At 42.9% G+C, this 141,306-nt stretch overlaps 10 protein-coding genes across 30 annotated transcripts in view; 3 read left to right on the forward strand and 7 right to left on the reverse strand.

The window, feature by feature from the left end:
• The first annotated feature begins 2,586 nt into the window (after positions 1-2,586).
• On the forward strand, positions 2,587-8,917 carry slc45a1 (solute carrier family 45 member 1). 2 transcript variants are annotated; one of them, XM_051930426.1, is made up of 9 exons: positions 2,587-2,853; positions 3,802-4,226; positions 4,312-4,404; positions 4,655-4,879; positions 5,657-6,429; positions 6,506-6,659; positions 6,874-7,011; positions 7,915-8,120; positions 8,207-8,917. In XM_051930426.1, the coding sequence occupies exons 2-9, from the start codon at positions 3,827-3,829 to the stop codon at positions 8,474-8,476; spliced, it is 2,259 nt and encodes a 752-aa protein (XP_051786386.1). In that variant the 5' UTR covers positions 2,587-2,853; positions 3,802-3,826; the 3' UTR covers positions 8,477-8,917. The 2 variants fall into 2 exon arrangements, with proteins under 2 accessions (XP_051786386.1, XP_028663200.1); XM_028807367.2 differs by having other exon boundaries at positions 2,589-2,853; positions 6,835-7,011.
• Positions 8,918-9,769: 852 nt separating this feature from the next.
• On the reverse strand, positions 9,770-12,541 carry si:ch211-222l21.1 (prothymosin alpha). The gene is made up of 5 exons (XM_028807374.2): positions 12,345-12,541; positions 11,522-11,605; positions 11,029-11,098; positions 10,743-10,843; positions 9,770-10,546 (listed from the first exon to the last, which is right to left on the reverse strand). Exons 1-5 carry the CDS (start codon positions 12,396-12,398, stop codon positions 10,478-10,480), a joined length of 378 nt encoding a protein of 125 aa, XP_028663207.1. The 5' UTR covers positions 12,399-12,541; the 3' UTR covers positions 9,770-10,477.
• On the forward strand, positions 11,883-25,845 carry zgc:154075 (uncharacterized protein LOC556929 homolog). 6 transcript variants are annotated; one of them, XM_028807371.2, is made up of 14 exons: positions 11,883-11,999; positions 16,200-16,338; positions 17,919-18,003; positions 18,088-18,161; positions 18,239-18,298; positions 20,925-21,032; positions 21,851-21,907; positions 21,991-22,121; positions 22,255-22,309; positions 22,383-22,475; positions 23,440-23,574; positions 23,652-23,753; positions 25,024-25,188; positions 25,527-25,845. In XM_028807371.2, the coding sequence occupies exons 2-14, from the start codon at positions 16,246-16,248 to the stop codon at positions 25,698-25,700; spliced, it is 1,332 nt and encodes a 443-aa protein (XP_028663204.1). In that variant the 5' UTR covers positions 11,883-11,999; positions 16,200-16,245; the 3' UTR covers positions 25,701-25,845. The 6 variants fall into 6 exon arrangements, 5 of the variants coding, with proteins under 5 accessions (XP_028663204.1, XP_028663205.1, XP_051786389.1 ...); XM_028807372.2 differs by having other exon boundaries at positions 11,893-11,999; positions 16,231-16,338; XM_028807370.2 differs by lacking the exon at positions 11,883-11,999 and adding an exon at positions 15,203-15,912.
• odad1 (outer dynein arm docking complex subunit 1) lies at positions 25,830-42,534 on the reverse strand. Its single transcript, XM_028807373.2, has 15 exons — positions 42,391-42,534; positions 42,012-42,090; positions 39,490-39,586; positions 38,617-38,806; positions 38,089-38,211; positions 36,627-36,740; positions 36,462-36,529; positions 36,063-36,247; positions 35,128-35,262; positions 34,958-35,040; positions 34,716-34,884; positions 33,472-33,635; positions 33,264-33,367; positions 33,009-33,099; positions 25,830-27,169 (listed from the first exon to the last, which is right to left on the reverse strand). Exons 2-15 carry the CDS (start codon positions 42,076-42,078, stop codon positions 27,062-27,064), a joined length of 1,698 nt encoding a protein of 565 aa, XP_028663206.1. The 5' UTR covers positions 42,079-42,090; positions 42,391-42,534; the 3' UTR covers positions 25,830-27,061.
• Positions 42,535-46,981: 4,447 nt separating this feature from the next.
• On the forward strand, positions 46,982-75,672 carry LOC114656012 (taste receptor type 1 member 1-like). 2 transcript variants are annotated; one of them, XM_051930425.1, is made up of 6 exons: positions 46,983-47,387; positions 72,532-72,835; positions 72,940-73,650; positions 73,728-73,937; positions 74,019-74,136; positions 74,441-75,672. In XM_051930425.1, exons 1-6 carry the CDS (start codon positions 47,371-47,373, stop codon positions 75,352-75,354), a joined length of 2,274 nt encoding a protein of 757 aa, XP_051786385.1. In that variant the 5' UTR covers positions 46,983-47,370; the 3' UTR covers positions 75,355-75,672. The 2 variants fall into 2 exon arrangements, with proteins under 2 accessions (XP_051786384.1, XP_051786385.1); XM_051930424.1 differs by having other exon boundaries at positions 46,982-47,387; positions 73,728-74,136.
• On the reverse strand, positions 57,843-71,718 carry LOC114656010 (taste receptor type 1 member 3). The gene is made up of 7 exons (XM_028807376.2): positions 70,577-71,718; positions 70,098-70,398; positions 64,314-64,670; positions 63,792-64,214; positions 63,511-63,711; positions 58,934-59,054; positions 57,843-58,829 (listed from the first exon to the last, which is right to left on the reverse strand). The coding sequence occupies exons 1-7, from the start codon at positions 70,798-70,800 to the stop codon at positions 57,886-57,888; spliced, it is 2,571 nt and encodes an 856-aa protein (XP_028663209.1). The 5' UTR covers positions 70,801-71,718; the 3' UTR covers positions 57,843-57,885.
• Positions 75,673-75,844: 172 nt separating the features above from the next.
• On the reverse strand, positions 75,845-93,812 carry LOC114656011 (pleckstrin homology domain-containing family G member 5-like). The gene is made up of 20 exons (XM_028807380.2): positions 93,703-93,812; positions 92,148-92,224; positions 89,469-89,610; positions 89,220-89,313; positions 87,532-87,592; positions 87,328-87,419; positions 87,112-87,248; positions 86,092-86,255; positions 80,328-80,519; positions 79,512-79,652; positions 79,291-79,386; positions 78,989-79,189; positions 78,757-78,867; positions 78,496-78,645; positions 78,283-78,420; positions 78,084-78,203; positions 77,870-78,002; positions 77,669-77,784; positions 77,381-77,469; positions 75,845-77,293 (listed from the first exon to the last, which is right to left on the reverse strand). The coding sequence occupies exons 1-20, from the start codon at positions 93,764-93,766 to the stop codon at positions 76,462-76,464; spliced, it is 3,150 nt and encodes a 1,049-aa protein (XP_028663213.2). The 5' UTR covers positions 93,767-93,812; the 3' UTR covers positions 75,845-76,461.
• Positions 93,813-95,736: 1,924 nt separating this feature from the next.
• Positions 95,737-107,429, reverse strand: per3 (period circadian clock 3). Of its 2 annotated transcripts, none has more exons than XM_051930422.1 (22): positions 107,315-107,429; positions 106,241-106,691; positions 102,580-102,716; positions 102,331-102,449; positions 102,024-102,225; positions 101,886-101,937; positions 101,652-101,794; positions 101,445-101,523; positions 101,257-101,363; positions 100,841-100,997; positions 100,654-100,762; positions 100,163-100,285; positions 99,804-99,888; positions 99,579-99,723; positions 99,011-99,138; positions 98,617-98,820; positions 98,280-98,537; positions 97,382-98,133; positions 97,121-97,292; positions 96,767-96,944; positions 96,530-96,680; positions 95,737-96,404 (listed from the first exon to the last, which is right to left on the reverse strand). In XM_051930422.1, the coding sequence occupies exons 2-22, from the start codon at positions 106,432-106,434 to the stop codon at positions 96,279-96,281; spliced, it is 3,621 nt and encodes a 1,206-aa protein (XP_051786382.1). In that variant the 5' UTR covers positions 106,435-106,691; positions 107,315-107,429; the 3' UTR covers positions 95,737-96,278. The 2 variants fall into 2 exon arrangements, with proteins under 2 accessions (XP_051786382.1, XP_051786381.1); XM_051930421.1 differs by having other exon boundaries at positions 98,280-98,540.
• A 6,563-nt stretch (positions 107,430-113,992) lies between these two features.
• On the reverse strand, positions 113,993-129,336 carry vamp3 (vesicle-associated membrane protein 3 (cellubrevin)). The gene is made up of 5 exons (XM_028807382.2): positions 129,209-129,336; positions 116,210-116,297; positions 115,854-116,012; positions 115,534-115,585; positions 113,993-115,417 (listed from the first exon to the last, which is right to left on the reverse strand). Coding segments are annotated over exons 1-5 (318 nt in total). The 5' UTR covers positions 129,211-129,336; the 3' UTR covers positions 113,993-115,400.
• A 706-nt stretch (positions 129,337-130,042) lies between these two features.
• The window catches only part of LOC114656015 (calmodulin-binding transcription activator 1-like), a 559,017-nt gene continuing 547,753 nt past the window's right edge, over positions 130,043-141,306 (reverse strand). For 5 of the 13 annotated variants that reach the window (XM_051930420.1, XM_051930409.1, XM_051930415.1 and 2 more), the window contains 3 exons: positions 141,147-141,306; positions 140,735-140,806; positions 140,058-140,204 (listed from right to left, as the gene is read on the reverse strand). The exon at positions 141,147-141,306 is cut by the window's right edge and continues 19 nt beyond it. In XM_051930420.1, coding sequence (XP_051786380.1) covers positions 140,123-140,204; positions 140,735-140,806; positions 141,147-141,306 — 314 coding nt within the window. In that variant the 3' untranslated portion in view covers positions 140,058-140,122. Of the gene's footprint in view, positions 134,144-140,056; positions 140,205-140,734; positions 140,807-141,146 lie in introns of those variants that run through there. The other 8 variants (XM_051930418.1, XM_051930411.1, XM_051930419.1 and 5 more) reach the window with 6 other exon arrangements.

Below are 141,306 nucleotides of genomic sequence, written 5' to 3' on the forward strand. Positions count from 1 at the left end.
CACAGTCAGTGATGGTTTGGGGTGCCATGTCATCTGCTGGTGTTGGTCCATTGTGTTTTCTGAGGTCCAAGGTCAATGCAGCCGTCTACCAGGAAGTTTTAGAGCACTTCATGCTTCTTGCTGCTGACGAACTTTATGGAGATGCAGATTTCATTTTCCAATAGGACCTGGCACCTACACACAGTGCCAAAGCTACCAGTACCTGGTTTAAGGACCATGGTATCCCTGTTCTTGATTGGCCAGCAAACTCGCCTGACCTTAACCCCATAGAAAATCTATGGGGTATTGTGAAGAGGAAGATGCAATACGCCAGACCCAACAATTCAGAAGAGCTGAAGGCCACTATCAGAGCAACATGGGCTCTCATAACACCTGAGCAGTGCCACAGACTGATCGACTCCATGCCACGCCGCATTGCTGCAGTAATCCAGGCCAAAGGAGCCCCAACTAAATATTGAGTGCTGTACATGCTCATACTTTTCATGTTCATACCTTTCAGTTGGCCAACATTTCTAAAAATCCTTTTTTTGCATTGGTCTTAATTAATATTCTAATTTTCCGAGATACTGAATTTGGGACTTTCATTAGTTGTCAGTTATAATCATCAACATTAAAAGAAATAAACATTTGAAATACATTAGTCTGTGTGTAAAGAAAGAATCTAATATACAAGTTTCACTTTTTGAATGGAATTACTGAAATAAATCAACTTTGTCATGATATTCTAATTTTATGACCAGCACCTGTATTTCCCAGTTGTTTATGTGTGTTTCTTCCCGAAACAGCACTCTGCCCACGAACATAGAAGTATGTTGTCTGTGGTAAAATGACATCTTCTGAACCTGCTGTTTTGCATTGGCTAAAGTGCGTTCCCAAATTATTGGATTGATTGATCCTGGGTTGAATCAGGATTTGTATGTTGAAATTATTAAGTCAGTTATAACTTAAACAAATTGCTCAGATTTGGTCATTCCTTTCTTGAGAAAATGTGCGTTTTCCTTCACAGTAATGTAATGTTTTGCAGATCTTTAGCTCTGTTTGTTCTAAAGTTTTCTTGTAGTTCGTCATATGATCAACCCAGCATAGTTCTTAGTTCTTTGTGCATAGTTCTTAACCTTATGATAGTCTTGTTAATTATTCTGCATTTTTTAACATTTCGTCTTTCAAAATGAATGCCCTGTTAAAGATCTTAGACTCAAGAGTTGTGCATTCAAATGCTGACTTCCTCCACAGGTAGGTAGCTATCTGTGTAGACTTTGCATGTTCTTCCTCTGTGGGGTTTTCTGGGTGCTCCAGTTTTCCTTTCAGAACAAAAAACAATGCCTGCTAATTGATGACTGTAACCCATTGTAAAAGTGTGTGTATGTTCATCCAGAGTCTGTAATTACTTTCACACATTGCTTTGGCTCCTATGGCCAGGAACTGAATTAAGCAGCTTTAAAAATAGATCCCCTGGAAATGAATCCTTCAATTTCTCCCCAGTATAGAGACAGTGCCCTAGTATGCTTACTTTTCCTTAAGGGTACCAGCTTTCAGGCAGCATGAAAATATGTCTAAAATAATTGTTTTTTGAGCTCTTTAAATGTGCAAATCACATTCCATTACACACACTTTCACAAGACAATCACTAATCCATCTGATGTACCCACTATATATATATATATATATATATATATATATATATATAGGGAAGCAAAGGTCAGTGATACGGTTTGCTTATTTGTAGCTAGAGATCCGCAAAGGGAGAAAATGAGCCATGTGTCTTAAACACCTACTAGGTGTCACCATCAGTGGAAAATGATTAGATATACAGGAATCAAAGGGAATATATAGCAAGTAAGGGGTGGGGGGATATTAAGTTGGGGTTCAGGAGGTGTTGGTCATAAAGTCTTTTTTTTATTATTTGAGTATTCTTCTTTTTTAGGCCTGGGTTCAAGTCCAAGGGTCTGTTAATGGCGTTTTCATTACAGAACCAAGATTTAGCTAGCTCTCTGGCACTCTTGGTATTAGCCCTGAATTTTATCTTTCATAGTGTTCCAGATAAACTTGTGTCTAATGGAACTTGTATGTGTGTAATTCAAAGACTGTGGATCTTTCCTTCTGAGTGCATTGCCATGTGCCTGTAGAGGTATTGCGAGTGTTTTAGATGTTTGTCTCGCTACTGCTGAACATGCATTGCATGGAATGCTGTAAACTGCACTTCTTGTCACTGTGGTCGGATTTTTGCTTTTGGCATTGAAAAGTACAGTAAAGTGTTTGCCGGTTTGATCGCAATCTTGATCCCAGATCTGGACAGGACGCGTGCTGTACTCTCTGACACATCAGAATGATTAGGGAAGGTGTGCTAAGTGCGGTGAGAAACTAAGTTGGATACCTATGTGTGTGTGAGTGTGTATGTATATATGTGTATACTAATGTGTGTGTATATACATATACAGGTATACACACACACACACATATATACACATTCATATATACAGCGGTGAAGTCCAAACCGGAAAAATATTGGTAATGAATAATATGGCATAAATTGATAATATGCCATAGAGAACAGTTAATTTAAAATTGTGCTGTCACAGGCGCTATATAGAAGATTTCAGATCTTTTTGTTGACCGCATTTCATTTCTGCTCGTCGGACAAAAAAAAGCGCCGCAATGCTGTTCACCGCGAGAGGGAGACTGCAGACCCCCAGGAGCTGATGCGGGGAGCAGACGGTGAAGCTGCAGAGCAGTCTTACCGAATTGTTTTTAAAATGTGCAGGAGACCTGCGGCTGCGGGACCCGTGGTGACAGCTGAACGTGAACGAGCGACAGAAGGCGGCGCCGTGGTCTCCCTCTTCAGCACTGGAGCAGGTAGGTGGTTCCCCGCTTATTGTGGCTTTCCCGGCGGAGCCTCCCATGCGCTCCGACGCTTCTTTTGTTGCGAGGCTGAGACTACAAGCTCACTCATAAGCTGTGGAAAGCTTGCTTGTGGCAGAGCACCCCGGGACGCCTATAAAGCCGCAGCATTCAATGCCTGAGCTGTTCCACCCTGTAACGGCGCAGGTGAAAGTCTGACTGGGGTGACGATACAGTGGCTTCAGTGTGCACCGTTAACAGCTTACCTTTTACCTTCACGTCCTTTTGCGTTAATGACTTCGTTTGGGATTAGAAAGTGCAGTTTTATCATCCTTGTTTGGCATCCCAACCCGTGTCCCGAAGATGGGGGTCATTTTGTATGGTCTGAACAGCTCTGAAGGGCACTGCAGTTTTGTCAAGCCCCTGCTGCAGTGATGTACATTTGGTGTATTTTATTTATTTATTTTTATATTTATTTATTGATCAGGGAAGGCCCAAAGCTTTGATGAGATATTACACTGTGTGGCTAATGTTGTTAGTGCCATCTCATTGGAGCTGCATCAGTGTCAAATTTTACTGTAGGGGGCACTGCAGTGGTATCATTATGTGCTGTGGTATGTTTGTATAGCTTGAGGAGTGGGAATTGCATTGATTCATTGTTGTCCTAAAAATAAATTACCAGTTGTCAGTGCTGCCATACTAGTAATATCACTGGGGAGACACTGTCCTATACTCTTACAGGACTGCTTTACAACCACATTTTATGGAAATGGGCACTGCAGTGATGCCTTCCTATCACTGCAGTGGTATCCTGTAATTTGTGTGCATATGTCACTGGAGCATTGTCATAGTTAGAACAAGGCCGTTCAGATACTACCTTATGCACTACTGCCTTGTGTATATCACATCATATATTGGGTCAAGGTCCAACAGAGTATTTATACATTTTTTTTCTTTTATTAGGTTTGACCTTTGGTCATTAACAGCAATGACATCACCTACTGCCAGTACACCTAGTGAAGGTGTGCTACCTCATCCAGCAGGAGTAGCCGGTCTGCCCCAAGAAGTCTGGCGAGGTTCCTTCCCATCATCCACTACACGCCACCTCAGTCACAGAGCTAATAACTTCAAGAGGCACCCAAAACACAGGAAACTGATCCGACCTTCACCACCTCCACCCCCGAACACGCCATGTCCTATCAAGTGCCTGGATCTAACCGAGATACCACCTCGCCGCTCCTTCCGTGAACTGCTATTTAATGGCTGCATCTTGTTGGGCATTGAATTCAGCTATGCGATGGAAACCGCCTATGTAACACCCATTCTTCTCCAGATGGGCCTGCCAGAGCAACTCTACAGCATGGTGTGGTTTATCAGCCCCATACTAGGTAGGCAATAGACCTGCTCCTTTCTAGCTGTGTGTTCTTAAGGTGGCCAGTCCTAACGCATTCTTCTTTGTCTTCCTCCTTTCAGGATTTCTGCTGCAGCCAGTGCTTGGTGCATGGAGTGATCGCTGCACATCACGGTTTGGGAGACGAAGGCCTTTCATTTTTGTTCTTTCTATCGGTGAGCTGCAAATTCCTTTATTTGCCACTGTAAATCTTTGTGATTTGTTTGCAAAGTTAGAGCAAAGACCGAGATGCCCCAGTGAAGTGTCCAATATCTGGAGAGCCTGTTTTTGTTTGAGCTTTCCTTGTGCTCTTATTGTTAGTGATATTAGGCCTACGCTTACCAGTAATTTCAGCAGAAAAGCAAAGAGGCATTCAGCCCCTTCCAAGATGTCATTTTAAGGCTTTCATATACTGTTCTCCCACAGGTGCTCTCCTTGGTCTTTCCCTTCTGCTGAATGGACGGGACATTGGAGTAGCATTGGAAGATACTCCAACTAATCATAAATGGGGTATCATCTTGACAGTATGTGGAGTTGTATTGATGGACTTCAGTGCTGACTCTGCCGATAACCCAAGCCACGCCTATATGATGGATGTCTGCAGCCCTGAGGACCAGGATCGGGGTCTCAATATCCATGCACTACTAGCAGGTAGGGCTACAAAGCATTCTGATGTTTGCCAGGCCTTGTTGGTGCCAAAGGGTATAAGCACCAATGCTTTAGTCATGGCAATATTGGTGGATAGGGAGATGCACGTTTTCCATGTTCCTTATGAAGGGAGCCTTTTACCCTTTTTGGGAGAGAAGCAGATACACCTGTACCACCTGCTATGTATGAACAGTGGTGATTTTATGTCTCTTAATACTGACATAATACATTTACTGCATTGTTTTCTTATTTTAGGCCCTTTACATACCTTGTATATGGTCAGTTCATTTAAGGAATAATTTGCCACCTTGGAAGTGTTGAACCTATTCTACTAAAAACCATTGATGACAATCTGTGTGGCTCTTGACACAGAACTGCTTTTTTCACAGTTTTCAGCGCAGCTTCAGTGAAGGCTAGGTCCTTGTACAGACTTGACATAGAATCTGCACAGGCAAGACAGCATCTGTCAAAAGCAAGGGCCTCTTTACGTATGTTTAATTGTGTTCCTTAAGTGTCAACATAGAACAAACCCCATTAGACATATCTGATCTAAAGGCATGCATCTCTTTTTGTCAGTGCATATTAAACATAAAAAAGAACTATTCATCATCTTCTTGGTAAATCTGGGCTTTAGTTTTGTTGTTTCTTGGAATGATCAATACAGTAACTCTAAAAGTAACACTTCTTGATATGGGTCCATTAGTCACCATGGTCTTCTGCCCTCCCTATTTTTCAATAAAAAATTCTCCCATTTAATACCAACGTATTTGTCATCCCCAGGTCTTGGCGGTGGTTTTGGATATGTGGTGGGGGGTATAAACTGGGATGGGACACAGTTTGGGAGGTCCCTTGGGGGTCAGCTGAGGGTGGTCTACCTCTTTACTGCTATCACCCTGTCTGTAACAACAGCATTGACCCTCACCAGCATCCCAGAGCGCCCCCTTGTCCAGTCTCAAGGCATGAATCATAAAAACATTCTGAAGAGCCCCAACTTGGCCCTACCACCTTCACCTCCAGCTAGGCCTGGGGACGAGGACCCCTTGAACAGCAGCCCACAGCCCAGTACCTTGCATCCACCACAGGACCTCCACACCATTAAGCTGTATGCCAGTCTAACGAGCCCCATCTCACCCTTCAGCCCTCTCACTCCAAAATATGGAAGCTTCATCAGCCGAGACAGTTCCCTTACTGGCATCAATGAATTTGCGTCTTCATTTGGAACTTCCTACATTGATAGCGTACTAATAGACTGTTGCACTGGACCACAGGACGACAATTATTTATCCATAACTGAAGCCACGCCTGTCCTACATAGTGATGCCAGTCAGAGTGGCAGCCTGCTCAGGGATGAAATGGATTGCACAGGGAATAGCATGCAGCCCAGCCCACCTCTACTTGGCGACAATGGAGACAGAGAAGGATTCCTCAGTGGGAAGGTCAGTTCTGGTATTCTAAAGAGACCCCAGACTCTAACCCTGCCAGAAGAAACAGTGTTACCAGTGAACTTTCGAACAGAAAATGGTTGCAGGCGAACAGTCACTTTCAGACAGCAGGTGAGATTCATAGGAATATGTGTTTGACCCACTCCTTGGTACCCATTATGATCATTATTTTTTTTTCTTTCCTCAGGTGGCCAACATCTTGCTAAATGGAGTCCGTTATGATAGCTCACTGACTAGCAGCTCTGAAGTGTCTGACCACCCTCTGTCCATGAAGCTTCTTTGCTCTTATATCTGGCACATGCCACCAGCACTTCGCCGCTTGTGTACCAATCACTTTTTGGGTAAGTGCAGGTGCTGTGTGCAAAGTTTACCATTGTTTTTGTTAAAAAGGCATAGGGCTTATTTGAACCAAGCACACCAATACCATTTTAATCACAAGTGAGGAGATGCAATTGAAAGATCCATAAGCCTTATAAGAACACAAAGCTCTTCGGTTCTGCTTTCTTGTCTCTGCAGGTTGGTTGTCCTTTGAAGGAATGTTGCTGTTTTACACAGATTTTATGGGAGAGGTGGTGTATTCAGGGGATCCACAAGCACCTCACGATTCTGATGAGTATGAGCGTTACAATGCCGGTGTCAGCATGGGATGCTGGGGGATGTGCATCTATGCCTTCAGTGCTGCCTTTTACTCTGGTAAGAAGACAAGATGAGTCCACAACAAAAAAGAGAAATCTACAGCCTTCCATAAATGCAAGTGAGGCTAAGAAGAGGGGTTCCGTGTTGCAGCCTGCACTTATAACAGGCTGTTTTGGGAAACAATGACTTTATAACTGACTGGTAAACATTTACACAAAGATGCAGTCACTGAGAGCATACACAAACATTTCAAACAACTTGTAGTTTCATAGAACAAAATTACTTGCTCAGTACTTAACAAAAAAGGCAAGTAAATCATAAAATATATGCAGTGCCCAGCACAAGAAAATACCATGGCACCAGGTACATCACAAAAAATGGAATACACTGAGTAAAATATGCCTTTCAGGACTCCTCTAGTGTTGTCTGAATGTTTAGCTCAGAATGTCAAACCTGTAACCCAGGTAACAGAAAACGGCAAAACTAATGTATTCTTTTGATGCCAACTGTCACTAGCCTCACTGATATTTAGTAAAAGTTTACCCAAATTTTGAGCCTGGTGTTAAGCTGGTTCATTCAAATGCTATGCTACAACACCTTTCTTACTCCCCGAGAGAAGGCAGCAGTGCCTTCATTTATGTTTGAAGCTTAAGCGAAACTAACTCAATTTGTTTGTCAACATATTCCTGTGTACTCAGTTTAGTAGATGTGATCAGTTTTTATGATTTCTACCATCGCTTACCATCCTGTAATCAGTACAGATGAATACATATGTTGATACAGGCAAATGAGATCAGGTTATTGTTGGGGTACAGATGGGGTCTTCCACTAGTAAAGAACATTTAGGAGGTGCAGTGCATTGGCACCTTCCTAAGCTATAGCCACCATCAGCCCTAATCTGTGTGAATGTCCACCCTCCTACAAAGGTAAAACTAACTGTTATTTCATGTCCCTGCACAGCCATCCTGGAGAAGCTAGAAGAACGGTTTTCCATTCGCACTCTCTACTTTTTTGCTTATCTGGTGTTTGGCCTGGGTACAGGACTGGCTACAATATTTACAAACCTCTACATTCTACTGTCACTTTGCGTCACCTATGGCATCCTCTTCTCTTCTCTATGCACTTTACCATACTCCCTGCTCTGCGAGTACTACCAGAGCCAGCAGGTGAGGCTCAGTTTGTGACAAACACAGGTGTCATATAAACTATCACATTATCCTTGGCACGGAGCTCACCTTCTCTCTTCTTGCAGTTTGCAGGCACTGCAGAGGATGGGACACGTCGTGGGATGGGTATTGACATCTCCTTGCTCAGTTGCCAGTACTTTTTGGCCCAGATTCTCGTCTCAATAATGATGGCACCTCTCACCTCCCTGGTAGGTGGGGCCAATGGGGTGATGTACTTTGCCAGCCTGGTATCCTTTCTTGGTTGCCTCTACTCATCACTGTGTGTGATATATGAGCTGCCAGAAGACGACGAGACAGATAATGGCGAAGATCAACCACTGCTTCTCCAGGTGTAGCTTTATGTATTGTGTGGGAAGCTTCATCCATTCTGCAGGGTCAAAGGTGCTATATTAACAAGTAAAATCTCATTTTGCAAAGGAGGTGTGGTCCACTCAGGCCATCCAAGATTATCCAGACTGTTCTGTACCGACAGCATTTACAGGATGGATAATGGGACATGCAAACATGAGGACACTTTCTGTGGCTAACAGACAAACTTGCCATTTTAATGCACTTAACTTGTATGCACTTTAAGGCCTGCATCATTTATAAGGTAGTCACTGCAGTGTTGTTATTCATCATCCTCCCCTGGTTTTACTCCTCTCATTGTCACCAAGGTAATGTACCATGCATTTTCGTCTGTATCTTGTGTTGCATCTTTGGACTACTCGCATACCTTCAGCATCACAAGTTAGTCAACCAAAACACCTTCATTATCAATAAATGCTTCTCATGACTGCTTGTGTGAAAACTGACTAGGCTTTTGAAAAAGAACATGATCAGTCACGCCTTTTTTGCAAGTGCATCTGTTATCTAATTTATTTTAATTGAAGCAATGAATTCTTAATCAGGGAACACATATTGATGACTCTTGTGTAGTTCTTTTCAAATCTGGGTATAGATGGACCTTGTAAAAACGTGACAAGTCATTAAATCTCCAGTTATTGCCCCCATTGTCCACTAGAGGGTAGATGTGCCACAGTGACACTCCAGAATACCAGCCCATTAACTGAAACTCTGCATCGTTTAGTCTTTTCCCATCACCTTGTTTTTCTGTTTGCAGCATTTTGAACTCAGAAATTATTAATGACAAAACTCATTAGCTGTTACTACAGACAACACCCACCCACCAAAATGTTTTGTACTTAAGGCTCCAGCACATTTTCTTACTTATTATCCTTTGTGGTACGAGAAACCAGCTAGAGATGTCACAGTGAATATTCATGTGGAGCTTGACAGCAGTGAAAATCTACACATGCCCAAAAACTATTTCTGGTCACCTTAAATCATTGTTCTTGGATTCTGCTCTTTAGTTAAACCATTGCGTATGCTCACCCACTGCTCTGGAAACAGTACTTCAGCATTCAAAACCCAAGCCAACACAACTGAATCACCTCAGTGTAAAAATGTTGTACCAAACCCCCTTAACCAGATGGTGCGCCAAGAGTACAGAACATTCTGAAATGAAGAGGATGCTCTGTTTGTTCCATTCATTTGCACTCATGGCAGACAGGCTCACATTACAGACAACCACACTGCTCACAAGACAGAAAACACAAGACACCAAATAATAAAAATACTCATTTAAATAAAAAAGAAAAAAAATTTATTTATAAATGAGAACCAGAATATACAAAGCAGTGACCAGCTGAAAAGGGTATCATTGCTCAGAAGTGCGGACAGGGTGCTGGAGAAACGCTTAGTGTGTTCCCTGTGACCGAAGGTAACCGGGCTGTGTTTCCACAGGGAAAAAAAAATACAAAATTTGATACATAACATGACCAAAACCTTTCCACCCATAAGACTGGGAAGTATGTAGCAACAGCAACATCTAACATCCCGAAGAGCATTGCAGTCCCGATGGTACAGACGGCACAAAACTGACCTGAACGGCCGTTTTCTCAGAACTATTCTTCCACCCCCCTCCCAATCATGAGACCCAGCTTCTTTGGTCTTGACTGGATGCTAAAAAGACTAGGTATTATTTTTCGCACCCACCCCCCCAGGGCATAGCTGCATGAGGAGTTTGCACCGACCGGTCAGCCAGCACAGTAGGGCTTGTGCTTTGTATCTGGCCTGCAAACACATAAGTGCATGCTGTAGAGCCGGGAAACCCACCACACAGAATAAATAACATTTCACAAAAACACATCCTCCAGATGTCTGGCTGTGTGATGTTACAGGATTTGGGTGTAATCGCTTCGCAAGATATATAAATTGTAATAGAAAGCACAGCCTCTACCCTGTCAGGCTGACCTTGCGGGCGGAGCTGGGAAAGGGGAGAGAGGGATGAGTTTTTAGGCTTTTGCTTCAGCTTCTGTCGATTCGCTGCTCTCTGTCTTCTGCTTTTTTGATTCAACTTTCTCCTGGGGGCGGGAAGAGAAGAACGAAACTGCGTTTATTAAAGATGTAAGCCGAGCCCGCCCGTCGTGGGGTCAGAAAGTCAGCATGTGCATCCCACGTGGGAAACCGCAACAAGTGTGTGAGGTCACACACACGCATCTGGGAGCCAGCGCACCCCTCCCCCTCCCAACTGGCTGCAACGCACAACCATCAACCCACCTCCTCCTCGGCAGGACGTTTCGCAGGAGGCCCATCGGTCTCCTCTTCTTCGGCACCTTCTTCTCCCTCACCTTCCTCCTCCTCCTCCCCCTCACCTTCAGCTGAAACCAAACAGAGAGTCATATCCCACTGAACATAAAAGCAAAACATGCGGAAACGAAAAAAGGGGGCCAGTCGGAACAACAGTGGCATACTATCAGGGATATATCCAATCACCTGTTTACTCCCTGATCCATAGCATGCCCAACGCGTGTGGTCTGACATTTTAGAAAAGTCAGAGACCTACCTTCTTCATCTTCCTCCTCCTCATCTACGTCTTCAGGGTTTTCCTCACTATGGTCTGCGCCATTCTCTTCCTAAAAAAACACGTATAGCAATGAGATGATGCCTAGGATGCTGGGGTCTCATTGGATTACCTGGCTTACCTTCTCAGCAATATAGTAGAATAAGATACAATGCTCACCATTATGCAGAACACTAGAGACACGTAAAGTAGAAAGACATCAATTTCAGTTATTGAAATTAATATATAGTCATCTATCCCCCAATATATACAATATGTATATGAACATTGTCCTCAGGTACTTTTTTCCTAGTTACTCTCTCATCACAAAGCCTTCTGATACCTCCCTTGTGCAACGCTTGCATGGCCAATTAAACCTTACTAGCTTATCCGTAAAATCAGTCATGCGTTACTCACAATATATGACATTTTACACTTCTCCGTTATGGAGGAGTTTCATTAGATCTAACCAGCACATGGAAAGCCCCACACTTACTGTTCCGTTGGCTGGCGTCTCATCACTGCCGTTCTCCTTCTTTTCGACCTCCTCTGCAACGTCCTTCTTCTCCTTGATGTCTTTCTGTAAATAATCGAAAACCCAACATTAAATCGACTCGCGTCCACAAACTGTCCGATAAAGTGATATGAAAGGAGGAAAATGCGAGTGAATCGAGGCGATTTCCAGGTAAAATCGGTAAATCCGTGAAAAATTGTATAAAGGACTACATTAATGAATTAAATAAAGTGTCCAAAACGCATAGGACCGCGTAGCCATCCAGCGTGAAGAATGGCGCGTCACCATCAATCAGTACGACTTAAATGTTTCACGCGCGCACGCGCTCTTCCGATGAGGGCGCGCGGCGCACAAAGCAGACAAAAGAATCTTCGGAGAAACGTGGCCGTCGCGCTCGCTCGCGCAGCCGAGAAAAAAAAATCCCCCAAGCGTGCTTCCCGGCACTTCGACTTTCGAACAGGTAACTGTAAACTCGAAGAGCATGACCGCATCGATCTAATCGGCTGTATGGGGGAAATTAGCATTTTCCGCCAAAGTTGCGAAATCCGCGTTGAGAAAATGATAAACACTCGCGGTCAACCGTTTCCGCGCTGGTAACGCTCAAGCTTAGGAACGTTGGCCAAACTGTACGGAGTCTTCACCATGCTCTACTATGAAAGGGTTTTGTGGCATCTTTGCGTCACAGCACCTCAGGAACTCAGCACAGGCAATAGTACCAAATGGCTACGACACAAAGACAATTGAGATTATTCAACCCCCTCCCCCTCCGCAGAGTCTTTGTTCGTGGTATAGAAGCAGTACTTACTTTAGGAGAAACCTCGGTGGTGGTGGTGGTAGTGTCGACTGCGGTGTCTGCCATTCTAAGCTGTTTTCAATGCAGACCTAGAAGAAACTCTACAAAAAAGGTTTTTTACGTTGTTGCGAAGACGAGCACAGCGACCCCTATCTGCCACAAGACGCGTGTGACTCGCAGGCGAGGAGAGGAGTGAAGCAGCTTGCTTCAAACCTCAGAATTAAATAGCGCTCCCCCCGAGGAGCGAGCCGACGAGACACGCCATTGGTCTAGCGCAGTGGTCTCCATAGTCGCGGCATCCTCATAGGTCTCTCTGCCTGTAGATCGCGAACTCACGCTCCCGCCTTTCATACCCCGCCCATTTGTCGACTTTTCTTTCTTTCTGATTCGCTAGCATGCCTGCGCTGATTCCCGCCCGTTATTTAGCACAACAAGGGACTTTCTCGAAGTGCCAGCCTCTAGATGTTTAATTGACGCCCATTTGTCAGTGTGTCTTTGTTGCTGATTCGCTGGAAGTCGGACGTGATTCCCGCCTTCCTTGGCAGCACGAAGGACTTTCTTGACATGAGATTTAATTGGCCGATTTTAAAGTCAGTCATTACAAAATGGTGCTCAACTTGTATTGTGTGGATTGGATGTTGAGTGTGTCTGTTAATAAGGTCCCGCCAAATTGTTCTTCATTTCCATCTATTTATAACCTTGGAGACGAAAATATTTGGAGCTAAATGTGCAGCCCCTCTCATCGAATCCCCATCCATTAACTTCCAGAACCTGTTTAATCTAATTTAGGATCTGAACTTTGTTTTACAAAATACTGTGTCATGCTTGGCTGAGGTGGATATTTGGTCTCTATCTTGGTATAATTTTGGGAGATTCACGTAGCCAATGTGGACATATCACCATGCAACTGCAGGAATGCTCGAAAATCCCAATATAAGAGCTTTGACTTGTTGGAACAGTTTTGTGTGGTGTACCTATTGAAAGTCCCTAAGAACTTTTGTGTTATTCTTTTCACAAAGAAACTCACCTAGGTTAAGAGGAGGATTGGATATTTTGGGAATTTTCTGTTACTTGAGAGGTGCCTTTCTCCAGTTCTTACTTTGTTCCCTGAGGCCAAATTTGAAAACCACAGCTTGTCTAGAATGGTCCAGCTACTCTGATTCCCAGAATGTTACAGAGATAGCCAAGTTGAATTTAACTGCTTAGAAGGCAGTGTAAGGCCAGGCAGCTATAATAGAGGAGGATAGACAGCCATGTTTAGAGCTTGACTCCATTTCTGTAGTGACTAGGCTTCACGTTAGGTTGTTTGACAGGTTTCATATAAGTCCTGGCACAAGCCTGAGCTCAGGCTATGGGGTAAAAAGCCCAAGGCAAAATGAGTCAAGCATGTTCTGCATTTTTATATATGGTTGTTTGCTCAGGGTAGTCCAGTGGCACAGTGGTTAAAACTGCTGTCTCAATAAATCCCATCCTGGGCACACTATCTGTATGAAGTATGAACATTCTGTACATGTCTGTGTGACCTTTCCTCCTGGTGCTCTGGGTTTCAACCCAAATCTCTTGAGACATCAGTGTAAGGTTAACTGGCAACTCTAATTTGGCTCTTTGTTAGACTGTGTTTGTGTGACCCCTATGATTAATTGACTCCCAATCCAGGGTTGGTGGTGCATGCCTTGTACCTAATGCTGCCACAATCTTGAATTAAACATTTAAATTAGTGGGTACAGAAAATGGATAGATGGATATATGGGTGGAAAGTTGTTGTTGTTGTTGTTTTTTTTACAATGCCAGAATAAGTGGGTGTTTATGGAACTGCATTGTTTACCCTAATGCTGTTTGTCCTGCTGCCTGGCTCATGAAGGGCTTCATAGGATCTAGTGTTGTTAAAATACTGTCTGTACTTGCACTGTTTATTCTTGCACATTGTCTTGGCTGGGTTAGACTGTGACTTCTTGAGGACACTTGGGGGTGGACCTGTGGCCAGTGTGAAGAACTCTGGCAGGTGTGAGGCATGCTTAAAGTTCACAGTCTTTGTCCAGCGGCCAAAAAGCGATTAGGAGCTTTAAATGACGACTCTGGATGAAAGATGGAGCCTCACTGGTTAGCGCAGAGGTCTTTGTGGAAAAAAAAAACAAGCTCACTTTTTTAAGCACTGGGAGGCCTGTGAAGTATTTGAACAGGATAGTGTATAATAAACTAATTTTAATTCTTTTTATGGAACTTCACAGTTAAAGAGGAAACAAGATTATGGGCCACAGGAAGTGAGAGTGCAGCATCTTGTTGCACCTATGTGTGGCTGATGGGTTTGTGCAGCGCTTGTGTCAGAGGTGAGTGTGTGTGAGAGAGGAGGTCGTCAAATGCTGAGTGTGTGTCTTCATTAGGTCAGACTACTGTGTGCTCAATGTGTGCAAGAAAAGGTCATGAGTGTATGCAGGGCATATTGTCATGAAAGCGGGTTAATGTGCTGGTTAGGTGGCTGTGTTTCTGCAGGCTAGGTGTCTTTGTGCGCATGTGTGGTGCATGTGGTCAGAGAGGGTTTGTGTTTAACGGCATATGCATGCTTGTTTGGGGTGTGTGTAGCAAATGTGTCCACTGGATTTTTGTGCATGTGTATGTCACGTGGCGGCACGGTGGTGCAGTGGTAGCATAAGGAGACCTGGGTTCGCTTCCCGGTTCCTCCCTGCGTGGAGTTTGTATGTTCTCCCCGTGTCTGCGTGAGTTTCCTCCAGGTGCTCCGGTTTCCTCCCACAGTCCAAAGACATGCAGGTTAGGTGCATTGGCGATCCTAAATTGTCCCTAGTGTGTGCTTGCTGTGTGGATGTGTGTTTGTGTTCTGCAGTGGGCTGGCACCCTGCCCGGGGATTTGTTCCTGCCTTGCACCCTGTGTTGGCTGGGATTGGCTCCAGCAGACCCCCATGACCCTGTGTTAGGATATAGCAGGTTGGAAAATGACTGACTGACTGTATGTCATGCAGTCATCAGGAGCGATGGCGGAATAAGTGGAGAAATGGGCAGCAGGTTGTCTGGTATATAAATGTGTGCAAGACATGTAGCTGTAGCAGTACTGTTATATGTACAGAGTACAGTGAAATTCGTACTTCAAACACATTGCCATTCTTTGGTGCCATGAGAAACAAGGATGCATTAATAGCAACCATGCAGGTGGTTTTGTGTGTGTTGGCCAGGCTGTTAATATAGGATGAAGAATGTGTGTAGGACATTTGACTGTAGGGAAGTGTTGGTTTAGTATGTATGTTGGCTATGTGGCAGTGTCAAATGTTTGTGCAGGATTTTTGGGTAAGTACATGTTTGGGTCTTCCTTCTCAGTTGCATGTGTGGTGTCTCATTATTGCTTTTTCTCGGGGGAAATTTACTCCATGTTTATGAGGCGACATGTACTGTTGCTGTGGGAAACTCTTGTTATTTGCTCACAACTGGATGACTCTTTAAACTGCCTGAAAGTGACCTTTGATACAAGTTGTGTTCTGCTGTTCTCTACTGTAACATATGACTGCCACTGCTACAGTATTACAGTCAGTGAAGGCTTTAAGAAAGCTGTGGGTCTGTTTTATCAAACAAGGTAAGCAGAGGCTTGTACAGTATATTTTATCACAACATTTTTTAGCCTGATATTAACAAAAGTGTCATGTGCATGTGTAATCTGTTGATGCTTCTCTGCTAGCAAGGGCTTACTTTGTCCTTGATGAAGTTTCTTCAGTTTTCATTTTTAGAAGCACAGTGCAAATGAGGAAGGTGCATAATGCAGTGCACTCTGATCCTCTTGGCTTTGGCTTTTCAAACAGAGGCTGCTCTTCACTATATCCTATGAGAATGAAATGTTAACTTTGGCTGCATATTGCTTGGTAGGCCTACTTCTGACACCTTCTCTACTTGCAAGGGAGCTCTGTTTGCAATGGCTACTCGTGTTGATGTGATTATCATTGGAGCAGGGAACCGTGGAAGTACCTATGCACGCTTTGCTGAAGAGTGTCCAGATCAGATGAGGGTAAGAAATGAGCTTTTTACTGTCATTCCTTTAAGTTAGCTTAATTTGACTGACACGAACAGAGGCAATCTATGGAAACGGGTGGTATAGGATTCTGTGTTCAGTCTTGTCACAACTGACAACAGCTTCAACAGGCTGAGTGTCAGACTGACCACTGCAGATCAGGGAATACACATCTCATAGACTCTTTGCTACCCTGAGGACATTTTGTTTCTTACCAGCTTTATGGCTATGAGGCCTAGTAGTGTTTTTAGAAAAAAGACAAAGTTTGATGCCAGCACAGAGTTACTCACTAGATACTGTAATTTCACAAATCACAGGGTTATACTATCATAACTCAAGAAGGGTAGATCAGCTCTAGGAACATACAATGAATTGTTCGGGGCTATATAGTTAGGCAGCAGCAGGATATTGCTACTTTTGACAGTTCACAGCCATCTCTTTAGCCAGTAGGATACAGTGCCATATCATACATACATGCCAAATCATACATACATACACACACATAGTGTGTGTACATTTGTACAGAATGGCATACACTGACATACCCAGGTAAACATAGACTCAACAAGGTACAAACTAAGGTAAACTCTAATACATTCACATAGACATTAGGATAGAGAGGGGACCCTACTGTGAATTTGGAAAAACTGGTATAATGTTGAAGGGTAAGAGAATGAGTGCCATGACCTGTTAGACTAGGTTATGACATTCGACTCAGACCGAAAGAAAGGGGCCGACATATGCAGAAAATAATCATATTTAAATAGTTACATTTAAATGAGGGATGTGCAAAGGGAGGGAACACAAGTGACTAATAAAGGAAGGTAAAGGAAATAACCTGCAGCCTGTTTCGGGTTATCTGCATGGTATTATATTACAGTCTAGCAAGATGGGGGGCTTCTCACGTTACCCACCAATGTTGCATCACTTGTCTTAAATTCACCTTTATAACTCTCCTTCTCTCTCTCTCTCTCTCTCTCTCTCTCTCTCTCTCTCTCTCTCTCTCTCTCTCTCTCTCTCTCTCTCATCCACTAGATATGTTGTTCCCCACAATTCACTTGCTTGACTCTATAGCCAATGAGGTGAACTTAAATACCATCCTGGGTAATTTTTTGCCATGATCCAAAATTACATCCAGGGTAAGTGTGCCCTGCATTTTCTCCAGAGACATCAGGCTAGATGCACACCTGAGCCTCTCACTGCCCTTATAGAGCCAGGTCTCCAAGGTAGCTCCTTTGCTGCTTATCTTATTCAAAGAAAAACATGGTGTCAAATGTTTCCTCTGGGGTCTCTACATCCTTAGTCGACTAAGAGGTGTTGCCACATTTTGCATTTCTACTCTGGGATACTCTCTCTCTTAAAAGAGGGTCGGAAAATCCTAGCAATTAATGGGTTGTATGGCCCCTGCATGGAATACTACCCCCTTCTAATAATTCTTTCTCTCTCTACTAGGGCACTGCTTAACCCAAAGTACTCAGCCATCAGATCAGTACCAAAGACTGGAATGACAGCATGACATGACCAGTTTAACTTGCCAAAGATTAAATTGATTAATATTAACTCTTGTTCTCTTAAAGGTGGTTGGAGTGGCAGATCCAAATCTTTTTGCCCGGGATGCTTTCAAGCAGAAATACAGAATTGAGGAGCAGAATGTGTTTGTGGGTATGTGAGGTATAGTGTGTTTAAGTTAGGCCTAATTTTGTATCAGACAGGCATTGGAAACTTAGGTAACCGTTTTGTTTTCAGACTGGCATGAAGCAGCTAAGAGGGAAAAATTTGCTCACGCTGCCATTATCTGTACACCAGACCACCTCCACAAGGTAGGATTCTGACACAAGAAGCACATTTCCATTCTCTCTGTTCCTCATTTTCTTTTTTGTACCACTTTGGCCTGCAGGAACCAGCATTGGTGTTTGCAAAGCGAGGCTACCACATATTACTGGAGAAGCCCATGTCGGTGAGTTAAGGGTAGTATTGAAATGCCAAAATAAAGTAAGCCAATGTTTTTTGGGGTTTAAAAGTCATCTGGGTAGCCTCCTTCTTCTTTGAACTGTTGTTTACTCTACCTCTAGCACTCTGTCTATTCTTTTTTCTAACTGTCCAGTCATTCATTTAAAGTAAGTTCAGGGTTCGCACGACCATTTAGGCAAACAAGCCATTCGCCTAGGGTGGCAGAATTTGTGGGGATGGTATTTTTTTAAACAACAGATACTGACTTACAAACATTTGGTGTCAATACACCATTCTGACTCCCAATAACCTTATTACATTGTAACAAGCAAGAGAACAGAAGAGACAGGCATAGATACCACACAGAATATGCAGGTTTGCACCCTCAGACAGCTGTGCATATTTATTTTTCAAAACCAGAACATAGAACAGGCAGATCACTAAACCTCCTTGCTGTTATAGAGAACTATGGGAAATGCCACCTAAAACAACAAATACACTGCTTAACATACAAACGAGTTGCACCTCGCATCACGTTGTCCTTTCAACAAGCACACTTCAGCAAACCTTTCTTCATGTAAGCAGACCTATTGACTTGTGGCCACTTCTTTGCAATGCCTTTTTCCGTGAAGCAGCAGAGCTCCTAACTTCTGCCTCCTTGTTCACTCTAGTAAATGCAAAACTTTGGCTCTTCCATCTGGCTGCTGTCTCCATCAGGGGATCCTCCTCATGTAGGCTGCTCCTCACTGTCCCCTTCTAGAACTGACAGACCTCCTGACTGTGTAAATCAGGTGGCTGGTCCAACATCGTCTTGGCCCAACACAACTGACGAGTGCTTCAGTCTTCTGGCTTGTAAAATATTGTTTTATATTTTACATACTATTACTGTTTGGTCTCAATGACCTACAATAGCTCTTTATCGATGGTCTTGTAAAATCTGAAGATGCTGCACTGTACTCCGCTTCACAAAGGTTGTCTTTATGCTGACTGTCCTTGTTTCTTTATTTTCTTCAGATGCAGGGTCATAGTTTTACATTTGTTTTAGCTTTGTTTTACTTTCAGCAAGGTCGTTCTTGTTTTATTTTCCATCATTATTTTGACATGGAGTTAATGGAAACTTTGGGTGCATACATATATTTTTCTTTCCTCTGCTTCCTTTATTCTGCAATCACAGTGCATTGGCATTACACACAGTTTTAGAAGGATCATTTATGTGCCTATAATGACTCCTCATAATATGAGAAACATTAGTACTCCAAGGCTGGCACTGCTTAATTACTGAAATGGTCAGCATATGCTTACAGTCTGGGTGTTTCTTGAATTGCATACTTAATACTGTGTATATCATTGCTGTTTTGTATTGCTATAATAATAATTATTATTATATTATATTAGTATTCACATGAATAAAATTAGTGAAATGAGTGAATATTTTAAAAAGAAAACATATAATGTAGCAGTCATTTGAGTGGTTTATGTACAGCATTTATGTGGTTTGTATATAATATACAGTGTATGTCCTTAGGATTAATATTATTTTCTGTAACTGTATCAATCATGAGTGAGCTAGTTGAAACAACTGTTTTTAAAGAAATTGTTTTTAACTTCACAAAGATAAAGTCAAGAAAAGACCAGTTTAAATTTCATTGATTTGTATTTTTATAGTTGTAAATCACTTTATGAAACATATTATTATTGTTGTTTATTCTTTTGTTTGTAAAAACCCAGCCACAGGGGATACACAAACCAGTGTGTTTCTTTGTGCCGATCCCAAGCCAGGATAAATGGGGAGAGTTACGTCAGGAAGGGCATCCAGTGTAAAATTTTGCTAAATCAATATGCGGACAACAATTTTGGATGATCCGCTGTGGCAACCCCTAACGGGAACAACCAAAAGAAGAAGAAGAAGAAGATTCTTTTGTTTGTAAAATGAAACTACCATCAAATAATTATCATATTTATTATTGTGTTATAATTTTATTTATACATTTCTATATACGTGTTTCATATTTTTTAAATAAAATATTCTCAGTTCTAAAATTCCAAGTCAAATGTATATTCATTTACTTAATATCTGTGGCAAACTGTTGGTTTTCTTTAGCATCATCAACTAAGAATTTTGAACTTCATTAAAAAAATACAGTATATCAAATGCATACATGAAATGTGCATATATACATTAATTCATAATCTAGTTGTGGTACCAGACTACAACAAATGTCATATAGGTAAAACTACATCAAAGGTTGTAAAACTTCAATAATCCTACATTTTTTAAACGAATGTGTCATAAAAAGGGTCATGCATTTTGCTTGGGGTGAGGGGCGCCATTTACAGCTTCACCTAAGACAGCAAAAATGCTAGGGCCGGCCTTGAGTAAGTTGTTACTCATTAAGATTACAGGGACACAGATGTAAACTGGATAATACTAATTTCCTTCAAATATTAAGAAGTATTTCTTCATGCAGAGAAGTAAAATAAGAACCCAAGTGGTTTAGTTCAAAGTGGAACCTTCCTGATCATCAGATATTAACAATGTTTGTAATTCTTTGTTGTAGGAGAATGAGCAAGTTATGCTGAGCTCAGTGGCTTTTCTCAAAAGAAAAACCTTTCTTATATTTTTATGTTCTTAGGTGACTCCTGATGACTGCTTGGAGATTGTGTCTGCCTGCTTGGACAGTGCTGTTCTGCTTGCTGTTTGCCACGTGCTCAGATATTCACCTGCTGTTCGCAAGATAAAGGTATGAGATAGCACACTGTCTACTGGACAGTGGAATTCAGTTACAATGGGCTGTCTTAGTTCAATTCAAGCTTCTGTGTGCTACATTTGTGACTAAAATGCTGCATGCAGTCTGTTATAAGTGCAACCTAATAAAAGATGACCTGACATTAAACAATCCAAGAGAGAATCAAAACGCAGAGGAGCTTCTGCTTCAACACCTATCTGCCTTTGTAGTTCTGGCCTCCTCCAGCTCAGTTCAGGGCCCATCTTGCATTAGTTGGGAGACATTGTGAAGGGAGGCGTCAGTCTTTGTACTCCATTTCCTGTTTCAATGAGCGGGGGAGGAACAAGCAGAGAGAGAGAGAGAGAGAGAGAGAGAGAGAGAGAGAGAGAGAGAGAGAGAGAGAGGCCAGAGCCAACTATGGTGGGGGGAGGGGTGCTCTTAAGAAAGCCGAACATGTAAGTTTGGAAATTTCCAGTCATTCCTAACCACTGCCTGCTTCTCATTGGCCAACGCTTCCAAACTAGGTAATCATTGGTCTCGATTATCCACATTCCTGTCCACAGAGACATCTCATTGGCCCTAACCGCAGTTGGTCTAGGCACACATTATCAGTTCAGAATTTTTTTTTCTTTTAACATGAAGCCATTGGCAGGCTGTTCATCTCCATTCCACCTCAGAGGTGGATATGAAGTAACTTTTTTCTGCCTTAATTTTGACCTAGAATTATGTTGCCATCTGTCCCCTGCCTCCCAAATGACCTTACCCGCCCCAACTAACTGTGTTACCTGAGAATATTTTCATTGGAATGAATCCAAATAATTGTTCTTTGGCAGGAGCTAATTGATTCAGGGGCCATTGGAGATGTCATCCATATCCAGCACCTGGAGCCGGTAAGTGATAAGAGGACAGGGCACAGGTGAACTCCCAATGGCCATCAGCTAGCATGGATTGATCCGTCTGTCTGTCCCTGCAGGTGGGCTTTTATCATTTTGCTCATTCTTTTGTGCGAGGGAACTGGCGTAAGGAATCCCAAAGCTCGTTCTCTTTACTGACTAAGTCATCCCATGACATTGACCTGATCTTGTACTGGTTGGGCAACCGTAGGTATGATCATAATTGAGGTCCCCTCTGCCTCCTAAAAAAATATAATACCAGCCATGGTCTAGTACGAGAAGTTCTAGAGAAGCGGCTCAAAATTGCTCTGTAGCTAAGTCATTGTGGCTTTCTTCTATTTCAGATGTTTAAAGGTCTCATCGTTTGGAAGCCTAAGTCATTTTTCCAGTGACAACAAGGTGAGTATTTGGGTTGGGCACTTTTGCAGAGTTTCAGCTAGTCACTAAATCTGCACTTAATTGTCGCCTGTAGCCATCTGGTGCCACAGCCCGTTGTCTAGATTGTCCTGTGGAACAGCAATGCCCTTACTCTGCCAAGAGGATCTACCTGGATATGGTCAGACAGGTAAGACTCCCAGCAGCCCCCCTAAACTTTTCTAATTTTACTATCCTCTTCAAACCCCCATCTTAAGGGGGACTAAGCAGATGGCTCTATTGTCAAATGCAATCCTACTGACAATGACTCTTTTTAAAAGCCCTGGCCTGGCATTGTGTGCTGGCCCTTGCACAGCAGATGTGGGGCTTACCTCCCTCCTTCTTTTTTCTACTCTCATTCCTACCTCTCTCCCTTCCCCCACTTCCTGCTTCTCCATCCCCCACTGTTCTCTCCTGCCTTTCTTTCACTTTGCTCCTGACTTTTTTTTCCCTTGTATGTGTCTCGTGTGATTTCTCAAGGTAAGTTTGACTTGGGCATTGTGCCACTTCTTGTTTGCACTACCGGAGACCATTCAGTTGACCCAGTGACTATGTTTGAATTGTGAGTCAAGTGGCTGCGGCGCCATCTCTGCTGAAGCTGGTGTTGGGTTTCGGTGTCTATTGCTTCAAAATTGCATGGAAAGTAAGGGACTGTTGCAAGCTTGGCCAACTCTGCAGTAGCCATCTGTGCCTTTCATGTACTATGTACTTCATGCGCTGTGGTGTATCTTTGTGCTCCCCCTTCTTCCAATTAATCATTTTTATCCAATCTGTTCAGTGCTTCTTGAGCATGTACTGTCAGGTTTTTGACTGTTTTACCTTGTCCTCTTCTAACTTAGTCATTCTTTCTCTGCCCCGTTTGAGCTGTCCTTACACTATGTTGCTCCAGAACAATGGTGGTAAGCAAGGTGATTCATTTAATCTATCCCCTATCCAGTGGAGTCTGGCACTTTGACATTCAACAAAGACCTTCCACAGAAACAGTGGAACAGTGCTACTTGTACCCAAAATTTCCAACAGCATTTTGATTTCACTCACCTTCACTTTCTCTACTAAAGTGAGAATGTAAATTGGGCTGCCATTTTCAGTTAATGAAGCCTACTTTATTTTTCTAGGGATGTGTTGGTTGGCCAGTTTCAGTGCTCTGTCCTACCTCTAATGTGGACATTGAATCAGTCACTCGGGCTCTCCAGACTGGTCCATATGGACGCTGTGTTTACTCCTGTGATAATGATGTTTGCACTAATCAGGTGAGGAAAGATCTGGGATCCTGTAATCCTCTTTGTTCCTGCACCCTCTAAATCTATTCCTATTGGTGATTTTTTAGGTTGTGAATATGGAGTTTGAAGGAGGCCTCACTGTTGCCTTTTCCATGGTGGCATTCACAGAGAGACTGTGCCAGCGCATTACTACTATTTCAGGGTCAAAGGTAATAGAGGCCTAGATGATTGCTGTCCATATCTAGAAGCATTACACTAACATGTTCAGCTAGAAAGATGGCATTTGTGCATCTGTTATTGTGATGTTTGTTAGGATGACAAGAACAAGGTTTAGATTGTGTTGGATAGACTTCACTGCCCCCCTGTGGTTGTTGTGCTGCAGAAGCAGGCTTGTTGGAGTTTCTGAAGACAGCAAAGAGAAGGAGGGGTTGTTGTCTGAGCTGGCTAGAAAGGAGGAGTTCTTTGCCCACAGAGGCCCTCTGCCTGCTCCAATGCACCAGAGCTTCCGCTGTAGCTTTGGCAGAGCCACTCCAGACGGATCTCAAAGGGGACCGCGCCCACAGCTGCCTAGTGACGACTTCAAAGAAAAACAATGGCCCTTACTGGCAAAGAGAGAAATCCATTCAGCCACGGGAATTTGTTGCCTAGCAACTAGCCTAAGATGGGAGTAGGAGAGAGAGAGAGAAGGGGAAAGCAGGCAGCAGGGAGAGGTGAAGCAGTGCAGCTGGCACCTGGCATGTGTGTTTCCTCATTTATAACTGAGTACAGCTGGTGAGGAGAAAGAAGATGAGAGATAAGGGTAGAAGCAAAGGTCTCCTACTCCCACTGGAGAGAGACGATTGAAAGTTGCCAGCTCCCTACAGTGGCTAGAGGATACAAAGCATGTAGTGAACCTTAATGTCTTCAGTATATGAGAGACCCTGGTGTGACTCTTCTGTGCTATGTGTATGTCTCTAATGGACAGCTGCCACCAATCTCCAGGGTTGCTGTCATGTTGGAGTCACAGACTAAGGGCTGAAATAGGCTGCCAAGTGGGCGTTTTTATTAAAAAAAAAAAAATGACACAGACAGTTACATAGAATGGGATGAGCATTTAGAAATGAGGCGGGGCTTAAGCCATTCCAAAGAATGCCTCTGCTGGCAACAGAGCTGTTGTCATGGAAAAAATGTTGCCTTAGTGACCATGGAAAAGGGAGGGAAGATGAAGAGAGAAGATTGCAAAGCACAGGAGGACATATTTTGAACAATTAATAGCACTGCTGTGGCTACTCGCTCAGCTGTTTCACAGTGAATCCATCACCTGCACCTATCTTCTTCTCCTAATCCTTTCAGAAGAGCAATTAAATATCTTCAATATTCTCTAAAGTGACTTAGGCAGCCTCTAACCCTTTGACTTGACCCGACTGTCTTACCCCAAGAGGCTATGTGACCCATCCACCCTCTGGCTTGTTGTGATAAAAGTTTTTCTTTCTTTGGCAGGGAGAGCTATCTTGCAACAATGACTCTGTGGTGCGGGTTTTCGATTTCCTGACCCAGAAGGAGACCGTTCATCATGTGGATAATGCAGGATTACTGGTCAGCTCTCTCCGAGCACATGGGGGCTCTGATTATTTCCTCATCAAGGATTTTGTGGCTGCGATAGCAGTAAGTATAAATAAGCATTGTAATTTCTGCACCCAAAACGTATGTTTTAGTTAATTGTTATTCCATACAACCAGGAACCAGCCCCAAAGTGCTACTATTTTGCTTTAGCCAGTAAATATGAAACAGGCAATTCTGATTCACTCACTACTAGAACCATGACATTTTTGTCATTTAAAATTGTAAAGTCGCCATTATCATGAGAATTCTGCAGAAGATGCCATTTTGATGACCATTAACTAAACACCTAGGTGTTTTGACTTCACATTGTCACTCCCCACTTGTGACCGTGAAACTGTACCTATGTAAATAATAATAAGACATTGTTTGTCTCCCTACAGTCTGGTGATGCAGCACTGATCCAGTCAGGCCCAAAGGAGACCCTAGCCAGCCATCTTCTGGTATTTGCTGCTGAGCAGGCACGCAAGGAGAACCGAATTGTGTTCTTTGAAGAAGAGTGGGCAGAAAAACTGGCCCAAGGAACAATGGGGCCAAACACAGCTACCCCCATTTAGCTCTAGTAGTTGATGTGATCAGAAACAAAATTTAGAGCTGAAAGGCTTACATGATTATTGATTATGCAATCATGTTATAGTTGCACTTAAAATGCTTTACTGCAGAAAACATTACTAACAATTATAAAGAATTTATAAAATTGTTTACATTTTATGTTTTACTTTTATTTTGTATTATATCAGTAAGTAAGAAATAATCTGGTTTACATATTGTATATGTTCCTGAGGTGCGTCCAGGAGCCAAACCAAAGCCCTTCTTGAGCAGCAGCACCTTAACATTCACTGAGACCACTGCTATGAGTAGAACAGACATTGAACAGCCAGTTTCCCATTGCAGGGAATGGCAGCCTATGTGTAACAGCAAATACCTACCATTAAAAGCAAGAACAAGCAATGTCTATGTGCAACAGTATAAAGAAATCTCCAATATCTGGAAGGTAAAAAGCAAGAGGTCAGCAAAATCCTCTAGGTAGCAGGAACATTAAGAAGTCAGGTACATCCCATCGGTAACAGCAACATCCTGGAGATCACATGCCTCCCATAAGTAACAAGAATATCTAGATGTACCCCACTGTCTGTCGTAGGTGGCAAGAATTGCTGAGAGACTATCAAATTCTAGCAAGTAGTAGAAATATCAATTGGTCACATATCTCCAGTGGGTAACAGGAAAGTCTGAGAAGTCAGGCTCCTCCAATAAGTAACAGGAATTTTAGACATCAGGTGTTCTTCAAGGTAACAAGACTATTTTAGAAGTTAGAAATATGAAGTCATAGAAACAACTGAGAAATTGGGTACCCCCATAAGTAATTGGGATATTTAGACATTGTGTACCCCCTACTGTAGCTTGTAAGAACATTAAGAAATCTGGTAACCCTCATCTGTAACAGGGAACATTCAGGAGGTCAGATGACTCCCACAGGTAACAGAAATATCTGGAAGCCATATATTATTGTCTTCCATATGTAACAAATATATATTAATGTTCATGAATCAGGAACAGGTAAGAGGTTAGAGTTCAAAATGAATAACATAGATCTCACAAATATTGCTATGAACAATCTCTAGAGGTAACCAAGAAACAAGAACAGTGAAGTCACGTGGGCTCAGTATATAGCAAAATCAATCCAGTAATTGACTATGAAGTCATTGCTCCCTCAAATCCCCAACCATTGTGGGGAAAAAGCATCCAAAAGATTCTCTAACAGACAAAAGGACTAACAGAGACTGGACAGTGGTGTCAATGTGTGCTTCTATAATATGTTGGCAGGGAGAAGGCAAGTTAGGGTTGCTAAGCAGGAAACCTTTGGAACATTCATGAGCTGAAGATCTTTTTCTTTGGTGGTGTGGATACACACTGGCGACTAAGCCTCCTGGGAACGTCTCTTGAATGAGGTAGTTATGTCAGTCTTGGACATTCTGACTTCCCTTGTACCATGAAGGGCCATTGCTCTCTCCTCTTTCTTCAGGACCTAAAGCACAAAAAATAAACCCAAGTCAAGTTGGGGAGCATGCACTGGTACAGTGCGTTGCCGCACCCACTACACGAAGAAACAACTCAAGATCCCAGTGTGCAACCCCCTAGGCAGACACGCAGTCCAGTTCCATCATTAATGGTGCTTTTCAGTTAGCTGCAAAGAACCAAGCAGAGTTAACTTGGAAACTTGGTTCTGTAATGAAGCACAGTGTATAGTCAAATATCAAAGAATCTGGACAGAAACTGGCATTCTGTACAACGTACAACAACTCAGAGAAGTACAAAAACCTTCAAGAGCATAAAAAATAAAAAGAAGAAAAAGTCATATGTAGAAGAATAACTACAGCAATGATATCTTCAAAGTATCTATCTCTACATATGATACAATTAATGTATAATAACATCCATTTTGGAGCTTTTGCTTGTAACAAAAAAACAACTGAAACCAGACTGTTGGCATCTTTCTGATTAGTGGTGTTTCCTGATACTGACATGCAGAATAAGACACACCAATAAAACTGAAAAATTAGTGCCCATTCATTGTTTAAAATTAATCAAACATGATGGGTCCAAGACAGTTAATCTGTAATAAATCAATTATTATTTTATTGTAACACTTACCTTTCACCCTCAGCTTTTAACATAAGATAATATATTCAAACTTGTTTAATTCATTTTATGGTTGCAGGGGGCTAGAACCCATCCTATTGATAGAGTTCCCAAGGCCGAAAACTCATCACATGGCCTAATGACATACAGTGCTCACAAAATGGCTAGTTTAGAATTACCAATTACCCTAACATGCACATGGGAGAACAAGCAAACCATACTCAGACAACATCCAGGGGCAAAATTTGAGCCCATTACATTCTAATACAATTCTATGAGATAGCAGCAATATTCACGGAGGTACCATGCTTTCCTCAAAACTTCAATCATGTTAAAATGTATTATTTATTAGTATGAACTTTGCCAATTTTGTTTCTTGATAGAATTGGCACTAAAATATCCAAAAATAATTATGTGCAAATCTTTGTCTTTCATATACACAGCAGATGTTTATTACTGAATATTGTTATTAATACAGTACTGTAATGAACTTCCACACAGATAGTGGGTGACAGGGCTCAGATTCAAACCTAGTTTTTTATAACATCTCCATTTTTTTTCCACATCTCAAAGATATGCAGCTTAGGTCATTGGCGACTCTGATCCCACTCAGTCGAATAAGTGTTGGTGTGTGTATGAGCATGGCTTACAAAAGTTTTTCTGCACAGGAAGGTGGTCTGCTTCTGCCTTGAGTCATGAGCTATTGGGATAGTTTTAGGCTACTTCTGACTATTTCAGCTATTGCTTTACAAAATTGATGACTGAATATTTTAGTAATGTTAAATAAATTAAAATAATATCCCGCTGATGGATTGTTACCTCAGTCTAACTTGCTCCTTTCACATTCAAGATAAGACAGTTTTTTTGTAATCCAGGCCAGGTAAAAGCATGTAAAAATATATATAATGTATATGAATATCTTGCATACTAGTTAAAGTAATCTAATAAAAGCAATCGGTAGGCACAAGGCAAGAACAACACCTGAACAGGTCACCAGTCCATCAGAGGACGAGCACACACAAACTCACTAGGGCAAGTTCACCAACCTGCATGCAAACTCCATGTAGGGCACAAATCCCAGTCTCCTCAATGCCAGGCAGTAGCTCTACCACTGTGCCAGTGTGCCACTTACCTAATAGAGTAACAATGCAAATCTACTTTTTTATTTTTAATTGAGAACAACTTTTTTAATAAGAATTGTGTGGCTTCACAGTGGTCAATGCTGCTGTAAAAGCCTAAATTTGAAATCGTGGCTGGGTCACTAACTGTACATCTATTCTCCAAATGTCTACATAAGTCCTGTCCGGGGTCTTCAGTTTTTTCCACATCCCAAAAATGTGCATGTTTGGTTAACTGGAGATTCTAAATTTTTTCTGGAGTAAGCAAGTGTGGGCTAGCATGTGAGTGTGCCCAGTGATAGATAGATAGATAGATAGATAGATAGATAGATAGATAGATAGATAGATAGATAGATAGATAGATAGATAGATAGATAGATAGATAGATAGATAGATAGATAGATACTTTATTAATCCCAATGGGAAATGTGATGGCATGGGGCCTCATATTTGATTCCTCCATTGCATTCAATGCTAATGATTTAAGCTTGAGCCTCAGCCCTCTGTCACTGAGCTACAGTATATCACAAAACAATTAAAAAGAAGGCTACCTCAATTCTGTCAGACAGTAGCCATCCTGTTTAATCCCAAATCTTAACTATTGCCATCAGACTGCAGATTTAGCTTCCCAAGAGTAAAGAGCAACAGATTTAAGAACTCTTATTCCTAGAGCTATAAACATTTTGAATTCTGTTACTTGTAGGGATGCGGCTAAATTAATTTCACCCATTTCCAAGTTTATCTTAATCTTAGTCTTAGGCCTTCTCAGACCTAATCTGGTCATTTGCAGTGAAATTGATTACTATTTAGTTACTACATTTGCACCCTTTTCACCTAATTAATGTAGCAAAATGGAAAAAATGTAAAAACATAAATGGCTTAAATGCAGAGCCTGAATTAAAATTACAGTAAGGTTTATTTTTTTTAATTTTGGATGAAACTGTGGCACTGCTGGAACTTTACCTCAAATCATACAGCATATATGAAACTTATGAATATACAAGAACACAAACAAATTGTTGGATTTTTGACAGACTGTAGTAGCGACAATTCACCAGAAATGCAATTTGATATTGCTTCAAAGTTTAAACACTGCAGGATCACTGAAAAAAACAGTAACCATCCCTGATGATCAAAGGAAAATATTCCTTTTATTGTTATTAGTATCCATCCATTCTCTACCTCATTAATCCAGTTCAAGGTTGCAGACGTCAAGTGACTATTCGTTAGTCACTGGGTGTGAAGCAAGAATGAAGCTACTACAGAGCTCAAACTTGCTAATTCGTTGTCGCCAATTAATACACCTTTTTGGGATATAGTAGAAATTTCTGAATACCTGAAGAAAATGTCACACGGACATAGGGAGAACATGCAAACTTCACACAAATAGTGACAAGAGGTCTTGAAATGTGCATATGCAGCTTTCCACATAAAAGTCAGGATTTATAAAAGAACACTTGATAGGAGAACTTCCATATATTTTTATTGCAACTATGACCCACTTTTAAGCAACATTTTGGAGAGACTGGGAAATGACGACACCCTTGATCAAGTAGGGAAATGCTGCCAAACCAGCTAAAGAACAACTCACACATATAATAATTAGTATCACTGTGCCATTATTATAATGTACATTTGATGTGACAAACTTGTTAAATCTAAAAAGGGATGAATATGATGTATAGACTCTATCTTAATTTTCTTTTAAGTGGGCCAATGCTGCATATTTTCACTGAAGAACTTTTTTGGTTTTTTTTTGTCTGCTTGATTTAGATACCTATTGTCACTTTCCAGGATTAAAAACCAAAGCACAGTCAAAATACAGATGTGATTCACTCCCTGCGTCCAGAAATGTTTAAATCTTATGCCCTACAGCATATTTATAGCTTAATGGTTTAACACAGAATGCCTTGTTTGGCATTACTTGAAGACTATGCAAATGGTCATATATAAAGAAAACAAACTGTTTGGGATCGGTCAGATTTTTTTGCCCATGATGATGACTAGTTTATAAACCGATATAGACTTTATAAGATGCCTGTGATTATAAAGGGTGAATTGTGTAGAAATGTGCTTAAGCCAGGTTTTATAAATCAGATTTTGTTTAGCAAATGTATATTTTCACATTCGAATTCATGCAAAGTTTTACAAATGAAACCCCCGGCTGGGATTCAAACCAAGGAATCTGGGGATGTAAGGAAACCGTGCTAGCCATATTAGCTGGATTCAGTTTTGAAATCTAGTATTTAAAAATAATGACAGTCTTCCATTATGAAAGCAAAAGGATTTAGGCCTAAAGTAATAGAAGCAAACTGGTGCAAGCAATGGTTTTGTCATTCATAATGGCTGTTCTTTTATAATACTAAAGCAAAATGGACTGTCCTTTTTTTTTTGTTTAATTTTTGGCCAGTATGTTTACATGCCTCAAAAGTTCCACATAACCAGTCAATACAATACTGATTTGCTTTAGTGTTTGTAGCAGCAAATATAGGAAATTCAGGAAGGTGAGATGTCAGCCATGCCCTCTGTGCTTCACGGCAATGTCCCTGGTCACAGTCCACAGGTTGCAAAACTGTGGATTTGAAGAGATGCCACACCCTTCCTGTTCTCCAGACATGACCCTATGTGACTGCCACCTGTTTCCACCTCTGTAAGACTACCTGCTATACCAATAATGAGAACATCATGTCAGCTACTTAAGTGTGGTTGTACAAGCAAGACAAAATGTTTTATTGAGTGGAGAGCTTTGTCAGCCTTGTAACAAGTGTAACTGTGTTCATGGGAATTATGCTGCAAAATAAATTTCTTTTTGTTTTTATTGATGTTTCATCTAGGGCGGCACGGTGGCGCAGTGGGTAGCGCTGCTGCCTCGCAGTTAGGAGACCCGGGTTCGCTTCCCGGGTCCTCCCTGCGTGGAGTTTGCATGTTCTCCCCGTGTCTGTGTGGGTTTCCTCCCACAGTCCAAAGACATGCAGGTTAGGTGGATTGGTGATTCTAAATTGGCCCTAGTATGTGCTTGGTGTTTGCGTGTGTCCTGCGGTGGGTTGGCACCCTGCCCAGGATTGGTTCCCTGCCTTGTGCCCTGTGTTGGCTGGGATTGGCTCCAGCAGACCCCCGTGACCCTGTGTTCGGATTCAGCGGGTTGGAAAATGGATGGATGGATGATGTTTCATCTAACAGTTCAGGCTCAAAACCTTTTGAATTCCTTTCGTATTATTTCTGTGCTTTCAATGTTTTGCTTTGTGTTTGACAATCTGGGAGGAACTCACAGCCAACCTACTATAAAATGAACTTTACAAAAATACATTGGATTAACATATGGTACGGCTGCCTGTCTGGTATTGCACCCAAATATGCCAGATGCATTTGACCTTATGGGCACTCTTTCTGGCCTTTCTTATCACCATTTATTTCTTTGTGTGGAACACATTTGTATGACTTTGCATTGTGTGGTAACAAACTGGCACAAGAGCGAGAGGACTCCATTATTCCAGTCCCCCTTAACAATTTACCTCCAAGACAGTTTTATTTTTCAAATTTCATTTTTTGCCTCTAAATATGCTCTTCTGAAAAAAAAATGATGTTCATTTTAGAGCTGAATGGAAATAGCATGTACCATTGGCTTGAACTGGTCAGATATATAAAAATAAGCATCCACTAGAATTCTTGCATAATTAATTCCATCCATCCATTAATTTACTGACCCACTTAATCTAAATGATGACTGCAGGGACCCAGAACTTGCCATGGCAACGTCAGGTGCAAGGTAGAAACCAATCCTGCAGACATCTGTCTATCACTGCACATTTCTAATGATAGTTAACCATTATTAGGATTCATTAATCTCTAAAATCTGCTTTATGTGTTTACAGTATGCAAGCAAAATCAGTGCTATTACAAAAATTTCCCTATCACCTTTTGTTTTCTTTAGACAGATGGAAAGCAGCAATGTGTCAAAATATGGTTGTGATAAACTAGATGAGGTAAGAAAGAAGTCACTTTGGATGAATATTATAAAATGTTTTCCTTTTTTGTTGCCATGTCCTAAGGCATGAAATAAAACACCCTGCAATGTACATAGTTGTCAAATTTATTCAGAATACCCACCCCCTTGAGAATACGGTCCCGCAGTTCAGCTTGCGTCAGTGGTCTCTCTTCTTCATCAGTGGGAGGTGAGTCTTCTGTGTCATAATCCTCACTGTATGAGAATGAAAGATGTTAAAAGAACCAGACAAGCAATCAATACCCCTAAATGTCCCTTCTACCCAAACACACACACACACACACACACACACACACACACACACACACACACACCATCAGATTACAGATAGCCACACTTATCAGATGTAAATCACATACCCAGTGGAGGGGGGTTGGATAAAAAGGCTGTCAACAAGATGCTCAGGGCTCTGACCCAACAGGAGCTGGGCTGCTTCACGTGGGCTGTATTTTGTGTCATAGTCCTGCAGAAAGCCAGAGAAGCACAAATGGTGGCTCATGATCTACATGTATTCAAAGACAGCATGGAATACAAAGGCCACCCAAAAAGGCATTCATTAGGAGGTACCTTAGAATATAGGTAAGAATGTGCAGAGAGAAGTTCGTTGGCTCTTTGCTCCAGTAAGCCAAGGTAGGTCATCATATTGCTATTTCTGATTCCAGAGGAGTTACCTAGCATGTCTTCGATCACAGCGCGATCACACCCTGTCTTATCGAACAAAGATCCAATCCCTGAAACAGGAAATATCTATAGTCAAGAACAGAGCCCCTACAATTCTTCTGGATTTTTCCAATTAGTCTAATTTTAATTTCTAGTCCGCTACTTCAATCTGTTCCTCTTTTGTAAATCTATTTCTCCCACCCATCCCATTGCTTTTCTATAGTCCTGTGCACTGGTATACAGTATATTTATATGTTACTGCACCTGTCTACTGCTCTGATGTTTAGCCTACATCACCGTCCACATCATGAGTCTACCATCTGTTTCTCCAGTTCAATCTGTTGGTGTATAACTCATTCGTATATCCTGCCCCATTGATGAAAAACTAATTCATCCTTTATATCACACTGAAGTATAGCTCCCTGTTACTGTTTACCCAACAAATCAGTCCAGCAGCCCACAGCAATGGTGAGGAGTCTCCTCCTAAGTGTCACCCTACTGATGAACAGTCCACTCCTAAATTCTACCCCACTAAAATCCACTCTATTACACATGTCCATTATAGGGATGTATGGTATGCTTCTCTTGTTACTTCATTGGTTTATAGTTTACTCTGTAGTCTCCTGCCAGTATAAAGTCCACTATTCCATTTCAGCTCACTGGTAAGCAGACCATTTTTCCATGATTATCTCACTGGTGCACAGTTTCCCACGATAGTCCATCCCACTGGTATTTATTTTACTTTTAATCTATACAGTTTTATATAGTTCAACATCCTGGTTTACAATCCTGTATCACACGATGTGTTTATTCAGTCTACAACACTGGTGTTTATTATATTCTATACTTCAGACTATTGCACTGGGATATAACCTATTTTTCCATTCACACCACTGATGTACCATATGATTCATGATCTTATTCTGCTGGTGTATGTCCCAATCCCTTATCCACCCCACTGATGTATATTTCACTCATCAAGTCTGCCCTGCTGATTTTCTACAGTTCACTTCACAAACGTGTAAGTCCTCCCTTAAAGCTCACCCAGCTTGTGCATAGTCTGTTCTTTTAGTCCCCTTCACTGTTACATTTTTCCATTCTTCTTTATTGTTGTACACTCCATTGCTCCACATTGCTCCTTCATCTCATACCTTTTCTCAGTTGTTCCTGAATCTTCTCTATCTCCTTTTCCCGCTGCTCATATCTCTCTGCCTGTTGTGCAGCCTGTGCAATCTTCAGCTCAATTTCCCTCAGTGAGACTTGGTGGTGTTCTTCTTGCCGACTGCCCTGATTTCGGAATAAGGCCATCTCCTTCTGAATCTGATCACAAACCAAATCATCAGTAAAAGCACTGAGCCTAGTTCACAGCATGAAGAATAATAGGGAATAGTACCTCCTCTGTCTGCTCCTGAAGCCTCTCTATCTCACTGTTCTGTTCATTAACATAGTTGAAGAGTGCAAAATTTCTGTCTTCCACTGATACATAGACAACAAGCAGAAAGTCACCAGAGGAGAAGTAAGACTGAGGTGCTCTGTTTTAAATGATATTATCGCTGCCCTTACCTTCTATGAACTTCCGGACAAGAACGTCTAGATCTTTCTCTCCAGTGATAGTATGAATTCTCTGAAAGGCATCTTCATAGGTTTCCACTGTGTCCTCCCGTTGGTCCTGCCTCCGTCTATCAGCCATCTCCATTCCTAAAATATGATTAATCAACTGAAAGTATCAAGAAATAATAAAATAACAGGTACAGTTTGAGTTTTTAGCTAGAGTGTCCTAAAACTTGAGAATGACCTACCTGGTTATATAAGTGAAGCCTCATCAGTCTCAGCAGTTACATCCAGGCTAAACACTCATTGCTTTAGCCTACCATATACTAATTTGCTGCTTATATTACAATTCTGTTTGCTATTCATTTCCACAAAAACAGTGTGACAATAATTAAAAACTGTTACTGACCTTCCTCTATTCTGTTTTTCTCCTAAGCGTTGTATTGTGGCAATTGGTTCCACTGCTATGTTAACAAGCTGCTACCTCTACTTATGAGAAGTAATAGAGATGTTTTGGAAGCCTTGTAATCCAAGGATAAAAGGATTTCATGTTCTTATTAGTCCACCCAACATATAGTTATCTTATTGTAGAATATCCAGAAGTGGATGGGCATTCATTTGGCCATGATCACCAGAAGTATGATTTTACCCAACTGTAATTTTGTCTTTTATAGCCGACCATAGACTACCCCAGAGAGTTTGTTATCCTACATTGCCAGCAGATATATTTTTATTATCATAATTTTATGTTAATAAAATTGAAAATTGCTTTGTTTTACTGTGTGTTTAACTTAATTTATATATTCATTTTTAGAAATGATACATAGTTTAAATATTTCTGCTGTTGCATTATAGCTGCAAATATGTGTATGAGCTTGCACTCAGTGAAGAATTAATCGACTGGGACTGACCTCTGGTCAAGCTGATATTTGTGGTCCAATGCTTACCACCTAGCCATTGAGTCCCAAACACATCTTCATCTGCACGCTCTTGAAGTTTGACACGCATAAAATCCTTCAGTCTCCGGTCATGGTCGATGATGCGCTCAAGTTCCTTGATCTCAGCATTGTGCTGGGATTGATCCTTCAAGGCTTTCTCTCTTAGAAGAACAATTTTGGACTGGGCTTCCACTCTGCCAATAGCATAATAACAATGAGTTAATACAAACATTTACTGCAATATTACTTCATATCAGTCAACTGACCCAAAAGCAACCAGCACCCACAAATGCATACCACATCTGTGTTTGTCACTAGGTCAGGGATAAAAAGTATTGATGAAAATACAAGTGACCAATGCAGACTTTAAATTGACTTTGAACATGTACATTCTTCCTCACTGTTTACCTTTCATCATAGGCAGAAGTGGACGTGTCAATCACACAACCAATCTCCTTGTGAATATCCTGCTTTTCCTTTAAAAATAATATAACATATAACAATTTCTCAATATGCCAAAGACATAATTCACCCGTAAATTCCCACCCTGCTTTAAGTGTTCTACATGCTCACCTTCTCCAGCTTTCTGAAGAGCTGCTCAAAGCGGCTTCGCTCTGTACGAAGAGTATCTAACTCCTTCCTTAGAGCACAATTCTTGGTGAGATGCTTGTTCATCCTAACTAGAGCCTGAAAGGAGAAAAAGACAAAGTGGTGGACAGAGTGATCACACAACAAGTACAGATTACTATCCATCCATCCATCCATTTTCCAACCCGCTGAATCCGAACACAGGGTCACGGGGGTCTGCTGGAGCCAATCCCAACCAACACAGGGCACAAGGCAGGAAACAATCCTGGGCAGGGTGCCAACCCACCGCAGGACACACACAAACACACTCACACACCAAGCACACACTAGGGCCAATTTAGAATTGCCAATCCACCTAATCTGCATGTCTTTGGAATGTGGGAGGAAACCAGAGCGCCCGGAGGAAACCCACGCAGACACGGGGAGAACATGCAAACTCCACGCAGGGAGGACCCGGGAATCGAACCCAGGTCCCCAGATCTCCCAACTGCGAGGCAGCAGCGCTACCCACTGTGCCACCATGCCGCCCCAGATTACTATTGTCAATATAATAATAATAATTAATAATTCTTTGCATTTATATAGCGCTTTTCTCACTACTCAAAGCGCTCAGCAATTGCAGGTTAAGGGCCTTGCTCAAGGGGCCAACAGAGCAAAGTCCCTATTGGCATTTACGGGATTCGAACTGGCAACCTTTTTTCCTGATTGCCAGTACAGATCCCTAGCCTCAGAACCACCACTCTGCGTAAGTATTAGTATAACCTAATTGTGTCTTTCCTCCTGTAATTTCTCTTCTCTTCTTGCATACCCTGGCAAGTTTCCCCTTCCAATAATGCTCCCCACCCAAAGTATGTTTTCATCTCCTTGGCTTTGCATAAGTTTTTTCCTCTACTGAAAATTCTTATATGACCTTGTAATCTCTCTCATCTCCTGTCACTTGTTATCTGGTGTTGTAAACTCTATCATCCATAATATTTCACATCATGCCTTGCAATTTCTCCTTGGCATCTATCTATCTATCTATCTATCTATCTATCTATCTATCTATCTATCTATCTATCTATCTATCTATCTATCTATCTATCTGTCTGTCTGTCTGTCTGTCTGTCTGTCTGTCTGTCTGTCTGTCACATTCCATGAAACTTTGTTTCTGTCTCCCCAACCCACCGTGAATATTGTTCATCAGATCTTGTAAATTTTGGTCTCATCATGATGTTTCTCATGTGGCATGTGCACACTCCCTTCCCATTAAGCTCCACATCTGCCACTGTACTATATCTCCTCCCACAACACTCATCATCAGACTCTACAAGTCCTCCTCTGCCAAGATGCTCCTTATCAGCCCTCGTAAATTCTCTCTTGACATGACTGTGCATCTGTACTTTATGATCTCCCTTTCTACAGTTCTTGTGATCAGTCCCTGTCAGTTTTACCAGCAACGCCTCACCTTGTCAAGACGGTTTTCCAGTGTCTGCCTGGTCTTCTGTAGCTGACCATTGGCATAAGTTGTTCCATGACTGCCACCCATCTCTTTCTTCTGCTCTCGCACCTTTTTCTCCCAGATGCGGATCTGTTACAAAATAAGCCCACCTTTATTGTCCTAAGGTCAGCCCTTGCAAGATGAATAATACTTCAGCACAAGGTCCAGGGAAGACATTAACCCCAGAAGCCAGCTGTGTTGACCCCACTCTTCAGTACTTTTTTTTTTTTTGTTCTTTATTTCGCCTTATACAATTTCTTGTATTAGGAATTTGTTAGTTTTCGCATACCCCTTGGGGTCAGAGCACAGGGTCAGCCATTGTACAGCGCCCCTGGAGCAATTACAGGTTAAGGGCCTTGCTCAAGGGCCCAGCAGAGTAGGATCTCTTTTGGCAGTGACAGGGATTCGAACCGGCAACCTTTGGGATACCAGCGCAGATCCTTAGCCTCAGAGCCACCACTCAAGCAATACTTCAAGCAATACTTCAAGCAATACCTCCTGGTCCAGGTCAGTGGACGTTGCCTTCTCTTCTTGCAGCTGCCTGTCCAAGTCATCTATGCATTCAAGCATGCTGCGTAGTGTCTGCTTGTTTTCCTGGTCGCGCTGGCGGTTTATATTGCTTGCTGAAAGGCGCAGGTCCTTCTGCAATTCTTCATGTTCCTGTGTCAATTTCTCAATCTCACTTCTATATTCAATCACATAAAGGGGCAAATAAAAAACTAGTTATATAAAACAGTCAAGCAGATACAGTAGATCATAATCCTTCTTCACTCCAAATCACATGAATACCAACTCTGAAAAAGCATACAGGCTCCCTTGTACCCCTGCCTCACTATACACACATTTGAGGAATATTTACTATTCACTTTGCCCTTATTTATAAAAAAAGCAAATTATGAAATTAACTTTGATACTACTGACTTCTTTGGCCACATTAAGGTATTAAAAATGTGTTATCAGTTTTAGGAGGTTTTACATAAAGGACACATCATTAAATTTGGAGTATTCCAAGGACTACATTTGTAGGAAGAATTTCTCAGAATTTCTCTGTGCACTGACAGGAAGACTCATTTACTAGCACTCAAGTTCACACAAACAGAAAAATTCCTTCACATCATCGCTGCCAAATATGCTGTCATTATTATAGCGCAGCGTGATTTGTAAATCTGCTTAAAACCTGAATATGAAAAAATGAGAAAAGCACAAAGAATTCCTTTTTTTTACCAAACAGCTATGTAGGTTTTTTAAACATGGCCAACTCTACTAAAAAAGAATGAACAGTGCAACAATGGTTTTTGTGTGTTTGCACACATGCACAAACACACATAAACTTTTCTAAGCAATACAGAATATATAGACAACGCTCACAATTGCCTCCTGACAGCTTCCTGGGTCTCGATTCCATAGGCCTGCCGATCGCCTTCCATGATCCGGAGCTGCCGCTGAAGCTTTGACAATTCAGCCTCTGACAATAAAAAGTATGTTATCAGGGAAAAGTGATTGGGAAAGACAAACGAAAACACTCAGTGAACCCAGAACCGTTGTCTTTCATTTTTAAGTGCAAAGTGGAGGAAAGTGACATTGTCAGTTTGATACAAATTGCACATAAAGTGATCAAGGATCATCCATTTATTTTTAGAAACCACTTTTTCAATTATAGGGGTTACCCACACTGGGTAGTATCAGGTACAAAGCAGGAACTAGAAAGAGTATAAGAGAAAATTAATACAATATGTGATCAACGCCTAAGGACACAGTGCTCATAAGACCAAAGATGAGAATGGCTTCCACATGGGTTTCAAATAGCAGTTCGAATAAATATATAAATATATATGATATATATATATATATATATATATATATATATATATATATTTAAATTATATATATATATATATATATATATATATATATATATATATATATATATATATATATATATATATATATATATATATATATATATATATATATATATATATATATATATATATATATATATATATATATACACACACACACACACAATATAATAATAAATAAATAACAACAGTTATTTATGTAACCAAAAACAACAAGCACTGATGTTTCTTGCAACAAGTATGGATTTATCATTATGTGTCTTTGTCTCACATCCCACATGTGTGCCTCAGTTAAGATAAAACAACCCATTTTTTTTACCTGTTAAACATGCAAGATGCATTTTAGTTAGTTTTCTGTGTGAAAGCTACCATACAATGTGAACACTGGCTGTTAAAGATTTTCCAGAAAAGGAAACTTTTAGAATTAAAACATCTAAACAGGCACTGCAGAATCTTCGCTGGAAGTCTGAGACTATGAAACCACTAAATTTGTCAATAATTTCTTTAATAGGTATAAAAAGAATGACAAATCCCCCACATTCATCCTAGAAAATACTCCCCCAGACAGACTCATCTCTCTATAGATTTATGAAAAATAGAACTAGAGAGTGTACCTTAATGGATGGAGAGATGAGATGAAGCAACAAAAATAGTAAATTTCATCTAAATCATGGTTCCTTGCATGATCATGACCAAGTCACTTACAAATAAATAACCTTTACTATAATGAAAATGTCTACAAGATACTTCACAGAGCCATAATTGAGGTGTTTTAACATTTTACAAGTAACTTATGTGAATTGTCAAGGGTTAATGAGTCAAAACTACTAAACCACACTGTATAAAAAAGTATATCAGTAAGGTGTGAAGTGCTGTTCAAATAAAGTGCTTTAGGACTGAAATAGTTGTATAGAGTAATCATAATGGGATTGAGCTACTGTGCATACACATTTATTCTATTGGGAACAATTCCCAGTATGGTCATGTTAATCAAATACAATTAACACCCAAGTCACAGACCAATAAACGAAGAACATATCGTAAACAAATTTATAGCTCTTCTGAATCCCAATATTTATCAGTCAGACTAGTTTGTTAGAAGATTGTCACTTTGCTCTAAATTCAATACTAATGGGGTCTGTAAACCCCATGAACCCCAAGAATCACTAGTGCTACTTGGCCACCATTTTATTAGCACCTTAGGATGCCCAAAAGGAGAGTCTGAGCAACTTTTAAAGAGCCAATGTTTCAAGGCAGCTTCCAGGCTGGCTGCTTCCTGTGTAGGACTGAAGCTTCCCACCTTTTGCAAGAGGGGTCTGTCCCCTGCCAAATGTTTTACCTGAAGGAGTTTTACTAAGATTTGCCATGGCTCTACTTATAAAGTATTAACCATGAGAGCATTAACATGTGGTGCATACAACTTCTGTCCAAAGTAGTGTGCTGAGATGTGTTGTAACACATGTGTAGAAGTGTGGATCTCTTTTTCTTTCCTGTGTCTTTGAATGAGCCATTCCCTAGCTTGTGCCACTCTGATTGCAACTTTGCCCCTGGAAGTATATTGCCACAATAAAGCATGATAAGTACACAGATCCTGATTAATTCTCAATGGTGAGACTAATCATGAGAGACAGAAGTAGTTTACATTAATTCAGTAAAGTAGGAAAAGTTACTGCACACACCAAGCAAAGGCTGAAAGAGTTTAAAACACTTTAAATCCTTAATAATAGAAGTGGAGAGTGATGAAATACACATCTAACTGGAAATGTTTTGTAGCAAATTGTTGGGAATTGTTGCTGTTTTAAAATATGCTCTCCTAGAGGCAAAACTGAATTACAAATATATGAAACTCACTAAAAATACCACTAGGTAGCTGCCCAGACAGGCTCTCATCACAGGCACGCCTCTTCTTGAAAACAGCTTAGTCTGCAAAATACCTCACCTTCTAGGATGAATTAATGCATAATAAGAAACTAGGATCACCAGAGGTGAAGCAATATTAAGAAAAAGACACCTGCGACGAAACCATACCTATGCCATCCGCGTCCATTTCGCTGCTGTCTGAGTTCACACTCACTGCAGACCGTCCCCGAGGCATTGTCCTGCTGGTCTGTGGGTGACAAACGGGTTCTGCGTTACTGTCAAAGGTGATGGTGGACTTTGTCTGACTAGATACACGTTTTAAGTGCTCTTCTTTCCAGTTCTTTCTCTGATTCGCACTGTACTTTTTTTCTGGTATAGCCTCTTACAAGTTACCTTACTTTAACCCTCTACAGTCCTGTCACTTGTTCTAATGTGTTTTACACCGAGCCCTAGCCGTGTTGTCTAGTCTTTTGGACACCACGCTTCGCTTCTTGATAATTCTCTTCATATAATTATTATTATTTATTATTGTTATTTCTAGCGTTACCAATTCTGTTGAATTCTTTCTCTCCTGTTGTTTCGCAGTGAAGCTTAGTCGCAGATCTTTAGCGCTGGTTGCCTTGCGCTTAGAGCGTAGTTGTTAGTAACCGTCTCTAGGGGGAGGGAGCAGTTTAGCCAGCCAGTTTCGGCAAACAGTCCAGGAGGCGGGATTTTTTCCTTTTACCCAATCAGAGTTCCTCACTTTCGTAACTGGTTGCAGAACGGTTTGTTGCTGTCTTACATTTGGCGCCGCATGGCACTGCGCTGCGGAAGCATTACATACTGTAGATACCGTAAATCATTATGCCGTGTATTAAATACATACTTTTTATTTACAAGCAAGAACTGAGGTGTAAAACAGGCTTTGGAGTCGTGCAGTAGTTACACTATAGGAAAATTACTTATTATTAAGAGTTTTTTTTTTTTTTTTAAAGAGGCATCTTTAGTTTTGATCCAGGCATTTACTTTAAACAGACTGCATTTATACCCTTCCTTGATATTAGAGTTATTACATATCTCGAATTTAAAATCAGTGTGATAAGGAATGTTTATTTTGCCACAAATAGTAAGACATTTAATAAGGGCCACGTATTTAACCCACTTTCTCTGTACAGTAAATGACACTAATTAGACACTAGTACCTCAAACATTGCATTACACTTACCACGCTTTTATTCTCAGTTTATAAGATTGGTTATATTAGAGCAGCGATTCTCAAGTCCAGTCCTGAGTGTTCATTATGGCTGTAGGTATTTATTCCAATTCACAATCAATGAGTCGTGTTACATTTACTGTATCTCTCCTTTTGTCCTACTCATACTTTGGATTCAGAAATTCGTATTACTGTGTATAAGAATTATTTTACTTTTGCAATTTCTTTCAATGGTTTAAACTTGTCAATTCCTGTTTATATTGCTTTTTCTGTGCAATTTGCCCTCTTACTTATATTCAGTAAATGACAATTAATAGTGAACACAATAGATGCCAGTTCAAACAACATGGAATGGCAGAGGACAACTATTTCACTGTTACCAATTTAGGTGCTTATAGCTTTAATAATCAGAACGTTAAAAGAAACAAAATATTTAAAAGCAAAAAGATTTCTTGACCATCCAACACACAAATGCTTGCTTTGTCCTGTAAATGTGTGGCATGTAAAGTTTATCATATTTGGATTTAAACACAAAATACACACACACACACATATACATACAGCATACATATATATATATATATATATATATATATATATATATATATATATATACACAAATCGGTGGGTTGGCACCCTGCCCAGGATTGTTTCCTGCCTTGTGCCCTGTGTTGGCTGGGATTGGCTCCGGTGGACCCCCGTGACCCTGTGTTCGGATTCAGCGGGTTGGAAAATGGATGGATGGATGGATATATATACAAATAAAACTGGAAACTAACAGCTCAGCTTTAAAGCAGGAGTCCAAATAAGAAACAGCATTGGTTGAGACTAAAATCTCCAGGTCCTGATATCTTCCTGATATCAATGGAAAAAAAACCCCACCAAAATACATGCAGTCTCGCTACATCTGAAGAGCAGGAGTTCACATGATTACACATCAAATCAAAGATGTTTTTTTCTTGTGAAGAGTATATTTCTGTGCAAATATGCTGGAACCAGAAAAAATAATTACCTAGTACCAGTTTTTGATGTATATTAGCATTCTGTCTTATGCATTTGACTTTCATCAAGATAGAGTACACTTTGGATGATTGAGAAACTGTTTATTGTTACACATATTGTACAAAGAGAGAGAACAAGTAAATAAGCATACAAAATGTAAATATTACTTTTAATATAAAAAAATAAAACGTAAGATAATCTAATTCATTTTCATTTCTTACAAAATAAACCCAAACCCGGCCCAAACCTGAAATTGTATGTAAAATAACGGACTCAAACATTGCACAAAACCTAATACTTTTTCAAGCCCCTCTCAGGCTCAGCTAAAACATCTGTAACTGTGGCTAAGTAGCCATTCAGACAGATGTGGTAAGTTTCCCTGTTTGCAAACTTAGAATAGGTGAATGAAAATAGTCTTTATTAAACACAAAGTGTTCAATATGAAATGCTTGGCGTGTTACTTTTGTACATCCCTTCTGAAAAATCTGCCAGTCTTCTCACTGTGACATTTCAAAAAAGTTTGACACAACATGCAACTGTGTAGTCTGTGTTATAGTCGCATGCATAGTCTATGTTACTTCTTGCTGTTTTTTTTCTGCTTTTTAGATTGAACAGGAGGCACAAACCTATTTAGGAGAAATTGGTTAGATACTAATGAGAGATCTGTGCCCATATTTATCATGTGTCTCACAGTAGGAAAATGGTTCTAATCGGGCTCAGAGCTCTCAGAATGACAAAAATTTGGTCCTACCCTTAGGAGTAGGAGTAAAGCATTTAATAACTTTTCCTTATTTAGGAAACTACTCAAAACTGTACCTGCATTTTGGAGAGCTTGTGAGCTGTCCTAACATGCTAGGAACTGACATAAGATGGCGTTCACCTAGAAATTTGCACACACATTCTGGGAAAAGCAGAATGTTTTTGAAATGTTGTGTAAAAATGAATCTTGAAAACATATTGATTTGACACAGACGGAACTAACTTTATAGCAAATTTTGTGCATCACATGATCAGTCTATATGGAGAAGACAAGAGTTGTCAGCTGAAATTAAAGTTTTGGTAATGTTACATTTTTTGGCCACTGGGAAAATGAAGTTTTGCAATAGTGATGAATGGGGCATGTCACAACCACCTTTTTCTTGAATTTTGCAACAAACTTTAAATGCCCTTACAATGTGTGAAGTAATATTGCCCACCACTCCATGTGAGGTAAAGTAAAAAAAAAGTAAAAAAAAAAAGAAAAAAAAAGTAAACTGTAAAAGTAAAAAAAAAAAAAAGTAAAAGTAAACTGGATTCTTGCAAATTGCAAGTTTTCCTGGAGCTGTTGGTGTGATTGATGGCACACACATAAAGATCACTTCCCCAAGTTTGGATGAGCATGCACATGTGAACTACAAGCAATATCGCACACAGGTGCTCATGGGTGCAAACAATAATTATGAAGTAATGAGCACCAAGATGGAAAGACAGAGAAGCACACCGAATGCTGGGATAGGTTCCAGGTTCCCTGCAACCACAGGATAAAGTGGGTTTAGAAAATGGATGGATGGGTGATCTACAGCCATACTTTCAGATGAATCACCTTCATGCTATTATAGCCACAAAAAATGCCTCATAAAGTAACAGTGATAATGAAATTTGCCACAGCTATTTTTGTGCTGATTCTGAAGTCACATTCTCTCTTCTAGTATTCCACTGGGCCCTGCCCTGCACTGCCTCTCTCAATAATACCCCTTTGTCTACTGCAAAGCATTACTCATCCAGTAGTCTCCGTCTGCCTTCTTGAATCTTCCCAGGCTTGTAAAATATAACTGAAATGTTCCAGGGTTTCGTGGCATACGACGTTTACCAAACCTGTGTGTCAATCACTCTTCCATTTATCTTCAAGGTAATATGCTGTCTCTGAATATCTAGATCTGTATATTACGTCACGCATTGTATGGGCGTCCAAATTTAATGGAAAATTCGAGAAAACCATCGTTACTGCAAAGCTTCTATTTTACACGTAACATTACACCTTCATTTGGCTGACAACGGTTGGCTTCTCCGCATGGCTGGAGGTATGACGTGGCGTTCAAGATTTGTTATGAATATTATTAAATCCCTCTCTCTCTATATATATATCAGTTGTCCAGCGTTTCCAAAATTTTCTTCTCAAATTTTAAGCTGTGCGGCCCGTTTCTGCCTGAACGCCATCTTCTGGTAGCTCCTCGCTAGATGATAATGCTAAAGTTGAAACATTGATAAAATGCTTTTGCTTCTGCTTCTTAGTGTTGGGCCAAATTTGCGTCAGTCTTTTATCTTTGAACCAGTTAGGAACGTTTTCCCACTGTGAGGCGCTTGATAAATACGCTACTACTTTCGCTGATCCCTTCCTGTACGGCGATGCGGGCGCATGCTGGGGGTTGTGGGTATGTGGCTGTTTAGAGGGTCATTTATGCGCAGGTGCGAATTACAAGTTCGACAGTGAGCGGGAAATACTCGCAGGTGGCACCCGCGGGGAGGGCTATCATCTTACAAGGTGTGTAACAAAATTCAAAGGCATGTTAAAAAGAAATATGGCAACGCAAGGGGAGTTGAAGCTTTGCATACGTCTCACTTGTAATTATATGTGTTGCGCAAGATGTCAAAGCAAAATGGGGGGTGGCCAGATTAAGAACAAAGATTACTAAACTGCTAGTGTGTCTGCTGAGATGTTTGCATCTTTTCTCCATGTTTACGCTCATGTTTAGATGTTTAGCCCCTTCACAGGGCCGGGTTTTCCAATAGGCTAACTAGGCTTCAGCCTAGGGCCTCAAGATCAAGAGGGGCCTACATTCAAATTGTTAGCAAAATTTTATTATCCCTCATGTAATTTACAAACTTAAAAATGGAAGGTGAAAGGGCCTCATAAGTGGAATAGCCTAGGGCCTCTTTTCATATAAATCCAGCCCTGCCCCTTCAAGGGATTGGTGCGGTGCACGGACATTTTAAAGAGTTGTAGTCTCACTGCAGAGTGTCGATTTACGTGATTAGCGGCCTTAAAAAGAGGACACCACTCGGTGTGCGAACTTCAATTGCATAGTAGACATCAATGAGAAGAGTTCAAAGACCAAAAGCTAAGCAAATACTGGGTAATAATACTAGTAAATTTGGAATAGAGCTTATGTTTGAATTTTATATTATTGGAAAAACGAATACAGAAAAACAGTGTAACATGGGCCATGCTTTATTCTCCCAGTGCCTTTTTGTTAATTTTATATGCATCAAGATTCAAAAGATTGGGGAAAGTGTTTGCAATGGGCTAAAATCCTGGCCTAGGAAGGTTCCTGCCTTGAACTCAGTGCTGCCAGGATGGTCTTCAGCCCTTTGTGAGCCTGAATCATACTAAATTGGTCTGAAAATATTCATACATATACACGTTTGTTTTAATGTTTATAAATGCCACTTGTGCCTGATGCTTTCAGGATTAGGTTTGCTGGATTAAGCAGCTTTGAAAATGGGTAGATGGATGGATATATGTGGTGGTGTGTGTATTTTTGTCCTCAGTTTAGTTGCTATTTATATAATACTAGCTGTGAAAGCCCATGCTGTAAAAAGCCAGGGCTGCTAGAAACCATTGAAATCGTCAGAAAAAAAATTGAAATGCTGAGTCAGGGGTTTCATTTTCCAGACGTGCTCGACCCCCCTTGTCAATCAGCGGCTAAGCAAGTTTCTCTCTCCGTTTGTCTTTCCTTGCTGGTTTCACTTTGGCGACAGTCGCTTTCTTTCTTTTTACAACTTGTTAACTTGGGGCCGCCTTGCCAGCTCTTTGAGCTTCATGATGTAGCCTCGCACTTCTGGGCCAGACAGACAGACACATGCGTATACATTTATATATAAGATGGACAAATCCTGCAGATTACTGCAGTGGTTGGTGCTGCTGCCTCCAGGATTGATCCCTGTAGGCTTGAATCCCATGTCCAGTTGTGTCTGTGTGGATTTGCATGTTCTTCGTGTTTCTCATTAGGATCTCTTGCAAAGATGTTTGTGTTAAGGTAATTGGGATTTCTAAACTGCCAGTTGCGAGAGTGGTTCATGTGATGGACTGGTATCGTGTCCAGGACTAGTTCTTGCCTTGCTTGTAATGCTGCCGCTATAGGCCCTGCTCCCAGTGACCCTCAATTTGATTATGTAGGATTGAGAATGTTGTGTTAATGTAACAGATAGGTCTGAACATTTGGCAGAGATACATTTCTGTCAGTTGTACTGAAAGAAATATTTACTAGTCTGTATAGAACTGTTTCACTGATGTCTGAGGATTTTTTCCCTGATGCAGGCTGCTTCTGGTTCCTTCAGATATTTTCAATAGGGTTTCAGTGAGCTGGTGCGCTGTCCAGGTGTTGTTCCTGCCCTGCACCCAGTGAGTGCTGGGATAGGCTCCTGTTGCCTTGCAACACTGCCCTGAATAAGCAGGTTAGGAAAATGGAAGGATACATGGGTGGGGGTTGATTTATTTTGAACCATCCATCATTCCATCCATTCATCCAGAATTTCTAGGCGCAGCCAGGGCATTGAGGGGGTCCAGTTTGGTGGGCTCAGGATTGGGTCACTGCTTTTTGCAGATGATGTTGTTTGTCCTGTTTGCTTTGTCAGGCTGTGATCTTCAGCTCTCTCTGGATCGGTTCGCAGCCGAGTGTGAAGCGGCTGGGATGGGAATCGGCATCTCCAAATCCGAGACCATGGTTCTCAGCCGGGAAAGGGTGGAGTGCCCTCTCAGGATTGGGAGCAAGATCCTGCCCCAAATGGAGGAGTTCAAGTATCTCAGGATCTTGTTCACGAGTGAGGGAAGAATAGAGCAGGAGAGCGACAGGCGGATCGGTGTGGCATCTGCAGTGATGTGAGCTCTGCATCGGTCTGTCGTCGTGAAAAAGGAGCTGAGCCAAAAGGCAAAGCTCTCAATTTACCAGTCGATCTATGTTCCTATCCTCACCTATGGTCATGAGCTATGGTTAGTGACCCGAAAGAACGAAATTGTGAATACAAGCCGCTGAAATGAGTTTCCTCCACAGGGTGTCTGGGCTGTCCCTTAAAGATAGGGTGAGAAGCTCGGTCATCCGGGAGGAGCTCAGAGTAGAGCCGCTGCTCTTCCGCATCGAGAGGAGTCAGATGAGGTGGCTCGGGCATCTGATCAGGATGCCTCCTGGATGCCTCCCTGGTGAGGTGTTCCAGGCATGTCTAACCGGGAGGAGGCCCTGGGGAAGACCCAGGACACGCTGGAGGGACTATGTCTCTCGGCTGCCTGGAAATGCCTTGGGATTCCCCCGGAAGAGCTAGAAGAAGTGGCCGGGGAGAGGGAAGTCTGGGCATCTCTGCTCAAGCTGCTGCCCCCACAACCCGATCTCGGATAAGCGAAAGAGAATGGAATATTTTGAACCTAGTTTTTGTTAAACTTGACTTGCTTGTATGGATTGTTGTTTGATTCTAATAAAATTAATAAAATATTAAAAAAAAGGAAAACTGAAGGATGGTTGGATTAATTCTAGGCTTTGAATTTAACAATCCTAAACTCCCCATTTCTTTTTTTTTTCAACACACTGTTATGAATTTGTGTTTTTAATCATTGTTTTCTTGCAAGATTTTTGTTTTCAATTTAGCATCAACTTTGTGATTATAGACAAGTCTTTACACTGTGGAATTCATGGCTGACTCCGAGACATCATGCTACCCAGACTCTATCTAAATCATAATGTTGCCACCTATAAACTTTATAGCTGGTATGAGGTTCTTCTGTTGAAAGGCAGCTTATGGTTTATAGTAAATATAATGTCTAGCACTGCAGTATATAGTCCACCATGAATGTTATCAGATTCACATTGTTCCAAATGTCTTGTTCTGCAACCAGCTGAAATCTAGCAGACCTCATTATTGCACAGGCCTCTCATTTAGACCAAGTTTCTGCTGTCTCTTGAACCATTGCTGTACCATCAAATGCACTTACCAATCAACAAATGGCAATCGTAGATATTCTGTGATAGTGTTACAGGGTTCTTCCCAATATGCATGATATCCTCCTTGCAATTATTTTTAACATTAACACTTCAGAATGACTTCATATATACAGTATCAATGATTCTTCTTCTGTCAGTCTTACTCAGTTGTTTATAAATGGCTAATGAATGAGTCATTATGGCATCTTCTTAGTTTTCTTTAAAGGTCAGTACAAATGTCTTGACGCCATCATGATCCAAAGCTCTCTAGCAGCATCTAATGGACAAACAAATCTAATCATTTTCATAACTGACTATGCTACACTTCCGTGTTGAGATTTATTCAGACTCCACCAGTTCTTTTGGGTGCAATTCCTTTCTTTGTCACAAATTGTATACTTTGTATGGCATTTTGTGTTTTAGCTGCATTACATTCATACTGTAAATGTGTGAAGTGTTTTCAGCCTTTTTCTGGCAAGAACTTTATAGAACAACTAGCTGTGTAAGCCTGCGCTGTAAAAAGCCCGGGCTCCTAGAAAAAATTTGAAATTGTCAGAAAAAAAAATTGAAATGCAGAGTTGGTAGTTTTGTTTTGCGGACGTGCTCGCCCCCTTTGTCTATCAGTGGCTAAGCAAGTTTCTCTCTCATTTGTCTTTCCTTGGTGGTTTCACTTTGGCAACGGAGTCGCTTTCTTTTAGCTTCATACTGTAGCCTCGTACATCTTTCTTCTGCTGGCTCTTTGAGCTTCATGCTGTACCCTCGCACTTCAGGGCCAGACAGACAGACACACTTCAGCGAAAGACGTTTATTATATAAGAATAGGTACATTTAGTGTTTAGTCCACTTAGTTCACTTAAAGAAATTGTATATGTACTGTACTTTTGAAGACCTCGAAGCACTTGGGAAGTGAATTTTTATTTTCAGGAAGTAAAGTGAGCTAGGGTAGACAGTGGTTAGTAATGCTGTCTGACAGACCCAACATGCCGGGTTTGAATCCTGCCTGTCACTGCCTGTGTGGGGTTTGCACATTCTCCCTGTGCTTCTCTTTGTTTCTCTGTGTATGCTAGTGTTTCTTTTATATTCCCAAGTCATGTGTGATAGATTGATTGATGATTTGAAGGCAACCCTGCATGAAGGGGCCCAACAACAAACTGGCTTTCAGATTAGGATGGGCTGCAACCTCCACATTATTGAACTATATTAAGAAGGTTTCAGAATTTTATATTCAAGTGAGCTGCCTCTAAATTTTACAGGTTACTACCCTTTGTACATTAAAATTTGTCTAATTAAAACAAATACAACAAAAGAAATCAAAAACTAAGTTGCACAAAAAACAAGTGACAGTATAACTCTAGCAAAAAAAACAGTAAGACATACACATCACAATGCAATATTCAACTTAAAGTATAATTTATGTCCTGCATCCATCCATTATCCAACCCGCTGTATCCTAACTACAGGGTCACGGGGGTCTGCTGGAGCCAATCCCAGCCAACACAGGGCGCAAGGCAGGAACAAATTCCAGGCAGGGCACGCACGCGCACACACACACACACACCAAGCACACACTAGGGACAATTTAGAATTGCCAATGCACCTAACCTGCAAGTCTGTGGGAGGAAACCGGAGCGCCCGGAGGAAACCCACGCAGACACTGGGAGAACATGCAAACTCCACCCAGGGAGGACCCGGGAAGCGAACCCGGGTCTTCTAACTGCGAGGCATGTCCTGCATCTTTTATAAAATAAATACTATAAAAATGGTCCGTGCAGGAGCCTCTTGAAGATGTTACACAATAATTATGGAAGACCCATTGAATCCTCCCAGATTTAATGAATTTTCGGCAAATTAATCTGCACAGACCTGTTAGTGTATTTTCACTAGAATGGCTGTGTGCTACTTTTGAAAAAGATCTTTCAAAGATACAGATGTTAAGCAGAGTTCCTAGGATTTAGTCTGGGATTTATTATACAACCTCCACATTTAAAAAAAAAATAGAATTGCCACATACAGTACATATCCAGTTCTTTGGCTATGTGTCAGGTCCACTCCAATGGACTCTCTATAGAGGCTCTAACAGGGTAAAAGTCATCATGGCTAACTTACTTTCCCAAAGTGTCCCCTGCTGTACATTGTTGTAAGAGATTTCAGTTTTGCAAAGTGGCATGCACAGCATTGGCTGGAAAGAGCATGGCTGGAAATAGACTTGGTAAAATCCTTACCTTTGTGAATGTATTTTCTTTTATGCGTTTTTTTTTGTATCAGCCATGAAACATAATGGCTGTATATCAATTAATTTTGCTATCCTCAGCCCTTCCATTCTAGAATACATAGCAAAATATAATCATCAGCTGCAACAAAGTTCAGTATTACGGAGTTACACCATGACAGACTAGTAAGAATAACAAGAATACTGTATAAGAAAATTTAAGGTGTTTGTGAATGAGCTTATTTTGAGCACCCTGTAGATTCTGACACGTTGCCTCTTTTAATAAGGCCACTTTTGCTGGGACTGAAAAGTGATTAAGGGGTTGCAAAAGTAACATTTCTTCAATAATGTACAGTGAAAGGCGATTGAATAAATATCTACTTTGGATGACCACATAATTCTACAATGGAGCTTTTCTAGTGGGGCACACTTCTGGTTTGAGGTTAAACTAGAGTACCTTTACACAGTCAAATATATAAAATTCCTAACCAGTTATCCCATTCTGTATTGAAGCTAGGCTGTGATATTATTACTTAATTTAAATTTGCATAGGGAAGTATAAATACTCCACTGTTTCCCATTGCCTGCTACAGGCTTATTTTACTTACCTAAACAGACACATGATGGCAGTATTTGAGTTACACGTAAGATCGTTTAACATCCGGAAAACGAACAGGCGCCTTCAACGAAAGTGAAACGTGCGATGTAAACTGTCTGTTTGGGAGCATTTCTAGAGAAAGGGTGACGATGCCGACTGCAAACTTGGTAATATTAGGCGAAAATGCAAAGCACATCCACAATGCCCTACCACCCAGAAGACATGTCTGCATCGTGCGAGAGCGAACTGAAGAAACCGACTTAATTTGCAGCACTAACAAGGAAGGCTGAAAAGCCCGTCGATGAGACGAAATCTCACGGAGGGCATCGATAATGGTAGAAAACAAGTTACCAGTCAGCGTGGTTGACGGCTAAGACTTTCAGAAGCTAAATATTTACCTTCAGGTATTTCACAGAAAATCTCGAGATGAAAATCCAGTTAGCTACAGTGAGTAGGTTCGCTTCACGACTGACAGGCAAGAGGTACAAAGTGTGTCAATAACATGCCACCATATAGATAATGATTGACAAATAAATTCGGTGGTACTGCAGACATAAAATATTAAGACAAAAAAAGTGTCAGGCTTGCTGAGAGGGTAGACAAAGCGGGTCATAACAAAATGAAGCGTTGTACCCACTATTTCGGCCAACCTCATGAACAGGTGTTCTGAAGATACGCGTCCGTAGAATACAGAGCCCTTCACTTTTGAGGCGGGCGTGCAAAGCCGTGATTGTTTATAATTCTGGGTTTCTCTTCATTTCACTCCTGTTCCGTGCTCGACTCCGTCTTGCCCGTGGATAATGGGTATGCGCAGCCGGTTGCTTTGCCTTTTGCTGCGTACATTACCGCGTTTAAATCTGCATTCTAAGGTTACTTGTGGACTTTAGTCCTTCGGTGCTCTGTCTTTGGAAGCTCACACTATACTTTTCAGAAAGTATTCAGTTTTATCTACGGAAGCTCTGAACCGCACAGTGAAAAAAAATTTGGGACAACCCTTGTCTCGTACGTACGTGAAAGTATCTTGTACGTACGAGATACTTTTACGTTCGTACAAGATACTTTAATGTACGTACGAGATGTTTTCACGTACGTACGAGATAAAGTTACATTAAAATATTACAAAAGTGCGCTTCGGGGCTACCTAATTACGCCTTTACCAAGGCTTTGGCGCTTCAGTTTGACGTCACTTCCAGCTCTTGTAGCGCGGTGATATAAAAAAGCAGACGGCTGGGCTTTTATTTATTAAAGGAGTGTGGGATGGTAGGAGATGGGTTTAACTGAAGCTTGCAATACCTGTGACGTATGTCAGGTACTTCTCAGAACGTCAGTCACGAAATGCCCATCGCATACCCCGTTACACTATGGTTAAGATTAGGCTTGGGGGGTAAGGGTTTGGGTACGTGCTTTGTTTACAGATATTCGTTTGCTCACTCGTACGGAGCACCTGAGGAGATATGGTGTTTTTTTCTTCCTGGGAAACAATTTAGTGCGTACAACTTACAATCTCATGCCCACCATGTATATATCTCGTGCCCACCACTTACCATAGCCTGTGCACCAGGTGCTTTAAGGTCGCACCGGCCAATACTGCGTGTGCTCCTCATACATTCAGATGAGCACCAAATGCAATCGCGTGCTACTGTACATCATTTTCTGGAAACAGGACATATCACTGAACAGTCTGATGTTTTCCTCACACAGTTACAGTCCACAGAAATGGATATTGGCAAGTTTATAAAAGCAGGCTATGCATTCAAGCCCAGATTGTTAAATCCGCGAAGCAGCACCGCTAACCACTGCACTAATTTATAGTAAAAGGAAATGACGTTAGTTAGCCATCTACTTACTAGCTCGCAGCTTCTTATTCACACAAGTTACGAAAGGAATTCATATTTCACGTATTGAGTACATGTGAAGTTTATGCAGTCCAATGTGGGTTCACTATTTTAATGCACTGGTAAACCTGGCACATTCGATCGCTTATCTACATCAATGAACTGTGGGATTTAACGTGCATCTAAAGAGTTAAATCCAAAATCGGGCCACTTTATCTCTCGCTGTTTTCAGACAAGATAAGACGAGATAAGAGTTATCCCTTTTTTTTTTCACTGTGCGGTTCATAGCTTTCGTATTTATCTGAAGCCAGTTTGGCGCGTATATTTTCTTTTAGCAGCACAGTTAATTCTTTGAGATCTCAATAACAAACGTACATGTAAAATATGATATAAACGTTGTAAATATCAATAATACAAAGACATTTAAAGACAAGCTATTACAAGATACGGATTACACGTGGTTCCAAGCCCTTAAAAACATTTTTATGGCAGTTTTCCTTCTGTTTTATTGATTTCTTACATGCCATCCCCAACGCCTTAAGATGGAGGGAAATCTCTTTGCCACAACTGGGATATGCTATGAAAATTTAACAAGAAGAACTTGCAGGCATTTTCATGTCTCCCATGCCTATTTCAAACTGGAGAAAACCTTGATATCCAAAGCTGGGGTCGTACAGCGGAAATGCATGCCCCCTTGTCTGTTACTTGTAAAAATATACACTGGATAGATTAATCTCTTTAAAAATCTAGTAGACAGTAACCTATATCATCTTCTTATCACTATAGCTGCCTGTCATTAGGGAAGCTCATATCCGCAGTTGGAGTTGTGTTTGTTTCTCCTTAATACAACACGCGGAGTTGAAACCTGGTGATTAAACGGATGAATACGCATTCAAAGAGCTTTGAAGCCGTATTCTCTCAACTGCTATATTCTTACCCCGCTCCACGCCTTGTCATAAAAGAGGGAGCATTCTTTTCCACCGTGATGGCTGAGACGTGGGGATTTGTTTCCCCAGTATGTTGTTTACCCAGCTAGATGTGAAAAAGTGTTGAACTTATTTGATTTTTCACAAGGTGACTCATTAGCGTGGTGGTAAGTCCTGTTGCTTTCGAGTTCTAGTGCAGTACCTGGTTTGTTACGCACGGGGAATTTGCATCTTTTTCCCATGTCAAAGTGGATTTTACTCCGAGATCATCACACATATATAGGTTAAGTTAACTGGCTGTTGAGATTTCCCAGATTTTGAGTGCAAGTGGGGCTGTGCGGGAGCAAAAAGCACAGCAAGCGGTTGCGCGCTTAAGTTATAGTCTCTCTGTACACTGTTTGGCACTGAGCATGCGTGAAATCAGGAGGCGACACTGGGGTCAAATGTACACGAACTCGATAGGATCAGAGACCTTCACGTGTTAATGCGACTACGCCAAATCAAAACGACCCTGAATTCCACGGGAAGCCCCTCTATTCATAGATAACCACGGTAACACATTCATTTCCTACGCTACACGTTGTAGTCCTTGGTGCATTTATATGTAGCGAGTGATTACCTGAGCACAATCTCAACATCGGTGCTGTGTGACCGAGTCTCGAGAACTTACAGATGTTTCCAAAGAAAATCATTTTAGTGTTTTTGTTTCACATTAAAACTAACACTTAAATATATAATGCACCTTTAATAAAACTATTTCTGAGTAATGCATTCTTGCATTTTGTATTATTGAAACAAGGTGCATCTTTTTAACGATTAATGGGTACTGATTAATCAAAGCGGGTCGAGTGTAGATCATGGAATGTGATTACAAATGTGCGTCCCTACTTGTCAATTAAACTTACAGGATTAGGTCATACTCTTCCTTGATTCCTTGCCTAGGACTGCAGAACCTTGCAATCCTTCCCCACTTGCATGAGCGTAGTTAAAGAGATGAGTATGCTTTAAAACGACTCGGGTGGACTTGATGCCTGTTAACACGCCAGGTCACAGTTGAACCGGGTCATTGCTGAAACATGCCATGTCACAGATCTTCTGAGGACGGCAATATTCCAAGACATTTTCCGCATATTTCTTTATTTACTGGTAACTGAAAGTGACAAAACCTTTTCAGTATTTTAAAGTTTTTTTTTTTAAATGTGATAATGCTTAGAGGGTTTGAAAAAGGATAGATAGAATGTGTAGGCAGGCAAGTGGGCAAGTTTAAAAAAAGAAACAAAAAGTAAATATTTCAGTATGGAAATGGAACAGAAGTTCCTGCATAAAATCTCCAAAGGAGTATAAGCAACACACCGGAAGTGGGAAGAGCAATTCTTCATGCAGGTGATTGAAGACGAGTGCCATTAGGGGTTACTAAAGCTTGTTCTCAGACAGAGTCCTCTGAAATGGCATCCCTATGTAGCAGAGTAGTAGTAGAGAAAGGAAATGATGTCTAAGGAATAACCCAAGATCTGAAGGATGCTAGTGTGCAAGCAAACCAGCAGATGCAAGGTGTGCCTGCAACACTACTAAAAGGGAGACATGGTGACAATTTCGCTGATAGGTGGCAGCATACAATACATTTCTTAAGAAGCTGTCTCTATGATTTCCTATTTAAGTGTGAAACAAGGGAATCCTACATCGACCCTCTGATGCATCTCTATCTTACGTAAACTATATTAGCTCTTCCAGGGCATATTGCATAATTGTGGGGCCCAGCGCCCCCACTTGACCACACATCTACTCCTTTGACCTTCTTCTGGCTGCAATGCTTGCCCCACTCCAGACATCCCTTTACAACTTTCCGATGTCAGCTCAGCAAAACTTTCTAGCGTGGAGCACTGTCTTGCCCTGCCTGCAGCTCCCTAGCTTTCTTCAGGTATCTCTTTCTAATAGTTGTGAGGTGATGTCAGTGTGGTCTGTTCTGCCTGCAGGCTTTGAAGACTTTGCATCCCTGCTTTGTTTAGCAAGCTCTGTGGGCAAAATGTGCTGTACCACTAGAGCTGCTCATTTGTTTTTTGGAAAAAAAAATCAGTCATGTTAAACAAATGTCCCAGAAATTGCATTGCAGATGAGGGGAATGAAGATTTGGAATTGAGCCAGGATTACTATTGAGCCTTGTACCAGAACATGGTACAAGAAATCGTGAGTTTTAGAGACGGAAACACCAGCAGAGACTGACAATGTGAGGTTTATTCTTTAATGGAATAAAGTATAAAATCAAGGAATGCTTCAAAGTTAGATACAATAGAGAGATACTGAAGATAATACCCAAAAAGTTACTCATATCCAACTACTTGCTTTCATCCACAGTGCTTTTGGGAGTGACACCCGCAATATAGATATGGAAGTACTCAGCGGTGTTGAGGTCTGGTCTGGACAGCAACAGGTGGCATTTGGGAAGGAAGTAGGACGCAATAATACAAGAGTTACTCAAAATGATGGCCACCATCTGAGCCAGTGACTTTGTCATCTCAGAAAGTGCAGTATAGACAGGGATGAAGATAACCCAGGTAATGCAGTAAGCTAGTGCTGCAAAAGTGATATCACGGGACATGTTGTACTGCTTTGTTGGCTTTTGTGTCATGAAGGTGCCCATAAAGGACAGCAGTGAAAGCAGGCCATTGAAGCCCAGCATCAGGCAGAAAGTGGTCATAGGATCCACTTGGCATCTCAGAAAGGCAGTCAGAAAGTTGACATATTTGTTTGCTATCCAGACAGAAAGAAGGGGGCTGTTGAGGATGTGCCAGGAACAAATGCCAGCCTGGAGAATGACAGCCAGTGCCACAACCAGCCAGCTTGCCACCCCACGTACAAGACTATAGTAGGAGGCAGCTATCCCCGGGAACTCTGTTACACAGGTAACTTGTAAAGAGGTGGCTAGTAAGGAAGACATCATCACAGTGCTGATAAAGGAGGTCAGTGGTTGCTGCAGGCGACACACAAGGTCATTTGGCTTGCCAAGAAAAAGTGCCAGGCTACAGAAACTGGCTTTCAGTCCAAGTAGCATAAGTATATTAAGAGGCCCACCTGACGCCTGCACCAGGGCTGTTCGCCAGTATTTGATAAATAACATTGTCACAATTGTTGTACCAACTAGGAGAGCGCTGGTTAACAACAGTAAGACCACGGATGCACAGTCTCTCCAGTCCAGATAGGTGTACACCGGGTATGAGCAGTTAGTGCTGCTCATCAGAGACCACTGTCCTTGTGGGCAGGCCGTGCACTGGAAGTCATCTGTAAAGAGAGGCGAGGTGTGAGTAGTTAAGTCACCACAAGAAAGGGCTGCTAATTCACTCCGTAATCAGAAGGCAAAGGTCTGAATTCCACATGTGACATACCACTCTGGTTCTGAAAGGTGCCAGCTGCACAATCAATACAATCAAAGCAGCAGGAATGGAAACCCTTGACCCTGCGCACCTGGCCACTCTGGCAGTCCTTGGAACACTGAGACTCTGGGACCTGTTATACAGAAGAGGGCAGAATGAATTGGCAGGACTTCCTAGCTCAATCTTACATTCTGATGTAATTTATTCTCCCTGTCTCGACTGAAACAAAAATCATCCAGTTTTACTATTTTTACTTTTAATCTTGGTTCAGTTCTTTTTTTGCCTTTTGAATATTGTGCTGTCTTGATGTTATCATTATAGTACTGTGAAATGTACAAATTTTAACATTTGCTACTGCTAGGGTTGTGTCTTCATCCATGTTTGTGACATCAGAGATCATGGCCACATGCTTTTGATGTCAGTTCAAAAATCGTCTCTGTGCTCTATCATTATCAGAACTTTGTTAACAAAGAAAAGATTTAGGAAAACTGCAAACTTCCTTTCATGGTTTTCTGACCTTAGGCTGTGACCCAGTCTTATTTTCAACTTTGACCTTCTTTTATTGCTTTATAATAAGACCCCGAAACACTCTTGCAGTTATTCTGACCTTTTCAGTCCTCTTTATGAACAGACAGAATCAACCATGACATTCTCAAAATCCCTGTCTGTGACTGTTATTCTCTAATGAAATGAAAATGGACTCACAAAATTCCTCCTCTTACTACATCTGTAAGTGCTCCTCCCTGACTTCTGAGGACACTTGCTCGCCCGTAATCCACAGTAATTCCCGAATGAGTGCTTTACAGTATCTCTGAAAACCCTGTTGACCACAGCCATCCTCTGAACTCGAAGTTTGATTGCTTTCCCAGATCCTAGACATTGGTTATTCTTCCAAGGTCTTTTGAAGATACTTGCTCTTCTAAAATCTAAAAAGAACAGCAGTTTTCCCCTGAAGCTGAAGGAAGGTGCTTGCTGCTCGAATCCCTAGTGATGCGCGATCCCACAGTTTCTGTGCTCACACCCGAGGATGATTTCTGTGTGTTTTATACCCTGCTCTACAATGAAACATAAAATGGAACTTGTGCTCTCTCATTCCAGGGGATTCACTGTTAAAACCTGTTTTTATATAGAGTAATATTTCTGTACTGTTATACGGTAGGCTGGAGTTTGGAGGAGAAGGACGGTTGGGGTGGGATTTGTTAAAAAAAATCCTGGTCCTCCTTCCATTTTCTGTATCTGTATTAATGTTTGAAGCTTGTGTGGCAGTGAATTACATACAAAAAATATCATGTATATAATCAGTGAAACTATTTACAATATGTAATTTCATATAAATCGTTAAGAATGCAGATAATTCTATATATATTTACAAATAATTTGCAAAAAAAAAAATAAAAAAAAGAAGGAAAACTAATATTGAATGGATGAGTGAAGAGATGAATGTGTAGTCCCAGGTGTTTGGTTTAAAATGCAAATCCTGAATGTGTTTTTCATGTGAGATACAGTAGCTGAACCCTATTAGCTCCAGATAAAATGTGGTGGACACAAAGCGGCCGTTGTTTCTCAATGTTGCATCCTTCTTTATAACTGTGTGTTTTGCCTCTTATCAGAAAGTGGGGTAAATGCGCTGCTTCATGTACTTTCAGGAGCAAAGATGTAAACTTGAGAATGTAATGTCAAAAAGCATGACAGTACATGTAGATGTGAAGTAAATCTATCCAATTATTTTTCTAAGTAAATTGCATAGAAAGATTGGAAGTGATCGCTGGCCACACACCTCCATTGTCACTGCTCTGGTGCCTTTTCAGCTTTTAAATTCCTTTCTTCAAAGCCAGGTTTCTCCCTTTAGAATATGCTGCTTTTGACAATTATATCCCCAAAGACAAGGCTAAAACTGTCAAATACTTTGCCCAAACACACAATTTCATATTTAATTTTTAAAATTTAAATAGAAATTGTCTAAAATTATAAAATAGAAATGCCTCAAATACCTATACAAAATGAACAATAACAAAAATAAATGCATAAATCATCCATCCATCCATTATCCAACCCGCTATATCCTAACACAGGGTCACGGAGGTCCGCTGGAGCCAATCCCAGCCAACACAGGGTGCACAGCAGGAAACAAACCCTGGGCAGGGCGCCCACACACCAAGCACACACTAGGGACAATTTTTAGTTTCGCCAATGCACCCAACCTGCATGTCTTTGGACTGTGGGAGGGGGAGAACATGCAAACTCCACGCAGGGAGGACCTGGGAAGCGAACCCAGGTCTCCTAACTGCAAGGCAGCAGCGCTACCCACTGCGCCACCGTGCCGCCCATGCATAAATCAATAATGTGAAAATCAAAATACAGAAAGAAAGGAATTAAACTAAAATAGGAAATTAAAGATAAGTCCAAACCCACTACACTTAGGAGGCTCTCAACCTTTTTTCTTGGAGTAGCACCCCCAGGAATTGAAATGTTCTAAAGTACCACCATTTTTTCCATCTTAAATTGTTAGATATGGACCTCCTATTAGGTAAAACTTCATGTCCCTATTTCTCCAAAATATTATTATATTTGCGGTTTTAACAAAGTATTAATGATTAGTTTTTGTGCACACATGCCTTTTAATTTTCCTTATGTAGCATAATTTTCTTTTACATATATTCTTTTTAAATTTATGAACAATAGTGTGGTTTGGTATGGAATGCAATTTTAAAGCCTTACTTTTAAATTACAAAAAATCGATTTTGGAGGTTGAATTTCATGTGTGTTTCACCCCAGAGTAACAACAAATGGGGACTTGTTATTGGCTTTCAAGGAATTTCAGCTCAGGGCTTATAAACATTGATATTATCGAGGACTACCTCCATTTATCTTATGTGCATATCCTATATGTTTTCTCTTATGGTTTCTGTCCATTAATTGAAAAATAAGCACTACCAATACTAAAAATAAAAATATTATTATGTCATTGTCACACAAATTAGTAAATACCAAAATAATTCAGAATATTTTAATTTGCACAGATCTTTAAAGCTGCTTTATAAAAACACTGTTTTCAAATCTGGTTTGTCAGTAAATGACTTTTGTCAGTTTGTTTATGACATTTGCTGTTGTGAGATTGCCAACTTAATAACACCGAAAAGTAATATCAAATCCACAAGTCCAAATAATTCACATTTCAACTCTCCTATGCTTTCATGTTCTAGATCTTTCTCTTTGTTTTAGATTGTCTCAACTTTGAGGCTCCCTTTGTGTAATGAAACTTGTCAATTTATGATTATTATTTGAGGATTCCGATTAAGCAGCCTTTGTTGTGTTGTTTTCATAAGTGATCAGACTTTGCTGTTGCTTATGCTCGTGTGTTATTGCAGAATTAGGCACTGAATTGGACTGACTGTAAGTGCAGGAATTAGTCACAACTGGAGATGGCATCACGTTCACTTTTGTATCATTCAGATTATAACCTTTACTGTGGTTTAAAAAAAAGAAAATGAACGATACAAATGTAGTGTTTGCTGATTTGTTCTCCGTAATTAAGCGTTATTTAAATAGTCCTGCTAATTGCACCTTCTCTGAGATTATGCATTTAATTTATCTCATTAAATGTCACAGGATTGGAGAGATTTGCCTTGTACTTTACATTAAGGGATTTTCGGCAAATATATACATTTTGAAACATTAACTAAATACATTTTGTGTATAGTTGCATGTGTGTGAGGTAGGCACACTGTCCAAGATTAAATTCCTGTTTTGTGCCCACTGTGACGACCCTGACCTGCATGTGTTAGTGAGAAAATGAGTGATTGGAAGGACAGCTTTAGCCATATTTTATAACAAACTGAGAAATATAAACAAAGCATCAAATATTTTCAGAAGACCAACAGACTTGTTAATAGGAATCACAAAAGGGAGACAAAGAACACTTGCTAACAAGACATAACGCCACAACACTCGAGCAAGAGCATCAAGTGCCTTGAATTAGGGCTCTGAGCTCACAGCTGAAAGACCAAAACAAGTGATTTCAAAATTACAAAAAGACTTAAACACACAGTCTTAACAGAAATGAAGTGAAGTGTGTGTTTGGACAAAGCAAGCATTCTGAGGAAAAATGATGAAGAAAAGACTGTGCGGAGCACTACAACGTGATAGCTGTTATGGAGAAGCCTTTGGATTATTTGAATTTCCAGGAAGAGCTGACTAGAATCAAACAAGTGAAGTTTATCATGTTTCCTGTGCCATTAAGATATTCCAATAGTTTTCTCCAGTTTAAAGAATCGGGTGTGTTTAAAAGGACTCTTCTAAGTGTTATTTGTGAAAATCTGAACTCTACAGTATTTGCAGCAATTCTACCTTTACTTTGTTTTTTGCTTTTATATACCTAAAGTACAGCGGGCAGGTTGTGTAGTATTTAGACTTAAACTTATGCAACAACATTGTGAACAGACGCTCACTTTTGACTTGAACTTCTTTTAGCATAAATCTTAAGTGTGTTGCACATATGTGGCATCAGTAGAGACTGAAAAAAAGCAATTTTGGTAGAGCTCCAGGTACCTTTCCTCCCCACTTCATTAGTGAGCATGTCTGAACATTACCTTCTTGTTAGTCGTATGCCATTGGATGGACTCTGATTGAATGGACAGGTTACCATTGAACTCTCCAATTTTTGTGAAGATTGGGGTGTCATCCCAGACCCATGTTATGACCTCATAGCCAATGTTCGGGTTGCCATTGGCATCGAACTGGAACAGAGTTCCATTAAGTTGGAAGGAGGTGTTCTGCAGTTGCTTCAGAAGCTGCAAGGCAAAAGAGAAGAGAAACGATTGTAAGGTTGTGGGTTTTTTGTGCGTTTCCCCAAGCAACAGGGTGGACATACCTGCCAGGAGTAAAACTGTTGCTCTACACTTTTACAACGTGTGGCAGTGCAGTCCAGTAAACGGTGCAGTGCGTGTGCAACACTTAAGACAGCGGCATAGACGGTGAAGGCAGTGAGCTTTACAAGAGGCTGACTTAGTACGCTCAGGTCGAAGGAGCAGATGCATTCAGGGCAGACTTGTCCAGTGACCCCAAAGTACTCAGCTAGAAAGCTGCTATCATTGGACCAGCTACTCTTCTGCTCCATCTTCAACTGCTTGTAGAGCTTCTGGACGTATGGCTCAAATCTGCCAAGCTGCACGCCCTTGTAAATAAAGCCAAGCACTGTGCCAACAGTTTGGATGTTGGGCAGAAGAGAGACATCCTGGTAGATACTCCAGCCACTGCTAGCTACCCACACCTTCTTCATCCCTCTTCTAATCACCTGAGAAAAAAGTTTACATTGTTGTTTGTTAACTGAGATAGCATACCTCTGCTCAAGGTCTTTAACCCTGGCTTATCCTCCATTAACTCTTCAACTCACCTGTGTAAAGAAGGCTTGGGCAGTTCCTGCGGTGGAGAACAGTACAACCACTTCAACTTCCACCTGCTTAATCCTATCAAGGATTTCACTAATGGCTGGCCGAGGGTCAGTGTAGACGGGGATCAGACCTTCGTAGGCAATGCATATGGATGCTTGAGAAGCAGCATTGGAGAACTCACGCAGGCCCTGTTTTCCATACTCGTCTTCACTGCCCAGTACCGCAATCCAGTTCCACTTGAAATGAGAGACCACTTTCACCATGCCCATCACCTGCAGCTTATCACTTGGCACTGTCCTGAGAAATGATGGGTATAGGTTCTTATTGCTGAAAATGTCGCATGTTGCCCCATAGCTGACCTGAGGAAGAGGAAGGCATCCATGTTTATGCAATGGTATTACTGAGTGTACCCGCCGTTTTCATGTGCTCACCCTTGTGCCTCTATGAGGTTTTGTCTCAAATGCTTGGTGCACTTTTAAATTGTGGGATGTGAGGGCTAGGAATATTTATGCATAACACTTATGCCATGTTTTCCTTTTTACTGGCAACACAATTTTTAGGGAACACTCTTCTCCATACTGTGGTGGGCTGGCGCCCTGCCCAGGGATTTGTTCCTGCCTTGCACCCTGTGCTGGCTGGGATTGGCTCCAGCAGACCCCCGTGACCCTGTGTTAGGATATAGCGGGTTGGATAATGAATGACTGACTGACTCTTCTCCATATGGGCAGTTTTATAAATATACGTTTATATGCTTAGGTCATATATATGTGTCATGTAGATGGGTGGCTGCAGTTTTCTTGTTTTGTGCTGGTGGAAGTTCAGATTGTTTTTTTTAGTAGTGTATAGTAAATGATGGCCCATTTCTAATTCCTTCTCAATACTGGTGTTATGTCTGCAGGGCAGATGAGATTTGGAGTAACCAGGAGAAGGACATGAAAGCCGAAATGGGTCAAAACTGGGAGATCAAAGAAAACCAGGTGTCAAGGCCAAAAATGAAGAACAAGGTACCAAGTTAAAGATGAAAGCAAAAGGGTCACATCCTAAAAAAACAAAGCACAAAAATTTTTCAATAAGCAATTTCTATACGCAGACTTGGATATGGAAAACTTGACCAGAAGACCTTTGATTTTGTTGTGACTCAGTACCCATGTTACGACTTCCACGGATGTGCACACAACAACCTTTGCATGTCCTAACAATGGGTGCCCAACAGTGCAGTGCATATGCACAACTGTTTGTAAAACAAGAATTCCTCACGACTGGCTGTCACTCCTTTTGGATCTTTATGCCAGTGTCACTTGTTTTGGTGCTGCCCCGAAAGCTTAGACAAGTATGGACAAGTATGTCGCCTAGGCCATACGCTGCTGCTATTCATGTCAAGGTGTAGCCGTTCCTGTGTGGACTGATGGTAGCATCACCTTTTTTTTCCTTTCTTTACATACTCCTAATTTTAAATGTTTGAGAACAAACCATTAAGAAAAATTATTGAAAAATTTCCACCTTGCCACTGCTTGTCTCACTGCAATCTTGCTGTTATCAGTGCTTATATTTTGGTGTGGGATTGTGGGTATCCCATCTAATATTTAAAAAACCCATACAGTTGAATAAGTGGTGGAAATCCTGTTGTGCTTTCAAGGCAAAAAAAGTGTTTTGTTATTGCTATTTTATGCCATTAGAGAATTAGCTGGGAAATAAAAGTACACAATTGGTTCAAGATTTGAGAGCACAATGAAGCGACCCATCAGCCGTCCCGTTTTAATGCACCGCCATACTCCACCATGATAAAGGAACAGAGGGTTTGCACTTCTCCTCGGACAGCTAGGAGTTTTACGTGCAGACATCCAGCGTATTCAGTCCAGGGTCAACAGGAGTCGATGCCAATCCCAGCTGTACAAAAGGATCCAACTTTGGATGGGGTGCCAACCTTGAACTCCTCTGTCTATACATCATTCCAAAATAAAATATGTGTTTAGTTAGTGTTGCAGAACTTCCACGTTGGCCAGACATTCATTAATGTTTTGACACACAACATGCAACGAGTTAATGGCAGGGCACAGTTAGAGACCCGTAATTAGGCATACTTAAACATTACAAATGGCATACTTGAAATCCAGAGAACAAATCTGCAAACTCTGCATTGTTGGTTTGTGTTTTTTCAAGCAAAAGTATTGTGTTTAAATGTGTTATTATGACAACTAAAATATGGCTGAAACATACACAATGCATATTTGAATGGTACTGGTAGAGCAAATGTGATGTCTGTCTCCATTTCTGAGGAATTCCTGCACTTACAGTTAGCCCAGTTCAACCACTAATTCTGCATTAAGAATCCGCACTTCTGCTTGAAAACAACAAAACAAATGTCATTTTATGGGAAGTCAAAAATCGGCTTAAATTGTCCAATTGGATTTCACAAAGGCAGTCTTAAAGCTGGGACAAATCAGAAAAAGGAGGGAAAGATTGGGAAAGTGAAGGCATCAGCTTTATTGATATAGGAAATGTAATATTTAACAGACAAGTCAGATTCATTCACTCCTCATAAGTTTCATCAACCAGCTAATTTCTCCTCCACATACTGATGTAAACATAAATCTCACCACAGCAGATATCACAAAGCTGACAAAGTGAATTTTCTAACAAACCTGATAGGAAAACTGTATAGTTACAAAAGAGGATGTATTTATTTACACAAAATGAGTTACCGTGGTATTCAGAAATTCATATGACAATGATGTAATACTGTTTTATTTTTTGCCTCGGTTTTAAGGAGTATTTATTTTTCAGTTCCTGGAGAGAAAAACGTCAGTGAATAAATGTAGCATTTGCACGTGTTAACATAAAGCTGGCAGCCCATGAAGACCATATTGTTCCTTAAAGATCCCCCCAAACCAAAACATGTGTCCCACATAAACTTCAAGCCCTGTTTGTGTGTCTGGCTGCGTTCACAGTCATCGTTCAATATCGTTTATTGCACTGACAGAGAGACAAAGCAGCTGCCCAGAATCCACGGCCCCCCATGATGAGCAAAAGATGTGGGAATCGCAAATATATACATGGGAGACAAAATGGTGTAAAGTTGCAGGCAACTATCTTAAAGCATGACTTGTGTAAGACCAGGGCAAGGCCGATGGTGGTGCCTGGGGTCATTTTGGTAGCGTTGCCCATGAAGTGGGCTGTAAGTTGCTGCCTTAACGCATTCAAAAGAAGTGTTTCATCAGGAGGTAGACTCTGCAAGGGCAGCTGGAGCTGGACAATACTACTGGACTGCTACAGAACAGAGCTAAGCCTGACGTCCAGCAGGGTAGACAATGGGGGATTTAAAAAAAAAAAAAAAAAAAATCAGGCTGTGCAGACTCCACACACAGAGTTACCACTGAACCCAGGGGACCGCAGAGTTGGCTGCCAAGCTGGGTTATGAAAATGAATGAGTGGACATGAAGTACTTGAGGAGGGAGCTCCATGCTCTTCTTGATGATGACTGTTGTACACACACACACCTCGCTTTAGTTTGAGATTTTGGTTGCAACAATGATCTGAGTGAGGGAGGAAGGAGACCGTACTCTGTCAGAAAATGAAAAAATGACGTTGAGCAGAAATTTTTGAAAGTGGACATCCATCCAGTCCAATATAATGTGCCTTTTGAGATTTCGCAGCCATGTTTCCCACATTACATTAAGAGGAGTTTGCATGTTCTCCAGGTGGTGTACATGTTAGGTTAGCCATCAGCCTGAACTTGACTCATGTGAGTGAGAGTGTCCTGGGATGGAATGGAGCCCTGTCTAGTGTTGACCTTTGTCTGATGCCAGGCAATACTAGAACAGGAATGGTGTAAGTGAGTTCAGGCAATAAGTCATTTGATGGGCAGGTTGACCTAAAAGGATGCCTTTGTCGGCAGAACTCTGCTGGATAGACACAAAGCTTAAAATGGACACTCGCCAACTGACATCACTGCATTTCAACACACAACACTTTGCTGCATGGGCTGCCTGTCCTCATTTTTTTCGATTTTCATAACCGATTGAATGTGTGGTGTGGTGCGGTGCGGTTCATGGCTGGTGAGGCACGGACTCCTTCAGAGTCACATTTACAAATATATGAACCCAGAAGAGTAGCTTATTGACTATTCAATTGGCAGCATGCACACTGACTACTGGTTATGTTTCATATCTCATCAGCTTTATTTACACACACATAGGTAAGGTAGATATTTGGCTAAGAAAGAACGTCACATTTATAGCGCTGAGGGACCGCGGAGAGAGCGCATTTGCTCTGCACCTTCCATGAGTTCTAAATCGGATGTTGCAATTCCACAATTCACACTCATTCAGTACAAATTAAAGTATAGAGTGGTGTACAAAAAAACGGATTTCAATTTTGACCCTAAATGAAATATTTAGTTGTTTTTAAAAGCTTTTAATTCTGATGTTTTTTATCAATTTTAATACAGACTGTTCAACAAAAGGATAACAAGAAAAACAAAACAATATTTTAAAGTCAAAATTTAGTTTTTAAATATTGGATTGTTTTTTCTTAGTCCGATCCCATTTTGTATAAAATTGAAAACCGTTTAGGTCTTACCTTTATTTGTAAATGAAGTCCATGCACCTATTCTTCTCTACAAAAATGTCCGTCACTTTCTTGTAAAAGTCCTCCTTATTTTGCTTTAGTTTTAAAAATCTTAATTTTAGATTTTGGCAGTGAGTCGTGACAAAAAATAAAAATAAACAGTGCACTTGACTTTCTGATATCGCTAACTTAGTGGCACTGAGTGTCTGCGTAGAAGAACAGCAGCAATGAGCACCTGTTTGGCTCACAGGCGCCCCCTTCAGTGCGGCACGGTACTGTCTGCCTCACCTTGTGCCTTTTCACTGCAGTTTTATGTCCGATCAGCAAGACTAAATATGTCACACACGTTCATTAAAGATATTAGCCAGACTCTGGAAAGTCAGGGTGTATAATAAACGTGTCTGCAAACATTATATTGGCGACATACAGAGAGACCGCAACAGACAGGCGTCAATTCCATGCATCAACCCCATGTGTGAGGGAGAGCGCAGTCCAAGGAGAGATGAAGCTTGTCGCTGCCACACCTCACGTTTCTCCCATGTATTTGAACAGGAAATGCGCAACTTCAGCGAGTTTGACTATAAAATGATCAAAGTTATTGGAATCATAAAGGAAAACAAATGTATAGCATAGACCAGTGGACACATTTATTTTATGTTGTCATTGTTAGTTTTTTTTTATGTGCCACAGCTGCCTCCCCTCACTGCACGTCCCTGCGATTGAAGCCTCACAGTAAGCTCGAGTGTGTAAGTAAAGCTGCCTGGTTTCCCAGTGGTAGCTGCTGGGCACCTGCTGCTTAGACTGTGTGTTGAGCCAGTGTGTGTTGGGTGGTGTGAGGCTAGTCAACTAGTGCAGGTGGCCATAATGCGATACATACAAGATGCTAGCCTAACCACTGGAGTGATGAGGTGTCCGGATTGACCTCAGGCACACCTGTTGGTTTATTTAATGTTAAGAAAGCGTATTGGTGGTCTTGTTTAAAACACAAGAGCACCGCATACCCAAAAGGCCACAAGGTTAGCAAAATGAGCTCCTGATGCTATGGCTTGAGCTGGTCAGAAATGGGAGGCCAGGCTGGGATGCTCAGGCTCCACCCTGTGCACTTTCTAATGCTCTGGTTTGGACAAAGCAGTAAGAGGATGTGTTTGTGTGTACATGGAGCTGGGTACACTTTTGTTTGCCTGTATCTGCCCTCGTTTGCATGATAACGGCATCCTCACCTGTGGGATTAGGAAGAAGCTGAAGAGTTTGCCTGTGATGGCCATCATCTCAGAGTTAGAGGGGCCCACGATGGCGATGGCACGGGTCTGGTATGAGGTGTAGTTGCACTGGACCCGAATGGCCTGTGTCCATTGCTCGCTCAGAAATAGCATGGAGGGCTGCATGATAACCACAGACTCCATGCAGGTGTCAAAGATCTCAAAGCCCAGACGGATGCCGGGCAGCAGGTCATTCATGTCATTCACCTCTTCCACAGCAAACTTCATCACCAGGGCACGGATGAAGCCGTACCAGTTAAGACTGGAAAAACACAAGCAAGGAGAGCCATCTGGCCATTAGTAGACAATCCACTAATTTATAGAGTGCAAAAAACGTTCTCTCTGTCCAGATGGTGAGCCACTCCAGATTATTCAAATGAGCAGTCCAACTAGTGTGACTATCAAGTGACAGTCAGCACTGACCACTCACACTATCTTACCTCTGACATTTAAACTGACCAGGCTTCACACTAGTGCTCATGTCGATAATGCTGCTGTAGATGGGGAAGAGCCCCCCCAGTATGTAATCCCCTGGCTCACTGAACAGCTGGGCAGAGAGGTTCCCGTTGATGCAGGAGTCATTCTGCATGGACGAGATGTCTAGGAGACAAATCAGCAGCACAATAAACAAGCAGCCTGGCATCCCAACTGTCCCGAGCACCATGTCGTCGGCAGCCCTTCAAAGATACCTTTTGAGAGTCAAAAGAGCCGAGTGTGTCCAGTGGGGCCGGAAAGAGGCGTGGCCTGGGTGCATACACCACACCCCCCAGGTGCACCTGTCATGTGTACTTAGCTGCATTTGTTTAGTGGCCCCAGGATATGGCTAGTCAAATGTGCGGGAGCTGGTGGTCACGTGTGAGCTGTGTATGTCTGAGATGTGTTGCTCTGACTGGACAGCACCCAGGTGCCCCCACAGATGAACACACAGGATAATGCAGACCTGGGGTGACGTCTTGATTTGGAGATGGGCAATCCTGCCAGTGAGGCTGAGGTTTGGAGGTGAATGACTGTTCCTGTCTAGATGGGGTCAGGAAGGCCCAAAGGTTAAGGAAGTGCACTGAGGTGGACACGGTAGTCCTCCTGGCATCCAGTCAAGACCCTCAAGCAGTGAGGTTGGTGTCTGCTGATGATCTCATTTCGAGATGCTGTTTTTGACCATTATCTATTGTCTTTCACTGCCATGCGCCATTCATACATCCTTTATATTATTTAGTAGTCTAGGCTGGCACTACAGGACATTGATTTGGACCTGTGCCCCTGGGGCTGCAGCACTTCTACCATCATCAGAGTTTCCACATTATCCCTGTGGATTTTCTCCTACTACTCAAAAAAGACTTGCAGGTCAAATTGTCTGCCGTTGTGCGGGTGGGCATCTTATGATGGACTGGCATCACGGCCAGGGAGGTTACTTCAGTGAATGGCTCCTGGAAGCTTTCAGAAAACGCTCAAAAAAGAGATTTGAGATGAGACATCTGACAGTTGGGGTTTTGTTCTTCAGGCCCCCTAATAGCCGTACATCGGTGGGCCATATGACATGACCATGGCTCCTCACTGCTTTGCTTTTCTTCTGCATCAACTCCATTCCTTCAGCACACACTTCACGTTCCCCATGTGCCAACTTTGGGTTCAGCTGAATTTTTGCAATCCCATATGTCTTTCACTTTAATTTCAACTGCTTCTTCCTGAACGGGACATTAGAAAATGGGTGTAGCTGACAACCGGACGACCTTGAGGCTTTTGTGGTTGTAGTGGAGTTCCAGAGTGGGCACGAGAGGAAGTGCGGCTGAGTGGTCAGAGCAGGTGGTTTGTGCCAGTGGTCAGAGGGCGGTGTTGAGAGGAAGTGGCTGGCCTGGGCAGCTCCTCCTCCTCCGTGATGGGGCTTTATATTTGCATCTTTCCATGCCAGCAGCAGTGGGGCTGATGGAACTGTGAGGTGGTGGCTGTGAGGGACAGCTGGCAACTGAACTGTAGTGGAATCTTCACCCTCTTGTGTCCAATGTTGCTGCCTGTTTGCTGGATGATACTTATGGTGCCTCCTTCAGCTGGACGTTTCCTGGCTGTGTCTCCGGGGGACTACATAATTGGGGGCATTTTCCCATTCAGTGGCCAGTTATTTCTGAATTACCAGTGGTAAGCACTTGACTAATGTTGGCACCAATGAGGTCCTTGTAGCATGGCACCTCTCCTCTGTGGCCTTAATCTCCCACGTTCCTCATCACCCAATAGGGAAATATGCCGTCTGGTGGGAACCAAAGGGCAGGAAGGCATAGTAGAGAAGTGTAAGGGACATCAAGTCACAGGAGAGAGAGAAGGGCAGAGATTGGCAGTAGGTGGTCAACTGGTGCACTGACCTTATTGGACATAACATTGTGCCTTCCTGTTTGTGTTCCTGTAGCAACTGGAGAAACGTGCAACAATTCTTGATGGTGGAGGCCATGAGGTTTGCAGTAGACGAGATCAACAACTCAAGCAACATCCTGCCCAACATTACCTTAGGTTACCAGCTGCTGGACAACTGCAGCATGGAGGAGAACTTCCATAGCATTTTACACCTGCTGTCTGATACAGAGGTCGATGTCCTGTACGTGTGGCATGACCCATCCAAGTATTTACCCACTGCACTCGCCATCATTGGACCAGGAGACAGCACTGCAGCAACTGCCATCATGGGGCTACCCAGTTGGTACTGGGTGCCCGTGGTAAGTCTGGATTATTGTTGCAAAAATGCCTAGGCACAGCTTGCTAGGCTTGGCACCTGGTAACACAGAATGCACCTTTTTATCGACTTGCCTTCTTCTTGCAGATCGACTTCTTTGACTCAGTCCAGATGCTCGCCAATAAGAGGCTCTACCCTTCATACTTCTGCACGGTGCCCAGCACCCTGGAGCAGACCAGAGCCATCCTGCGTTTGATGCAGCGGTTTAGCTGGACCTGGGTTGCCATAGTAGGTAGCAGCACAGATTATGGCCAGGAGTCCATGCAGTTATTCCTCGACATGAGTGCCACATATGGCGTGTGTGTGCCCTATTTGCACACCATAACCACATCACCCCAGGACACTATGAGAATTCTGGCCGAGATCATGGCTGTCAATGTGACCGTGATCTTTGCTGAAGACACAGTGGTGGAGTCATTTTTTCAAGTGGCTGTGAATCAGAGTATTGAGGGGAAGGTCTGGGTGGCCAGCAACACTTGGTCTGTGTCAACACGGGTAGCAGCAGTTAGTGGCATCCTGAAAACTGGCACAGTGTTGGGCATTGCAGTTAAGGAGCGGCCCATGCCCGGTTTTGAGGAGTATCTAAGTAAGAAGTTCCAGTCCCCCGCACCGCACACAGGATCAAACGGCCTGATGACTAGCTGTATGGGGCTGACAGCCAAACAGATCCTAAGTTACACAGGCACCCGTGTGTCATACGGGGTATATGCTGCTGTTCATGCTGCCAGCGAGGCTCTAAACTTGGCTCTTGGCTGCAAACCCAACCTCTGTGAAAGGAAGAGGATCTACCCATGGCAGGTGAGGAGGTGTCACGCCACCCACTGCTGGCCAAGCTTCTCAGCTCAGTGCTCATGAACTTCTCTATTTGCTGGTAGGTACTCAATGCCATGAAGACAATGAACTTTTCTATCAGTAATGTTACTGGAGACCCCAATAGGCAGGAGCTGGTGGAGAGCGAATATGACATCATCACCTGGCATGCCACAGCACAGCTGCCTTCTGTGACCATCGTGGGCCATTACAGCCGAAGACGAGGCCTAAAGCTCAACAAGACACTGATTGGTTGGGGTACCATAGGCCAACAGGTAGAGTGGGGCAGGATGGGGGTACTCTGCCATGAGAGAGTTCAATATGAGGCACTAACTGGGGTACCTCTGCCATTCCAGGAGCCCTTCTCTGTCTGCAGTGAAGAGTGCAGCCTCACAGCAAGGAAGGAGAGAGGCAGCCAGAAGTGCTGTTTCCAGTGCATCCCTTGCGCACCTGGCATGTTCACCAATAAAAGCAGTGAGTGACCCATGCGTGGTAGGGTAGGAAGTCAGGGCATTGTGGTGCCCACGGATACCCCATCAGACACATCGTGGTATTTTTTTGAGACTTGAAAGTCCCAAGTGTAAGTATGCCACTCCATGGCCAGCCTGACAAGTTAGGTGGGCAGCCAGTTCCATCACTACAAGGTGACAATTCACCTTTTGTCCATCTAGGTGAAGCCTTGCATTGCAGTACACAGTCCTAGGGCTCTGTGCCTAGTGAGAGCCCTCACCCAGTCAACCTCCTTACCTTTAATCGTCCCTGCTCTCTGCTCTTTCAGATCCGTACACCTGCCAGTCCTGTAACGTTAATGAGTGGTGGAATCCATTTGAGCAGAGGTGTCTGAAAAGGGAAGTGGAGTTCTTGAGGTGGAGTGACCCGGCTGCGATGTTGCTGACCTGTGTCTCCTGGCTGGCAGTCATCCTGACCTTGGGCATCATTGTTTTGTTCCTGTGGTACCAGGACACCCCTGTTGTCAAAGCCACTGGGGGCAGGATGAGTCTAGTCATGTTGGTCTGCCTGACTGTGGCCTACGTGAACATCAGTTTGTACATCGGGAAACCCTTCAACCTGGTCTGCTTGATTCGCCACCCCATCTATGCCATCACATCCAGCATTTGTTTGTCCTGCATGGCCGTCAAGTCCTTCCAGCTCGTGTGCATCTTCAAGCTAGCCAGACGGCTACCCTCTGCCTACAATTATTGGGCTCATCACTCTGGGCCAGTACTTACCATAGTAGGCTTCACAGTGGTGGACATCATCATTCAGGTAACCCACTGTATCCTGACCCACCCCAAGGCCACAGTGGACACCTCGTCCTTTCCAGATCTGATTCTCCTAAACTGCAGCCATTCTCTGCAGTTGCTGGATATCTTCTACAAGACCCTCTTGAGTCTCTTGGCTTTCCTTCTTGCCTACCTAAGTAAGGATCTTCCACCCAGCTACAGTGAGGTCAGGTGCATCGCTTTCTCAGCCCTTATTTTCCTGGTGGGCTGGGGCTTCTACCTCACAGTCCATGTGCTGGAACTTGGCAGGCTGTCTAGTGTCCTCAAGGTTCTAAGTATTCTGCTCAGTCTGCTTGGTATCACTGCTGGCTACTTCCTGCCTCGCTGTTACATCATTCTGATCCAACCAGAACGCAACACTGCCACCTTTTTCCAGAACATGATTCATGAGTACACCATGGGTAGCTAGATGTAACTTCCATCTTTCTCAAAAGGGAACCCTCCACCAGCGAGAGGACCTGTGTGGGGTTGCCAACCTCTGATGGGTGTCCCGAGACCACAAACATATCTACCTCTGTTCCCCTCCCGTTCTACCTACCATTGACCTCATTCAAATGATGTCACCTCTTAGGCTAGACTTCCATTTGTCCAAAGACTTCACCTACCATTAACCTCTGCTTTCAAGACTGGTAGCCAGTGGCCTGCTGTTGTCCAGAAGATCACTTCAAGGAGGTTCCAGGCCAAGTTCTCTGTACACTTTGTAACTTTGAAATAAACAGTTAAGAGATGTCTCCATTTTTTTTCTTTACCACATTCACAATTTTTCCACAGAAGCCTCTTGGATACCAAAGCAGAACAACCAAACGCTCCTGTTAGTAGAATGAGGGGGTTAGCAGCAGAGCCAGATCCCAAATGGGACATGCCCAACACTCACAGACCCACCGCGGACCACAACAGCATAGATGCAAGTGCTTTACTCGGGAGCAACATGCAGGTGCCATCACACCTCCTACAAATAAATATGAGACAGTGTTACAAGTCCTGTGGGAGTTCAGGTGAGAGGTGGGGCCTGTGACGGAGTAGGAAAGCATGTGACACCAGGGTCCCAGTCACACATCACATGGTACAGGTTAGCCAAGCAGAGGCACCCACCCCACTTTACAAAGGCAAACGAAGGAGGGGCAGCTTTTTGACCACTGGCCAATCGGTGGGTGGAGCTACCACTCCGTCCCAAGATGCAAATGCTCAGTCAGTGCAGGCCCTGCTCCGGGGTATGTTAGCATTGTGATCCTTCTATATTACACAGTGCAAAAAAGGTAATCAAAATATTAATAATGTTAGAAACGTGCTGCCCAACACCCTTGGAAGAGGAGGGGCGGACACGGATGGCTATCCCACAGTGTACGGCTGACTTGTCCTGCAGCGAGTCCATCCATAAGTGCTGATGCTCTTCTGGGGGTGCACATCACTGACTACACCTCACTGCAAAATACAAGTGCAGAAACGATTGAGGCACCTCGTCCACACACACTGACTCCCAAACAAGCCACATCTACGTCGGGGCTGGCTGGGATACTTACGAGGCGGTGAGGGTGGAGTTCATGACCAGCGTGCCCCTGATCCTGTAAAGCTGTGCTACTGTCAGCTTCTTGTGCTGTGGGGCGGGTGAGCCCACCCCAGGTTGGTTAGCGCTGGCACTGTTAGCCTCAGCCAGCTTTGCACATTGGCTGTGTGCCTGCGGGACTTCATCGCTGCTGGTCCCTTCCGAGGGTCTGGAGTTGCAGCTGCTGGAAGCTTCATGAGTCCACCTTAATACGTCCGTTGTCAAGCTAGTCCTCCTGAAGGTGGATGGGTCTCTCTGGCCACCGTCCACTTCAGTCTTTACCCCTGAGTCAGTGCTGTGGTTACACAGGAGGCTCAGGCTTCTGCTCTGGGCAAGTCCTGCCTTTGCAGGCACTCCCATTTCTTGCAGTCTGCACTTGGATGCCCCAGAAATGTCCGCTTCTGATCTGCACTTGACTGGTCTAGCCAGGCACCGGGCCAGAGAACGGTTCATCGGTGGAGTACCGCGATATTGAGGAGAGCTTTGCTGTTCCTCGCCAGGGTCCGTTTCACTCTCCTCCATCTCTAATGGCTCCTGCCTTCTTAGCAGGGACTCTGGGGAGAGGGTTCCATAGGCACTGTCCACGGATTCAGAGAGATTGTCCAACCCATCTCCTTGTTCGGCCAGCATACAGAGAGATTCTGCTGGGAGATCTGGAGTGGGTGTCCTGGAGGCCGAGAAGCTGTCCAGAGAGGTCACCTCTCTATTTGAAGATAAGCTTGGTGGATCCCTGCTGTCGCCCTGTGAACTTCGAGAGGACTCCTCACTGGGGTTTTCCGTAAGCATAGCAGAATTGTCCAGTTGGCTGCAAAAAAAGGGAAGAGGGGGAAAAAAAAAGATGTCTAAGCAGGCACGTGTTGGGGCACACGCATGAAATGAAGCGAGTCCTCACCTGGGTTGACATGCTGGCCTTCCATTATCTGCTGCCTCTGTGACCCCTTGACGCTCTGCTTCCCGATTCCGCAGTTTTTTCAGAAGGTTCTAGATAGAAAACAAATCTGCCTGAGACCCAGCAATTTGCGGAAGACACCACCACACAAGTCGCTCTGGTGGTGAGCCACGTCGGTCACATCCTGGATTGTCTAATGAAATGTAGTACCCCTCTGGACAATGGATGGTGTGTTCATCTGACCCATGCCATTGTGCCCATTAGAGTCTGCATGCCCTATGAAGCTAGTACCTGCGTGTTGAGCAGTGCCTCGACCCAGCTACGGCACTGCGCCTGGCTGCTGGCCTGGAAGGAGAAGGCAGCCACCGCTGTGCGAAATTCATTGAGGTACACGAGGAGGAAGCAGCCTGTGGACAGAGACAAGCAGAGGGCAGTGAGGAGGCAGCTTGTGCAGTCACCTCTCACACAGCAGCCACCGCTTCTCCTATTTACCAGGGTCTCGCAGCTCCCGACACACTATCCTCTCCACCAGGAGGGGCTGTCGCACCACCTTGGCTTTCTCCGTTCGCTTTGCTGGTTTGGTGATGAGGAGAAGATCAGTGAAGAGTAAACAGTAAACATCCATCTGTGAACGAGCCGTCAGTCAGTTATAGTGGGCTTCGCAGACAGCCTCTTTAGTGCCCCCTTTTGTCCCTTTGGTCCTCACCTTACTATCTTTGCCTTCTCTCATGCGCAGCGGGCCTTCCAGTAGTAACTGCCGAGTTTCATCAGGGGAGGTGCGAAGCATTGGGGCCCCGAGGTCAAGATGGCAGAAATCACGAAGGATCTGAAGGAGCCGATGACAAAGGGCTGCAGTCACCCAGGAATTTGCAGCTTTAGTTCCACGCCATTACTCAGCGACTTACCTTGTCCACTTCCTCGCTGCTCCCTTCAACCACCACGTGGGAGTCAATCCTGCTAGTGACCACGTCGAGCCGCTGCTGCTCCTGACGCTGGCGCATTCTCAGGTTCACCTGGTTGATAAACATCTCCACGGAGTCCACCTGGGTACGATCGATCGCTCAGCATGCCAGTCACACAAGACACGGACTAAACAGTTTAAGCAGGCCAAAGCTTACCATTGAGAGGATGGCATCCTGGGTGGCAGGATCCTCAGTCTTCTTGAGGACACTTTTGAGCAGCAGTGGGTATTTGGTGAGGCGCTGATGTGGCTTCACTAGCATGTCTGTCAACTTTAGCCGGTGACACTGCTTGTGAGTCTCAGCCCACTGAAGAGGGGGAAAGAGACAGGCAAGAATAAGAGAAAGAATACAGGAAGAGTGGAACAAAGGTCACAGAGAGGAAAGCAAAAAAAAAAAAACACTGAGGTGGGCACATACCGTGGCATAGACCCTGAAGAGCTCATTTTCCTGCAGCAGGCTACGTATGTACTCCAAACAGCTCTCCTCCTCCATGCAGTAACGAATGTATGGCTGGAAGCGTGAAGCAAACTGGAAAGCAGACAGAGATGAGAGGTCAGGTGTGGGGCAGGCAGCACCAGGACCACGAGAGCGCCTTGGCACTGCAGCAGGTGAATGGGCTCAAAGGATGACTTGGCGCTGGTAAACTAACCGTGTTAAAGCCTGCCTGCAGGTCAGTGATGTCTAGCGGTGTCCTCTGCTGACGAGCCCGCTCCAGAGCAGGTACCATCACCTCTGCCCACAGCTTCTTGTGCAGGTGGATGATCTCCTGGATGTTGCTGAACAGGTGGTCCGGCTCAACTTCACACAGGAGACCCGACTCCTGCAGATTCAACAGGCTGCCTAGGAAGAGCTATAGAAGAGAGAAGGAAGAAGATGGCAGAGTAAGAGCATGGCACTGAGGGAGGACAGGGAAAGGTGGGCAGGCAGAGGAAAGAGGCAGCAGGGGCTCACATCAGAGATGACGTCCAGCCGCCTGATGTAGGACGCTTCGGTGTCAAGAAGTTCCCAGATGGCCTCCTGTTGGTGACTTTCCTTCTGGCTGAGAAGCTGCAGGTTGATAGAGAGAGAGAGACACAGTGAACACTGAGCTCCTGCCCCTCCAGTGGGCCTTTTAGGCACTTTGCAGACCCCCCAACCACATCACATGCAGGCCGAGCAGCAAGCCACCTCACCTCGGGTGCTGCCAGGAGACGCTGCCATGAATCTTCAAGATACAGGCTGGTGTGGTCCCGATCGGAGTGTAGTTTGATGGGCATCTTGGGCAGCCCATAAACACTGTAGGAGTGAAGTTTGTTCTGCAGCTGCTCCAGCTCCTATGGGGGGGTATGGGGGAGGGGGCAGAAAGAGGAGGTGGAACCACTCAGGTTCACGGTACCTGCATCCTTTAAATTTACCTAAAGGCCATTTCAGATAATACACCAATTTTAAAAATACATTCAAGGAAATCGGCATGCATGCCAAGGCAGAATACAGAATCCTGTGGCCACCATCAGAGGGCAAAGAGAAGGAGGGGTTTGGGGGGGTAGTGATGGCAAGCCAATGGTGGAGCCCAGCAAGAGAGGTTAGAAGACAGGAATAGCAGAGAAGGAGGGAGACACCAGGAGAGAACAAGACGACAAACGAGAGGAAGCAAACATCAGGAGAAGGAGCTCGGGAGCTGTTTGGAGGCAAAATGGGACAGCAGCAGGGAGCGAGAGACAAAGTGACCCCGTAAGACAAGAGAACTTGGGGGGATTACAAAAGACAAGGGCCAGGCATGGTGAGAGAGAACCCGGCAAAATGGAGAAATTAGAGCTGGTGGGGGGCAACAGTCAGCAAGTGCTGAGTGAAAAGCAACCCAAAGAAAGAGTGCAGAGCAACGAGCATCCATAAGACTGGGAGAAGAAACGTTCACCAACAGAAGAGTAGCCGCGGACCAACTGGGTTGAACGTACACATCAGGACAGGCGCCAAACAGCCAGCTAGAATGAAACGTGACGGGTCCTCACCTTGCTGGTGGAGCCGGCATTCATGGAAATAGTGAAGAACTCACTGAATCGGCTAGCAACTCGGTTCTTGCGGGTGTCAGGACTAATCCCAGAAGTGGGCAGCGAGGCACTGAGGTGCATAACGGAGTCCGAAGTTGGGATATTTGCGTCACCCAGGAATTCCATCATATTCTTCCTCCTTCGTGACTGCGCCTGGAGACAGGGAGATCAGCAATGTACTATAAGGGGGAATGTCACGTCTAGTGTGCCACACCCTTGGTGGTCAGGTAAGAAAGGGGCTGCTCAGCAGTTCGGGGGTCTTGCTGGTGTTCCCGGGCATGTCTGCCACAGCACCCTGCTCGCTCTGCCTTGTTACCTGATGGCACATCTTGGGCGTGCAGGAGATATCAGCGAAGCAGACCACGCGATCAGACACTACAACCCAGGGTGTTATGCCAGGCAGATCTTCAAAGCATCCGTAGAAGGGTCAGAAGGCTGTCCTGAGGGGAATACTCAGCAATGCCAGGCACATCCCACCTTTTTTTTCGGAAGTTCAGCATGGCAGCTAGACCCAGTCACTGCCAATGTGTGCCCACAAAAAAGTTCACAGCATCGGCGGGAAATCCCTCTCCTAAATAGATCCCTGAACCCAATCGAGGGGCAGAGACCATCCTCAACTCAGCAGCTGCACTGAGCGTGTGAACAGCTCTGGCCAGGCAGAACAGAGTCCAGCAGCGACCGCCACCTAAAGGGCTCTCAAGCATGTGGAACTGTGTGGAAAACCCCTAGTGATGGGCAAAGTCTACCTGGTACCAGTCCAGAGGGGAAAAAATGCTGACAAGCAGCCCCTCGCCCACAGCAGAATCCCTGAGCACTTCATCCCTCAAGAGTCTCAAGTTAAACAATAAGCTGGACGGGTAGAGCCAGAGAGTGTGCTGTGCGTCATGGAGCACCACCACCACCACAAACGAAACTGTGCCCCCCGTGGCACAAACAGCAGGGTGTTTTTTAAACATGGCGTATTCGTCGAGGAGCACACCATGACGCAGACGTATTCACAGGAAACCTGTAAAGAATGTCAGGTGGTGAGGTTACACTCAAACGTTTAGACATCCAGTGTCTAAGGCCGAACGGCAGCTTTAAACAGATTACTGTGAACACGTGGGGGTCCTCTCATAGAGACCCCAAAGCCACACTAACACTAAGGAGGCAAAAAAGGCAGAGCTCTCTTAAAGAACAAAGTAAAAAGCCGACACATGGCATGGAGCCTCATGTGACCCCCTTCTTAGCAGGCCGTGCTTCCTTTCTGCAGTGCGGAGACATCTTGTCCACTGAACAACCAAAGCGCCCCTGTCTTGGTCTCCTGTGGTGGAGCCCCTGCCCCGACTCTCCTCTCGACTCCAAGCTTTAACTTTACTTCTGCAGCTTCAAAATGCCATGTCGGGGTCACTTGTCACCGAGCCCTGAAATCAGTTCTGGGAAGAGGACAGATGACTTTATGTCCCACCACCACCAGGTCACAGCACACACCCAGGCAGCCCTGAAGACCACTTCAATGTCCAGGTCTCCTGCCTAATTTACCAAATGCCTTGCTCAACAGTCGGTCTCTTCTGGGACCGAGTGATTCCACTTATCAGGCTGAAGGAACACAACTGGCCCCCATTAGTCCTCCCGTGGCCCACCCTCAGAAGGACACCAAGTTCTGCATTGCCATCTGTAAGTCAGCAGGAGATCTTCCTCATACAGAAGATAAGAAATTTGACAAATGAGGGGAGACCATTCAGTCCATCAGGCCCATTTGCTTAGCTAATAGCTAAGCTGTCCCAACATCTCATCCAGAGTCTTCTTCAAGGTCATCAAGGTTTCTGCTTCAACTCCATGTCTCAGTAGTTTGTTCCCAAGTCCCACAACTCTTTGTGTAAAGAAGCTTCCTGGCTTCAGACTTAAATGCACATGTCCTTAATTTCCACTGCTACCGCTCTAGTGACCTGGATCAACACTAATGCTCGGGGGCACACAAGGGATGTACTGACCCCAACGCTGCACTGGGCACGGTGACATACACTGCCACAGCTGGTAGGTATTCGTCTCTCTTTCTCATGGCCTTGTCCCTATCCTGTGCCACCACACTTCACCATTCCTATCCTAACCAACTTTTCTTTGAAGAGGCTTTTGGGGAGACACAGCTTGGTCAAGGACATGGCAATGCCATGGCTGATAAGTCAACCTAATGTGTGTTTTTTAGAATGTGAGAAGAATGGACGGGAGAAATCCACACAGATAATGAGGGGCAGAGAAATGACCTTATGTGCCCGGACTTGTACCACAATGCCATCTAACACAACCTCAGTTGCAACTCAACAGAAATGAAAGAGGACGAAAGTTTGAAGTTTGCTTCGTGTCCAACCACAAACATGCACCCCACTGCCACCGGCAAGGCAAGGACACAAAAATCGACAGAAACCACAGCATGGCGCGTGTTAGAAAACTCACTCGATGTCAAATGAAAATTGTCGAGGCTCCAAGACCCGCCTCAGGGCCACATGGCACTGGGGGGCTCATCCTGGCAGCCTCAGAGGTGAACACAAGCGTCTGTGAGAATGTGAATGGAAAGTCGGAGCACCCGCTGGAATTCAAATTAAACACACACACACACACACACACACACTCTACCTACGCTTCACTAAGATTGCTGTGTAAAGAATGAAAGAGGAAGTGACAGAAAAAAAAGAACTATTAAGGAGTTAAGCATTTATTTATTCACGGGGGGCAGCTTGCCAAAGCCAAGTGGCGGCTTCGCTCTTTCTTGATGCATCTGAAATCATTTGTGTTGACACCGATTAGCTGTTACAGGGAGCCAGAAAGCCACCAAGTGCATCTTAAAACAGTAGAAAGACGTGCTGAAAAGTTACATTTTGACATTAGAAAATTGTGAGGGGCATAAAATGAAATAATAGATGGGCGACAGCGAGACGAAGTGCACAACTCAAGTGTTGGCCGTGTCTTTCATTTCCTCTCGTCTATCCAGAACATCAACATGTCTGCTCAGTCCATGGCACCACAACACTCTACTGGCCCCCCTTTTCGTTCTCCTTAATCTTACTGTTGGCCGCTGACCCCCCGCCCACCATGGACTAATGGCTGGCGGCAGCAGCTCCTGAATGTGTGCTCGTTATTGGATGCTTGTTGTCTGCCCAAGTCTCACTCATGTGCTGACCCTCCAGGATCTGAGCCTGGCCTGCTTCACAGTTGTCCATAAAAACTAACAAAAGCACTCAGACTTTACAAGGGGGCAGCGATAAGCTCCCAGAATCGGCGTGTAGTGGTCGCCTATGGTATAGCACGTCTACAGGAGTCTGGTTAATCAGTCTGCCGAGTGGCATCGTGCGGAGATGATCGAGATGCGTGTTCCTAACAATTATTCTACAATCACGAGCAGGAAAAAAGAAAGCACATGAGGTCACACCGAACATGGAAACAATGACGATTGCGGGTTTTGCAAATTGATGAACTAAGAAAATTTTTTTAAAAATGATATAAAGTTTTGGCCCCCCCCACTACATTCTTAACTCTCACGCTCTCCAAATGCGTGGTGGGATGGAGAGCCCCTTTCGTCACAGTCCCATGAAGAACATCACAACACTTATGTGGACAACAGGCCACTCACTCAGCCCAACAAGCTCATCGATCGCAGTCCCCTCATTTCTTCAAAAGAACGTCGAGTGCGGTGAGACTCGGTGGTCTGTCAAGACCTTGTAACTTGTCCCACGTGTCTGCGGCTCTCAGAGTGAAGGAAAACACCACCATCAACAAACGGCGATGATCCTGCATACTGGACCTTCACCAGAAAACATGTCTTCCTTCATGCAAATCGGTTGGCTGGAACTAAAATGGAATTTTCTGTTTGCTAATTTTGGAAAAAAACATCCTTAAATAAAAAAGCTCCCCCCCAGTCCAGATCCACACAAGTATCAGTGGGCCGCTTGATTTGTTTTTCACATCACGTGAGACATGAAGGTCACTTCTCACTACTGACCTTTTCATAAAGTTCACATTATTGTGCCAAGTGCTGAATCTGAGATTGGTGGCAGAGGGCTTAATGGCACTACCTCACGGCCCCGGGTTCAAGCCCCAGCCTCATTCACGCCGAGAGTGCAGACTCCTCCCACGTTAAGCCCCCCATTGACTTGTTCACACATGTCAGCAAGATCTGCAGAGAGTTTGGATAACGCAAGGAGTTCCTGGTAATAAGAGGCAGGGATTCTGAAAGCCTTGTGATGATTGATGTCAATTTTTTTTTTCTCTTTTTGTCTAAAACAGGGGGGCAAACTGGAAATGAGAGCCCCAAAGCTCCACCATTGATGTACTTTTTTATTTTAAAATCATGGAAAACAGCAGAGGCAAAGGCAGCTCAGCACAAAGATACAAAGAGTCGCAGTGCAGCAGCCGTGCTCACGCAAAGTCCGGCTTCCAGCTCCGTAGCGTCAGTGAGCCATGGCCGTGTCTACTGGCGGCTGTGCTCAGCTCAACAGCTCCATCCTGGCACGGGACGGAGTGTCGCATCAATATTTCTGATTCTGTCCCAAAACCCTTCAATGAATGTGCCTTTGAACACAAACTCCTGTGAAGTAACTAAGCTATGCCAGTCGAGTCCCTAATGACGTGCCCACCACGCTGCCCTGATTTCCTTACCCAGCAATCTTACAACTTTGTTTACACATCAGAAGGCCCGGGCCACTCTCAAGTTGAAAGTTCCCAGGATGGGACAGCCAGCATGTGTGATAGTCAGACAGCTTATCATCTGTGCGGAGCGGACGTGTTCCCCCAGCGCCGGTAAGGCTTTCATCAGAGTCCTCCGATTTCTTCCTCTGCTCCAAAGATGAGGATGACTGGGGACTCAAAGCTGAGCTGAAGTGAAGGTGGGCCCTCCCTGTGTGTGACAGTGGGCAGCGTCTTGTCTGCCTTGTGCATGATGCTGTCAGATTGAGCTCCAGTTTTGTGGAACCATGGGATAAGAGAATGAACATCATCATCAAAATCTTATTAACTTTGTGCAGATCTGGAACAAACTACTAAGGCATGTAGCTGAATAAGAAACCCGGACAATCTTTACGAAGGATCAGGATGAGACGTTGGGACAGCTTAGCCATTAGCTAAACAAAATGAGCTTGATGGACTCAATGGTCTCCTCTGGTTTGTCAAATTTCTGATGTTCTAACTTTTCCAAACTTTGCTTTTATCACAACAGAAGGTCATTCTTCATGAAACTGAACACACATGACAAGACATCTACAGCAAATGGCACAACCCAATCCACCCTTCTGCAGGGCAGCATCTCAAATACCCAACATACAAGTGTGGCTTCATGGAGCCACTCGGCAGCCCTGGTCAGGCCAAATGAAAGTCCCAGAAGTCTCAATCGTCCAGCGGTTGCATTAAAGGCTAATTCACTGTAAAGTGATGTGTGACCTCCTCACTACAGACATCTGCAGGTCAAGGAGCAGGCAAGGACTACAGAACTTTCTACCACACTGTCTAACTGTGGGTTCACCCCCCCCACCTGAACACTCTGCTTCTTTTGCTGGAAGGAAATGGAGACCACAAAGCAAGGCCAGATCTGCTGGCCAAATTGCAACCTGAACCTGCAATTGGACGAAAGGCATCCTCAATAGATGATGTCCATGTCCGATTTCCTACACTTTGAGTAGCTCTACTTAGAGACATTCCCAAAAACACCCGAGTGTACGGAGATTTGGTGAGGATCTGTGAACCTGTCCACACTCACCAGTACGTCGATGGGCTCCTGGGCTCCTAGCATCTCCTCAGTCTTGTCAGCAGAGGGAGTGGCCACGAACAGGGACAGGCGGTTGGCATTCCTCATGACGGGTAGGCTGAGAGAACGTAAGTCCTTGATGGCTTGTTCCACCTTCATCTCGTCTCCAGGTTTAGCTGTGCGAGAGCAGGAATGATCAGTCACAGGTGTGTAGCCAAATGGAGGAACTGCTGTGCAAAACGATTGCGGGCAGAATTCTCACCAGCTTCATTTTTGCTCCTGAACTGATGGCGACAAATCAGAGGTTTCGCCCCACACCCTGGACACCGACACCACTGAAGCGTTCAACAACGGTGATGTTTTGTAGCCTGGTGTGACTCAACTAACTCACGGCCCCTCTAAGCTGCCTGCAATCTAAGGAGGCGGGGTGCGGCGGAAGCCCACTCATGTGCTTATAGCTGTTTGTCTCTTTCAGGTTCTTTCACATTTTTGTCTGACAGCTGCCTGCACATCCGCACACGCTGACCAGTATGTGGAGTTCCCATAAGTCACACCGCTTGATGCCTTTCTCCTGTGACGCAGGTGCCACCGAATGCCACAACTTCAAGGAGTTCGAGTTCAAAAGGAGTCGGCTACTAGAACCGATCCTTTTAATGTCTGACACCTGAAACAATGGCTTGCGTCATCTTCAGCATTTTACAAAAGACACTACTCTTTTGCACAACATTTTTCTGGGTGCCATTTTTTCCCTCTCTAAACTGCTGTAATTATACGTTTGGCACCCCAGACTGTAAATGTCAGATGAATGGTATGTTATTGTAATTGCATCTTCCCGCTGAGCCAACTGAAACATGGAGACACTAACAAAGATCACCAGATATTCTTAACAGTACAACACATCCAGCTGTGGAAGACCGTGGTCACCCTTAACACTTCTGTCCAACTTGTGGCTGCTTTTACATTGGACACCCACTGAATATGAGTACAGCGGTGGGCTACAGTTAGTGCTCTGCCATACACCTCCACTCTTACCTTTGACCTTGAGACAGCGACCGCCAATTCTGTAGGCTTCAAAATGATGGGACAAAGGGGTATTTGACTGGTCCAAAAAGAGGTCCACCTTGGTTAACTCGATGCCCTTTCGCTCAAATACAGGCACGAGCACCTCCCTGTGGGAATGAAAGGGCACAGGCCATTAGGGAGTCACAGGTACAGAAAGTGGACGCCCTCGCGGCCTGATCTCCTCACCCAAGCGTCTTCCTCTTCACCGCGGGGACGATCTCGCTCTCGATATCAACATTCAAATCGAACTTCAATGTAAAACATTCCTTATTGGGATCCTGAAAGCGAAACAAAGATAGGCCATTGATGAGACAACAACCGGATGGCCCTGTGGAAGTCCTTGTTTCCTTTAATTTGTCCCAACCCAACATTTTCTGGAGGGGAACTCACATCAGTATTCCTTCGCCGAGGCTTCTTCTTGGGCAGCTTCAAGCTGGAGTTCTTCCGGTCTCTAAACAAAAAAGAACCGCCAAGAGACAAAGTGAACAAAGCAAAGCCTTTATTGACCACCCTCCTTCTTCTTCTCTGGTGATTCCTAACTCTGCTCAGGTATGCCGGTAACCATTCAGGACCCCAGCGTGGGGCTCAAAGGGGTGCCCGCCACTTAAAAACAGGGTCACAAACTATTTAAACTGCCACAAGCGACATGGCGTAATGAGCTCTTTCCTGGGATTCCCGGTGACTCATCTTCCAAGCACATTACTCGTCCGCTACTTGTGGTAACAGCAGTTAGTCAGGATAAATCCTACTTGCGACACGACACGGCTCATATGCAGCTGCAATTTCAGGCGGTTTTGGACAAAGATCAGAATGGCCTGTAAGCACAGATGTTTACAGGCTCATCTGAACAGATGTCACTGTCACTAGTCCAGCCAAAAGAAACGGCAAGACTGGGCTGACGCTCCGATGTATTCCTGTCTGACGAAACTTCACCCTCCCACTAACAGACACGTCTTTTGACCAGATCTTCACCTCCAGGTCTTCAACGTCAAAACGCTGACAACATCTCATTCAACATTTGTGAATTTCCCCTTGGGATTAATAATGTGTCTATCTATCTGATCGAGGAGTATGTGCTTTAGCTGCTGCCCAATACTAAAAAAGGGGAACTGAAAGAAAGAGGCTGACTTGGTGAGTGTACGTTAAGGATGAAAACGCCACAAACCCCAGCCGATGCCATCTTCTGGTTCAGCCACCAAGACCTTGACGCACAACTCAGGTTCTCGTTGAGAGCCGAGCTACCACTGATGTCACTTCACAGCCTCACTTATGAAACAGACCCCATTTTTACAAACTGTCAAAACCATTTTCTTGCGAATTCGTGGAATCTCCTCGCCGCCTCCATCCCAATAAAGTAAAAGCACATCATACCGGAGACGCGAGCATTTGAACATCTCTCATTAGCACAAAGCCACATCACAAAAAACAAAGGACGCACAGCATGACCCCCAAACTTTCCAGGTTTTAAAAGCTGAGCCGCAGTCAAAGACATTTAAAGTTAGATCTTCTCCAACCCACTTCATCATGAGGTGCAAGACATGTCAGTACGGTGGTCCACCACGGGGTCTACACTCACACAAGTCTGATTCACCACCACCACCACCCGGCATGTCTTTGAGGATATGCAAGAAAAAGCCATGCAGAGTCAGGGAGAAAAGGGCCGTCATTACGGGGGCCCCCTTTAGAAATCAGGAATTGACACGTTTCCATCAAACACTCGACTCAGGGGTCTGCCACCCTGCATGTTACGCTTTGCTGCCCGCTCATCATCGCACATGTCTTTACTGCGTCCTGCAGCAATATGCTCAGTTTAGCCTTCCGTCCTCTCTTGTTACACGTACCAAAATAAATAAATGCCATGGGATTAGCAATGCATTGTCGAAATGACACTTGGCCGAATCATAAAAACATGTCCTGTAAAGAACAATAAGAAGAGGGCTAGTGTGTCCTTAGTAGTGCTCAGTGGCCTGAGGCGTCTGCCCTCTTTGCCTTCTGCTAATGGCAGCCCTGCCTCTTCCTGCATTCTCCAGCTGCCAGCACGCTAGGACATTCCCTCTACCTATAAAACAAACACCCACCCTCTCTCTGGATCGTCTTCTTCCCCAATGTCAGGGGCAGGGCAAGTGCGTGGAGGACAGGACCGGGTGGACACATTCCTGGCCAAGACAGAACCTGCAGACGAAGTAAAGTTCCATTATCAGAAGGCACGCGTGAACTCCTACATTCCATTTCGTGAACTTGCTTCTCGTGCCGTCTCGCTCATGCGCCTCTGCGTACTCGTGTATGGCATACCTGCATGTGCTCGATACACTCTCAGACAAACACACCTTGTGGCTGCAGGTCAAAGCGGAGATGCCTGTCAAAATGCATGGTATCCTCCAGGGGCTGATGGAGACGCAAGTCACATGACAGGCAAAGGTTCAAGGGCTGCTGGTTTTGGAGTTTCTGGCAATCCGGGTGGTGGCACACCTGTGGACAGATGCAAAGACAACATTAGCGGTCCGAGCCTTTCTAAACACATGTGGCTCCCCTGACGCAGCCAGCCTCAGGCTCCGGGGTCACAGCAGACAGATTAGACTGAGCGCACTCCACACGGCTGAAGCTTGCAGAGGATTATCAAGCGGAGGAGTCACGTGGCCTCTGATCCTGCTTTACACCACTGGACGCAGAGCGCAGACTGGGAGCCACCTGTATGGACAGGGGGAGGGGTGCGTCAGCTATCTGTAACCCCCCCCCCCCCTAATTATGTGGCGGGCAGCAGTTGTATTCTAAAAACTCCACCTCGTCCTGAGCCCGTCAGCTTGTCCAGTGGCACACAGCGGCCCCCTGTCCCACTCAGGAAGTGTGCTCCCAACTGCACAACAATGCCTCATGTGGCGTATTTCCTGACATTGTCTGGAGGCTTCTCCCCTCTGCTGCACTCCTCTCCAGCCAGCAGGAAATGAGTGAGACATTAGGAGAACAGGGGGGCACAGGGGGCACCACTCCCTAGGCAGCACTGCATCGTCCTGATCCTACAACTGGCCAAGAGTCACACACAACCAGGATTTCTGGGCCTGTCCCCAGTGACCTGGGTCATCACGGGGGGGGACCGTTAGCTACTATGGAGCTACCAACCAGTACTGTCACTGACAGGCCTTAGTGGTCCATGAAGAGGCAAAATCAACCTTCCACATTGCTCTTTTGCACCAGGGGCTACTGCAGATCCCAAAGCATCCCCTCCAGTTTAATCAGGGTAACCGCATTAGCCAGGCAACTAAATCCAAAAAACAGGCAAGCAGAGCCCTTCAGACAGTGAAGAAGCACACGGCGTACAGAGTGCAGCAGCGACCTAGTCGAAAACAGCCAGCACGTCCCGCAGGATGGCAAGAGGGGAGACTTTCAAAAGTATGCGGGCCCCCAGGCAGCATCTGGCAACACTACAGGCTGCCGGGCCTCCAGGTGCACTCACTTCACAGCGAGGAGCGTGCCAAAGTGCCTGCGTAGACAGAAACAGGCCTAAACGAATTCAACACCCGTCCAGTGGAGAGTGCAGCCTCCTAACAACCACGTCGTCCCCAGCACTCCTTCAGTACAGCAGATCAGCGACTAATCACAACATCCACATCCTGTCCTCGCGCTGACCCCTCTGGTGGCCGAGATGCCCACTAGATAGGACACTCACCTGGACAGCGTCACACCAGCACTCGGCGCCCTCATCCCTGTCGAGTGTACGGCCTGTCTGAGGTACACAGGCAGGCAGACAGACAGGTCAGCGTCTGAGTCCTGCGCCCGCCGTCTGCAGGGCTGGCCCTCCCCCCAAACCCAACCTCCCCCACCACTTCCTCAAGTGGCTTTTTTTTTTTTAAAAAAGAAGATGAAACAATGGCAGAGATTCTTCAAAAGTTAAAAAGGCTCATATAACTTGACACACCACGAGTGGGGCCTGAGACTAAAAGGGTGGGCATATTCAAGCCAAAAACGCTGATGAGCGCATGAACATACACACAAAATCTGAACACGGTGGGCTACGGAAACTCGCTCACACACACCTAAGTAGGGGTATGCGCCTGCCTGTTTTACCAGTGACACAGGTCACAACCCCCCCACCCCCCCCCCCCACAAAGGGGCACCCATCTTCTACACACTCACCTCCGTCAAGGTACACACATCTGCTCTTGGACTCGCACTCCTGCCCACCAGTATGCAGGTGAACCTACGCAGTCCTCAAAGGGCCTCCCAGGCAGCACTGGGAACACGTCCCACCATACGAAGCTTCGGGGACGGGAAGCGCAGGGTCAGAGGCTAAGAAACAGATGGGCCATCTTCCTGTCTGCTGTTCCACCGTCTGTGGTAGCAGGAGTTTGAATGAAGCCAACAAGGAGGTGCTTTCCAGGAGTCAGAAGGAGCCCTTGGTAAGACGCAGTCCCACTGACCAGGTGAGATGGTAGCAGAGAAACAGGCAGGAGGCAGCCAACCTGAGACCTTGGAGCCACTGGCACAGCATATTATCTTCTCTGCGTCAGTCAGGCTTTTGGGACTTATTACCAAGGAGATGCTGCACCACGCCCGTGGGCCATGGCTTCTGTAAAAGGCAGGCTGGGAGCTGCCTGCGCCCATTCTTCTCTGCCCTGTGTTCCAGGTGTTGGGAAAAACAACTGGAGGCTGTGACGCTGCAGCCACGTGCCAAAAAAAACTCCCCCACAATATGAATGAACAATGAATTACCAGCATTTGGGGATGGTCCACAGCTGAGGGGCATGGTGTTGGAATAATGATGATACCAGGAAAGACAGTGACCAGCTGTCAGGTGCAAAGCAAATGAATGCAAATGGAATGGAGAAAAAAAAAAGAAAAAAGATTGGAGAAAAGAGCCAAGAGTGGCAGAGAACGGTGTCAACCAGGAAAGATTCAGACAGGACGGAGTACCACGGCACCCCATTACATACACAGGCAGAGACAAGGTGGGGGGGATAGAGAGGAAGCCCCTTCTCCCACGACTCCAACAGAACGCCCGTCTCTCTCACCTTCACTGCTCTCGGCCTCTCAGTGCATTCCGGGTGTTCGCACACAGGATCCTTCTCTTCAGGGAGGCCTCGGTCATCTGGAACACAAACCCAGAAAAAATTAAATAAAGTCACCCCCCCAAATCACCTATGGATCGGTGGTCCCCTCCTGTTGCGCGAGTCCAAACTTGACTCAGAATCATGACATTTCCCAGGGTCCCTTTTGTCAAAAGCAAGCAACAGATAGCAGACGCATCAGACATCTCGTCTCGTCTCATCCATCCTCATGGCCGGCAACAAAAACTCAAAGCCCAAGACCTTCCTTGGTCACGGGGAGCTGGTATGAGGGTCTCATTTGCTTTCTCCTTCTCTCCCCTAAAGTGGTCCCTGGAGAGGTAGTTATAGATCTAGGAGCAGAGAATGACGAATCGTGCGTGCGAGCGAGCGACACCATAGCAGCATTCTCACCTCATGGGACTCTGGTTCACAGCGAGAGGGCCCCATGGTCAATAGCCGACATCATACGTCAAACGTCCAGCGCCAAACTCTTCTGCCACTGCCTTCTTCCCAGTTTAAAAGCACCAGGCTGAGAGAGCAGCTCCTCCTAGGCCATTAAATCAGCATGAGGTGGAGCAGACCGGGGAGCTGTTCTCACTTGCGCAGAGATTTCTCAACAGGAGCAAGTCCTGACACTTGCAGAGGAGGCCGGGCCTCCGTGAGGTTTCACTTTTGGGAAGATCATTCTGCCACCTCATTAATTAATACAGAGGGGCGTCCTTCACATTTGTCCTTTCAGTTTCACAGCAAATACAAGACTGCAAGAAGACCATCACGTCAACATTGGGGGCAAGGTAGAAACCAACCCTGGATGTGGTGCCCATTTGTCCCAATGGCTGTGTATGGGTTGATATGGTCACCATTGTCACATGTACAGAGTACAGCAAAACTCTCCCATGCAACACTTTGCCACTAGTGCCATGATTAGAGAGTAGGAATACCTCAAACTGTCAGTCCTCCTTAACCCTCACACTCACCAGAGACCTGTGAACTCAACCTTGTGTTTCAAAGAAGTGTGACTATGTGATGGACACGGGAATATCAGGCCAACTCCCTGCACTGTCCAGACCTGTACTTGAAGATGGGCTCCTTGGGCTCTGAAATCGCAGCACCACCCACTGCACTGCACGGTCGAGCCACACTCTTCACATTAGTACTCCTTGAAAAACCAGTCTAGAGAACTTGGGAGTCTCGCATTTAGCCTGTACCTCCACCACCTGGGAAGAGGAATAACTTATCACACGCGGGATTGGACTTTAACCAAAATATGAAGCAAGATCAGAATCCCTGGATGATGTCTCTTCCACTTCTCCAAATGGAACAATTAAAGAAAAAAGACCAGCCCCAGTAAATACGCAAAACTTCTCAACGTGATCAGTTATAAAAAAAATGAACCAAGCAAATGTTCCTGAGGTTCCCTTCTCGAGCTTGTCACCACTACCGGCATGAATGCCTTAATTTTCTTGTGTCAGTATGATTGTAATGGACAGCTGTCCCCCCACCACCTTGCCATACTTACCACAGAGATCAGTGATGTCCAGGGAGGAGGACCAAGAGTACTTTTCCATGTTGCTGCTTTCCATCACCGTCACCGAGGTTGGCAGAGGCTGAAGCTCATACGCCCCACGTTTCTTCCAGTAGAGAAACATCACACCCGACTTAGTCCAGCAGGTGAAGTGAGCCGAGCAAAAGCGAGAGGTCAAGTGACTTCCGAAGACACGATGGCACAGAGTCCCCCATTACTGTCTAGGTCTCGTTTTCTACTGCACCTAACACTTCCCAAGTGCTTATCCTCCCAATATCTACCAGTTTGTAGGGGCTGGGCCAAGTCATGTGTTTTTGGGGTCTTCGGTTAGGTCCGCTCCAGACAAGCACTGTATTCAGCCCTTGGGAGGTGTACACTGGACTGCATGGGAACTATGCGATAGTTTTGATGATGGGCGACACAAAGCCCTCTTTTAAATCTCCTCCTACAGACAAGACCAAATGCCTGGCCATCTGACCTTTCCTCCGCCTGCAGAGCGAATCACATATCGCTCATTATTCACTTCTCACCCTACTCAAAAGTTTGCACCAAGAGTATTAAAACATGTAAACAAGCAGGTAAGGCCAACATTTTAGGGGCAGCAGTTAAGGCTTACTATACAGCCACCATAACATTTGCAGAAGCACTCTGCCCCTCCAACCGGGCATGGCATAATGACTCTGGCAACGTCATCGGGAGAGTGGGTGGCATAATCCCAGCCTGCAAAGATATTCTAATGCATGGTGTGGGAAGATGGCCTCTCCTCCAGAGGGACCAGATTATCAATGAACAAAATGAAATTTCGGGACAAGAGGTGCAGGAGTAAGAACAAGAAGTCTCAATGGCTATCAGGCACCTTTACCTGAACTTTCAAACGCATGACTCCTGCTTAACAACATCAATGTTTACAAGGCCACAGTGACACATCAAGCGCAAGCCTTTTTTAGATTTCCCCCAGGAAATGGGACCGACAAGCACAAATTTGAAAACTTTCATACAGGGAGTGACACATCAGTGCTTAGAAGCAGACAGTTATCATCCTTTTAAATTACAGACTGCTACACATGACTCTTTACGGAAAATGAGTCAAGCAGGCTTACTGACAAATTGCTTTGAAGCAAAGAGGCCAGGGCTGATCCCAAAGAAACAGATGGAAAAGGGGAGCGGCAGCGCACGTTTGAAATGTGGCCGTCTGGACAAGAATGAGAAACGGCTTAGCCCAGAGAGGTCTGCGTCAAAACAGACCACCTACGCCAAAGTCAAAGAAACACTCAAAAGTCGTGATGTCACAGCAAATGGGCAGGTACAAAAAAAACAACACAGACGACACTATCCTCTCTCCCAATATCTACTCTTGTATACTAACTAGAAACCCTCTTTTAACAGACTGGCCCCCTACTGGGCTCCTCCGAGTCACCCTCTACTTCTACAAAAAGTCCTCAGGCAGGCACTATAGCGTCATAAGCGACCTTAACGCCAGGTGAAGCTCGGAGTGTGGCGTGGCATGGCGAGCAGATCCTTGCCATTGTGGTTACCATATGCCCTCTAGTGGCATTTCTTTGGACTGCAGCCTAGCTGCTGTTGGCTCCATTGGGATGCTGCTGTTCAAAGGCCTAGTGACTTGTTTTTTTGTTTTCTTTTTTAATGGAGACTTAATTTAAATCAACAATACATCTGGGTGAAGAAATACAAAGAAAATGAGGGAGAGTTGAACAAAAGAATGCAGTGCTGCTGTCCTACAGTTTACTCTCCGATTCGGTATACACCTGCTGCCTTTGACCGGTCAGCCCACCATCTTCAGCAAAGAAACACAACTGCTTAAATGCTTGCCATTTCACTTTCCAGGTAACAAAACATCGGGACTCTTAGTGTTTATTTTCACTTATATTTCATAAAAGTTTCCTCCCAAAACCAAAATACAACTGAAAAATCAATCCCCCTTCCCCACCACATCATCACCTCTGTATTTTCTGTCACATGTCGCAAGTTTATAAAACAGGTTTATATATATATATATATAAAGAAAAGTTTTGGTAGTCTCAATAGATTTTAGAATTTAAAAAAGTAAAACAACATTTTGAATAAAGAATAAGCAGAATTCAGGATAGACAAGAGTAGCATTTACAGGCTAAAACAGAAAACTGCACATGAAACAAGGGGGGAAAAAAAATAAAACCACCCCCCTCCCCCACTCGCTGTACTGCTTCAGTGATGCCCCCCAAGGAGGCTGCCCCATATCATCCTCACACGTTTTTTTGCAGTGCTGCCAGAACCCAAGGCCAGCCTTCCGAATGGCACAGAGTCTGGGTGGTCAGTTCGATTCAGGGGTACTACATGTGCACGTGAAGTCCTACGACAAGCACGACACCTCCACAGATGCACATGGCCATATACACATACAGGAAGTGAGAAGACACACTCGTACACATTCTGATAAATGAAAAGTCTAACAAATTAATGCTTTCCTTAGAAAACAGGTGCCACAGTCACAGAGGTCTAATATAAAAAAAGCAAACCCCATTACTTTTTGTAAAACCCAATTAATAAAAAAGCCCCCTTCTTGACCCCCCTTAAATAATGGCAGTTTTCCCAGAACCCAGAGATCTGTCCTCCGACTCCCTCGTGTCCCCGCTTAGACTGTTCTGCTGATCAGGACAAGAACTCCCCTCTGTACCCGTGCCACAGTTCACACAGCCCTGCAAAAAAACAAAACAAACACAATTTTTCACATTAAGGAGTACAAATGACCACTCTTTGGGAGACTGCCCACCACACACACACACACACACACAACGACCCCTAAGAAACCAGTCTTCTCTACCTGGGTGTTTATCTGCTGTGGCACGGCGTGGTTGCGAATCCAGGGATGCACTTCCGCAAGCTCCTCTTTCTGGGCCTCGCTGAACCATGGCTGTGAAGACTGCAAGGTTAACAACTTGTCCAAGTCTTCTTTCAACACCTGAGCTTTGTCCCTTTCACAGCCAAATGAAAACCACCGCCGTTAAGTACATGGACAGTAGCATTCAATTACAGAATACTCGACTCTCTCTGCACATACCGGGTTGGGATCTGATAGGTCATAAGTGCTTCTTCAGACACCTTCCACACAGTGCTCCTACTGCAGACAGCAAACTCCTTCACCTCCTTGGATTCCAAACATTTCTGGCCTTTGTGTGAGGTTACTGAGGAGTCTTTACTAGCAAAGTATTTGCTGGTGTTTATGGTGTGACTGCTTCCTGCACATATAAAACATAGACATCTGGGTCCAATTTAGATAATGCTAGCTAGCACTCTTGGGTCAGTTTCAGGAACAAATGGATAACAAGACACACTTCCCACACAAACATCAAGGTACTGCAGCTCGCCAAACACACTGCCACCTCTTAAACAAGGTGAGATACTGCAAACAGACCTGTGTGGCTGGCAGAAGTGCCATTGGAGCCCGATCCCAAAGAGTCCCCTGACCTACTGCCTGATGCATTAGATCCCGTCCCCGACTGGGCATCCTCATGAAGCAGCAGGTCAAGTAACTCACTAGATGAAGACATATTGTCATGGTTGTCAGATGCAATCCCAGCTTCACCCTGGAAGCACATGCCCAATTTAATGATGAACACATTATTGACATGAGACATTAGAACCTATAGGTAGGTATAACCCTAAATTCACTTACACATTTAGTTTCCTCAGGTGACTGCTCAACTGGCTTTGGAAGCTCCTCTTGGAGAAGGTTGAGCTGTAGTGGTGAGCTAGATCGTGAATTGGAGAACAATGGTGGGGGCACCTCAGAAGGTACAGGGCAGGTAACAGGGGAGACAGGAGCAGAGAGATATGAAGGGGAATGACACTGAGGCACAGCCTTGGTGGTTGGCTGTGGCTGAACAATGGGGCAGGAGGGCAAGGTACCTTGAAAGGAAGGGGAAAACAATACTGGCTGAGACATGGGCACTGTAGGGTAGAAGGGTGGGGTGGGTAAGGGTGCAACTGCATTAACTGCCTGAGGGTATACTGTATAGTAAGGATAAATCACTGCCATTATAGGAGTGGCACAGGGAACAGAATATGTTGGCATATTGCAAGGAACTCCCCCTGGTGGAACACTGGAGGCTGAGATAGTCAGGTTAACCGAGGGCATTCCAGGGCCAACAGGAATGGGTATAACTTGTGGCTGCATAGAACAGGCAGCATGGGTGGGCTGAACTAAGGGAGGAGAAAAACCCATGACTGAGGAACTGGTATGGGAAGAATGAGAGGACAGCCAAGAATGGTGGGGAGCAGGAGTTGTAGAGGTGCAATGGTGAGTGCCACTGGGCAAAGGGTGAATGCTATCAGAAGACACCTGATCTTTGGGACATTTTTGTTTCAGCTTGTTGGCTTTGCCCTTCCACCATCCAAAAGTGCTGGTAGGAAGTGAAGAGTAGTCACCTGCAAAAGAGACAGCAACATGTCAGGCTTCCAAAATTTGCTTGACCCAGCCGCTCACGGACTGTAGTATTGATACTATAACCAGACACATCCATCCATCCTCAATGCCAAATACATCTGGAGAATCAATCAGTTAAAAAGCCTACCTGGGTGCTGTGAACCTGCCCTGCTGCTATCTCCACGTTGCAAATATGAGCTATACGGGCTCAACATAATGTGATGGCGAAAACGGTCCACATAGTCCTGTTCTTCTTTCTGAGTATGGGCTGAAAGTACTTCCTTAGTCAAGCCCACCTTACGGAATTCTTCAAGTGGCAAGGTCAAAATCGGGCTAGCATAGGATGGCTTGGAAGTCATGTCAAGCTGCTCGTTGCTCACAGCAGCATCTTCCAGGGCTGCTGCTGCTTCTGAAAGAGTCAAAAACACATCATTCATGTCGCCATCTTAATTAAAGTGGATGCCAAAAGGTGAGAAGGAACCTACCAGACTCGGGCTGTGGAACATGGACAATAGTACTGCTGAAACTGCACTGGCTAGTGACAGACACCATGCTCATTGCCTTGGTGGATACAGTGAGGTCAGTTAGCGGGGCTCCCACCACTGCAGCTGTTGTATGAACATCAGTTGTCATTTCAGAGCCCACTGAAACCTGGCTATCTGGCACTACAGATGGCAGCAGTGCCACACCTGAAGACAAGGAAAATGCGTTTTTTTAGACTTTAGAGGTTTTTGTGTAGGTGGACAATCCTACGGGATTGCTTCATAGTGGGATACCCGCATGGGTCATTAATTCAGAGGGACTGCAAGCAGCAGCTCCAGAGGAAGCCCAACAAGTAAACAACCATGCCTCCCTCCGCCTTGCCTCAGATTCACATACTTTCTGAGCTCTGCACCTCCTGTTGTCTCACTTCTGCAGGATTGTCCTCTTCAGAGGAAGAGGATGTTGCTAAAGATGAAGACTCGCACTTCCTCTTCAGAGTGGGAAGACTGCAGCTCTCTAGATACCTACAGGAACACAGGAGGACAACACATTCCTTTAGCCGTCACTTTTCATTTCCTTTTATACATGACATCCCGTAAAAGCCTGCAAGTGAACAGGGCTGCAGAGTCCCAAACTGAATGTGGCCAGGTAATCTGTGACATTCCACATGTTAATCCTTGAAACGATGCATCAGTAATGACAAGTGTCTGCTACTAACTACAAACTACACTGAGGCAAAACATTTACAAACATTAATAACTGAAAAGGAGTACAAGTAATGCAGAAGAGGGGCAGCTATGTGTAAAGACCACCATGCTCTGTGAACTGGACCGAGAGCAAATCGGCCTGCCTGACAGGCTGTCTTGTCACTCTTGCCGTCCACTCATCACCTTCTTGTTAACCTCTTCACTATAAACTACGCCTCTAATTCAGTTTTAAGGAATCATCCACTTGCGGGCTTCACCTAATGATGCTGTCCACACAGTTTATCTGCTGGTATGATGGTACGTGCTGCTGCTGCTGCTTCATTGGAACTTCCTGAGATGAGGGTAAAAGATCTCTGTCCTGTCCATTTCCAAAGACTTCAGTTGCATATACTCTGGTGATAGCTGAAAATTTCAAAGAAATTAAAATAAGTTGAGCATAAATCAATTATGAAAACCTGATCATAACAGTGATTTACACTTACGGGTGTCAGAACCCTGATTTATATTTGTAGAATCGGCACACAAATGTAGGTCTCGAGAAGACATCAATTTCTTCTTCATGGAGGTCTGAAATAGAGTGGTACTCAGTCAACATAAAAAGCAACGCATTATGCCAGGAATTAACAGAGGTAAACAAGAATGTATATCATGTGTCCGCCATGCTTCTACTAGGACGCTGAAGGAAATTCCTAGCCAGCCATCTCCAGCATCTTACAACTCCTGCACTTTCCAGTTCATCTTACTCTGAACACAGTCTCATTGATGCAAAGGTCCACTTCCAAAAGAGAAGGCTATGCCAACATAATGTTCCACAATTGAAACAACCCCACACTCCCAGTACCTGCTCTCGAGATGTCTCGTCCCAAGGGTTGCCATTACTGTCACTTGACGAAGTCACATAGTGTTCATGGGACCCATTACTGCCCAAGCTGCCATAGCCACTTGAACCATTGTTGTGTACTGGCTGCAAAAGAGAGAAAATGCAGCAAAAGAACTTGTAGATGACCCACTACACTGAAATACACACCAACATTAAGGCACTCTAATCAAATGCGCTTGATAGATCCAGGAGGATAAAGTGCACGGAACTGACTGGACACTGCCAGAGAAATAGCATCAATGTATACAGAAGCAACTGCTCCTTGACATGAATCACAAAATCAGCTCCAGCAGGGACAGGGTTAATCAAGCCTAAAAGGACAGGAATGCTTCTAATCTAGCCAGAGACAGCAGAAATACCAAATGACCATACAGGTACGAGCATCCATGAACTTAAATCTGGCGCTGAAGGATATCATTACAGACTTGCGTTTGCTCATGCAGGACACCTACTTGCATCAAAAGTTTGTGGATCTGGCTCTGAAGCTCCCAGATATCTCCATCAACTCTGGGAACATGCTCTTTGCCCAGACTGGAGAAAACGTCCTCATTCAGAGGTCCACTGCAGATGTAAGCAGAAAACCATGTCAAAACATCCCAGACTCACGGAGGGCAAAAGTTTTCTTTGGCTGCTACTCACGCTCTGACTTTGTGTCGTCCAATGATGAAGGCCACCTTGCGGCTCCAGGGATTTACAAAACTCGACCAGCTCGTGTCCAGGGAAATGAAGTCTCCATTCTGGGTACGGAACCTGATTGGCGAGTGGTCAAAGGGAGGCTGTCCAGCAAACTGCAAAACTGGTAACCAAATGACAAAAGGAACATAAGACGCAGAACAGATCATTGAAAGTCAAAGCCCCAGAAAATGGATGGGACAGAGCAAAAAATGAAACAACAGAGCAGAAAAACTAAACAAGAAAAGGTGTGGCAGTGAAGTAAAACGCAAGATTCCTAGTAAATATGTGGCAAGAGTCTTGACATAAGAAAGTCAGGTAGATGGATAATAAACACGACAGAGTTAGGAATGGGAGAAGAGACACAATTTTAAAAATGCTACCCTTGCGATGAACAGATAACATTAGTGGTCTGTCGTCGGGATGCAAGTACGAGAGAATGGAGGTTCCAATTAGATCCTGAGGAAGGTACCCCAACAGTGGAACAGCTCTGAAACAAGGCAGAGTTTCCAATAAACATTTTCTGACACTCAACATGGCGTATATGCTTTCCACCATAGTTTCCACTCACCTTTCATCAACTTCTTGAAACATGCAGCTCGGTGAATGTGTGGTAGTGAAAATCCTCTTGTCAGTAGGAATTCTTGGAGCTACAGAAAACGTATACCACTTTTTAGAGGAAGAGAAGAGGAATGGGGACTGCCAGCTAGCTATGTGAAAGTGGTCAGCCTTGTAGATTTGCTTAATTCACCATCCCATGCAGCTCAAGACACCATACCTTCATAACCAGAGAGAATCTTCTCAGCTAGCAAGAGGCAGCAAAGATGTCCCTCAGGTTCATCTGGCAGGGAGACCTTTAGCAGATAAGGAGTCATCCTGAAGGGGCTGTAGCGGATGTCACCATCCCAATCCCTGCCAGCCCTGTGAAAAATAGCCAAAGTTAACAAAATTAACAAATACATGAACACAGGATAAAGACACCTTTATGGAGGTAGACAGCACATCTACTGACCTGATTCTGCAGAAGAATGACTTTACCTTGGAGCTCTGAAATAGTGCAGTGTCTAAAAGGTGAGAGAACAGAAAAAAAAATAATCATGAAGACTGCTGAAAAATAGAAAATGTGATATATACCAGCCTGCTTACTGACCTTTGTCAGATCCACTGCACCACGTGGGCAGATCAAGCCGAGAGGTGTATGAGTAAAAAACGTTCACATCATGAAGAAAGAGCAGCTCCAAAAACCTGGCTGACTGCAGGAACTTCAACTTGCAGCCAAGCATGGAAGTAGCCTGCTCAGAGATGTAGATGACTTTGCCTGTCGTCAGGGAGGTGACCACCACAAATGTATCCTTGAAATAAAAAAAAGACAGAGGATGGCAGATGCATGAGCCCAACACAGGATGGCTCATTTCTGTAAGTATGACTGACCTCATGAAAGGTGATCTATAACTCACTGTGTTCTCAAGAGTGTGTTCTGAAGCTATGGTCTCCAAATCCTCAATGGTATGAAGGGAAGCCACCACTTGGGCCTGTAGCTTCTCACTCATCAGCTGCTCATAATGTTTGCTGTTGGCTAAGGATGTGGAAGTCAGGTGAAAAATGCAGAGATACAAGAAAGAGCAAGGATCTGACAAACATAAATCCATGCCGACTGCCCTGAGAGAGTCTGATGGACTGCCTCTCCAGGCCAAGCACATACCCACCTTGAACTTGCTTGACACAGCGCAGAGCATGGTGGAGAGCCTCAAGAGTACTGGTTTTGCTGCGACTTTTCTTATCTGGGGGAATCCTCTTCTTCATCTCCTGGACAGTTTCCAGCATCTGCTTGTGTGACTTATCTCTTCCAGAGGGAATGGAGGTGAAAAGCACAGAGTTAGCAAAGAAGCCAATAAAACACACCAAATGATCTAATTCTTCAAAGCTCTCCTTCTATATCTTTTGGCCACATGAGTGTTGAGCAGATTTAGTGCAGCCAAACCAGGCTGATAATCCATACGACATTTGACGGTGACACCAAATTTTCATACATGAGCTCACCAAAGTGAAGCCTCAGCACAACAAAGCTGACCTGCCTGACTGCAGAACAAGACAGAAGCCTCTACAAATCTGTGGGGCACAAATATAATAAATGGAGTCCTAAAATGCAGCATACAGTCATATGAAAAAGTTTGGGAACCCCTCTTAATTCTTTGGATTTTTGTTTATCATTGGCTGAGCTTTCAAATTAGCAACTTCCTTGTAATATATGACATGCCTTATGGAAACAGTAGTATTTCAGTAGTGACATTAAGTTTATCGGATTAACAGAAAATATGCAATTTGCATCATAACAAAATTAGACAGGTGCATAAATTTGGGCACCCCAACAGAGATATTACATCAATACTTAGTTGAACCTCCTTTTACAAATATAACAGCCTCTAGACGCCTCCTATGGCATTGATGAGTGTCTGGATTCTGCATGGAGGTCTTTTTGACCATTCTTCCATACAAAATCTCTCCAGTTCAGTTAAATTTGATGGCTACCGAGCATGAACAGCCTGCTTCAAATCATCCCATCGATTTAGGGACTGTGACGGCCATTCCAGGACATTGTACTTCTCCCTCTGCATGAATGCCTTTGTAGATTTTGAACTGTGTTTCGGGTCATTGTCTTGTTGGAATATCCAACCCCTGTGTAACTTCAACTTTGTGACTGATGCTTGAACATTATCCTGAAGAATTTGTTGATATTGGGTTGAATTCATCCGACCCTCGACTTTAACAAGAGCCCCCCAGTCCCTGAAGTAGCCACACAGCCCTAGAGTATGATGGAACCTCCACCAAATTTGACAGTGGGTAGCAGGTGTTTTTCTTGGAATCGGGGTTCTTCTTCCGCCATGCAAAGTGCTTTTTGTTATGACCAAATAACTCAATTTTTGTCTCATCAGTCCAAAACACTTTGTTCCAAAATTAATCTGGCTTGTCTAAATGAGCATTTGTATACAAGTGACTCTGTTTGTACCGTGAGTGCAGAAAGGGCTTCTTTCTCTTCACCCTGCCATACAGATGTTCTTTGTGCAAATTGCGCTGAATTGTAGAACGATGTACAGATACACCATAACTGCAGCAAGATGTTCTTGCAGATCTTTGGAGGTGATCTGTGGGTTGTCTGTAACCATTCTCACAATCCTGCGCATATGCCTCTCCTGTATTTTTCTTGGCCTGCCAGACCTGGGTTTAACAGCAACTGTGACTGTGGCCTTCCATGTCCGGATTACATTCCTTACAGTTGAAACTCACAGTATAAACCTCTGAGATAGCTTTTTGTACCCTTCCTCTAAACCATAATTCTCAACGATCTTTGTTTTTAGATCTTTTGAGAGTTGCTTTGAGGATCCCATGCTGTCACTCTTCAGAGGAGAGTCAAAGGGAAGCACAACTTGCAATTGACCATCTTAAATTGACCAAACATTTTCATATGACTATGGAGGGGTTCCCAAACGTTTCATATGACTGTATATCTATATACAGCTTCACTCTTTATCCATGAATACTGCACCCTTATGCCTGTGAGGTGGCAGAACTACAACAATGGGGGGAAAAAAAATACAGACAACCCACCTTCCATAAGAAGCCACTTTTCTGCTATATAAGGTGGACATGACTGTCTAGGCTGGAGGTGATAAAAGGTAATGGCTCCACCATACAAAAAGGTTACAAATATGTGAATAACACTAGAGCTACATGAAGAATACATTTAGTTGTGCTCTTCAGGTATCAAGGCATCATTTTGGATTTAGGGAAATGAGTCTTCGCAGTCTATCAAAGAAAAAGGGGATGTCAGTGCAACCTACAATGGAGCCAGCTGGCAGTGAACTCTCAAAATTCTACCCTAACTAGCGCACTTCTTAATTTTTAGCTTTGGGGTATCATTTCAAATTCCACTGTCCTTAACATTATGTGTCACGTAATCTTACCACGGAGACACCCCACATGCTCCATTTACTGTTACCTTCTCTCAGCACTCAACTCTACAATCAAAAATTACCTTATAGAGTCTCTTCAAACAGGACTCCAAATCCACCACCATATTTATTCAAATGTTGTGTAACCGCAGTGCTTGAAACTCCAGAACCAAAACTGAAAACTGAACACCAACAGCATGTGCTGATGCTGAATGTCTCCAAGATGTTGCTTTGTTTAATAGACTGGACCCCAGTAACATGTCCCATGACACTACAAAACCAATCTGAAATGGTGACGGTTCTAAAACCCATCATGTGTATTTGGTTTATGGAGCAGAACATTTTAATACTGACTTGCAATCATAAATATGATGTTCTACAAGTTTATCATTAGTGGTATCCGGATGACACCTTCTTTCAAAGTGACACACAAGGGCAGCAATCATTACAACCATTGACCTACTGGTGTAAAAAATGTAGGCCAAGTGACAGGCAGGGGTAAGAGCAGAGGTAACTGAACTGGCAACAATGGAGTTTAAGGTCCAAGGTCTTGGCCACTACAGCATACTGTCTGTTATTAATAGATGCTTGTATTTAATAAACCTGGGGGCTCCCCAATTGACAAAAGGCAGGCAAAGTGGCACAGTGGTTGGCACTACTGCTTCACGGTTCCAAGAACCTTCACTTGATTTTCAGCATGTTCACTGCTGGTGTGGTTTGCGAGTCTCGTTGTGTCTGCTAGTACCTAAGGATGTGCTGGAAGATTTAATGGTGACTGAAGATGGCAGACCGAGGATGACACCATAGGTGGCAGCAATGTTGTGACTTCAAAGATCCAGCATGTGTGCTTTGAATTACTGTACCTTGTCACTTTCCATGTCGAGTGTGCATGCTACACCTCTGTGGGATTCCTTGCCACATCCCTAAACTGGCAACTTCAAACTGGCTCCAGTGCGAGCACAAATGGGCTCGATGGCAGAATGGCACCCTGACTAGGGTTGTTTACTGCTTGGTGACCCATGCTATTGGGTTAGGCTCTGGCCCACAATGACCCCTTAATGGATTTAGCGGCTTCAAATGAATGACTGACTTCAGGGGGCCTGAACTGAATCAGCCGATTATCCAGTTCAGTGAATGGTGCGCTTGAGTTGAAATGTGTGATATTTTGAAATGGGTACAGCACTGTGAGCTTGCCAACAGGATTTGCACTAATTATAAAACAACTCCAATATTCCATGATTTGGTGTTCCCATTCCCATTGAGATAAAAGCCTTCTTTTAAAAAAAAAAAAAAAAAGGCAGCTGCCACAGGGCTATTTGTCAGTTCAGTGTAAGCAGGTGACTATCAATGCCACACATTGGCATACAACCCATGTTTTCTCTGCTTCATACACACACAATTTCAAACTTGGCCATACCTCTTCTTGTGGTTGGTGGCACAGCTTGACTTAGTACTACTGGATTCATGCCCACTGCCTTCGTTGTTGCTGGCATCTTCTTTTTGGGTGTGTGTATCTGCATCCTGAGCAGAATACTGGCTTAGGCTGCAGTTGACAGCAGGTCCTCCCTCCTCTTTCTGTCCCAAGCCTTGCAAATGGCAGCTTTCAATCATCTGACACACAAACACACACACCGTGTCCTCTTGCGGGCTATTTACATGCAAGGGGGGCGAGTACTGGGGAATCAACACATGGTCCCACCAGGCTGCTCGCTGCAGGCCATAGACATTTCAAAGCAAGTTGCTCAATAACTGGAGAGGACTCATCAATGTGAAGAATTCAGAAAAGAAGCAATCATCTTGCCAGTACTGAGCAACTTCTGTTGCCCAGTCCCATCTTATCAATCATTTCGGAAGGGGATAGGAAACACCTGCAAAAGAGAGAACGGGGGAATAAGCAAATTAGCACAAAGTCAATCCCTCCAAAGTCCTTTCCAATTTGGCTAATGAAGTGGATAAATAAACCTGGTCCACATCTGACTGCGAACTCGAGGTCAATAGCAGCCAGGCCTGGCGTTGAGAAGGAGCCATCAACAGCCACGATGTGATGCTGGGGTTGGGGGTTAAAAAAGTAGGCCTCTAGTCACCCCCAAACAAGAGATCCGAAAAGATGCCAACTCCTGCGCGGGACGGGGCTTTTGTGTTTTTTGAACTGAGGTTATTCACCTCTTCACCAGTGCACTGCTGCAACTTGCTTTTGGCTGCTAGTCTTCCAAGCTAAAACGATGAACTAGTTGGGAGAGAACTATACACGCTACTTCACCACTTTAAAAGCAGCAACCACTCTGAAGTTTTACATAAAAAATAACAAGAAACCGACAGCGCGAAGTCTCATTGTAAGCCCAAGGACGCGCTCGGCAACATCCACTCTATGTATAGGGGGGTTGCCCACAAGCGCCCAGAGAAGAATCGTGAACAGCTACACACACAAAACACCTTAGGCACCCCGAGCTGCACACTCAACATTGAGAACCCCGACACCCCTCACTTGTACCTGACAAGAAGCGTCGGCCTCCCTCTTCCTGCCCGCCACCTCCAGCGCTGACATTCTTCGCAACGTGACTCTGAGCTCCTCCGAAGCTCATTGGAGCAGGCCTCGTTGTGAGGGGCGGGGCCCGGAGAAGACGGCCTCACGTGTAACTCGTGTTATGCAACAAAACTCTTTGACGTCACCGAAACGCGCGCCAGCATCCATTCCGCGGGCTGATTGGTTCGATTAACTCTTTTTTCCATTTTTGAGCACGTGACATCTTTGTCTCGGCCCACTAGCGTTTACTGTACAGCGCATGCGTGGCAGTAATGCCGTTCGTTTACTTTTTTAAGACTTTGAAGTTTCTTGATTTTCGTTTTTCTCTGTCACGATTCATCGTGCTGATATACAAAGTTGAGAAAAACAATTTTTTCACAGAGATGAATTCTAATCCCTGTTAAGCAGCTCCATGGGGTAGGCACTGATTTAAACGGATTGAATGTGGTCCACGCCCCACTTGAAGCAGACGCAGGGGAGGTGATTCATATAAGAGACCACCTTGTGGATTTTGTGTCCCGGCCAATGGCTGAGAAATGGTTGGGGCGATTTTCGTTACAAAATGAGACTAGGTGGGAATGCAATGTGGCCAAGACGCTCTAAGCATTTATTAACTCCTGAGTAGTCAGAAAAACGTAAATTGAATTCCAGACTGTACGTTCTACCTCTGTGGACGTGGGTTTAGTTTATTTTTACGCGCGTTGGATATTTTATAATACCCGTGTTCCTTTTTGTTTGAGATCCATTCCATTTTTACTTTGTTTGGCCACTCTAAATTGTCTCAGTACGAGTATGTATGCCTTAGGGGGCTGCCCACAGGCGCCAAGAGAAGTAACGTGAACAGCAACACAAACACAAAGCAGTGCCTTCCTCTTTAGGCACCCCGAGCTGCGTCCCTCCCAGATGGTACCAAGATACTCTCTGCGACTCGGGTATGTTAGGTGAATTAACAGCGCTGAAAATGTGTGTGCCCTACGGTAAACTGGCATTTTTGCCGTCCCCATCTTGCGATTGGCTTCAACAGCGGACCGATGTAGGGACGGGCACAAAAAATATAAAATTCGTCTTTTGTTTTATATGCTTTCATATAAGCGAGAAAATCGGACGCGATCTACTAAGCGACTTAACAGCCGTGTACACAGGGCTTAAACTGGGGACCCTTCACTCGAATGTAATTGTATCAGAGAACTCGCCGGCCACTCTTCCATTCACCCATACCTTATCGACTCTCCTTGTGCGACCCCCATTTAGCCATCGAATACTACCTCTAGAAACACCGAGGGGGGCCCAATTCGTTCAAATGTTGTGTAATTGTGGCGCTCCAAGCTCCAGAATAAGTCTAATTTTAAACGAAGAGTACCGGCAGTTTTATAGATCCACTTCAGGCACCGCGTGTACACCCATTGTTAAAAATTATATTATCAAGTTCAACGTTACACCAGTCTCACTCTTGTGGGCTACAGAACTCAAGACTAATAGCCTATTGGCAGCTATTGCCAGATTGCAAAAAAAAACAGTTCCCGTTTGAAATGGTTAAGGTGTTAAATGCGACCGTTTTTTAACGGCGTAAATCTCCACAATTCACTCGGTGCAGCACCCCATTTAACTCTGACCACGCCCCTCAACCGTCTCCTCCGCGCCACCTGCCCTACATGACCCGGTTTCTCATAAGCGCTGCAGCGATTTTAAAGTTTTGTGGAGGGAAGTCGAAACCGAAAAGTGATGTGAGAAATAAAGGGAATTTTATGTCAGAAGGGGATATTTTTATATTAGTAGGCCGTGCAAACAGAGTGCGCCACACCTTACACGCTGCGTTCACAGTCATGTTATGGACACTCCTATTGCTAGCCAGACTTCTCTTTCGCTGAACAATAAAATATTTATTTGGGATGGAAACCCGACCGATTTCTGATCTACTGGAGCTCATCCAGTGGTCCTCTGTCTACGACTGTTTCATCAGAACTCTGAGGACCTGGATTTGATACCTGACCTTGTTGCTGTCATTATATTCTTTGGGACACAGCTTGTTCTGCCAGCGTTTGGAGCGCAGCTATCCATGATGCTTGTACAAAATTACCTCTCATTGTTCCTAGGTTACAGTTGTGCTTGAAAGTTTGCGAACCCTTTAGAATTTTCTGTATTTCTGCATAAATATGACCTAAAACATCATCAGATTTTCACTCAAGTCCTAAAAGTATATAAAGAGAAACCAGTTAAGACAAAAATGTTATACTTGGTCATTTATTTATTGAGGAAAATGATCGAATATTACATATTTATGAGTGGGAAAAGTATGTGAACCTCTAGGATTAGCAGTTAGTTTGAAGGTGAAATTAGAGTCAGGTGTTTTCAATCAGTGGGATGACAATCAGGTGTGAGTGGGCACCCTGTGTTATTTAAAGAACAGGGATCTATCAAAGTCTGCTCTTCACAACACGTTTGTGGAAGTGTATCATGGCACGAACAAAGGAGATTTCTGAGGACCTCAGAAAAAGAGTTGTTGATGCTCATCAGGCTGGAAAAGGTTACAAAACCATCTCTAAAGAGTTTGGACTCTACCAATCCACAGTCAGGCAGATTGTGTACAAATGGAGGAAATTCAAGACCACTGTTACCCTCCCCAGGAGTGGTCAACCAACAAAGATCACTCCAAGAACAAGGCGTGTAATAGTCGGTGAGGTCACAAAGGACCCCAGGGTAACTTCTAAGCAACTGAAGGCCTCTCTCACATTGGCTAATGTTCATGAGTCCACCATCAGGAAAACACTGAACAACAATGGTGTGCATGGCAGGGTTGTAAGGAGAAAGCCACTACTGTCCCAAAAAAACATTGCCGCTCGTCTGCAGTTTGCTAAAGATCACGTGGACAAACCAGAAGGCTATTGGAAGAATGTTTTGTGGACGGATGAGACCAAAATAGAACTTTTTGGTTTAAATGAAAAGCGTTATGTATGGAGAAAGGAAAACACTGCATTCCAGCATAAGAACCTTATCCCATCTGTGAAACATGGTGGTGGTAGTATCATGGTTTGGGCCTGTTTTGCTGTATCTGGGCCAGGATGGCTTGCCTTCATTGATGGAACAATGAATTCTGAATATCAGAGAATTCTAAATGAAAATGTCAGGACATCTGTCCGTGAACTGAATCTCAAGAGAAGGTGGGTCATGCAGCAAGACAACAACCGTAAGCACACACGTCGTTCTACCAAAGAATGGTTAAAGAAGAATAAAGTTAATGTTTTGGAATGGCCAAGTCAAAGTCCTGACCTTAATCCAATCGAAATGTTGTGGAAGGACCTGAAGCGAGCAGTTAATGTGGGGAAACCCACCAACATCCCAGAGTTGAAGCTGTTCTGTACGGAGGAATGGACTAAAATTCCTCCAAGCTGGTGTGCAGGACTGATCAACAGTTACCGGAAACGTTTAGTTACAGTTATTGCTGCATAGGGGGGTCACACCATATACTGAAAGCAAAGGTTCACATACTTTTGCCACTCACAAATACGTAATATTCGATCATTTTCCTTAATAAATAAATGACCAAGTATAATATTTTTGTCTCATTTGTTTAACTGGTTTCTCTTTATCTACTTTTAGGCCTTGAGTGAAAATCTGATGATGTTTTAGGTCAAATTTATGCAGAAATACAGAAAATTCTAAAGGGTTCACAAACTTTCAGGCACAACTGTAGCTGCACCACAACACTGGGTAAGCAAATGCCCCAAGTTTCTGTTCTTACTCCTTCATGAAGCAATGGACACTTAATCCTTTAAACCTGGATCTGCTCCCTCTTCTCCTGTGCTGTCCCCTCAAAGCAAAATAATGATTCACTTTATTTCACTACATGTTATCTTTGAGATGCTCTCATTTAAGTTACATGCTGATGTTAAACTTGAGGACAACACATAGCCCTGTCCAACATGATCACTTCTGAATGAATATCACATATAGAAAAACTCTGCATTAGCCCTCATGACATCAGTGTGTGGATATGTGCTAACACTACTACTTTTTGTGGGATCTGTAGCTTTACTCTGATTTGTCCATTATTGCTGCTTGCTTCATACTAATAAATTAGACACCTCAGATATTCTGGAAAGGCTTTCACAATCTTTTAAAGACTCCCTGTGCAGTACTCTATCGCCACTCACTTCATTTAGGGTCTGTCTCCAAGGCATTCTGCATTCATATTCAAACCAATTCAAAGACTCTCCTTTTCTCACTCATCATTGTTTACTCTTTAATCAGTTATACTTTACTGTCACTCTTCTCCCATGTACTATCAGCTCACAAATGTGTACGGTGCCATGAAAAAGTATTTGCTGCTTCCTAATTTCCTTTTATTTTTTGTGCATTCATAGCACTCAATTATTTCAGATGTCCAAACAAATTTAGTATAATACAAAAGACAACCTGAGCAAACAAGGTGTAGTTTTTAAACAACCTTTTGATTAACTGAAGGAAAAAAGCTTACCAACACTTCTATCACTTGTGTGAAAAAGTTATCACACCCTTAGTCATGCAATCAACTAATGAACAAATTTAAACAATGGGTTAAAATAGTCTAGACATGCCCAAGCTTGAGTACTGACAGCCATATTGAATCTAAACATCAGGTCAACAGAACCTTTCCAGCAATGTGAAGGTCTCAATAAGCAGCACATCATGTCTCGATCAAAATAAGTTCCAGAAGACCCAAGAAAAAGTTAGTGAAATATATATCAGTACGGCAAAGGTTACAAAGCAACCTCTAAGTCTCTGGGAAGCCAGCAAACCACCATGAAAGCCATCATCTGTAAACGGAGAAAACTTGGAGCAGTGGTAATTCCATCAAGGAGTGGCTGGCATAGCAAAATTACTCCAAGACCACCTAGCAAACTCCAAAAAGTCAGAGAAGAACCCGGAAGAACATCTAAGGAACTGCAAGTCTCTCCCAGCTCAATTAATGTGAGTGTTCATGATTCCACCTTTAGACAGACACTGGGGAAAAATGGTATTCATGGAAGAATTACAAGGCAAGAAAATACTGCTAAACAAGAGGAACATATAGGTTTGTCTAACATCTGCTAAAAATACACACTGATTACCAACAAAACTTTTGGATAATGTTTTGTGGACCTTTGAGTGAAAAGTGGAACTTTACGGAAGACTTATGGGTCCCCTTATATTTGGCATAAAGCTAACACAGCTTTACACAATAAGAACATCACGCCCGCAGTCAAACTGGGTGGCAGTAGTGTGTCACGGTGTGGGGATGCTTTACTGCTTCAGATCCTGGGAGACTTGCAATAAGTGAGACAGGCATGAATTTAGTTCCCTACCAGAAAGTACTGAAGGAGAATCCCAGTTATTAGTTTGATATCTGAAGCTCAAGCACAACTGGGCTACGCAGTACGAGAACAATCTGAAGCACAAAATCAAGTCAACATCTGAATGTTTACCAAAAAATAAAGTTAAAAGTCCTTACTTGAACCCCATTGAGATGTTGTGGCAAGACCTTCACTAAGCACTTTATAGCTGTAAACTCTTCGACGTGGCCGACATCAAACAATTCTGTAGAGGGGGCCAAAATTTCTCCTCAGTGATGCCAAAGAAAAGTATTTGATTGCAGTTGTTGCTACTAAAGATGCCACAACCAAGTATTCTGGGGGGCAGTTACTCTTTCACATGGGTGAGAAAGGCGTTGTTGAACCTTTTGCCTTAAACAAATGACCATGTTAAAAACTATGTATTGTGCTTACTCAGGTTGTCTTTTGTATTATACCAAATTTGCTTGTTAGATCAGAAATAATTGAGTGCTATGAATAAGCAAGAATTCAGGAAAATCAGGAAGGGGGCAAATACGTTTTCACAACACTGTGGACTTTTCCAAAATTCTCCTTGTTAATATGTTATGTACCGCATGATCTTACAATGTTGATTTAAATCTGTATGCTTTGTAACATATCTGGAATAGTGTGCTCTGTAAGACCGATTAAAAAGAAAAAAAAAAACAACACGGGTGCTTGCCTCTAGTAGTCCAGTGTGCACCTCTCACAGAGTAGTAGAGAAGATGCTATACAATGGAAATGATCAAGACCATGCACATCTTGAGTGTAATCAGTAAAGACTTACTGGGGAGAGAAAAGGTGAAGATTGGGGTCAACTATTATATCTTGAGTTGCCTTGAAAGCTTGCACTTTGTTATCTTTTTAGTTAGCCAATAAAAGGTGTAATTTTGCTTGACTTCTCATTGCATCCATAATGGCTAACGTGGTACAACACCCTACTACTTCTGGGAGCTGAAAGTCCATCAGGCACCATACAGGTAAATACTAGTGAAGCCTACCGACATACCTTCAAAGGGGGATAAGCTCTTCACTATTTTGAACATTTTAAAAAATCATCTCTGTTGGGTTAAGCAAGATAAAGGCACAGTGACTTTTCACAACTCATTAGGGTGCTAATGCTCACCCAAAAGTTCAAGGCTTGTATATGACCACTGTAACATGGCTCTTGTGACAACAGTACATGAGCAGCAAACAATCTTATCAAAATATTGCCCTTCATCCCTGAACAGCTGTATCTACCACAGGCACCACAACTACAGTATATACTTGTTGACATGCACTTGCTTCTTACCAAGTAAAACCACCATTACACAAACACTTTAAATAAAAACTTTAATTTGATCGAAAATAAGCATATGGCACAAAGGGGCATCTTCCATCAGGCCAGCTCCCCCTGACAAACATTCAAGTATACTTTCTGGGAGTGTTTCCACAGAGATCAGGGGCATTGCCTTCTCTGGGCCGAATTTCCTGCTAGAGAAGTTTCATTCAAAAGTGCAGAAAAACAAGACAGTGTAATAACAACTTAAAATTTTCATTTTTAATGTGCTAAATTGAGTTAACCTAGAAACACTGACTAAAATGAAATCCTCCAGACACAATGAGTGCAGTCATCTCCTGACCACTGCCAAGTATGGCCGTCTGACATAACAGAGATGGGCTGAAGAGCCACAGCAGTGCAAAGGATTGTACACAATCAGGAATCTGGGCATCCACATTTGTCTTCTTGGGTATAAGCATGATTAATTAAAGATGCTTTTCATTCCTCTTTGGTATGTCTTACAGTCACAACAGTGGTCACATTACTCAGTCTGGACCATCACCCCATAATTGGAAACATATGAAGAATTCCAAGCTGACCGTGCTTAATAAAACTGGTTTCCCAAGTGACTCTGACATCAATTGAAATAACACTTACAAAGCATAGCAGAGAAAGGAGGGCCTAACATAAAGCACCCAAACCAAAGGACACACCAGGCCTGAACTGCTGAGCCCTCTACTGCAGACCTAACGTGTCCCATTGGTGGATGCAGCCAAGCAGCTGAAAAACATGCTGGACCCCCAAGGTTCTTTAATCAGGTACGGGAAATGCGGGATGGCAGAGATGACATGACCTACTAATTTGATGCCAGGAGGCAGAATGGAAGAAATGAATACTGAGTTCCCTCCCCACACAAAAGGTTCTCTCTGAGGCAGGAGCCAAATGATGATCAAAACGACTGTGTTAAGACATTGACCACTTACTAAGGGATACCAATAAAGGCACACTGGTAGACATACTAAGGCACACTTGCTATAGAAAGACATTTGGACATAAGTAACAAAATGACATAGTAATCAAGGCACTTAGGTAAACTGATGGCACTAACCCGACACATGTCATGGACATGTGGTCTCTGAGAGGCATGGTATATTCAAGATTCTTTTCAGGAGGTCTAAGTAATACTCTTGCCCCTCCTTTAAGGCCTGCACCACTCCCACCATGCCCTCGGCCTATACTGCACTTAACAGACCTTAAGGAAGGCTTACATGCTTACGTGGAAGGACCTGATACACACTTTCACAAAAATTACTTTGATAACAAATGGAAGTCAGCTGGTGTCCATATTCAAAATCAGACACATTAATCAAAAAACAGATATGGCAAAAGGCTCTGCATATTGGATATCATTGCAATAGCTGTGCAGTCCACTGGCATCCCTGGCTGCCTCAGGAACAAGTCTTCACACCTGTGTCCAGACTGTGAGGGACCGAGAAAGAGAAACAAAGAGGAAGATGTGTAAGAGGAATGTAAGGAAAGACATTAAAATAAAAGTGCTGGGCCCTCTATCCCCAGATGGACAAAAAGAGACTCACTTATGATGATGACAATGAGGATGACTGCCACTGCAATCAAAATGGCCCACATCTGCAAAAGAGCAAAGATGCAGGAAATTACACTGCAGCCTATCATCATGTACTGTCAAAGTTCAAGCCCCACCGACCAACTTCAACAGCTGAGGCACCCTCTAACAGGTCAAAATTTAGAACTGTATCATTTTTACATGGGAATCTAATGCCATAATCAGTACATGAATCAAGTAAAATTACAATCAACTTCTTGATCTTACACTATGCATAAAAAGTAGTTATTCGATAACTTTTGGCTCATTATGCCTGTAGCAAACATCACCCACCTTACAGTTCTTCCACCAGTACTTCCTCTTCAGTTTTGAAGCTCTGGCCTCAAATTGTGATGCTCCAGCCTGGAGAGCTTCAGCACGGTCATCAAGTTCTGCCAGTTTCTGGTCTCTTTCCAGCACTTTGTCCACATTCACCCGCATGATACCCACCACCTGTAAACACAAGGATATAAAATGAAGACAAGACAGACACAGGAGGACCCCAGAAACAAACTGTTTATGACAGACTGCACCCAAATGTGCTCTTCTGGAGTTGTCTGTGTATTTAATAAATGTCCAGGATTCTGATCCTGTCAGCAGGACGCCCCATGGAATATCTCACAACCCCATAACAAAAACCCTCATCCTACCTCATCCACTTGTGCCTGGGTTTGCTGCAGCCTGTGGGTACCACTGGCCCCAGTCGTTACATCAGGAGCACCTGGCGTCTGACCTGACCTGAAAGATAAACCACATATTTTAAGAAGCTGCTGGATGATGGGACACAGCAACATCTGACCTGGACATCTTGAGCTGAAAACTGGCATGCCTCCTAAAATGCAGAAGCAATAAAAAGAAATTAAAATGGTGCTCAGGGCAAACTAATGAACTATACACAATACAAAATTGACAGACTGTTGAGTCAATTCGTGTACAGCCCATCATCATAAGCGAATGCCCAATCTCCAATGCTGGGTAGCAGGGCAACAAACCCAAACAGTTGAGGTTTGCCTTCCTGTAGAAATTCTTTTTGCAGTATGTTATAAATTTTTGAGTTGTGAGCCGACACAAGCCGACTTTTTTCATGTGTTCAGTAGCTTGTGCTCACAATGCTGGTGAACATCTGGGAAAGTTACTTCTGAAATGCAAAAATACCGTTTCACTATAAATGTGCCTGCAGTCAGAAATGAAGAGAAAGCATGTAACATCAGTGACACGGTGGCATCTCATTTTTCCTTAAAACGGAGTTATCAGATGTATAATTCCAGGCATTGAGGTGCATGACTACTGGTTGGAGTAGGTTTTTATTTCCCTCTTGTCCAAAATAGACTGCCCTGTTTTATGAATCCACTGAGGCTCAACTCATGTCACGTTTAGAGGGTAGAACAGGAATGCAGTTGGAAGCACGATGCAACTTTTGTGGGAGAAGAAGAAAATGGAATGTGCATACCACTAGTGCAGAGACTACCGGACTGGCATTAATGCAAATCTTGTTGTGAGGATCCTCTCCAGACTTCACAGATATTAAAAGTACTGTGGTGATCAGTGCAGAGGCCATATCTCGAGATATGCTGCCACAACCCATTTGATGACTCTCATCTACACACACTATGCTACAATATCATGCTGATACTTCCTTAAAAGTGGCTCCCAGTCTGCTACCATGATACATTTGGGGTCAGTAAGCTAGACCAGGAAAATGTATGGATATTAAACTGGAACAAAAGCTATTTTTTACATGTGAGATGTGTTTGCTATGACTCCCCCATCATATGGTCATATTGATGTATTTTCTGTAACACACACCTTTAAATAAAAGCCCAATGATAACTCTGGTGGCCTTTCTTTACAGCTTGATGACAGACCTGTGACTATACATATTAAAAAAGGAAAAAACCTTCATTAGAGTCAGGTCTGTTGCGATGACCCTTTTACTCTGTCCTTAAGCCATGCTCCATTTCTTAAGGATGTCTGTTGGCATGCATTCATGGCCAGGACACCAAATCCATGTAAATGAAGACACGTCCACTGAAATTTCTAGAGCAAAACAGCTGTGTCTGGAAACAGCTGTATATCCTACATTGAGCTAGCAGTGCTGGTAATAGGACAAAGGAATGGCCATGACAAGAACACGTAGTTACTGTCTTCCATAAATGTCAGATACAACCAAGTGCCTCATGTCTCAAAGTCTCACAGCCAAATAGCTGAATTAACTTAAGATGCAGCTTGGTGTTCATAGAATGAAGAACTAAATTAAGGAATAGAGGTAGCAGACAACCAAATATCTAGTTGAAAGTGACCATCTAATGACAGCATACAGCCTAAGTGGTCAAATCACCAACCAGTGGCAACCTGGACAGAACAAAGAAGTCACATGACTTTTCTTCTCAGAAGGTCTACCTGTGTCACACTCCAATTCAGGTAAGACTGAAAATATCAAAAGGTTTAACACATGGCTCAAAATCTTGGTGTAGGATAAAGGGGAGCTCCAAGACTAGGCCTCAGCAGCCCTAATGTAAGGTAACCATTAAACAACAAATGGATGGATAAGTGGATGGTTGGTTGGGGTTATTTGTCACAAACTTCTTGTATGTCAAGTCACAAAAAACCAAATATATGCCCACCAGTAAGCAATAACTGCCCCAGCCTACCCTATAATCTAAGCCAACTGCTTAGCCCAATCTCAGTGCTGAAGGGACTGCAAGTTTTCATTCCAACCAATTTCTTAATTGGAAGACAATTTTTGATGTCATTAAACCTGACATTAGCATCTATGGTTTATTAGTGCTCCACGTCTGGTATGTCAGACCATTCTAAAATTGAAGACTGTCCTTTTGTTGTATGGATTAATAATTCTCTTGTCGCTTTTGAGGTATCATTTCAAATATTTTGAACGTGGACACTTTATTACAAGGCAGGTAAACGTTAACATTATTCAAAGTTATTGTCTGTCTGTATACCTGCATTGTTACCACTCTTTAATTTAATATTGTTTTTTATTAGTATGTTGCTGCTGGAGTATGTGACTTTCCCCTTGGGATTAATAAAGTTATCTATCTATCTATCTATTAGGACTACACACATCTGTAAACAGGACAAAGTTAGCTGGGGTGCTCCTGGTTCTGTTCATTGTTAATTGGTACCTGCCTAAGAAAATGGAATGCAATTAAAAACTGGGAATGTTAATTTAAAGACAAAACACAGGAAATAAGGGCTCTGAGTCTTATAAAGTGAAACTAATGAAGCCTACATTCTCTTCTCAGTAATGGGAGTCTCAATAAGAAAATGGCTGGCGCAAAAACCTGCAGTCATCCAGGACTAAAGGTTTAACATTCCTGTTATCTCACTAAACTTAGTGTGAAAGAGCAGCACTGCTGGATACTAGAGTTGTGTGGTATGCTGGCACCTAAAAAGAACCGAAAGACTCCATTTTAAAAAACAGTACCGTACCAGTGTTTCGTTAATTATGGAACCAGAAGTAAATTGCACTTTTCAAGCACCTCATGGACATTTATTACCACGACTGCAACTGTAAAACTCCCCCCAAATGTTCTTTCAACATATATATTAATATAAACGTGCTGGATACACAAAGGGGGGCACACCCTCATTTATAATGAACTGCAAGGCAGGTAGGCTGCAGTGAGATGGGGGTTTAATTATCTGTTATTTGCTTTGGCACTGAAGTCTGACAGCTGGCATGACACCAAGCTCAATTTTTGTACTGGTCCAACCCAAATGGACTCAATCCAAATCAAATCACAACACATAAATGAAGCACCTACAGCACCCCTTGCGCCAACTGACAGTGGTGTATAAGTCCCCTTTTGTCTGGTTTTTGATTCAGTCCCAAAGTTGCCATCACCTTATGCGATTTGACATGATTTCTAGTCAGCGAGCATGTTAAATGGCTGCAGTTTCTGAATCCTGCTGTCTCTGAGGATGTCAAATAGCAGTAGAAGACTGATTATCGATTCCTTCACGACTTTTCATCACAGTCCCAAATCTATAATCTCACCTTGTCTTGTCAGCACATCAACATTAACCTCTGTAGTGACTGAGCGAGCACTTGTTATGATGGGTTCGGCCACAATCTCAGCCTATCATTTTAAATTTTTTCTTCTTCAGATATCTGCATTGGCTCCAAAGTTTGATTATCCTGTTCTCCATTTGCAGTGGCCAAAACGCTCAAATTCTTTCTCTTCTAGTAGCCACTGTTATTTTTCAGTTTCAATGGTGGCCAACTTGCACACACAAGTGTCCACTTCTACACTTCTGGCAGTGGTCTACGATAAATCAAACAAGTGCATTGCAGGGGGTGTCATACAACATCACTGGCTGTTATGGGTGCCCACTAGAGCCTGATTAATCATATGGAAAACTGGGACTCAATAACAATCAGTACTGACAGAAATGACACTGACCAGGCCCCTGCATTTTGATTGACAAGCGCTCGTCAAGATGCACTGGATTCAATGCACACACTAATGGGGTCTTCAACAAAGTGGAGGTCAGTGCAGTTGAGAAAAGTCTTGATTTCAAACAGTAGGTTATTTGTTCTTAAGGAATTAATATATACAACCATGTACAGAGTATGCACAGAGGGCTGCAACAACGAATTGTCATTATCAAGAATAATCAATAATTAAAAACCGTGGCAATTACTTTAGGTTGAGTACACTGTGCAATTGCGTCACTACTTCATTAGGCAGACAGTACGCAAGTGCCCCAAAAGATAGTGCAATCTAAAACTTTGGGAACACTTTACTCTGAACGCTTAAAAAAGGCTATGAGCTTCAAAATGCGCAGGTCTGACCTCGTACAGCTTTAGAACACAACAGAGATGCACAAACATTTAAACATGAAACATATCGTTACAGGCTCTGTGGAGGAGTAAGGCTCGCCGTCATCGCTATAAGCTGAATGTTACTTCAGTGTTATTTACACAGATATATGAACACAATGTTTGCTAGGCTAGGCATAATGACATGACTTCTGGTTTGAAGTGAGGAATAATTCAAGCCATAGTCCAGCCCCCTACAATGTGAATAAAACACTAGCATATGTGACAGAGCTTTATGATAGGCAACTAAAAATTTATGCATCATTAGCTAATTGCTAGTAAATATTCAAATTTTCACTTGCCATATTTGCTTTTTTTTTGACGTAGTCACTCTGCTAAATTACAGTGCTGCATTCTATACTTGCATTGACATGTGTGTCTTTACAAAAAATGGTTGTGAAGAAACACAAGTCCCTGTCAGAGAAGAAAACTTTTTTTTTTCCTTTTCAGTCTTGTGTGCAAATGAAATCAAAATCTCAATAAGGGTGCAGCAGTGAATCCCACAGCACATCATCCATGACTGAAATACGTATCACACATTCCAAGTAAAAAGGTAGGAGCAGGACGGAAAAGTGAAAGTTCTAGACTAGTTGGCTATTGGACTTCAACTGGCTTTTATACCATCTGGAGCAAAACGTGATAATGTGCAAGTACTGCAGCAGCAATCCTAGTGCAGCCAGTAAAACAGATTTTGTGGCAGGATCAGCTTTAAAGCGTGACAATCTAACAGCACGCTTCTGACAGCAAATGACATGTAGCAGGCTGCAGCAGTGTGTTGGCTGCAAATAAATGTGACATAGGATTTGCGGTGGTAAAAGGTTTCCAGACACAAAAAAGACAAATGATGATGCAAAAAGATACAAAGTTTCAGTGAAAATAAACTTGCATATTAGATAGCAAAGGAGGAACTGAATTTCACACAAATGAAACCACTTGCTTTGCTGCAAAGGGAATACAATCTGGATATTCCCCCAACATACGACAACCAATTACAAACGTTACTGAGGTTTTTCTCTTTTTTTTAAGGGGGGCTGAGGACCCTAATAAAGTCACAACGGTGCATCTGTGGTGGAGTATTATGGTAGTGATATTTACATGATGCTCTGCCAGAAGTTGAAAACATAATAAATAAAAACTTAAATTGCAAGTTTAATTTTGAAGTGTGTGTTTAATGTGATTCTGAAAACATCAGCCAAATTGTGAGTTTGGTGAATTTATTGAAAACTTTATAGTGTTTTTAAGGAACTTTTGTGTGGTTTGTTGCACAATCAGAGCCAGAAGTGTTACTAAATGTTTTATTTCTATTATTACTATTTACTTTCAATGAATTTTTATATAAATGTTGTATAAAATTTTGTTTAAAATATGTACATGTAGTTCTTAAAACAAATAGATCTTAGAAAATTTTATACAAATCGGTTAATTTTGTGAAAAATTCCATTTCATGTTCTTTGTGTTTAATTTCAAATGTATTTTCTTTAACAATCCAACTAATGGATCAAAATATTCGCTAGTGTAATCGATTATCAAAATAATCGTTACTTACAGCCCTAGTCAAAAGCTTGTTTTCTAAGCTTAACTAGAATCTATTTCACTGTAGCCAGCAAACATTTAGTACTTTGTCTTTTCTTTACACAACAGTAAACATACTCTTCCATTTTAAAAGCAGTTACATCACAAATAATGAACATAAATGCTTAGACTACAGTATATGTGACACACCTTTGTGTTTGATCTTCACATTAAACAAAGATCAGATCTAAACACAAGTCAGTGGCTGCAGTCTGCGTTGGCACATCCAAAACGGGTTTTGTAAAAAAAAAACAAACAAACTGAATGGGCTTCATAAATGTACACCTCAGCCTGTTTTTGTAAAAACTGTTAGAGAAGTACAGAACCACAGAACAGAAAATGTTAGAGAAGTACAGCACCACATTTTTAACTGCTATGTTGTTTGCATGACAAATTTACAATGTTACTGTAGATTACGTTATCTTTAAAAAGTTCTGAAAAACAGTTGTTCATAGTATAAACTACTTGGATGCTGCGCTGACTATAGCCGGCTATTCTGATCATGCGCAGATAGATAGACAGACAGACTTGGGGGTCTGGAGCTGTTGATCTATTTTAGTGTTTAGAATTTGTGAAACAGACAGTATTTAAAGACCCTATTAATAACAACACTGTCGAGGGATGTCAAATTATACAAAGTATGGACTGAATACTCACATTAAAAATAAGTAAATGTTTGAGTATATTTGAACAATGGTTAAAAGCTCCAAGTACTACTACGTGTAAGTATGTACTTAATACGGGTTTCTGAGCCATTCCAAAATTTAATTCTACCATCTCCGTAACATTGCCCGCCTCCGTCCATTTCTGTCCTTTAATGATGTTCAGACTCTGGTTCATTGTTTCATAATGTCTCATGTTGATTACTGTAATTCCCTCGTCATCGGCCTCCCTGCAAAATCTATACAGAACCTACAGTACATTCAGAACTCCGCAGCCAGAGTTCTCACCCACACAAAGCATTTTGCTCACATCTCCCCTGTTCTCTCCCAACTTCACTGGTTACCAGTTCCATCAAGGATTAAATTCAAGATTCTGCTTCTCACCTTCAAAGCCCTACGTAACCTTGCCCCCCTCTACCTCACTCAGCTCCTTACACTCCTTGTCGCTCTCTCAGGTCCTTGAGCAGTACTCTCTTTACTGTCCCACACACCAGACTCTCCACCTTGGGAGGCAGGTCCTTCAGTGTTATGGCCCCTCAACTCTGGAACTCTCTTCCTCAGTCTCTCCGAGATTGCTCCTCTTTCTCCACCTTTAAATCTCAACTCAAAACTTTCCTCTTCTATGAACTTTTGTCTTCTGTGTGATGTTGTTTTCTTTACTCTGTATGTAAAAAGACCTTGTGTTTGTGAAAGGCGCTCTATAAATGTAACTTATTATTAAGTACTGCTAATAATTTTGCTTTTTACTTGCAGAGTGTCTGCCAAAGCATGCAATGCTAATGACTCGTGCACTGAACAGCCTTGACTTGAAAAACTCTACCCCATTACAAAAAGAGCATTTTCTATGCAAGGAAAGAGACATGATTAAAGACAAAAGTGGGACACTTTACATGCCTCTATGCATACGTGAAACTCACACAAAATTGCTCTCGATTACTCAAATGTGATACTTTAATCCCCCACAACCTGAATCTCATATAGCTCAACCATTCCCTCCCACCCACCCCTCGATCCCATCTGTTCCGGTAAAGCAATATTAGGCTTGTCTACCACCATCACAAACCTTTTGTCATTCAGAAATGAGGACTTTCAAGGGGACTGAATACTTTTGCATGCCTCTGTAAATTTGGACATATTCCTAAGTAGCGTCTTTACTTTCAAAGCATGGCAGAACATAGAAAACAAAACTGCAGTGAATATGAACTTGAGGTATTCCTGACATCTGGTGCAGTTTAAGGAGTTGCTCCAATAGGTGCACTATGCTTCTCAAATAAACTGTATTTTAACCATCAATTTTTAAGGCAAAATAAGTTAACCAACGAATGAGGTACGTAATGACACAGCAGTAGTGTTGCAGTCTCATTGTAAGGAGTCCAGGGATCGCATGCTGGGTGCTTCCTGCATGGAGTTTACATGACGGTCCTCGTGGGTTTGCTCCCACTGTCCAAAGACATGCCGGTGAGGTGAACTGATGATGCTAAATCGCCTTAAAACAGACTTCACACAATTTCAATTACAGATTTAGTTTATCTTGAGAGAGGTTATTTCAAGTTGAACATTTGGCCTATACTGTTTTCCTCTTTTGTAAACCCAAAAGACACTTCTGTTGCCAAACAGTTCCTCTGTATTCTGCACAAAAGATTAAATGGTATTCTGAGTAAATCTCCATGCCACATCAGATCAGCCCTATTGCAAAATATTTAAAAAACAAAAATGTGATCTGTCTCTGTCTGCTGAAGCAAATAACAGAAAATGTTCTAACTTTCAAATCACTTAACTAAGTTGCACCCAAATATGACATACACATTTTTACTTCTTAAAGTGCTTTATTTAGCCACAATTAAAATAGGTAGATAAACCGAAACACACAATTAAATATTGTTAATAGCAGGTGTCCTTTTTCGTGATGATGACTGACTTATACGTCAATTTAGACTTCATAAGGCCATCCTCTTAGAGTCGTGTGGTGAACTGAAGCTGACATTTAAGAGGCCATCACGTAGAAATCACACAATCCCTGTTCGGTTACAGGTCTATAACAACAGGGTTTAGAAAATGGATGGACATCACAATGTCACTGATGCATCATTGAAATGAGACTTTCTGCTCACCTCGCTATCTTGTCTCCTGAAGTCACTAAAATGCCAATTTCAAAAAAAGTTTGCACAAGACTTACAGATGGCCCAAATTTTCCATATCTTAAAAAAAAATTCCATGTCAAGTTTGTGTTTTATAACTCCTGACTTTTGCGTATGAAATGGCTTACGCACACTTTTAAACGTAAGCAAGTTTTATACACAAGGCCCTGGTCTGCTCTCTGACTCCATCTTTCTGCTGTGTTGGTCTTTTTTCCCCATCTGGTATGGAGCCCTCCCACGTGTGGTGCTCTGCACAAAACATTACGCACCAAAGCGCACACACCCTACTGCAGAGGGACAGACCCAGGCTATCATGTGTCTCCAGAACTCATGTGGGCCAGGCTTTAGTAACAGGGCTCCCAAGCGCTGGAAGATCTCCTAGGCAAATGTGAAGAATGCCTCACTGAAAACAGGAGGAGCGACTGTTATTTTAGCAAAGCTTAGGTGAAGTTATGTATGTGGCATGATGGTAGTCACATTTTAAATGTGTTGCACCTTAGTGACGCCGTTATCATCACCGCCATTTAGTTCATTTCTCACTCTTACTTCAAACTTTAGACAGGAGGCTTCTAATCACAAAAACTTAGGCACAGCTATGCATAACATCCCATTTAAAATGACCCTTGCCTGACAGCATGTCTAGGCAGTTTATTTTAAAGATTGGCAGCTCACCGCTATTACCGACCCATCATGTGGCACTGAGCAAGTCACCTTACCCAGCAGTGCTATGCAGAACACTGTACAAGGCACTTAATGGGTGGTTGCTGTAGAATGACCCAGAAAGCACCAGGCTAATTGTAAACAGGTGAATGCTTTCCAGACTTGACCACAGTGCCACCTGTCCTTAAGCAAACAACATTTCATTACTTCGCACATTTGGATCATTCATTATATTTAAAAGCTGTATGTCATGTAAATTCAAATGCCAGCTTTAAGCAAGTTATTTCACACGACAAACAGTCTGCCTGACTAAGGATGTCACAGTGGTAAGCACTGCTGCTTCACAGCTCCAAGGCCCAAGAGGAAGTCCACAGTCAGGGCACTGCTTGTGTGGACTTGGCGTGTCATCCATGTCTGCGTGGGTCCTTCCCAGACACTCCAGTGCTTCTCCCACACAGAAAACGTGTGCGTTTGGGAAACTGGCAAGTCTAACCGGCCCAGTATACGGCACCTATAAAAGTATTGAACTTCTTAGAACTTTACACATTTTATTTGTATGCAAAACTGAATCACAGAGGATTTCATTCACCTTTTTTTTTTTAATATCAAAGTGAAAGCACATCTTGGTAAATTCACCTAAATCAGTGCTTCTCAACCACTGGGTCATGAACCACTTTTGGGTTATGGGCTTCCGCCAGTGGGTGATGAGTGCCTGTTGTTTGTAATGGCAGTGGCTCGTGGTGGGTTGCCATTCTGACAATCCCACTGAATTGGGGATAAATGCTCTATTCACCAAGGGGGGATTGGTTCACAAAGATACTTGCATGGGAAAACGTGGATTAGAACAGCAGAAAGTCACTGATCTAAATTAACTACGGATATAAAGCACAACAAAACTGATGCGTTCCCCCACTTTAATACAGCACACACACACCTAAGTCATCACTGGTGCAGTCAACTGGTTTTACAGGTCACATAATTAGTTCAACGAAGACCACCTGTCCAGGGTTTCAGTTGATTGTAGTATAAATGCCTCTTATCAGCAAGGTCCAACTTGTGATGACTCAGTATGGTGGCCTAACCCATACAATGAAGACAAAAGAAAAAAAACTCCAGAAACTCTGTGAAAAGAGCAATTCAAGGGACAGAGACAAGAAAATATACAAGTGACTGAACTCCCAGTTTATTAAATCATGAAGAATTGGAAAGAGTATGGCACAGCTGTAACTCTGTTCAGAGCAGACCGTCCATAAAAACCAAGTGACTGTGCAAAGATGACTGGTGAGGAAGGCTGCCAAGAGACTTTTGCAAACTCTGAAAGAGTTACAAGCTACAGTGGTTAATATTGGAGACTAGGGGGCTTCGCTCGCCAACCCCCCTGCCTGAGCTACGCACCAGCAACTTTGCGTCTCTGCCGCTTGCATTTGTGGATTTCACTTTCACCAAACAACAAATCTTTTAATTCTCACGGATAGGCCTCTTCATTTGGATGAAACACTACTTTTCCCTGATGGCAACACGAATTAGACGAGCTACAAGTCTCCGACTTAAAGTTTAAAGCCGAACAATAACTACATGCTTCTGTCATATCACCTATGTCCATATATTCAATCTCTTTTCGCTTTTAGCTTTCGTCAATATCACGTTGAATTTTGACTCCGTGTTTAGAATTGCATCGTAACAATGCAACGTGTAACTGCCTGTGAGTGAATATCGTTTCTTTCTCTCTACACAAACTGTGTCTGATAATAGCATTCACACAAATGAGAAATGATTGAACCGTGTGTGTGGTTGTAAATGTTTTAGATGTGGGCAGGACTTTTCCAAATCTCTTTGCATAAATTTTATCTCGCGAGATTTCACTTTCACCAAACAACAAATCTTTTAATTCTCGCAGATACGCCTCTTCACTGGGAAGAAACACTACTTTTCCCTGAGGGCAACACGAATTAGACGATCTACAAGTCTCTGACTTAAAAGTTAAAATCCGAATAATATATTCAATCTCTTTTCGCTGTTCCGTTATTTCACAAAGTAATAATTTCCCTTTGTTTGCGCTAATGCGATCTTTACTCTCATTTTTTGAGACTTTCGAATTTTCGTACTTTCATTATCTCTAACCTGCTGTGCATGTGCATCATACCAACATTTTTGAATTCTTTATGATGTTCTACTTTGTCACAAACTCTTTGTCTTTTGTTTTCCTATTAGACAGTGACCATAAGCATAAAGTGAAAGCTATGCTCGAATTAAATGTTAATGTCCAGAGGTGGCCAAGTTAGAGTTCAGATCTCAATGCTACTAGGAATTTGTGGCTGGACCTGACCGAGGCTGTTCACTCACAATCCCCATGACACCAGGCTGGGCTTGAGCAGTTTTGCGAAGAACTGAGAAAAATGTCAGTGCGCAGATTCAAGGTTGTCAAAGGTGCACACACTAAATACTGACTTGAAGGGGTTATGTGATCAATTATTTTGTGTTTTATATTTATATTCAATTTAGACCAACAGAACGAGACTCTTTAATGTCAATATCTAACAGAAACCCTGCCTCTTCCAGTCAAGAACTACAAATACTAACGTCCCTGGAAATTATGTCCACTGTGATTCAATATTGTATAACAATAAAATGTGAACACTTATATAAGTGGTGAACACTTTTTCTGGGCACCGTAACTGTAGGGGCATACTGGTTCTTACAGTGGGCTAATGTTCCATCTGGGGTAGCGCCCAGGCATCTAGGAAAAGCAGCAGAGTCCAGAAGGTAAGTGAAGGATAAATGAATGCGTTTGTTTAGTTTGTCTTTCACAGATCTGTTGGGCAAAACCAAATTTCCCACTTTGGCCAGTAAAAGAGTGAATAACCAGTCCTCTCTTTTTCTAACCTGTTTAACTCAATGCAAAGATTGTACTGCATAAATGACACCTTATTCCAAATGATTTTATATTAAGTGCACGGCTAAATCTTACATTTAAGTATTTAAAGTGTAAATACAGAGTACCCATCCATCCTCCATCCCAGCATCAGGGCTTGCCAGTTCGATTATTTGATCCCATGGAGCTGGAGCTTTACTAGGTGCTAAGGGAGCAATAAGGCCTGATGAGTGCCACACAACTGTGTCAGCAGAAGTGCCACTTAATCTAAGGGCACTGATTTTGGACACATGCGAAGTTCCTAAAGAAAAAACACACATAATGGGTAAACGTGCAATCCACACCCGCTGCCCTGGGTGCTTTTGGCTGCAACGCCAAGTTGTCCCGTCACTTCATCATCCTCCGAAACTTTCTTAAATTCTAAGACGGGGCAGTAAATTAAATTGGGGACTATATATGGACTGACTAACACACTAACAAATGTAGTTGGAGTGAGGCCACTCACACATGAATACTCTAACGTGGCACAGTTGTTCAAACTTTCATCTCTGGACGCTCCCATATCTTCAGAGCACTCGAAATTTGACAGGCTACGACCAACGTAGAAAAAAGGGAAACTCTCCATGAAAGTTCCAGAAGACATGCGGGGTAGGTCAACCAGGGCAGGAAGCCAACCAGCCAAAAAAAAAAAAAAAAAAAGTTGTAACGAAAGCCCGTTTTGGTGCTTCTTTAAGCAGTACTCGATAGCGAGGAACCGTCGGCCCGTTTGTCCGCCGGGCGTTTTGGCAGTTCTCGCACACACTTGGCGCCTACCGTCGAAACTTTTAAGTCTTCCTCGGATATCGGTCGTTGACACAAGAGTCCCAAACCAGAGAGACCCTCCGCGTCGCTTTAATACTCACATGACGGATCTGACAGTCGTTCTCTCGGCTTCTGCTCTTCGGGTCTCAAACTCAGTAGCGTCCGCGTATGGCCGAGGGGCGGGGCACCGATTTAGGGCGAGCCGCACACTTTCTTCTTCTTCTTTCTGATTGAGCGGCACATGGAAATCTCCGCCAATGAGCTGCTGGTGCCATCTATTGGATGGAGGATTCGATTACACGTTGAACTGGAACTCCAACTTGATTTCATTCCTGCCTGTTGAGCGGTGAATGAAGACGACTTTCTGGTCTAAGAGCACTTAATTCGGATATCGGTAAGTGAGAGCAAAGGAGCTGCCTTTGGGTCATCCCGAGTTTCTAAATCAGTTTTTTATTTTTATAGTTAGATGTAAAGTCTTCAGTCCCAGGGCCTCCCGTTTCATTTAAAATGGTTCTGGATTTTAAACAGGGCATCATGACTGCTCCCCTGGGGTGCCGCTATAGCAAGTGGTTTTCATTCCCACTAAAGCTACAATCAGAAGAAGCTTCCAATGTTATCAAGTGATTTTCTTGTTTCATTACCATGGCCAGATTTTCTGGTAACAATCTTTGCTTTTAACGCTCAAGGATCTATAGAGTTTGTACTAATTTTTTGCTTGTTCAAGGGAGAGATGAATTTGCATTCAGCTAGTAGCCTTGACCCTGCCATCTGTCATTTCAAAGTTGTAAATCTGGTTATTCTGGACCTCTTTTCAGACAATACCACACATAGACTGCCCTGCTAACCAAACATAACTGATCTAACTAGAGACCACTGCTATTACAGATGCCAGTCAGGGTGAAGGCATTGGTGAATGAAAATAAAGACTCAAAGGATGTTGAGCAAAGTTTCTTTTGTGTTTTTTTTTTTTAATTTTATTTTACAGCAGAAAGAATATAAAGCATTCAGAAAACATCTTCCATAATTTAAGGGCAATTCAAAATGTTTGCATGGCTTCAGCAGCTGAATTTTTTTTTTAACATCTCCATTGATTCAGTGACGCTTATACATGCACAATTACAAAAATAAAACTTACAAAAGAGAGGAACAGAGAGAGAGAGAGACAGGAAGAAAGAAGAGATGGCCAAGACAAGGATCAGGAGAGAGCTAGAGTAAAGGAAAAGAGAAAGGTGGGAAGGGGCAAAGAGACTGAAAGGGTTAGAAAATGAGAAAGACAAGAATGAAGAGAGACGGGGAGAAAGAGGACTGGGAAAATTAGAGAAAGAAGGGAGTCAAGAGAGTTCTACACTAGCTTAACATGCAAAGTGTCGGGGGCCCCGACTTGAAGCCGCTGGGCAGCTACTGATCCGAACTGGTGAGAAACATGCAACACGAAAGGGTCTCATGAAATCCGGATGTTGCTATCTACGGAGTGCTAGTCCTAGAATACCGCTGCGGCATTTGCATAAGAGGAGCGCCCATCTTCTGTCCACCTATATGTGTGTGTGTCTATATATATATATATATATATATATATGTATATATGTATACACATACACACACACACACACACCAGTATAGATGACATATACATGTAGATAAAACAGAGGGCTCCACCTTTGGAAATGTTATTGCTTTGTGATCACAAGTGGTCAAAACCAGAAAGGTCATCAGGATTCCTCTTACAGAGTGCTATCTTGTTCTAAACATTATGCTGTGTGTTTTATGGGGGTGTGGAAGGGTATCCAGTGTAAATCAATGACCCTTCCATAGACCTGAACCCTACACGAGAGTGACCAAAAACATCCAAAATGAAACAACTCTGATAATAATAAAACGCATGACAAAAAAGATGGACAAAGGTTTCTGTGACCCTTCTAATTTCTGCTGCTAAATGAAAACATTTCTAATGAAATAAGAACAGTTTGCAGTCCCAGCTTTATAACCCCTGGAGACGAACCAGCCAATGGAAGGGTGTTTTACTTGCCTTGTCTTGGCAGTCCTACAGGTATCTTGCCACCCATAATCACCCTACTGGGGTACTGTCCTCTAGGTGTCATTCTGTCTACCAGGCACCTGTAAAACATGCTAACACTATCCTCTAGGCCCTCCATCAACACACCCCAATCATTCAAAAACGAGCTTTGCTTGCAGTCATGTCTTGCCTCATACACTGTGCCCTGAGCAACATGTAGCTTTGACAGGGTCTGCCTACTGTCTTCTGAGAGCTCCGACATTCTGATTTTCTTTTTCTGAAAATCCATCACCCAAAAACCGGGGTGTAGAAAGATCAAAAGCAACCATACAATTCTTTAACACAAGCATTTGGATGTCTGCCTTTTTATCTCATAACACTAATCTAGCTCTCAAATGTCCAGTAGGCCCCCACGCAGCTAACTCGGGTAGGCACTTTCTATAAAAAACACTTTCCAAATTTTTCCATGTCAAACACTGACTTTAAATTTTCAACAAAAATACAAAAACAAGCTGACAAGGTTAGTCACTACACTCTTGCCTGTGGCAAGCATACGTTGTAACCCTGGTGGGGTCAGTAGTAATTTTCATGACATCCCACGTGAATACTGCAGTAACACTGTAACAAGGTGGCATGTCACTCCAGCAGATCTCTCAGACTTATTATATATAAAAAAAAAAAAAAAAAAAAAAAAAAAAAAAAAAAAGGTAATGAGGTCTGAGGACAGCAAGTCTCATCAAAAGAGAGGGCTACAGTTAAATTTCAGCACAGTGCTCAAATTTCCTTTTGTGAGACAATCTGCAACCCAAATAACACCGGTCAGTCCAATTGCAGCTTTGCCAGGGACAGCCTGCTTTGTTTTACAAGGTCTTGAAGACATGGAGCCCTGGAGAAGTGGGAGCCTGGCAGCCATGTGCTAGGTTTTGGGTGCACATCTCGCTTCAAAGCTACGTGATTGTGTCCTATTTGAAAGAAGCACAAGGCGCTGGCAGGTCTTGCTCCGGGCAGCCCACCAGCCAGGTTCCTGCCCTCTGAAAGCTAAACTCCCATATTTCCAAGGCATTATACTGGTTTGCTTGTTGCCTCACTGCTGTGTAAGCAACATCCTATCCCATGCTCTGTTCTGATTTGCCAGTCCTTACTGGAGTGAGTGGATGGCTGTTAACACTTCATGATTATCAGCTCTGCAAAAGTTCTAAGGTAATTGTCTCATTAAGCAATATAGCATTCGCATAAGTTGGCACCATCGGCAAAGAAGGTTCAAATCTTGGGAGCCCAAAACAAATGTAAACATAACCCTGGTTTTAAGATAATTCGGCCTTTTCCTACATCTAAGTACAGTAGCTTTTTTGTCTTTTTCTTCTTTTTTTGCCAGTAAGGTCATGCGTTAGCAAAATGCTCTTTTAAAGAACATTTAAAATAAATTATTTTATAGTGAAATATTTGTTTTCATTTTACAGACCATAGCCACTAATGCTTTGTTTTACTTTGTTCATGTCATAAAGGTCATGCACATATCTCTTTTGTAATTATTTACACTATTTACAAACAATACATCCACACTGCTTAGGCATTCAAACAAAACTATACAAATATTCAGTTTTCTCTCTTACCATGTTATTAACCCCTTTTTATGAAGAAAATAATATATATATAGCAAATATAATCCCCTTCAAATAATGCTTAGCTCCTCACAGCCACCTCTTCCTTCTGTATGTACAGAAACCACAGCATAACCAAAAATATGGATTTGTCTGGCCAGCAGGGGCAAATGGCAGAGGTCCGAAGGTCGGACCCCAGCATGTCAAGGCAAAACATGTGAGCATTCCTTTGAGAAAAAAAATTAAAAATAAGAAAAGAAAAAAGTTCCTTTTGGAAAAAAAAAACTCAATAAAAAGACAAGTGTGTTAAAAGCAGGAAGAGAGGAAGTAGAGTTTTTGACTTCAGCTTATACATAAATACAGTAAGACACCTGTTAACCGATCATTTTCACACACACACACACACACTCACGCACGCACGCACGCACGCACACACACACACAGGTGTGTATATATAGATATATATAAGCCGAGATGATGCTGACAAGGTGCGCAGAACAAGCAGGGACCGCAAGGAAAGCAGAAGTACTACAGTCTCGAGGGAAAACAGACAAATAGGTAGCGGACAGCATGCAAGAGACACACATGCAATGTTCTCCGCGACTTGAAGTAAAAATCAACACCACGGGACTCACAAAAGGCAGGCCTGTGGGGGGACAAAAACTGGACACAAAGACAACAGTTTGCTAAACAGCGAACAAGTGGGGGGCACCATCTAGGGTACCCTCTTCTGCTTAAGCCGCACCCCTAACTGTTAAAAGCCCACCTACATTCAATGGCCCCCCCCATCAATTCCCAGTGACAGGAGAGGGGCATTTTGTTTTAATGCTGTAACTGAGTTGGGGTGCATGCATTGTTTTTTTTTTTTGTGTTTTTTTTTTATATATACGTTTTATGATTTTTGGTTAAAGATTCATTTGAAAATGGAAAACAGAAGCCACTTTTAGTAAAAAATAAATTAATGAATGAAAAATTAACAAAAGAAAAAAATCTTGAGCAGTTCCCAAAGTTCCAAGGATTTGGAGCTGGTTGTACTGGTCTGCCTGCAGTGGAGGAAGTTCTTGTTTTTGTTTTAACTCCAGTGGTGCAACCAAACTCTGGACTCCTCCAGTCCTCTCAGGTCTGCCTTGTTCATTTGAATACCAAATGAAATGGAAACAGAAAGCAGTCAATCCCTTAAAAAAAGTGCAAAAAATGCAATGAAGATAAGACCCTTTAAGTTTAAAATTTGCGGGATTTGCCACTTTCTCTTAAAATTGTAGCAGTAGTAGTGTTTTCTTTGCACTGTTTTGTTCTCTGCTATATTTGTAAAATGTCTCTGGTATAAACAAAAAAATAAAGAGTCTGAAAAAAGATGTCACATCGCTAGGGGGCGACCTTGCAAGTCTTCAAGTTCCTTGGCCTTTTTCAATTCTTTCACTCTAGAAGACAAAATAAAGACAGACAAATTTCAAACAAATGCCTTTGACCAGAGAACTTCACAGATTAAAGTATATTTCCCTCCAAAATCAACAAGTTTCAACCATTTTGTGCCCAAACCCAGATCCTTATCACACATCATCCAAACCACTGGTAATCTATTTTTCCCCCAACATTGTACATAAACACTAGACTACTACAGCAATACCTTGCAAATCCAGGCTGCTCTGACTGAATGCCCCTGCAATATCATATTGTCTGTACTACTCAAATGGGTTAAGTGCCAAAGTGCCAACAAAGTACAGATAAAGCTGATTTTTCCAAGGTAATCTGTACAATGTTGAGGAGTGTCTCTACGGCAGTTATTCTCTACTTCTAACTATTCACTGTTGACAACAGTCCACTTAAGTCTTTCTGACCTTTGTTGAACAGCTGCAGGCATTCCACAGTTACCATTACTAAAAGCAACAGAAACTCTGATGGAAATGATATGCTCTCAGTTTTCCATTTACTTGTTTTTCTTTTCCTGCTGTACAGTATCAGGGCCAACCTAATATAAAAGGCCCATTTGGATTTAATATGATTTTCACTAACCTAAAACACTCCTTATATTAAGCAAAGCTGTATGCACTGAAAAGTTTGATGTAACCACGCTGGGGTAATGTACATCTTATTAAGGGGCAGTCAGTCTGTGCCCAGAACTGCAAATTAAAACTTTAAAAGCAAGTCCAGCTAGATCCCAATCCTAACACCCCCAACCCCATTAACACCAGACAACAAATGCACAAAACCATGCAGTATTTTAGACTGTGTCCGTGCTAACTGCTCACCACCATGCATCATATGCACAACACAGCCAAATGCCAGGCACTGCAGCAGGTCCAACAGTTGCATGCTAAGACTGCTCCACCATCATTTCAAAATGTGATGCCCCTAAAAGGACTTTTCAGCTGATTATAAGTATTTATGCACTTGGCCTTCACACATATGAAATCATTCTGAAGGTGAAAGGCTCTCCAGAAACAGGATCTATGACATGCCACATCATATCCAGTGAAGTCCCCTGAAATGCCAGTCAAAGCAATTTAGGCAAGACTTTGCACAGTTTTTAAATGGTGCAACCCTTATCCCGAGAGAGAAGTGATATACCTTTATGTCACATGGAATACTGACGTCATTTTTCAGGATTTTGGGTTTGTTTTTTGTTTTTTTAACTTAAGTCTGTACATGATAGAAACCTAGAATGCAGTATTTTTAGCATTTTTACATTATATATATATATATATATATATATATATATATATATATATATATATATATATATATATATATATACACACATACATATACATACATACACAGTATCTCACAAAGTGAGTACACCCCTCACATTTTTGTAAATATTTTATTACATCTTTTCATGGGACAATACTGAAGATATGACACTTTGATACAATGTAGTCAGTGTACAGCTTGTACAACAGTGTAAATTTGCTGTCCCCTCAAAATAACTCAACACACAGCCATTAATGTCTAAAATGCTGGCAACAAAAGTGAGTACACCCCCAAGTGAAAATTGTCCAAATTGTGCCCAAAGTGTCAATATTTTGTGTGTTCACCATTATTTTCCAGCACTGCCTTAACTCTCTTGGGCATGAAGTTCACTAGAGCTTCACAGGTTGCCACTGGAATCCTCTTCCACTCCTCCATGACGGAGCTGGTGGATGTTAGAGACCTTGTACTCCTCCACCTTCCATTTGAGGATGCCCCACAGATGCTCAATAGAGTTTAGGTCTGGAGACATGCTTGGCCAGTCCAGCACCTTTACCCTCAGTTTCTTTAGCAAGGCAATGGTCATCTTGGAGGTGTGTTTGGGGTCATTATCATGTTGGAATACTGCCCTGCGGCTTCAGTATGTCACAGTACATGTTGGCATCCATGGTTCCCTCAATGAACTGTAGTTTCCCAGTGCTGGCAGCGTTCATGCAGCCCCAAACCATGACACTCCCACACCATGCTTGACTGTAGGCAAGATACACTTGCCTTTGTACTCCTCACCTGGTTGCCACCACACGCACTTGACACCATCTGAACCAAATAAGTTTATCTTGGTCTCATCAGACCACAGGACATGGTTCCAGCAATCCATGTCCTTAGTCTGCTTGTCTTCAGCAAATTGTTTATGGGCTTTCTTGTGCATCATCTTTAGAAGAGGCTTCCTTCTGGGACCACAGACATGCAGACCAATTTGATGCAGTGTGCGGCGTATGGTCTGAGCACTGACAGGCTGACAACCCCCCCAGCCCCCCCCCCACCTTCAACCTCGGCAGCAATGCTGGCAGTACTCATACATCTATTTTCAAAAGACAACCTCTGGATATGACGCCGAGCACGTGCACTCAACTTCTTTGGTCAACCATGGTGAGGCCTGTTCTGAGTGGGACCTGTCCTGTTGAACTGTTATATGGTCTTGGCCACCGTGCTGCAGCTCAGTTTCAGGGTGTTGGCAATCTTCTTATAGCCTAGGCCATCTTTATGTAGAGCAACAATTCTTTTTTTCAGATCCTCAGAGTTCTTTGGCATGAGGTGCCATGTTGAACTTCCAGTGACCAGTATGAGAGAGTGTGAGAGTGTTAACACCAAATTTAATACACCTGCTCCATTCACAACTGAGCCTTTTAACACTAACGAGTCACATGACATCGGGGAGGGAAAATGGTTAACTGGGCACAATTTGGACATTTGTCACTTAGGGGTGTACTCACTTTTGTTGCCAGCGGTTTAGATATTGATGGCTGTGTGTTGAGTTATTTTGAGAGGACAGCAAATTTACACTGTTATACAAACTGTACACCGACTACTTTACATTGTATCAAAGTGTCATATCTTCAGTATTGTCCCATGAAAAAATAAAATATTTACAAAAATGTGAGGGGTGTACTCACTTTTGTGGGATACTGTATGTATGTATGTATATATATATTATATATAGTAGTGTACTTGAGAGGTGGTGACACCAGCAAATAGACACTGAATCACAAGGAATATAAAAGCAAAGCCAAATCAAGGTAACAAGCAAGGCTTTCATTCTGATAACAACATACTACCCTTGATCTTATCCAGTTTTTGGTTTTATTTTTGTGTTTAATAATGTATTCATCAGCAAAAGGTGAAACTGGTAGGTGTACATCACCTGTCATGATTTTAAGAACTCTGAAATGAGAGCAACTTTTTTTTAACAAAATTGTACAAGTATTTAAATGAATGTGATAACCCATATTATCAATGAAGTACTTTGTATATTTTTCTGGTCTATTACAATTATTTACCAAAAGAACAGGCTTATTTGTTAAATACAGCTTGACAGGCATTGTGCATTTTGCTTAAGGATGAAAATTTGATCTTATTTTTGCTCCTAGACCTTTTACAATCTACAAAAACTTAAAAATAGTTTCAAATGTGAAACAACTATAATGTTTGAGTTGTGAGCATACAGCCACTTATACAAAGCAAAACATAATTAACAGACACATTTATGTTACTACATTAAGAAAAACTAATGTTACCCCCTTGACAAAATCTCATCCTATGTCATTCAAAGAAAATGTGTTTGCAGAAGGGTTGTTGACAGGGAAGTACACTGTATCATCTTGCAGAGGTCAAGAAAAAACAATGTACTGTATAAACCTAATAAAAGAGAGCTTTCTGATGGACAAAAATACCTTGGTGGTGACTAGTTTGGACTCCTTCAGCTACACAACTTAAAAGAGAATAAAGAAGTCCTAACAAATGCACAATGAGTTTTTTGGAGCAAAGTAGGTGCTTTAAACCATTTGTCATCAAGTAATACACGATTTACATTTAATAATATCCTAATATTTAACAATGGCACTTTTGAAATCTTCTATAGAGGTACAAAAAGTAAACAGCAATCTTTTATTTCTTTATTACCATGAAACAGTGTGTTATTTAAATTAACAAGAATGCACCCACCTGACCCACTATGGTTTACTACATGTTTACATGTCATGGATGATTGGCTACCCATGTTCAGGGCTATCTTAAAGACTTCCACACTGTATTACGCACACTCACATAGTATGACATGAATAATTAAGAAGTCATGTGATGTTACCAAATCTTCATGTAACTGCTATCTATAAAATATCCTTGAAGACTTTTTTTTTTTTTAATTTAGGGATGGCCAATGATTGCCTGGGCCAAGAGTAAATCATTCTTCTGTGATCCGATAAAACACTAGTAGAGCAACAAAAAATAATAGTAATAAGCTTTCACAATATTATCTGCTCACAGGCATTTTCTACAATGAAAAGACTAGTATAACTTGAAATATTTTCTTTAATTTAGGTTACTGTCTCTGCAGTCATATATCACCCTGGGAACACACGAGTAGCTACTTAAATGGAAACTGAGAACACTGGATGCTTCAGAACTTATTCAGCTCTCTTTTAAGATGACTTTTAGAAACTCATGCTCCTAATGTACTCATGAAATTCATTCAGATGTTCCTGGGGACAAAAGCATGCCCATGAAGACCAGAAGGACTTAAACAGGTCTGCTCCTTCTGGTCCTGTGACACCACATACACAGAGAGCTGACAGAAATTAAGGGCAGTTTGGGTTTGGGCATACGACACAACATATCTACCAGGTGATTTTCCAGGGATAAAATGGCATTGGCTAAACAAAAGTGGACTGCTCTGCTACAAAAAAATCAACAGAACTCTCACTGTTTTGAAAACAAATTGAAAGATTATATAATGAACTAAATACTATTTTGGACGTCATCCATCATTTTCTTGCCAAGATAAAGCACCCTGCTCCAATTGAACAGATGGGTAAATTTAACCTGAACAAGTATATCCAGATTGACTGGATTTAAAAGATTTTATGGCTGGTTTTAATGTCTTGGCTGGTCTAACGTCTTCTGATTCTAGCTCTGAGCATTGCTCTTCTAAAGACTTTCAATTAGAATTATAAGGATATTTTCTTTTCAATTTAATAGGACTTAAGCATTAAAAAATGTTGCTTGAAGCTTATCAACTGTTTTTAATTTAAAAGTCAGTGACAGATCTATAATATTTATTTTATATTAAGTGTAATGATTCTTGAACTGTAAAATTATCAAACATGCAGCACCAACTGCTGTGTATGTCAGTACCTCCTGCATTTATTATAAGAAATACAATTCATATTTTCATCCATCATTCTTGACATATCAAACACGTTTCTAAGACAAATGAGTGAATAGTTATAGTATATCTGTAGTTTGCAGCCTATGGAAATTCAGATGCTTATATAGCAATAATAAGAATCATGCTACTATAATTAAAGTGTTTGAATCTGAACCTTTGGCAGAAATAATGAAAACATATTACAGACATATGGTCATCCAAATTCTTATCAGTTTTACAGCAAGAAATTAAAGGGCATCTCTCACCTATTTTAGCTCTTTTTACACTATAAAGACAGGCACATCATTCCTTATTAAATCACCAACAATGAATTACACATTTCTGAGCATGCCTGGAATTTACTATAGCGAAAGGCTCTACTGGACTCATGCAACATCATCAGACCCACTGCACAATACTTGATGCTGTAATGGTCATTTCTGCTAACAAGTATGTTGAGTGCCCCGTTTCAGAAAAAAATAATGGAGCCAGAGAAAGTAGTTGTTAGTCAGGCCTTGTTGATCATTCCTGTTAGTCACTAGTGGTCCCTGAAGTCAGCATAAGGATGAATACCAGTGTTCAGTCTGCAGCTGTCATGCAAGCAGGCACCAAGCAGCAGATAAAAAAACAAAACAAAAAAAAAACAAAAAAACAAAGACCAAGGCTATGTAGATGTAGCAATAGACAGATCCAAAGGCTTTGAAGCAGAGGCCTCACTCACCCGCTTGTACAGTCTATGATCCATCAGAGGGCTTCAGAGTGATAGCAAAACAATACCAGACAGCTATTAGCACACAGTGGAATAGTACTGGGAGGAGTGGTGGCAATGTTGAGGGAGGCTCCAGTGAGATGGAAGACTAGAACATCTGCTTAAATAGTTCCAAAGATTTTGGTCATTACTCTAAGCTGAGGAACAGAGCAACAACTCTGTTTGGTAGTAAGTTGACAAATACTTTAATGATGGGAGTTCTATGTGTGCAGGCTGCTCTGTGGCAAACAGTCATACATAATCAATCCACTAAACTATTACTGGACTAAAAGGTTCCCAGCTTGTGCTGTCCAAAGTAAAATGTTAAAATATCATTTCTACATGGAGTGAAAAGTCAGGCAGTAATTGTTGAAAGTGGTACATTGAGAGATGTTTCTGTGGCATAATTATACCTTCTGTGCAAAATTATTGTAGCTAATGGTCAAGAAGGGAAGGGAACTTGACAGAATGGACTGATGAGGTGACTTCATGGAACCTTGGAATTGCTGCTATAGTCTGTACATTATGTGGCACCAGGAATACCCAGTCAAGAATATAAGAGTGTCAGCTGAAACAGCCCACTTACTGCATATTTTTTATATTGATGTATTAATGAAGGATTGTGGTACTTAAGAGTATAGAGAAACTCACCTATGACGGCAACGGCGCAGGAATCTCATAATTTTGCGTGCAGCCTGGTCCTGTTTCTTTGTGAGCAGACTGCTGGGGGAATAAATAGGGGTTAGTCTGAATGCCCGCTGTGTCATTGTATCATGCCCTGCAAAACTAATTTTACACACATTTTTGCCCATTTTTCTGCAGAAGATACTTGAATATGCTACCTACAGGATAAGCATATTAATAAATATGTAAGCTACAGAACTTTACGTGCTATTCAATTTAGGGAGTATAAAAGCATAAATATCAAACTGTAATATCCCAGGAAAAAGTAAAGACAATGTAGTTCCTCTAAAACCCTTTTTCTTATACACAAACACAAAAGTTTCTTCAACAATTATTACTTGAAAAACTGTTTTGAATTGAGAGCACTAAAGCAGCTTACTTAAGCTTGTGACTGCGCCGATTGGGCCGTAGCCTTCCAAATTCTTTGTAGCTGCGGTAGTATTGCTGAATAAGCACAGCTGCCCGTCGGCTCTGCTGAAACTTCTTCTGCTCATGATAACTGCGGAATTTACTCTGGATAAGGATGGCGGCCTGCGTCA

This window comes from Erpetoichthys calabaricus, chromosome 8 (genome assembly GCF_900747795.2).
Source record: "Erpetoichthys calabaricus chromosome 8, fErpCal1.3, whole genome shotgun sequence".
Lineage (NCBI taxonomy): Eukaryota > Metazoa > Chordata > Cladistia > Polypteriformes > Polypteridae > Erpetoichthys > Erpetoichthys calabaricus.

Coding starts and splice junctions, on each gene's coding strand:
- slc45a1 (XM_028807367.2), top strand. CDS start 3,827: ATGACATCACCTACTGCCAGTACACCTAGTGAAGGTGTGCTACCTCAT. Junction 6,430..6,505: donor CAGTCACTTTCAGACAGCAG/GTGAGATTCATA, acceptor TTCTTTCCTCAG/GTGGCCAACATCTTGCTAAA. Junction 8,121..8,206: donor AGTACTACCAGAGCCAGCAG/GTGAGGCTCAGT, acceptor CTCTTCTTGCAG/TTTGCAGGCACTGCAGAGGA.
- si:ch211-222l21.1 (XM_028807374.2), bottom strand. CDS start 12,398: ATGGCAGACACCGCAGTCGACACTACCACCACCACCACCGAGGTTTCT. Junction 11,606..12,344: donor CCACCGAGGTTTCTCCTAAA/GTAAGTACTGCT, acceptor GATTATTTACAG/AAAGACATCAAGGAGAAGAA. Junction 10,547..10,742: donor AACGTCCTGCCGAGGAGGAG/GTGGGTTGATGG, acceptor TCCCGCCCCCAG/GAGAAAGTTGAATCAAAAAA.
- zgc:154075 (XM_028807370.2), top strand. CDS start 15,539: ATGTGTGTAGGACATTTGACTGTAGGGAAGTGTTGGTTTAGTATGTAT. Junction 16,339..17,918: donor AGTGTCCAGATCAGATGAGG/GTAAGAAATGAG, acceptor GTTCTCTTAAAG/GTGGTTGGAGTGGCAGATCC. Junction 23,754..25,023: donor CTACTATTTCAGGGTCAAAG/GTAATAGAGGCC, acceptor TTTCTTTGGCAG/GGAGAGCTATCTTGCAACAA.
- odad1 (XM_028807373.2), bottom strand. CDS start 42,078: ATGCCTCGGGGACGGTCTGCAGTGAGTGTGAACTCAGACAGCAGCGAA. Junction 36,248..36,461: donor ACTTCTGCCTATGATGAAAG/GTAAACAGTGAG, acceptor TGCTATTGGCAG/AGTGGAAGCCCAGTCCAAAA. Junction 27,170..33,008: donor GGGACCGTATTCTCAAGGGG/GTGGGTATTCTG, acceptor TTTGTGCTTTAG/GTCCTGAAGAAAGAGGAGAG.
- LOC114656012 (XM_051930424.1), top strand. Junction 72,836..72,939: donor GTTGGTACTGGGTGCCCGTG/GTAAGTCTGGAT, acceptor TTCTTCTTGCAG/ATCGACTTCTTTGACTCAGT. Junction 74,137..74,440: donor CATGTTCACCAATAAAAGCA/GTGAGTGACCCA, acceptor CTGCTCTTTCAG/ATCCGTACACCTGCCAGTCC.
- LOC114656010 (XM_028807376.2), bottom strand. CDS start 70,800: ATGGTGCTCGGGACAGTTGGGATGCCAGGCTGCTTGTTTATTGTGCTG. Junction 70,399..70,576: donor GGTCAGTTTAAATGTCAGAG/GTAAGATAGTGT, acceptor GTGTTTTTCCAG/TCTTAACTGGTACGGCTTCA. Junction 64,215..64,313: donor CCCAAGCCTTCTTTACACAG/GTGAGTTGAAGA, acceptor CTTTTTTCTCAG/GTGATTAGAAGAGGGATGAA.
- LOC114656011 (XM_028807380.2), bottom strand. CDS start 93,766: ATGGAAAGCAGCAACATGGAAAAGTACTCTTGGTCCTCCTCCCTGGAC. Junction 78,204..78,282: donor GCAGCGAGGAAGTGGACAAG/GTAAGTCGCTGA, acceptor CGGCTCCTTCAG/ATCCTTCGTGATTTCTGCCA. Junction 77,785..77,869: donor TCGGGAGCTGCGAGACCCTG/GTAAATAGGAGA, acceptor CTCTGTCCACAG/GCTGCTTCCTCCTCGTGTAC.
- per3 (XM_051930421.1), bottom strand. CDS start 106,434: ATGATTGAAAGCTGCCATTTGCAAGGCTTGGGACAGAAAGAGGAGGGA. Junction 99,724..99,803: donor AAATCAGGGTTCTGACACCC/GTAAGTGTAAAT, acceptor TGAAATTTTCAG/CTATCACCAGAGTATATGCA. Junction 96,681..96,766: donor ACCTATCAGATCCCAACCCG/GTATGTGCAGAG, acceptor TGGCTGTGAAAG/GGACAAAGCTCAGGTGTTGA.
- vamp3 (XM_028807382.2), bottom strand. Junction 116,013..116,209: donor CCCAGGCACAAGTGGATGAG/GTAGGATGAGGG, acceptor TTGTGTTTACAG/GTGGTGGGTATCATGCGGGT. Junction 115,586..115,853: donor ACTGGTGGAAGAACTGTAAG/GTGGGTGATGTT, acceptor GCTCTTTTGCAG/ATGTGGGCCATTTTGATTGC.